This window comes from Triticum urartu, chromosome 2A (genome assembly GCF_056163025.1).
Source record: "Triticum urartu cultivar PI428250 chromosome 2A, HENAU_Tu73, whole genome shotgun sequence".
In the NCBI taxonomy this organism is placed as follows: domain Eukaryota; kingdom Viridiplantae; phylum Streptophyta; class Magnoliopsida; order Poales; family Poaceae; genus Triticum; species Triticum urartu.
The window spans coordinates 382,192,865-382,337,043 of NC_141874.1; the positions used below are offsets into that span (position 1 = coordinate 382,192,865).

General features: G+C 45.7%; 6 protein-coding genes and 1 pseudogene across 9 annotated transcripts; 4 read left to right on the forward strand and 3 right to left on the reverse strand.

Moving 5' to 3' along the window:
• The first annotated feature begins 16,276 nt into the window (after window positions 1-16,276).
• ERD4 (Early-responsive to dehydration stress protein (ERD4)) lies at window positions 16,277-20,829 on the forward strand. The gene is made up of 7 exons (XM_048700749.2): window positions 16,277-16,750; window positions 17,552-17,709; window positions 18,261-18,536; window positions 18,642-19,486; window positions 19,580-19,835; window positions 20,041-20,422; window positions 20,509-20,829. Exons 1-6 carry the CDS (start codon window positions 16,477-16,479, stop codon window positions 20,419-20,421), a joined length of 2,190 nt encoding a protein of 729 aa, XP_048556706.1. The 5' UTR covers window positions 16,277-16,476; the 3' UTR covers window position 20,422; window positions 20,509-20,829.
• A 1,931-nt stretch (window positions 20,830-22,760) lies between these two features.
• Window positions 22,761-27,040, forward strand: LOC125537437 (Tetratricopeptide repeat (TPR)-like superfamily protein). 3 transcript variants are annotated; one of them, XR_015616498.1, is made up of 2 exons: window positions 22,761-26,733; window positions 26,874-27,040. XR_015616498.1 is itself a non-coding variant. In XM_087543934.1 (2 exons), the coding sequence occupies exons 1-2, from the start codon at window positions 22,830-22,832 to the stop codon at window positions 24,863-24,865; spliced, it is 1,782 nt and encodes a 593-aa protein (XP_087400060.1). In that variant the 5' UTR covers window positions 22,761-22,829; the 3' UTR covers window positions 24,866-27,040. The 3 variants fall into 3 exon arrangements, 1 of the variants encoding a protein (XP_087400060.1); XR_015616499.1 differs by having other exon boundaries at window positions 22,761-25,938; XM_087543934.1 differs by having other exon boundaries at window positions 22,761-24,533; window positions 24,788-27,040.
• A 19-nt stretch (window positions 27,041-27,059) lies between these two features.
• Window positions 27,060-28,796, forward strand: LOC125537438 (major pollen allergen Ole e 10). Its single transcript, XM_048700751.2, has 4 exons — window positions 27,060-27,687; window positions 27,813-28,148; window positions 28,294-28,324; window positions 28,472-28,796. The coding sequence occupies exons 1-4, from the start codon at window positions 27,633-27,635 to the stop codon at window positions 28,569-28,571; spliced, it is 522 nt and encodes a 173-aa protein (XP_048556708.1). The 5' UTR covers window positions 27,060-27,632; the 3' UTR covers window positions 28,572-28,796.
• A 1,745-nt stretch (window positions 28,797-30,541) lies between these two features.
• On the reverse strand, window positions 30,542-34,116 carry LOC125541570 (factor of DNA methylation 1-like). Of its 2 annotated transcripts, none has more exons than XM_048704942.2 (7): window positions 34,053-34,116; window positions 32,488-33,406; window positions 32,161-32,342; window positions 31,967-32,056; window positions 31,608-31,892; window positions 31,278-31,508; window positions 30,542-30,981 (listed from the first exon to the last, which is right to left on the reverse strand). In XM_048704942.2, the coding sequence occupies exons 2-7, from the start codon at window positions 33,374-33,376 to the stop codon at window positions 30,742-30,744; spliced, it is 1,917 nt and encodes a 638-aa protein (XP_048560899.1). In that variant the 5' UTR covers window positions 33,377-33,406; window positions 34,053-34,116; the 3' UTR covers window positions 30,542-30,741. The 2 variants fall into 2 exon arrangements, with proteins under 2 accessions (XP_048560899.1, XP_087400061.1); XM_087543935.1 differs by having other exon boundaries at window positions 33,990-34,087.
• Window positions 34,117-39,804: 5,688 nt separating this feature from the next.
• Window positions 39,805-41,009, forward strand: LOC147985192 (uncharacterized). Its single transcript, XM_087539853.1, has 3 exons — window positions 39,805-39,864; window positions 39,943-40,092; window positions 40,461-41,009. Exons 1-3 carry the CDS (start codon window positions 39,805-39,807, stop codon window positions 41,007-41,009), a joined length of 759 nt encoding a protein of 252 aa, XP_087395979.1.
• Window positions 41,010-43,388: 2,379 nt separating this feature from the next.
• LOC147985193 (uncharacterized) lies at window positions 43,389-47,007 on the reverse strand. The gene is made up of 3 exons (XM_087541459.1): window positions 45,116-47,007; window positions 44,317-45,007; window positions 43,389-44,153 (listed from the first exon to the last, which is right to left on the reverse strand). Exons 1-3 carry the CDS (start codon window positions 45,244-45,246, stop codon window positions 43,389-43,391), a joined length of 1,587 nt encoding a protein of 528 aa, XP_087397585.1. The 5' UTR covers window positions 45,247-47,007.
• A 19,493-nt stretch (window positions 47,008-66,500) lies between these two features.
• On the reverse strand, window positions 66,501-111,363 carry LOC147985194 (uncharacterized; annotated as a pseudogene).
• Between the last annotated feature and the right edge of the window lie 32,816 nt (window positions 111,364-144,179).

A 144,179-nucleotide genomic window follows, 5' to 3' on the forward strand; every position in this document is an offset into this window, starting at 1 on the left:
AATTCTTATATGCATGATTTGATATCTTTGCAAGTCTCTTCGAATTATCGATTTAGTCTGGCCTACTAGATTGATCTTTCTTGCAATGGGAGAAGTGCTTAGCTTTGGGTTCAATGTTGCGGTGTCCTTTCCCAGTGACAGCAGGGGCATCAAGGCATGTATTGTATTGTTGCCATCGAGGATAAAAAGATGGGGTTTATATCATATTGCTTGAGTTTATCCCTCTAGATGCGTTACTCCGTTCTTATGAACTTAATACTCTAGATGCATGTTGGATAGCGGTCGATGTGTGGAGTAATAGTAGTAGATGCAGAATCGTTTCGGTCTACTTGACATAGACGTGATGCCTATATTCATGATCATTACCTTAGATATCATCATAACTATGCGCTTTTCTATCAATTGCTCGACAGTAATTTGTTCACCCACCGTAATATATGCTATCATGAGAGAAGCCACTAGTGAAACCTATGGCCCCCGGGTCTACTTTACGTCATATAAGTTTCCGATCTATAATTCTAGTTTACTATTTATTTTATTTTTCAATCTTTATTTTCCAATTTATACAACAAAATACCAAAAATATTTATCTTATTATCTTTATCAGATCTCACTTTTGCATGTGGTAGCGAAGGGATTGACAATCCCTTTATCGCGTTGGTTGCAAGGTTCTTGATTGTTTGTGCAGGTACTAGGAAATTTGCGTGTAGTCTCCTACTTGATTGATACCTTGGTTCTCAAAAACCGAGGGAAATACTTACGCTACTTTGTTGCATCACCCTTTCCTGTTCGAGGGAGAACCAACGCATGCTCAAGAGGTAGCAAGAAGGATTTCGGGCGCCGTTGCCGGGGAGATCTACGCTCAAGTCAAGACATACCAAGTACACATCACAAACTCTTATCCCTCACATTACATTATTTTCCATTTGCCTCTCGTTTTCCTCTCCCCCACTTCACCTTTGCCGTTTTATTCGCCCTTTTTCATTCGCCTCTTTTTGCTTGCTTCTTGTTTGCTTGTGTGTTGGATTGATTGTTTGTCACGATGGCTCAAGATAATACTAAATTATGTGACTTTTCCAATACCAACAACAATGATTTTATTAGCACTCCGATTGCTCCTATTACCGATGTTGAATCTTGTGAAATTAATGTTGCTTTGTTGAATCTTGTCATGAAAGATCATTTTTCCGGCCTTCCTAGTGAGGATGCCGCTACCCATCTAAACAACTTTGTTGATTTGTGCGATATGCAAAAGAAGATAGATGTGGATAATGATATTGTTAAATTGAAGCTATTTCCGTTTTCACTTAGAGATCATGCTAAAACTTGGTTTTCTTCTTTGCCTAAAAATAGTATTGATTCATGGAATAAGTGCAAAGATGCTTTTATCTCTAAGTATTTTCCTCCCGCTAAGATAATCTCTCTTAGAAACGATATTATGAATTTTAAGCAACTTGATCATGAGCATGTTGCACAAGCTTGCGAGAGGATGAAATTAATGATATGTAATTGCCCTACACATGGTTTGAATTTATAGATGATTATACAGAATTTTTATGCTGGATTGAATTATTCTTCTAGAAATCTTTTAGATTCGGCCGTGAGAGGCACTTTTATGGAAATCACTTTATGAGAAGCTACTAAACTCCTAGACAATATTATGGTTAATTATTCTCAATGGCACACCGAAAGATCCACTAGTAAAAAAGTTCATGCTATTGAAGAGATTGATGTTTTGAGTGGAAATATGGATGAACTTATGAAATTGTTTGCTGATAAGAGTATTTCTTCTGATCCTAATGATATGCCTTTACCCACTTTGATTGACAATAATAATGAATCTATGGATGTGAATTTTGTTGGTAGGAACAATTTTGGCAACAACGCGTATAGAGGAAATTTTAATTCTAGGCCATTTCCTAGTAATTCCTCTAATAATTATGGTAATTCCTACAACAACTCTTATGGAAATTTTAATAATATGCCCTCTGATTTTGAGACTAGTGTTAAAGAATTTATGAATTCGCAAAAGAATTTCAATGCTTTGATTGAAGAAAATTTGCTTAAAATTGATGAGTTGGCTAGGAACGTGGATAGAATTTCTCTTGATGTTGATTCTTTGAAACTTAGATGTATTCTACCTAAGCATGGTATCAATGAGTCTATCAAGGCCATGAGAATTTCCATTGATGAGTGCAAAGAAAGAACCGCTAGGATGTGTGCTAAAAAAGATTGCTTTGTGAAAGCGTGTTCTTCTAGTTTTCATGATAATAATGATGAAGATCTAAAAGTGATTGATGTGTCTCCTATTGAATCTTTGTTTTCCATCATGAATCTTGATAAAGATGGGACCGGAGATGATTCAACTTTAGTTAAAAGGCATCCCAATGATTTGGAGTTTTTAGATCTTGATGCTAAAATTAATAAAAGTGGGATTGAAGAGGTCAAAACTTTACATAGCAATGAACCCACTATTTTGGATTTCAAGAAATTTAATTATGATAATTTCTCTTTGATAGATTGTATTTCCTTGTTGCAATCCATGTTAAATTCTCCTTATGCTTATGATCAAAATAAGGCTTTTACTAAACATATCGTTGATGCTTTAATGCAATCTTATGAAGAAAAGCTTGAACTAGAAGTTTCTATCCCTAGAAAACTTTATGATGAGTGGGAACCTACAATTAAAATTAAGATCAAAGATCATGAATGCTATGCTTTATGTGATTTGGGTGCTAGTGTTTCCACGATTCCAAAAACTTTGTGTGATGTGTTAGGTTTCTGTGAATTTGATGATTGTTCTTTAAATTTGCACCTTGCGGATTCCACCATTAAGAAACCTATGGGAATAATTAATGATGTTCTTATTGTTGCAAATAGGAATTATGTGCCCGTAGATTTCATTGTTCTTGATATAGATTGCAATCCTACATGTCCTATTATTCTTGGTAGACCTTTTCTTAGAACGGTTGGTGCAATTATTGACATGAAAGAAGGAAATATTAGATTTCAATTTCCGTTAAGGAAAGGCATGGAAGACTTTCCTAGAAATAAAATTAAATTACCTTATGAATCTATTATGAGAGTCACTTATGGATTGCATACCAAAGATGACAACACTTAGATCTATTCTTGCTTTTATGCCTAGCTATGGGCGTTAAACGATAGCGCTTGTTGGGAGGCAACCTAATTTTATTTTTCTTATTTACTTTTTGTTCCTGTTTATTAATAAATAATCTATCTAGACTCTGTTATGATTGTGTTTTTTATGTTTTAATTAGTGTTTGTGCCAAGTAAAGCCTTTAGGATCTTCTTGGGTGATTGTTGTTTGATCTTGCTGAAAAAAACAGAAAGTATGTGCTTACGAGAATAATTTTAATTTTTTACCAGAGAGTGATAAAATATCAATTCCAACTGCAGTATATCAATATACAAATTATTTAGGTCTTCCCAATTTTTCAGAATTTTTGGAGTTACAGAAGTATTCTAAACCTCCATATTGATACAGACTGTTCTATTTTTGACAGATTCTGTTTTTCGTGTGTTGTTTGCTTATTTTGATTAATCTATGGCTAGTATCGGGGGGTATGAACCATAGAGAAGTTGGAATACAGTAGGTTTAACACCAATATAAATAAAGAATGAGTTCATTACAGTACCTTAAAGTGATGATTTATTTTCTTATACTAACGGAGCTCATGAGATTTTATGTTTAAGTTTTGTGTTGTGAAGTTTTCAAGTTTTTGGGTAAAGATTTGATGGATTTTGGAACAAGGAGTGGAAAGAGCCTAAGCTTGGGGATGCCCAAGGAACCCCAAGGTAAAATTCAAGGACAACCAAAATCCTAAGCTTGGGGATGCCCCGGAAGGCATCCCCTCTTTCGTCTTCGTCTATCGGTAACTTTACTTGAGGCTATATTTTTATTCACCACATGATATGTGTTTTGCTTGGAGCGTCTTGTATGATTTGAGTGTTTGCTTTTTAGTTTACCACAATCATCCTTGCTGTACACACCTTTTGGGAGAGACGCACATGAATCAGAATTTATTAGAATACTCTATGTGCTTCACTTATATCTTTTGAGCTAGATAATTTTGATCTAGTGCTTCACTTATATATTTTTAGAGCATGGTGGTGGTTTTATTTTATAGAAATTATTAATCTCCCATGCTTCACTTATATTATTTTGAGAGTCTTTTAGAACAACATGGTAATTTGCTTTGGCTATAAAATTAGTCCTAATATGATGGGCATCCAAGATGGGTATAATAAAAACTTCCATATAGAGTGCATTGAATACCATGAGAAGTTTGATTCCTTATGATTGTTTTGAGATATGAAGATGGTGATATTAGAGTCGTGCTAGTTGAGTAGTTGTGAATTTGAGAGATACTTGTGTTAAAGTTTGTGATTCCCGTAGCATGCACGTATGGTGAACCGTTATGTGATGAAGTCGGAGCATGATTTATTTATTGATTGTCTTTGTTATGAGTGGCGGCCGGGGACGAGCGATGGTCTTTTCCTACCAATCTATCCCCTAGGAGCATGCGCGTAGTACTTCGTTTCGATAACTAATAGATTTTTGCAATAAGCATGCGCGTAGTACTTCGCCGGTATCATACACCCACCATATACCTTCCTCAAAACAGCCACCATATCTACCTATTATGGCATTTCCATAGCCATTCCGAGATATATTGCCATGCGACTTTCCACCGTTCCGTTTATTATGACACGCTCCATCATTATCATATTGCTTTGCATGATCATGTAGTTGACATCGTATTTGTGGCAAAGCCACCTTCATAATTCTTTCATACATGTCACTCTTGATTCATTGCACATCTCGGTACACCACCGGAGGCACTCACATAGAGTCATATTTTGTTCTAAGTATCAAGTTGTAATTCTTGAGTTGTAAGTAAATAAAAGTGTGTGATGTGTTAGGTTTCTGTGAATTTGATGATTGTTCTTTAAATTTGCACCTTGCGGATTCCACCATTAAGAAACCTATGGGAAGAATTAATGATGTTCTTATTGTTGCAAATAGGAATTATGTGCCCGTAGATTTCATTGTTTTCGATATAGATTGCAATCCTACATGTCCTATTATTCTTGGTAGACCTTTGGTTGACTTGCCCGATGATCGGCAAGCCATAGAGAATAAATGGATCTTTAAGAAGAAGACTGACGCTGGCGGTAATGTTTTTGTCTACAAAGCTCGACTTGTTGCGAAAGGTTTCCAACAAGTTCAAGGAGTTAACTACGATGAGACCTTCTCACCCTTAGCGATGCTTAAGTCTGTTCGAACCATGTTAGCAATTGCCTCATTTTAAGATTATGAAATTTGGCAAATGCATATCTTAAATAGGAGTTGTATATGATGCAACCAGAAGGTTTTGTCGATCCTAAAGGTGCTAACAAAGTGTGCAAGCTCCAACGATCCATTTATGGACTGGTGCAAGCCTCTCAGAGTTGGAATATACGCTTTGATAGTGTGATCAAAGCATATGGTTTTATACAAACTTTTGGAGAGGCCTGTATTTACAAGAAAGTGAGTGGGAACTCTGTATCATTTCTAATATTATATATGGATGACATATTGTTGATTGGAAATAATACAGAATTTTTGGATAGCATAAAAGGATACTTGAATAAGATTTTTTTCAATGAAAGACCTCGGTGAAGCTACTTACATATTGGGCATCAAGATCTATAGAGATAGATCAAGATGCTTAATTCGACTTTCACAAAGCACATACCTTGATAAAGTTTTGAAAAGGTTCAAAATGGATCAGTCAAAGAAAGGGTTCTTGCCTGTGTTACAAGGTGTGAAGTTGAGCCAGACTCAATGCCCGACCACTGTAGAAGATAGAGGGAAAATGAAAGTCATTCCCTATGCCTCAGCCATAGGTTCTATCATGTATGCAATGTTGTGTACTAGACCTGATGTGTGCCTTGCTATAAGTTTAGAAGGGAGATACAAAAGTAATCCAGGAGTGGATCACTAGACAGCGGTCAAGAACATCCTAAAATACCTGAAAAGGACTAAGGATATGTTTCTCGTTTATGGAGGTGACAAAGAGCTTGTCGTAAATGGTTATGTCGATGCAAGCTTTGACACTGATCCGGATGACTCTAAGTCACAAACTGGATACGTATTTATATTGAATGGTGGAGCTATCAGTTGGTACAGTTCCAAGCAGAGCGTCGTGGCGGGATCTACGTGTGAAGCGGAGTACATAGCAACTTCGGAAGCAGCAAATGAAGGAGTCTGGATGAAGGAGTTCATATCTGATCTAGGTATAATACCTAGTGCATCGGGTCCAATGAAAATCTTTTGTGACAATACTGGAGCAATTGCCTTGGCGAAGTAATCCACATTTCACAAGAGAACCAAACACATCAAGAGACGCTTCAATTCCATCCGCGATCAAGTCAAGGAGGGAGACATAGAGATTTGCAAAATACATATGGATCTGAATGTTGCAGGCCCATTGACTAAGCCTCTTCCACGAGCAAAACATGATCAGCACCAAGACTCCATGGGTGTTAGAATCATTACTATGTAATCTAGATTATTGACTCTAGTGCAAGTGGGAGACTGAAGGAAATATGCCATAGAGGCAATAATAAAGTTGTTATTTATATTTCCTTATATCATGATAAATGTTTATTATTCATGCTAGAATTGTATTAACTAGAAACTTAGTACATGTGTGAATACATAGACAAACAGAGTGTCCCTAGTATGCCTCTACTTGACTAGCTCGTTAATCAAAGATGGTTAAGTTTCCTGACCATAGACATGTGTTGTCATTTGATGAACGGGGTCACATCATTAGAGAATGATGTGATGGACAAGACCCATCCGTTAGCTTAGCATAATGATCATTTAGTTTTATTGCTATTGCTTTCTTCATGACTTATACGTATTCCTCTGACCATAAGATTATGCAACTCCCGAATACCGGAGGAACACCTTGTGTGCTCAAACATCACAACGTAACTGGGTGATTATAAGGATGCTCTACAGGTGTCCCCGAAGGTGTTTGTTGAGTTGGCATATATCAAGATTAGGATTTGTCACTCCGTGTATCGGAGAGGTATATCTAGGCCCTCTCGGTAATGCACATCACTATAAGCCTTGCAAGCAATGTGACTATTGAGTTAGTTGAGGGATGATGCATTACGGAATGAGTAAAGAGACTTGCCGATAACAAGATTGAACTAGGTATGAGGATACCTATGATCGAATCTCGGGCAAGTAACATACCGATGACAAAGGGAATGACGTATGTTGTTATGCGGTTTGACCGATAAAGATCTTCGTAGAATATGTAGGAACCAATATGAGCATCCAGGTTCCGCTATTGGTTATTGACCGGAGCTGTGTCTCGGTCATGTCTACATAGTTCTCGAACCCGTAGGGTCTGCACGCTTAACGTTCAATGACGATTTGTATTATGAGTTATGTGTTTTTGGTGACCGAAGTTTGTTCAGAGTCCCGGATGAGATCACGGATATGACGAGGAGTCTCGAAATGGTTGAGAGGTAAAGATTCATATATTGGAAGGTTATATTCGGACATCGGAATAGTTTTGAGTGATTCGGGTATTTTTCCGGAGTACCGAGGGGTTACCGGAACACCCCCCCCCCCCCCCCCCCGGGGAAGTATTGGGCCATCATGGGCCTAAAGGGAGAAAGAGGGAAGCCCACAGGGGGTGGCCGCGCGCCCCCTCCTAGGGAGTCCGAATAGGACAAGGAGGAGGGGGCGGCGCCCCCCTTCCCTTTCCCTCTCCCTCTCCTTCCTATTCCCTTTGGTGGAGAAAGGAAAAGGGGGAGGCCGAATCCTACTTGGACTAGGAGTCCAAGTAGGACTCCCCCCATGGTGTGCCTCTCCTGGACACTGGCCTCCTCCTCCCTCCTTTATTTACAGGGGCGGGGGCACCCCAAGGGCACAGAAAAGATTTCTCTTAGCCGTGTGCGGTGCCCCCTCCACAGTTTACTCCTCCAATCATATTGTTGTAGTGCTTAGGCGAAGCCTTGCGCGGATCACATCACCATCAATGCCACCACGCCATCATGCTGTCAGAACTCTCCCTCGACCCTCTACTGGATCAACAGCTTGAGGGACGTCATCGAGCTGAATGTGTGCTGAACACGGAGGTGCCGTACGTTCGATACTTGGATCGGTTAGATCGTGAAGACGTTCAACTACAGTAACCGCGTTAACATAACGCTTCCGCTTTCAGTCTACGAGGGTACGTGGACACACTCTCCCCCTCTCGTTTTTATGCATCTCCTAGATAGATCTTGCGTGATCGTAGGAATTTTTTTGAAATTGCATGCTACATTCCCCAATAGTTATTATCTTTTTCCACACTTGTGCTTCAAAGTAGCACCATGTTTTTCATATAGAGAGTCTCCTTTGTTGTCACTTCCATATACTAGTGGGAATTTTTGAAGGAAATATGCCCTAGAGGCAATAATAAAGTTATTATTTATTTCCTTATTTCATGATAAATGTTTATTATTCATGCTAGAATTGTATTAACCAGAAACATAATGCATGTGTAAATACATAGACAAACAAAGTGTCGCTAGTATGCCTCTACTTGACTAGCTCGTTAATCAAAGATGGTTATGTTTCCTAACCATAGACAAAGAGTTGTTATTTGATTAACGGGATCACATCATTAGGAGAATGATGTGATTGACTTGACCCATTCCGTTAGCTTAGCACTCGATCGTTTAGTATGTTGCTATTGCTTTATTCATGACTTATACATGTTCCTATGACTATGAGATTATGCAACTCCCGTTTGCCGGAGGAACACTTTGTGTGCTACCAAACGTCACAACGTAACTGGGTGATTATAAAGGTGCTCTACAGGTGTCTCCAAAGGTACATGTTGGGTTGGCGTATTTCGAGATTAGGATTTGTCACTCCGATTGTCGGAGAGGTATCTCTGGGCCCTCTCGGTAATGCACATCACATAAGCCTTGCAAGCATTGCAACTAATGAGTTAGTTGCGAGATGATGTATTACGAAACGAGTAAAGAGACTTGCCGGTAACGAGATTGAACTAGGTATTGAGATACCGACGATCAAATCTCGGGCAAGTAACATACCGATGACAAAGGGAACAACGTATGTTGTTATGCGGTCTGACCGATAAAGATCTTCGTAGAATATGTGGGAGCCAATATGAGCATCCAGGTTCCGCTATTGGTTATTGACCGGAGACGTGTCTCGGTCATGTCTACATTGTTCTCGAACCCGTAGGGTCCGCACGCTTAAGGTTTCGATGACAGTTATATTATGACTTTATGAGTTTTGATGTATCGAAGGAGTTCGGAGTCCCGGATGAGATCGGGGACATGACGAGGAGTCTCGAAATGGTCGAGACGTAAAGATCGATATATTGGACGACTATATTCGGACATCGGAAAGGTTCCGAGTGGTTTGGGTATTTTTCGGAGTACCGGGGAGTTACGGGAATACAGGAGAAGAAGTATATGGGCCTTATTGGGCTTTAGGGAGAGGGAGAGGCAGGCCGCACGCCCCCCCAAGGCCTAGTCCGAATTGGACTAGGGGGAGGGGCTGCGCCCCCTCCTTCCTTCTCTTCCCTCTTCCCCTTCCTTGTCTCCTACTCCTACTACATGGAAGGACTCCTAGTTGGACTAGGAAAGGGGGGTCCTACTCCCGGTGGGAGTAGGACTCCCCTAGGGCGCGCCATAGAGAGGGCCGGCCCTCCCCTCCTCCACTCCCTTATATACGGGGGCAGGGGGCACCCCATAGACACACAAGTTGATCCACGTGATCATATTCTTAGCCGTGTGCGGTGCCCCCTTCCACCATAGTCCTCGATAATATTGTAGTGGTGCTTAGGCGAAGCCCTGCGACGGTAGTACATCAAGATCGTCACCACACCGTCGTGCTGACGGAACTCTTCCCCGACACTTTGCTGGATCGGAGTCCGGGGATCGTCATCGAGCTGAACGTGTGCTAAAACTCGGAGGTGCCATAGTTTCGGTGCTTGATCGATCGGGCCGTGAAGACGTACGACTACATCAACCGCGTTGTGCTAACGCTTCCGCTGTCGGTCTACAAGGGTACGTAGATCACACTCTCCCCTCTCGTTGCTATGCATCACCATGATCTTGCGTGTGCGTAGGAATTTTTTTGAAATTACTACGTTCCCCAACAATTTTCATTATAGAACTTGGCTTGTATATTTTGATGATGGGCGTCCTCAAATGTTCGAGGTCTTCATGAGCAAGCAAGTTGGATGCACACCCACTTAGTTTTCAGTTTGAGTTTTCACACACTTATAGCTCTTAGTGCATCTGTTGCATGGCAATCCCTACTCCTCTCATTGACATCAATTGATGGGCATCTCCATAGCCCGCTAATTAGCCGCGTCGATGTGAGGCTATCTTCCTTTTTTGTCTTCTCCATATTACCTCTACTACTGCACTCTATTCCACCCATACTGCTATGTCCATGGCTTGCGTTCATGTATTGCGTGGGGGTTAAAAAAGTTAAAGCGCGTTAAAAAGTATGACCAATTGCTTGGCTGACACCGGGGTTGTACATGATTTATATTCTGTGTTAAGAAGATGGAGCATGACAAGGCTATATGACTTTGTAGGGACAGCGTCCTTTAGCATTTTTATTTTGAAGGGCATGATTGTTTGTTAGTATGCCTGAGTATTGATGTCTTTATGCCAAATTATATACTATTGCTTTAAATCATTCAGATCTAAATATTCATACCATAAAAGAAAGATTACATGATGAACATGTTAGGTAGCATTCCACATATTTTTTTGTTTTTACCGTTTACCTTCTCGAGGACGAGCATGAATTAAGCTTGGGGATGCTGATACGTCTCCAATGTATCTATAATTTTTGATTGTTCAATGCTATTATAGTATCAATCTTGTATGTTTTATATAACTTTTTGTGCTATTTTATATCATTTTATGGGACTAACCTATTAATCCAGTGCCAGTTGTTGTTTTCTGCTTGTTTTTGGCTTTCTAGGAAATCAGTACCAAACTGAGTTCAAACGCCACGAATTTTTTTGATGATTTTTTTCTGAACAAAAGAGACCCTATAAGCTTAGGGAGGAGACCAAACGAGAAGCGAGGAAACGACAAGGCAACAAGGCCCGCCCAGGGGTAGGCACACCCTGATTCCTTATGGGCCCCACGTGGCTCCCTCTGACCTAATCCCGCCTCTATAAATTCTCTAAAATCGGGAAACCAACAGAGAGCCACCCGAAACACTTTTTCAACCGCCGAAAGTTTCGCTTCTTCCGTGATCCCATCTGGAGGCCTTCTCCGGTATTCCCAGAGGGGGAATCGACCACGGAAGGCTTCTACATCATTGTTATTGCCCTTCCGATGGTGCGTAAATAGTTTATCACAGACCTACGGGTCCATAGCTAGTAGCTAGATGGCTTCTTCTCACTCTTTGATCTTCAATACAATGTTCTCCTCGATGTTCTTGGAGTTCTATCTGATGTAATCTTCTTTTACAGTGTGTTTGTTGGGATTTGATGAATTGTGGGTTTATGATCATATTATTTATGAATAGTAATTAAGTCTTTTCTGAACTTTATTATGCATGATTGTTATAGCTTTGTATTTCTCTCTGATCTATCCATTTGGTTTGGCCAACTAGACTGATTTATTTTGCAATGGGAGAGGTGCTTTGTGATGGGTTCAATCTCGCGGTGCTCTATATCACAGTGACAGAAAAGGACAAGACACGTATTTGTATTGTTGCCATTAAGGATAAAGCGATGGGGTTTATTCATATTGCTTGGGTTTACTTTGTCTACATCATGTCATCTTGCTTAAGGCGTTACTCTGTTTTGTACTTAATACCCTAGATGCATGCTGGATAGTGGTCGATGGGTGGAGTAATAGTAGTAGATGCAGGCATGAGTCGGTCTACTTATCTCAGACGTGATGCTTATATACATGATCATTGCCTTGAATATTGTCATAGCTATGCGCTTTTTTATCAATTTGCCCAATAGTAATTTCTTCACCCACCGTATGTTATGTGCACGAGAGAGAAGCCTCTAGTAAAAACTATGACCCCCGAGTCTACTTTTATCATATATAAAAACATAAAAATACCTTGCTGCACTTTTATTTATTTTATATTTTGTTTTTCAATTTATCCGTTTACCTATCACTACGAGATTTAATCCTTGCAACTAATCGTCAAGGGGATTGGCAACCCCTTTGTTTGCGTTGGGTGCAAGTATTTTGCTTTCGCGTGTGTAGGTGATGCTAACCAGATTCTGTGTGGTTCTCCTACTGGATTGATAACCTTGGTTCTTAACTAAGGGAAATACTTATCTCTACTATATTGCTTCATCCTCTCCTCTTTGTGGAAATCTCAACGCAGCTCACAAGTAGCAACCACCTCTACCAACCTCTCCATCGCCAGGGTGAGAACTTGTTGCCCAAGTAATACATCTCTCTGGTGATCTCCCTTTCACCAGAATAATATAAACACTAGAGGCAGTAGTAGGGTCACCTAATCCCAAAGTACAAGAACCTTAGTAAATCCCATTCCCATGATCCCCCCCCCCCCGCGCCTCTCCTAAACATCGGTTGTCACTCGACGGAGGCATGATGCCTCAACGACATGCCTCCTGTAGGCTTTAACCGAGAGTTGCTTCATTAAGCCCTTAGGCACTAGAACCCATGGGCATCATCGACTCACTTCTGCAACCCTATGTCCTCCGAGTACACCCAAGTGAAGGATGGTCACAACGTGCCCTCCATGGTCACGAGTTGTAACCCAATCAAGGGGAATCAGACTTTGTGATGAGTAGCTCGGTTCCTGACATAGATGTGGGGGTGTACTTCCGGGGCTCAAGTTGGGACTAGCAACCCAGTCCGGTAGGTGCCTCTTAGAGCTCAGACACAATTCATGGTATGCCCTACAACGGGTCACTAGCCAAAATCCCACCTGTTGGGAGTCATCAGATATCAATGAGCTTTACACACAATAGCTCAAAAACCACCATGACATCTTCATCTGAAAGGAGAAGCACTTCTAGGCTCTCACGTTTTATTTTCTTGCGTGTTTTTCTTTTTTCTAGGACCTCAAGAAGGCTCGCACACCTTCCCCGGTAGGAAGGAGATGCGAAACTCAGTCTACAAAACGAGGGAAACAACGTTGATCTACTTCTGCTCGGATTGGGCCTAGGACGAATAGCCCTCGGGGGCCCCATGGACTCGGGAAGGAGGGACTCAGTCCATTAGGCGAATGGTGTAACTCCAACTCTGTCAGAGATATAAGGTAGGCGGGGATTCTAGAAGTACCCTACAACTAGGTTTTCCCAGACCTGCCACCTCAACCAACCTCTTCGTCCCATATTGAGAGCTTGTAGCCCAAGTAACACATCTATCCGGCGGTCTCCCTGACCTCCGATGGACACTAGAAAAATACAAATACTGGAGCTCATCCATGGCTACACCTGGACGTATACCGCTTGTCCTCCTCCGTCGGTCCTCACCTCTCGTCGATCTGCCGCGTAGGTACCATCCGCCCCTAAGCGGTCACCACGTTGGGCAATTTTTTTGGTGAAATGCATGTGGTAAAATTTATGTCCCTTCTTTGAAGCAATGTATTCGGACATGAAGTACATATACAAGCACTACATTTAGTCGTCCTACGAGGAGGACTATGCGAATGAAATGACAATGATGCATGCGGTCCTTGTGGCCGTGGAGCATGCAGAAGAGCATGTTCTCAATTTCAAGGGATCAATCAAGGGTCATTGAGTGCTGAATAGTAACAGGGCATGAGTGACGAGGTTATTCCCACAGAGTGGGCTCATTCGGTTGGATGGATGATTACCAAGGAGACCAGTCAGCTAGACGCACACCGGGGGGGGGGGGGGGCTCACCCGGCTGGGACTTAGTGCACAATCAAGATGGGCATTACTCCCTCCTTCCATCTATATAGGGGCCTAATGTGTTTTTCAAGACTGCCTTTGACTATTGAAAAGATTAATAGTACATGAGATGTATAATGTGAAAATTATATTATTGGAAACTCCTTTCACATACGAATTTCATGGTATGCTTTGTGTAAGTTGCATGTCATATATTATTGCTCTAACATTTGGTCAAAATTAGCCTCGAAAATTGTATTAGGCCCTATATAGATGAAAGGAGGGAGTACTCTTTAATAGAGCAAACGTTTCAATGACGCCATTACCCTACCATTACAACGAAGCCATCAAGTGTGAGTTTCTAGTGCATAGTTAAAAGAAAGTTCCCATTCGGCATTAACTATGCCATAACACACCCGAACATTGTAAACCCGGGCAATGCCATCCATATATAAGGCAGAGTCCGGGTATCTAGCACGGGTCTCTCTCTCTCTCCCTCTCTCTCTCAATCACATACTTGTAATCCCTATACACAATTATATGAAAGAATATCCACACACACATTATTAGATCTAGTATGTCTACCGCTGAGGGCCTGAACCTGCATAATCTCTTGTGTCACCCATTTGCGCCTTGATAGATCAAGCCCCGTTCATACACCTCTCTTATTGTCAAATTTAGAACCAGAACAGTTGAAGCCCACCTTGGGGCTGGCATCTATCAAGCCATGGTGCAAATGGTTTTTTCTTCAATCACCACCGACGGACTAATTCTTGAGCGTGCCCTCTGTTTGGGTTCACTTGACTTTGTCACTAAAAACTCGATGTGGTGTACACGCCGTTCGGCGGGATCGCGCAACTATGTACCTTTTAAAACTCAACCTTTTAAAATATATTTATTCTTGCCTTGCTTATGAATGCCATGTACCGGGTGAACTTGAACGGACACCACTCGGTTAGTTACCGGTTATGGACAACTATGAGCAACTTTGCCAAGAACTGTCAGCTTGATCTCTTCACCTCTTCTTAACTAAAACTTGATGGGTTGACTAAAGGGAATATGACTACCAATGGTGCCATGTGTGGTGTGGGCCATGGGCTAGCCAATGGATCTAGTTTAGGGCAATTGTGTGATGAGTTGACCCACTTATTACTTACATATATAATAGATCACCTACTATAAAGTTGAAAAAAACCTTTTTTCTACAAAGAGCCTTGAACTCCACTTACCCAAAGATGCATGCAGGTGAGATGGGACTAATGAACAACTATGGAAACTTGCCAATAAATTCAATGTATTGGCCCTAGCAACATCCTCTTCCTCTCTCTCCACGCAGCCAGCCCGAGCCCATCCATATCCCTCCATCTCCCTTCTCCCTCGATGTCTGCCTCCGCCATGGCCCGACAGAAGAAGGCCATGTATGCCATGCTAACGCGGGAGCACTGGTTTCATATTCAGGAGGAGATCTGAGAAAGGCGCGCCACCCAGATCGCAGCCTGCCTGCCTCCTGACTCGCTTGAGCCGAAGGAGGAAGAGCTGGAGGAGGAATAGGAGGGGAGCATCACTCGGAGCCGATGGAGGAGGAAGATGAGGAGCCGGGGCCAGTTGCAGGCTTCGCCATGGAGGACGCCATGGTGGAGTTCGAGATCGCCCAAGCGACGGAGATGGTGGAGCAGACTGCCATCCTCGAGTCCATACAAGATAAGGCACACGTGGAGTCCAACCGGCGCTTCATCCGACAACAATAGTTTCGATGAGGTGGAAGCGGAGATGGAGGTGGAGGCTGCCGCGGAGCCGGAGTTGCGTATGCCGCCCATGTACCAAAAGCTCGGAACAGAGATAGTGGATATCTCCGACGGGCGACGACAACGAATAGTCTAGCCTATGTTTATAATTGATCTATGTACTACTTAGATGTTTAGTTTCATGGTTTGTATGATTTCAAGGACTTGAAGTATGATATATTCGGATGCAGAGACAAAAATTTAAGGGATGTCCTACCACTGCCTGCGGACACGCCGGGTGCGTCCGCGGTAGTTTAAAGGGGCATCATGCTGTAGATGCTCTTACTCTTACTAAGGAATGCAGCCATGCAAAATAAAATAAGCTACCTCCTAAGTTAGATGACCAAGATACCGTTTCTACTTTGTTGATCGGCGCCGGAGTTTGCCATATTATCTCGTTACACAAGAGGTCACGGAGGTGAATCCATGGAAGGGGGAGTCGAAAGGGGAAGGGATACGAATCATTGAAAAGCAAAAGGCAGAAGAGGCAAGGGGCATTTCAGACATTTTGCTGATCTCCCTGGTCCCATCCCCTTCCTCTTCTTCTCCCTTCCCTGCCCCTTTCCTTGGCTCGGCAACCTCCACAACTCATAAACTCCCCACCACGCCAGCCATTCCCCAGCACAGCAAAGCATCCAATGCTTTTCCCTTCCCACCCATTTACCACCCTAATGCCCTCCGCTAATCACTCCCTCCACTACTAAACCCCTCCCTCATAATCCCCCCGGAGGAGGAGCGGAGCGGCGGCGGCGGGCGAGATGGACATCTCGTCGTTCGTGACGTCGCTTCTGACGTCCTTCGTCATCTTCGTCGTGCTGGTCCTGGTCTTCACGTGGCTCTCGCGCCGCCCGGGGAACGCGCCGGTGTACTACCCGAGCGTGCTGTTGCGGGGGCTCGACCCGTGGGAGGGGCGCGGACGGGGCACGCGCAGCCCCGTCGGCTGGATCCGCCAAGCGTTCACGGCGTCCGAGGCCGACGTCGTTGCCGCCGGCGGAGTCGACGCCGCCGTCTACCTCGTCTTCCTCTCATCCGGTACGCCCAAGCAAACCGCGCTCTTCAGTTCATTTGTGTGGTTTTTTTTACAGGGATTGAGTTCATTTGTTTACCCATGATTTGGTTGGTTAAGTTGCCTTGGCTCGGCTGTTTGGTTCCCAGGTTGCTCTGCGTACTGCTTATCTGTGCGTTTCTGTGGTATATTACTCTCGTTTCAACAATGATTCGCACGATAAAATAACGCCGTGCTGTTTTGTAGGAGTAACATGTTTTGAAATCTGCTCATGTAAAGCCGTATTATATTCTGAACGGATATCTGTTTCTAAAAATGTGGTGCCGTGTTGTGGAAACGCAGTTTCGTGTTTGATTGTCTGTCTTCTTTATACCAACACAATGGGATAGACGCTTACATGAACTGCCAGAACTGCTAGAATACGGCTTTACACATCAGATTTTCACACCTGTCATAAATTAAAATAATGCTCTTATAAAGCCGAGAAAAGATTTTGAACAAGCTACAGCCATGCTTTTTTTTTCCAATTAAGACCACCTCTTGTACCCTATGAATGTATGATACGCATGCTTATGCATAATCCAGAAAAAGATCATCCTGTACTTTTAAGGCCAGGCCCAAACAAAACTACGATACCTGTAGGATTGTTGGAATTATGAAGTTTAGCAAGTTAAAACGGTTTAATCTGCAGTCCAAAATGGGTGATGCAAAGGGTAAATGCGTTCTGGGTCAATTATAGTTTTTTTAGCAGAGGTCAATTATAGGTGTGGGTACATCATAGAGTCGTTGTCAATTTCCAGTTTGTTTATTGCTCTCTTGTGTTCCAGTGTTGGCAATCCTTGTGGTCTCTGGAATTGTGTTGCTTCCACTTCTGTTACCGCTTGCTGCAACTGATCATGCCCTGGAGAATTCTGCTGGCTTCAAAAATGGCAAAGAGGCGCAGAACTTCACGATTATTGAAAGATTAGCATTGGGCAATGTTCAAGTAAGCAAAATTTTATTGCAGTTACCTTTTCGGTCTGTTTTTGTTGCCATAAACTAATCTAGGTTGTTCTATTTCTACACAATTAGACATTCCAAAGCATGTTCTCACTTGATCTGGCCCATTTAATCTCACCAAATGGATGCTCGGTTTTCAAAAATGTGTATTTTATACATTCCAAGTATATAATTTGCTTCTTGAATAGGCAGTGCCTTGCTCCTTGCTGTTCTATTAGCCGTTAGGTCCATCATTCCGTAGTTTGGATTGAAATGAAATTCTGCTTTCCGACCAGTATTCCTTGAATTTACAGTGCATCCAGATTTGATTATTCATGTAATCACTTGTACCATTTCTCGCAATTGGATTCTTGAAGTCTAGTAGTTCAAAAGAATGTGAAGGTTGACTGAAATGGTTACGTTTCAAACTATCACAACTGTTGTTTTTCTTGTATATAAAAAAGTATAGCTTCCTATAAACATGATTGCCAGACTGCATTCATAATATTATGGTCACACTCACAACCATACTAAGCGGTGACTTAACATTTTCTCCAGAAAAAAAGTATGAGGCTGTGGGCATTCATATTATCAGTCTACTGGGTCTCCTTTGTCACCTATCTCGTACTATGGAAATCCTACAAACATGTTTCGAATCTGAGAGCAGCTGCAAGATCAACATCAGATGTTAAACCAGAGGAGTTTGCCGTGTTGGTGAGAGATGTTCCTATACCGCCTCCTGATCAAACTATAAAGGACTCGGTGGACTCATATTTCCGAGTACTTCATCCTGACACATTCTACAAAGCAATGGTTGTGACAGACAATAAGGAGGTAGTGCAGCTCTGAGGTTCTTGTGGGGCAATTGCTGCCCTTTCTTTATCTTATTTGCGATACTTATCGTACTTCCCTTGTATCTGATTTGATTGCTCCCTGCAGGCTGATAAAATTTTCCAAGAGATTGAAGGTCACAAACACAAAATTGCTCACGCTGAAGCTGTCTATGCAGAGTCAAAAAAAGGAAACAAACCTGAGGGCACCAAGCCTACTCATAGGACTGGATTGCTTGGTCTTATTGGTAAAAAAGTTGACACAATTGAGTATTGTAATGGGGAGATCAAGGAATTACTGCCCAAACTGGAGGCTGAACAGAAGAGCACTCTTCATGATAAACAGCAACGTGCTGCCATTGTCTTCTTCAACAGCAGAGCTGCTGCAGCCTCTGCATCTCAGACTCTTCATGCTCAGCTGTTTGATAAATGGACAGTCACAGAAGCTCCTGAACCACGTGATATGATATGGTCCAACCTTCCGAAGAAAATATATGAGAGGCACACCAGACAGACTCTGGTTTATTTCATTGTCTTTCTCACAGTCTTTTTCTATACTATTCCTATTACTGCTGTCTCTGCTGTCACGACGCTGGAAAAACTGAGGGAGAAGCTGCCCTTTCTGAAGGTGGTGGTGGACCAACAAGTAATTAAGACTGTCTTACAGGCTTACCTGCCGCAGCTCGCGCTTATTGTTTTTCTAGCTTTGCTGCCTGCTCTCCTTATGTTTCTCTCAAAGTCAGAAGGGATCCCTTCACAGAGCCATGTAGTCAGGGCAGCGTCAGGAAAATATTTCTACTTCATTATCTTCAATGTCTTCCTTGGCTTTACAATTAGCTCCTCATTGTTCAGTGCCTTGAAAACCATCGTTGATAACCCTCCTGGGATTATTGTGATGCTAGGCAACAGCCTTCCTGGAAGTGCAACTTTCTTCCTCTCATTCGTTGCACTGAAGTAATGCTTTTCGTGTCTCATTCATTCAAATCTAGATATGCCTGAATTTCACTACAAGTATCGAATATAACTGTTTGATTGCTGTTTTTACAGATTCTTTGTTGGTTATGGGCTTGAGCTCTCTCGCTTGGTCCCTCTCATCATTTTCCACTTGAAAAAGAAGTACCTATGCAAGACTGAGGATGAATTGCGAGCAGCGTGGAGTCCAGGGGACTTGGGGTATAACACCAGGGTTCCAAGTGACATGCTGATTGTTACAATTGTGCTGTGCTACTCCGTCATTGCACCTTTGATTATTCCATTCGGTGTTGCTTACTTTGCTCTTGGATGGCTTATAGCAAAAAACCAGGTAAGCAGATGTTGCTTACTTCAATGTAAGTTCAGCATAGTGAGACTAATCTAGAGATGGCTTCTGGAAGTGATACTAATCCATTAACTATATATTTGAAGAATACGGATGTCTGAGAATTTGGCAAAAAGGACTTATAGTACGGATGTCTGAGAATTTGGCAAAAAGGACTTATAGTACATTTTACTTTTATCTCTAAATGCAGGTTTTGAGAGTCTATGTTCCTAGTTACGAGAGCAATGGGCGAATGTGGCCGCACATCCACACGAGGGTCATTGCGGCTCTAATGATTTACCAGGCCACCATGATTGGTGTCATCATACTGAAACTTTTCTTCTATTCGGCTATCCTTTCCCCGCTCATCCCAATAAGTTTAATCTTCGCCTACACTTGCCACACACGCTTCTATCCTGCATTTGCCAAAACCCCTCTTGAGGTGGCAAGCCAGGAGCTCAAAGAGACACCGAACATGGGTGCCATCTACAGTGCATACATCCCTCTTTGCCTGAAGCCTGAAAAGCTCGAAGATGTGGACGTATTCGAAGATGCTCAATCGCGCACTACCTCGAGAGCACCATCCTTTTAATGTAAGAAGTTGCGTCAATCAAAATACAGAAAACCATTTTGAAATATACAGACATATGATCTGAGCATCGCCATTGAATTTCTGCAGGATATGGAATGAATTCCCACGCACAACCTTCAACGTTGAACCATCTGTGAAACAGCTGTTTATTGAGATAGGAAGCTGATGTCATATGCCATGTACATACACAGTCTTGTCCGATGAAACTTTCTTCTTCTATTTTTAGGTAGTTGTTGTGGATATTCATATTATTGGGCATTTATGTTTGTCTTGGTTGTTATATTGATATGTATGTGTGTAGACTGTCTGCTGTGTGCAACTTATCTTCGAAGTCAGACTGCTTGCCCTGGTGGTGCTATTAATTTGTTGCTGAAATCATACCACAAAAGTGGGAGTCGTACTCTTGCATATTGCCTTGTTCTTTAGTTAGGAATTGACGGAGTAATTTGGATCAAATTAGTACTGCCTATGTCAAAATCATGTTGTTGACACGGTCTTTATTGTGACATTTTGAGGACAAATTCTTTTTTGTTGAAAATGTCGTAGCAAGTTTTTTGAGATAGTTTGAAGCTGGAGCTTAGTGTTTCTCTGAAAGTGATGCATGTGATATAAAAGCAGATTGTTGTGGGAGGAGAGGATTTCAGAGCTTGGAATTGCACGAAGAACGGCAAAATTCAGTAGACTTGAGGATGTCGCTGAAGGCAACTAGTTCAAATAAAGTCAAAATTCACACCTGAAGAATCCTGTGGAACGGCTTGGCGGTAGGAACGGAGTTGCACAATCGAACCATTCAGGCCTCCTTGGTTTGGAGGAACTTTACAGGAATTTTATAGGATAGGATTATTATAGTAATTTTTCCTTTAGAGCATCCGCCGCCAACCTTCGCCTGGCGGAAGGTGCTATCCCTTTGGTTTTTTGGTTTGAAGGAATTCCACAGGAATTCATACATAGGATTGGTTCCTATTTTTCATATTTCAAAGAAAAATAAACATGAACCCAACGGAAAAAAAACTATAATGTGAATCAAATGACATCTTTTTTTTATTCCTACTCTCAGGTGTTGATTTCTTTAGTTAGGGCTGGACACCTTCCGCTCGAGATCAGCATCTTCTACATGCGATCATGGATGCTTGATTGGCTGGGAAGGGTCGGGTAGTGATGAAAAGGAAACGGTGATACGAGAGTTGTACCAGCTATGGTTGTTGCAGAATAATGCAAAGGATTCCCAAAGTGTTGACGACCCGGCAATTATCAGGAACAAGGTGTTATGCCTTGTGGAGGAGTGAAAATCAATCAAGGAAGAATCGGTCCATCCAGCGGTGCAACAGGTTGAGGTGTGATGCAAACCAGATGAAGGACCGATGAAAGCACACACTGATAGAGCGCTAGCAAAGAACCAAGGGTCAGGAGGGGGAGGTGTAGTTTTTGGGACCATCATGGCACCTTTAGGGCTAATTTGGTAGCAGCCGAATCAAAACCGGGGCAGCAAACCCCAGCCGGGGAAATTTTCATGACATATGAGATCCCCTTCCCCCGTAGTGAGATTTCCCTAATCTCTTCTATATCATTTGGTCGTTCGGGGACGAGGACGCAACGTTCCAGGTCGCTAAGTGGACGTCGATCGCGTGAGAGAAGCGGATGCGTGGATTTTCCCTCCGACCTCACGAGGCATGGATTGCTCTCCTAGGGAAACGATAGGGATCGGGCCAGAAAGTACCCGAGCTATGAGCGATCAAACAATGAGCTAGCTTTTCCACGGGCTGATTTGCCCCATGGGCTCCGAGCCCGGGGTTCAGACGGGGATCTCCCCGGGATACCGGACAACCAAATGAGGCCTTATAGAAGGGGCTTGCCATTTTTTCCGGTTGCAAATGATCTGGAATTGGTTGAATTGCTAACTTGCCGTCGCGCCATTAATCTTCGCGCGAGAACTGAACGTTCAGAAGGTGCTGCTAGAGACCTATTCTCAATTGGCAATCAGGAAACTGATCGATGAACATAGAGATCTTTCAACTCGTGGGCAACTAGCGGCGGAGATCAAGGACTTGCTAAGATCCTTTCGGGATTGCAAGGTGGCCTGAGTGCGATGGTCGGCGAATAAGCTACGTAAAACTTGGTTTCTACATTTCTCCTGAGTTTGTTAACTCGAGATTATGCTAAGGGGACCGTGAACTCTTGAATATAAATGCAACAATTCCCTGAGAAAAAAGAAAATATTATAGTAGCGTGTAGGATATTGGGTGATTTTGCCATGCCGTGACACGCATATGCTAAAATGCACGGCGTGGCATCCAAACCGACGCCCCGCGTCCACTCAAAAATAAAAGGGACGGCGCCTCCCGCTGCCCTCCTTCGCTCCAAAAACCCAAGACGAACCGAACCAGCGACAGGCCAACCGCGACTCGGGCATGCAATTGCCATGCGCGAGACAACCTTCCACACACCCGGTGCTGCGCCACTGCGTCGCGCTCCTCCGCCTCCACCTGCCGTCTCCCTCCGTCGCTGCGGCCAAGCAGATCCACGCGCGCGCGCTCCGTGCGACTGGCGTGACCCTCTCCCACCCTCTCCTCGCCAAGCACCTCCTCTTCCACCTAGCTTCCCTCCGCGCCGGCGCTCCCCCGCTCCTCTACGCCGTCGCCGTCCTCTCCCGCCTCCTCCCCGACCCGGACCCTTTCTCCCTCAACACCGTCCTCCGCATCGCCGCGTCCTCGGCGCGCCCACGCCTCGCGCTCGCGCTCCACCGCCGCCGCCTCGCGCCGCCCGACACGCACACCTACCCGCCGCTCCTCCAGGCCTGCACACGCCTCCTCGCCCTTCGCGAAGGCGAGAGCCTCCACGCCGAGGCCGCCAAGAACGGCCTGGTGGCGCTCGTCTTCGTCAAGAACTCGCTTGTCCACCACTATGGTGCGTGCGGCCTCTTTGAGAGCGCCCACAGGGTGTTCGACGAAATTCCGGTGCTGGAGCGGAACCTCGTCTCCTGGAACTCCGTGATGAACGGGTTCGCGGCCAATGGCAGGCCCAACGAGGTACTGACAATCTTCTGGGAGACGTTCGAGGTGGACCTCATGCCGGATGGATTCACCATTGTGAGTGTTTTAAATGCGTGCGCAGAGATCGGGGCGCTCGCTCTCGGGAGGAGGGTGCATGTGTTTGCGTCCAAGGTTGGGTTAGTAGGGAACAGACATGTTGGTAATGCGCTGATTGATCTGTATGCCAAGTGCGGCGGAGTTGAGGATGCAAGGAAGGTGTTTGAGGAGATGGGGGTGGGAAGGACCGTGGTCTCATGGACGTCACTGATCGTGGGTTTGGCAGGGAATGGGTTTGGGAAGGATGCGCTTGAGCTGTTCGGTCTGATGGAGAGGGAGAAGCTTATCCCTACTGATATCACTATGGTAGGAGTGCTGTATGCTTGTAGCCACTGCGGGTTGGTTGACGATGGGTTTCGATATTTCAATGAGATGAAGGACAAGTACGGCATAGCACCAAAGATTGAACATCTTGGATGTATGGTGGATCTGCTGGGGAGAGCTGGAAGAGTTGAGGAAGCGCACGATTATATCAGCACGATGCCACTGGAGCCCAACGCTGTTGTGTGGCGGACATTGCTAGGTGCTTGTGCTATGCACAAGAAGCTGGAACTTGGGGAGGCTGCTTGGTCACGGCTGGTTGAGCTTGACCCTGGGCACAGCGGCGACTATGTCCTCCTCTCAAATCTGTATGCTGCTGTTGGGAGGTGGGCAGATGTCCATGTCCTTAGGAAGACAATGGTCACGCATGGAGTGAGGAAAAACCCAGGGCATAGCCTTGTGGAGATCCGCAACTCCGTGTATGAGTTTGTTATGGGCGACAGATCACATCCTGAGAGTGATCAGATATACCTAATGCTTGCCGAGATAGCCGAGAGATTGAGGCGCCAAGGTTACGTCCCCCGCACAAGCAATGTATTGGCAGATATAGAGGAGGAAGAGAAAGAGGCTGCTTTAAACTACCATAGCGAGAGGCTGGCCATTGCCTTTGCCTTGCTGAAGTGTCTTCCTGGTACTCCTATCAGGATAGTGAAGAACTTGAGGGTGTGTGGAGACTGCCATTTGGTAATTAAGTTAATATCTAAGGTATATGACCGTGAAATCATTGTTAGGGATCGCAGTAGGTTCCACCATTTCAAAGGTGGAGAATGTTCATGTAAAGATTATTGGTAGTTGATTCATGTACGGACTGACAGTGATGAATGCATGGTTTATGAGGTTCCATGCCCTATAATCAGGGGAATGGTGGTGACCTTTGGTTGCCGAACAGTTCTATAGAACTTCATTTGTCGACACCGCATGTTTTGACTCAACCACAGCATCTGGTTTCTGTTGCACAGGACTACTGCAGTGAAAGCATTGGGGCGACCTCATCTGTTGCAGATCGCTGCAATCTCAGTCTTGGTCTAACTCACTAAATGTGTAGTGGAAAAAATAAGCTTCAGGACATGGCACATCAGAAAGCAAGGTTGAAGCTGGATACTGCCAGCACCATTCTAGTGTTGGAAATATTATGATGAACGTTTCCGAGTCCTGGTTGTACAACTTCTGTAGAAGTTCAGATGTCGAAACATGTGTTGATTCAGCCACAGTATCCAATTTCTGAATGGAAGTGTGGCGGTAACCTCATCTATTATTCATATCTAGTAGAACTTACAAAATGTGGAGGTAGGAAACAGAAGCAACCAGAGATACAGCAGAAAGCAGGTTTGGAGCTGATACTGCTAGTATATACTTCAATTCTAATGCCGCACCTGTATTTTAGAATTTGCACCTCTAAAATAGTCTGCATTGTCAAAGAATCTACCAGTATCCTACTGTTTGGTATGCTCCATGGGATATTACTGTGACATATCATTAAGATTTTCTGTTTTTTCTCAGACAGTAAGGTTGTCTTGAATGAATGTTCTGTTTCTTGTAATCAAAGATTCACAGTAGATGATTGGCATGATAAAGCTAGGGATGATACAGTTTGCAGGGTTCCTCAATCTATGGGATTTGGTCGCCCATACAAATCTGATGCCTCATGTTGAGGATGAGTTCTGGTGGATGTGGACCCTAGACAAAGTGTATTCGGGAAAGACAGTTTACACAGCCTTTTCCCCACTAGGGTGGAGGCCAACTTCAAGCATGATCTGGAAGTCATGAGCGCCTGCTGAGTGTCGATTCTTCGCGTGGCTAGCAGCATGGGATTGCTGCTGGACTGCGGACCGTTTGCAATGGAGAAGCCTCGACCACCCAGTCCGATGCCCACTTTGCGATGAAGATCAGGGGACTTTGCCTCACCTTCTGATCGGGTGCGTCTGAGTCCAGGGAAGTGTGGTCGGAAGTTTTTAGTCATGACAATGCCAGGAGTGGATTCCATAGCAGGATGGCATCTTGTTGGACTGGTGGGCTCAGAGGACTGCCCCTCCAGGGCAAATACATGATCTTCACACTGCGTGCATTTTAACGATCTGGAGCATATGAAAGTAGGGTGGATAAATAGAAGGTAAAAGTTTTCTGCGGCATTGTAACTGTGTATTCTATCTAGAAGAAAAATATACAAACAAGAAAAGTACAATGACATGAGCCCTTTTTTTAATAGACAATGACATGAGACATGTTTTGCGGGTGGTTCTGTAACTAGTATATTGGTATGTGTATAAGATGCCTGAATGGCACCTCTCCCATTAATCCATTCTTTCTGAGGATGTGCGAGTTACATACCTTTTTGAACACATTTGAGTACTTTTAATTATCACATGTACCAAAATTAACCATTTCAGTGGGGACAAAACTGAGATATGACTGTTAGCCAGATTCTGCTCCGAAATCGAAATTCCAACAAACACAGTTGTAGTTACTTGCAGGCTTCCCTTGTGTGACAAGTATTCGCTGTAGATTTGCATATGAAAAGTAGGTCTGCAGGACATGATCAGGTTTTTCAGTAAATCAATGCAGGACCATATATATTGTCTAAAGATACAACTTTCTTCATGACAAACATCAAAGGTAGGTTAGCCTAATATTATAGTTATATGTCCTCTTTAACCTTGTTAGTTGGTGTTGCTTTGTTCCATATGTCTCAACTCATTGGGATCACCACTGATGATTTCTGCTAGTATGGTTTCCTTTCTCAAAGAAGTTTCTGGCACCACTTTTGTGCCAGTGGTTTCGTGTTAAGCTTATCAAGTTTCCCCGATGTGGCGGTGGCCGAGCCAAATTGAGTTCTTGCCAGCTACTCACTAGAAGGGAATCAAAGATCGGCCCATTCGGCGACCGAGCTGAGGAGCCTTCTCTCAGGGTTTTTTTTCACTCCTAGCTGCTCCATTTCTATTTAGTATGCCTGGTTGTTTTTTCACTGCAGCTTGCTTGTTTTTTCAAGCCTTGTTACTTGTCATATATATGCTTCAGCATGTCATTTGTTCCATTGGCACTTGGCAGGTGGTGTAGGTCAGTCAAGGCAATCTGGTTCACCAAACCTCATATTCATTAGGCTTGAGTCTAGCTTTGTAAAGTGAATGGAGGTTCTTCCCTTAATCCACAAGAAAAGCTTTTGCTCGTGAAGCTCCGACACATTCTACCATGAAACAGCAAAAAGATAAAATAAAGGTAACACACCATGCACTTGGCCCCTTGAGAGATCTTTTGGAATCTATTGCCTGGTTTCCTTTTGTCCCTTTAGAAATCATGGCCATGCATGCATACCTCCATGGCATGGCAGCAGAATCTATGGTTTGCCTGGCCTTCAAGTCATTCGATATCCTCAGTGTTGTTTTATATTCATAAAGGCATCTGATCTGCATTGGTTTACACAACACAGACAAGCCTCTCTGCCATGGCCATAAGTACGCACCATGCACGGTGAGCAACCCGGGGACTTTTTTTGGTTCATGAGTTGCTTAGTGACTGGAGTAGTGAACTGAAATCCAGTGCCCTTTGCATGGACAGTAGCTTCTTTCCTGTTGATACAGGCGCTCTTCGCTCGGACTCCCATTATATTCCCTAAGACTCACATAGGGGAAAGAGACGGGTCAGAGAGAGAGAGAGAGAGAGAGAGAGAGAGAGAGAGAGAGAGAGAGAGAGAGAGAGAGAGAGAGAGAGAGAGAGAGAGAGAGAGAGAGAGAGAGAGAGAGAGAGAGAGAGAGAGAGAGAGAGAGAGAGGGAGGGAGGGGTGTCTTTTGAGTTAGTTTTGTTTCACACATGAAGAGAAAGGAGCTGATCATGAACGTTATTTTGATCCTTGCGTGCTTCATTGGTGAGTTCTTACACCACATATATACATGTCTCTTGTTTCCTTTGCCTGTGCCTTCTTATGTCACTTGCTCTACCCTGTCATTTGAACGCTGTTGTGTCATCTGAATCATGCATGTGTGTGATCAGTGTGCGCGGCAGGCGCGCTGCAGGAGAAGGCGGAGTCGACCACCCCGATCCCTACCCTGTCTCCTCCGGAGGGAAACACGAGCTTCATCGACGGTGTCACCTGGTGCGTCGCGCGGCCGGGAGTCCCCCAGGAGGACCTCCAGAACGCGCTGGACTGGGCGTGCGGCCAGGGCGCAGCCGACTGCTCGCCGCTGCAGCCGGGCGGGCATTGCTACCAGCCCAACACGCTCCTGTTGCACGCCTCCTACGCCTTCAACATCTTCTACCAGCAGAACGGCAATTCCGACATCGCCTGCAACTTCGGCGGCGCTGGAACCATCACCAAGAGGGACCCAAGTAAATTTCTCCTTTTCTTTTCCATTCCATCCGTCAGCGGATGTAGAGTACTTGCTCTTGATCAGTCAGTGGCTGAGCTACATATTTTATTTTAATGATGAATTGTTCAGTGGTGTGACATGTTTGCCGTCTGTCTTCCTGATAGGTTTCGGGCCATGCAAGTTCCTGGCATCTGAGTGAGTCTACTTCACACGTACTACTAGTATACCAAAGGCACTCCAGTTTGGAACACATGAATTTCACAAGAAACACTTTCACACGTAATTTACTGTTCAATTATCGTTCTAGTAGTAATATTAAGTGCTTCTGCTGGGCTGGTGCAGGACTTCTGCTGCTTCAGCGCTCGTGTTGAGGAGCATGAGGATGATCTGTGCTGCGTTTCTGACCATGCTCCAGCTCAGAGTTTTCAAAGCTGTGCACTGAGCGCCGTGTGTCGGTGGCTGGGATGGCTTACTGTGGTGCTACCAAAGTATGTAATGCAAAATCAACAATGCTATGGTGGTTTCTCCTTTTTTGCACTTATGCAAGGAACTTTTTCTGTAATTTTACAAGGACATGCCTTCGGAGTATATATCTATATTTTATTAAAAGGTTATTGAATGCAAACTGAATATAGGAAGTGCCCACTGGCCACTGCCACCTTTTCTCCTCAGCGTTCCATCTCAGATTTACAGAAATACTTCCTCCGTAAAGAAATATAAGAGTGTTTAGATCATTATAAAGTAGTGATGTAAACGCTGAGGGAGTATTAGATAAGTTAGATGCTTACTACAAGGTGATGCTCGCTTTGCTGTTTCTTAGTCATGAGATAGAGTTGAGCATTTTTACATAGAAAACCGATGAATCAAACCAAACTGAGCTGACCGGTATTTCTATGTATTCAGTTTATGGTGTTTGGTTCGGTGTTTTCATAGCTAGTTGTTTTAGACTTTGTTCGGTTACACCTACTCATTGTGGGGTGGATTGGAGGAGGTTTTGACTTGTAGAGGGTGCAATCCCTGCCAAACCCCTCCATTTTCCCTGTCAACCGAACAAGCCCTTAGTGTTCGGGCGTATTGCCGTTTTCCATCCTACATAATCCCAACTGATCATCAAACCATATACACCGAAATGGCCTCCTTTCCTGTAGCTTCCCTACTTTGCTGGCACCATATACACCGAAATGGCCTCCTTTCCTGTAACTTCCCTACTTTGCTGGCACGTGTAGAGCATGATCCAATGTGCATGCACGCTCCCACACAATCCAATTCACTCATACATTTGCCTCTTAGAATCACTCTTTCTGCGCTGATTTTCATCCCCAAAAGAACTCCAATCTCTCAACCTAGTTGGTTCACAACCTTGACGTATATCCAATCTCTCAACCTTGTTAGCTCACAACCTTGAGGTTACATATACCGCTACAAGGCATAGCTACAACGATCGTCAGACAGGTACTCACGTTGGCTTGGATCTCTGGCGCTCGATCATTTTGTATCTGGCTCTCCTCCAATGCTAGGATGACGTCGGTCTTCCACCGCGAACCCACAGCTCGAGGAGCCTGACGAGGAAGACGGAGAAAGCGGTGACCCGACTGCTTGACGCAGAACCAGCAGGTTGTCGTCGCCCCTTCTCAAACGCACGAAGCAGAAAACCAGCTCGCCCCCATCCCCAACGAAGAAATAACTCACAAGAGTAGGAGGTCGTATTCAGCGGACAACGCGTCGAAGGACTACGAAACACACACGCCCATGATACTCGCTTTGGTTGGCTAGCTAGTCGGCCTAGTTGGGCCTTTGGCCATCCAAAGAAGCAACGAAAAAACAGATAGGAAGGAAAGCTAAAGAAAAAAAATGTAGAGAGAATATATAAAATGTTTCAAAAGAGTTTCCGAATTAGAAAGTTTGCGAAATTGAAAAATGTTCATGAATACACAAAATGTTAGAAACTTTAAAAAATGTTCATGATTTTGTCAAATGTTCACAAATCCCAAAATATTTCCCAAATCTCCAAAAATGTACCAAATTAAAAAATTACTCATGAATAAAAAATCACCAATTAAAAAGTTTAGGATTTGAAAAGTAGTTCCCCAAGTTAAAAAAAATGCACACAAATTTTAACAATATTATCGTATTTTAGGAAAGTGTTCACAAGTTCAAAAATTATTAAAGAAATAGAAGAAACACTAAAAAAACCCTCGTAAAATCAGCAAATTGAAACACAGGGGGAAACCCGGTCCACAGAACGTTCTACAAACTTCCTAAAACCGGTAGAAAAAAGTTAGACGCTACAGATTTGCCCACACCTGCGAAGAGGTAATCTATGGATCACGCTATGAGCGCTGGGTTCCGATGCGAATAGGCTCCATTGCAGCCAACGACCTGTCCACTCTTTGACATATGAGGCCATAAACGCAACAACAAAAAAGCACCAAGAGGTCTCATTTCGTGGGAGCTTAGTATCTCTAAAAAATCCATTGGTTTTCTAAAACCCTCGTCGCAATTGTGTTTATTCCTTTCAGAATTTACTAAGCATCAAGTCCTGTTACCACGGTACGATTTTACAGCGCCACAGGCCAGAAACTACAACTAGGACTAGGAGACGTCAATCTCACTCAGGAGAAGTAGGTTCTCTTGTTCTTGCTCGCCTTCCACTGCTTGAGAATGTACGCTACTGCCTCGTCAAGCGGCGCTCTCCGGTTCTCCTTGAAGTTCCACAGCACGGGGACAGGGTACCTGCCGCTGGGGTTGTATTCGTTCATCTCAAGAAGGGCCTTGACCACAACATCGTGGGCCTCCTGCCCCAGCTCTTCTTTCAGGGCTTGCAGCTTCTCATCGTCTTCCCGGACTATTTCCTGCACCATTCAAACGTCAATCAGAATCACAGGCTGCAAAGTCATAACAGTGTTTTCATTACTGGAACAAGGACTCAAATCAGGATAGCAATATATCCAGTTGAAATTCAAATACTTAAGTTTTTTCCTTTCTTTTTTGACAATCTGACCGTTGCCCGTCAAATCAAATCAAAAATATTAATACACAAACAAACATGCATAGAACTACAGAAACATGGACCAGGACGCCCTCTCAACCAGTATATGTTGTTCTCCGAAAAGGAGCAGTATAATATAAGCAAAATAAAAAGGCTTACCTTTGTCTGTCCATCAACATCAATAACTTTGAAAGGATGCCAATCTGGTTGCTTGATCTCATCTTCCCATTTTGATAACACAAGTGTTGCCTCTACATCATACTTTGCATTTTTTTTCGAAACACCATTTCCCTCTTTCTTTTTGCATGCAGCAACAAAAGCTTTTTCATCAAGCACACCCATTCTCTTGACACCAATAGTGGATCGAGTTACTTGTATCTGTTGTAGGCCCTACACAGCGAGTAATTTGTTACCCGCGCGAAGGACGAAGCGATATATAAGGTATCACAATCAATAGAAAATTAAGAATGCAATAGAGATTATACATACCTGTATAAGTTCTTTCTTGGCTTGTTCAAGTTCATCATTGGTCCTTCGTTCCACAATAATAAGGGCCTGGTTTGCAGATTCCATGGCTTCAAGCTGTTCATCTTTCTCTTTCAGCTCTTCAGACACCTTATCAAATTCCTTTGATGTTGTATCTGCCTCAGCTCCCATGTGCTTCATTACCTCTAACTTCCCTCTCAACTGTGCTAATTCCATCTCAAGATTCTGCTTAGAAGTTAAGTCCTCTTCCAGTTTGTATTGCCTCCTGAAAGCATCTTCTTTCTCTTGCTGCAATTTCAGGAAGTGAAACAAATGCATTTTCGCTAGATACTCAACATACAAACTATGCTTGAAAGCAATACCTCGTGTTTCTTGAGAAGCTGCCTGAGCTCTTCACGCGCCTTCTTATGCTTTAGGGTTGCTAAGTCAAGAAGAACATTCTCGTTTGCATTCTGTAAGAGTTTGAACAGCATACGTAAATTCAAATTCAGTTCATTAAGATATAACAGAAGGAATAGAAGATAAAATAGCATTGGAGGAAACATGAAAAAAAAACCTTTTCTTTCTCTGCTTCGACTTTTGCTCTGTCAATATTACTTTTCCTAGCCAACTCTTCAAGTTGCTTATGTCTCCGGATGGCTTGTTCTCTCCTGGTCTTCAGTTCCTGTTGCAGTCTTTGATTATCTTCAACTATTTTACTAGAATTCCAACGAGCGTCTTCCTGCATCTTTCTTATCTCTGGTTATCGAATAGGAAAAAAAAACTCAGTAAGTTCAGTGAACACAAGATGATATTACTGCTGCCAGCAGTATAGAAGAAAACAAGTAAGATCAATAGTACACAAAATGCAGCAAAAACACACAGTATCGAAATATGTCCATACTTTCATTATGTTCCTCAACCATTCGATCCTTGTCTTTCATCATGCTTTCAAGTTTCATTGCAGTTTGATTGTGCTTCAGCTCCAGTTCTTGTAAATGCTTATTCTTCTCTTCTATTTGGCGAGTAAAATGAGCAATACGCTCAGTTCTCTCATGTTCCCGATCACCAACACTTTTTAGAACTCCAATTTTCCTCAAATGCTCTCCTATTGTCCCATGAGAGTTATAATCATCAGATCTTGCAAGCCATCCATAAAGATCGTCCATTTTACAGTTTCTTCTGTTCCAATCAGTCTTACTGTACTGCTCCACTATGAAATGGTTTTCAAAAGCTAATGCATCCTTGAACCCAGTCCAGTCTTCAGCAAACTTGATGATGGAGTGATCAGTCTGGCCCTTGGAATCCAAAAGAATAGTGACTTCGCATGGTCTGAACCGTGATAACTGTGATTTTAACATATGCTCACTCTCCCTGACAAAATTTGTATCCATCAAATCAGCTGGTAGATTAACCAGAATGCCCATCCACGGCCATACGAACTTCTCTTGTTCAATCTTAGGAGGCTTATACTCAACGATGGCAAGCTGCAATGATGGTTCCAAGGAGCTGCCCAAATCATTCTTCACATACTCTGCAAGTGCTAGGTGTGCTGCCCTCACCCTGGGCTTGCGTTTCTGAGCAGCCCCTATTCCTGAGGCATGCTGCAGAAGATCCTTGACGTTGTAATCTTGCTTCCTTTTCCCTAGGCAGAACGGGCACCGGAAGATCTTCTCACCATACTGCACTTTCAATTTTTGGGACCGCAGCCGCAGTTGCGCGTAGATCTTGTCCTTGTACTCATCGATCTCCGAATCACTAATCTCAGATTCTTCTTCAGAGGTATGCTCCATCGGGATTTGGATGTTGAGAGATAAAATGCCCTGAGGATGAGCCCAAAAAAGCGTTCAGTCAGTGCTATCAACTGATTTGAAGTGATTCATATGGTAAAGAGGCATGTCAAATTAAAGTGAATGGAAAGCCGTGCTAGTCCTCGGAAATGATTAAATAGCCAACATTTCATTTATACACACTTTAAGTTGGTATACTAGTTAGGAAATGAGAAACGCGACCAATTTCTAAAATATTCAGATAAAAACCGACCAAAAGCCTATCCATGGAATGACTAATAGTAATAAAAGGATCGGGTCGATGCAGATGTGTGGATTTCCTCTGCCATCCAGAATGATTTTATTTACACCCAGTGTTGTACTCAACGTGCGTACGGAGATTTAGCTGGACGAATCCCAGATATTGTTTGGGGAAAAAGAAGTGATTACTGCAAAGGGATCGGCAACTAAATCAATGATGGAGGGGAGAATGATTTGGAGTTGGGTTGATCGCTGCGACGCTGCCACAGCAAAGAACGGAAAAACCCCAAGGGCAAAATTAACACTGATCAGTAGTAACTGGATTCCTCTTGTCCGTGGAAAATAATCAAAGAATGGTGGATGGATTAACTCGCACCTAAGAAATAGGCAAGGAACCGCGAAAATCCCCCCGAAAAACGATCACGCTAGGGTTCCTTACCAACAAAGGAATGAAGGAAGTCTTGTGCGCCGGCGCCGTCGGCACGAGAATGCGAGGGATTTGGGGGGGGGGGGGGAATCAGAGAAGAAGGGCTGAGAAGAGGAACAGCACGGGGACCGGGGGTTTAAGAATGGGGGTTTCACCTAACATACATCTTACTTAACCCCTTCCCGTCCGGCATGTTGTATCCGTGTGTCCCTTTGCTCTCAGCCCCACGATCAAAATCGTGTGTGTTAACAGATTTTGTAGTAATTTTACACCTACACGCACGCCCCCAACTGAAGCCAGCAAATTAATTTTACAAGAACCCCCCTCCCCCTGCCAGTCGAGTGCGTCGTGCGCCGCCGCCGTCAAGCAGCAGCCGATTCAATTTCCATTGAATTGATCCCGACGTCCATCGGCAGCCATCCCATGCAGGTACCATCCCTACCCGTCATTCACAACTCTGGCCATGTGAGGCAAAAATGTGCCCATCTTTATTTATGCGATTAAGAGCAACTTTAATGGAGCGATTCATTTCGTCCATCCGCGTCCGTTTGGATCGGCGCGGACAAAAATGACGGCCCAACGCGCCGACCCAAACTTAAATCATGTCCGCTTGGCATCCGCGCCGACGCATTTCCGGTCCAAAATTGCATCTGGAATGCGTCCACGCGGACACGAAGCGGACGCACCGCGCGTCTCCTCGCCGTCCGCCGCGTCCCCACCTGGCGGCCATCCAACCGCCACCGGTCGTCTTATTTATGACGACCACCGACAGCGGGCCCACGCGCCAGCTAGTGGAAGTGTCCTTTTTTAACCACGCGTGCGGCGGGGGCGGCCTCATTCACTTCTCCCGTCCATATCTGCCCCTCCCCCATCATTCCCTTTGCTTCCTCGCCGGCGACTGCAAACCCTAGCCATGGCCTCTTCGGCAGCAACAATGGCAAGGGCAAGGGCACCCCCGGCGCCTCGTCCTCCCGTACTCCCCTTCCCCCTCCTCCTCCTCCGGCGGCGACGCGTTTCCGCCCTGGTCACCGGCGCCTGCACATCCCGGTGCACCAAGCGCGGTGGCATTGGGAGTACATGCAGCCATTGCCGTACCCCGATGTCACGCTGCCGCACCGTTGGCATCTGGATCCGCAGCGGATCCCGGTGCCAGCGGTTCCTCCTACCTAACGGGCGCACGACGACGAGGTGCGCAGGCGCCGCGCGCAGCTCACGCCGGAGCAGCGTCGGCTGCCAGAGTACGCCGCCGACTCCCCCAACTGGGAGGCGTGGTTCGCCCTCGAACACGAGGAGCAACGGTGCTCGGCTGTCGACGCCGTCCCGCCACCGTTCCCACTGCCGCCCCCGCAGGTAGAGCCGGAGTACATGGAGGCGGAGGTGGAGTACCAAGCCGCCCTCGAGGAGGCCCTGCAGCACGCGCTGGAGGCTAGCCGCCTCGAGGAGGGCGCGCACTGGGATGGGCTGGAGCAAGACCTTGCCCTGTCGGTAGCGGGGGACTCTGTCCACACCCCGCTCTTCGTGCCGCCACCGCCACCGTCGCCGCCCGTCCAGCCTAAGCCGGAGCCGGAGCCGACGCGTAAGCGCTCCCCGCCTCCACCCACTTGGCCAGAGGAGGCCTACTCGTGGACGGGTCAGTACCGCGAGTGGGTGAGCGCACCTCCCGTCCACTTCGCCGCGACGCCGGAGGAGGAGGCGGCCCACCTCGAGCGATGGAAGGAGCACTGGCTCCGCCAGGAGCAGGCCAATGGCGAGGAGCAGATGCGTTACGACGCCATGCTCCAACGCGGCGCGGAGATGCTCCGGCTCGAGGAGGAGGAGGAGCGCGCGCGGCTTGCCGCAATGCCGCCCCCCAGCAGACGTCGGAGGAGGCTACCCTGGCAGTGTACCAGGCGGCGTTCGGGTGGGCTGTGTTGGGGAACGTAGTAATTTCAAAATTTTCCTACGCACACGCAAGATCATGGTGATGCATAGCAACAAGAGAGGAGAGTGTTGTCTACGTACCCTCGTAGACCGGAAGCGGAAGCGTTAGCACAACGCGGTTGATGTAGTCGTACGTCTTCACGGCCCGACCAATCAAGCACCGAAACTACGACACCTCCGAGTTCTAGCACACGTTCAGCTCGACGACGATCCCCGGACTCCAATCCAGCAAAGTGTCGGGGAAGAGTTCCGTCAGCACGACGGCGTGGTGACGATCTTGATGTTCTACCGTCGCAGGGCTTCGCCTAAGCACCGCTACAATATTATCGAGGATTATGGTGGAGGGGGGCACCGCACACGGCTAAGAGAACGATCACGAAGATCAACTTGTGTGTCTATGGGGTGCCCCTTGGCCACGTATATAAAGGAGTGGAGGAGGAGGAAGAGGGTCGGCCCCTATGGCGCGCCCTGGAGGAGTCCTACTCCCACCGGGAGTAGGATTCCCCCCCTTCCAAGTAGTAGGAGTAGGAGTCAAGGCAAGGGAAGGGAGAAGAGAAGGAAGGAGGGGGCGCAGCCCCTCCCCTTAGTCCAATTCGGACTAGGCCTTGGGGGGCGCCCAACCTCTCCTCTCTCTTTTCCCTAAAGCCCAATAAGGCCTATATACTCCCCGGCGAATTCCCGTAACTCTCCGGTACTCCGAAAAATACCCGAACCACTCGGAACCTTTCCGATGTCCGAATATAGTCGTCCAATATATCGATCTTTACGTCTCGACCATTTCGAGACTCCTCGTCATGTCCCCGATCTCATCCGGGACTCCGAACTCCTTCGATACATCAAAACTCATAAACTCATAATATAACTGTCATCGAAACCTTAAGCGTGCGGACCCTACGGGTTCGAGAACAATGTAGACATGACCGAGACACGTCTCCGGTCAATAACCAATAGCGGAACCTGGATGCTCATATTGGCTCCCACATATTCTACGAAGATCTTTATCGGTCAGACCGCATAACAACATACGTTGTTCCCTTTGTCATCGGCATGTTACTTGCCCGAGATTCGATCGTCGGTATCTCAATACCTAGTTCAATCTCGTTACCGGCAAGTCTCTTTACTCGTTTCGTAATACATCATCTCGCAACTAACTCATTAGTTGCAATGCTTGCAAGGCTTATGTGATGTGCATTACCGAGAGGGCCCAGAGATACCTCTCCGACAATCGGAGTGACAAATCCTAATCTCGAAATACGCCAACCCAACAAGTACCTTCGGAGACACCTGTAGAGTACCTTTATAATCACCCAGTTACGTTGTGACGTTTGGTAGCACATAACGTGTTCCTCTGGTAAACGGGAGTTGCATAATCTCATAGTCATAGGAACATGTATAAGTCATGAAGAAAACAATAGCAACAAACTAAACGATCAAGTGCTATGCTAACGGAATGGGTCAAGTCAATCACATCATTCTCCTAATGATGTGATCCCGTTAATCAAATGACAACTCATGTCAATGGTTAGGAAACATAACCATCTCAAGTAGAGGCATACTAGTGACACTCTGTTTGTCTATGTATTCACACATGTATTATGTTTCCGGTTAATACAATTCTAGCATGAATAATAAACGTTTATCATGATATAAGGAAATATATAATAACTTTATTATTGCCTCTAGGGCATATTTCCTTCAGTCTCCCACTTGCACTAGAGTCAATAATCTAGTTCACATCGCCATGTAATTTAATACCAATAGTTCACATCACCATGTGATTAACACCCATAGTTCACATCGACATGTGACCAACACCCAAAGGGTTTACTAGTTCACATCGCTATGTGATTAATACCCAAAGAGTACTAAGGTGTGATCATGTTTTGCTTGTGAGAGAAGTTTAGTCAACGGGTCTGCCACATTCAGATCCATAAGTATTTTGCAAATTTCTATGTCAACAATGCTCTGCACAGAGCTACTCTAGCTAATTGCTCCCACTTTCAATATGTATCCAGATTGAGATTTAGAGTCATCTGGATCAGTGTCAAAATTTGCATCGACGTAACCCTTTACGATGAACCTTCTGTCACTTCCATAATCTTGCTCGGCAGTAATTTGTTTACCCGCAGTAATATTTTCTATCTTGAGAGAAGCCTCTAGTTGAACCTATGGCCCCGGGTCTACTTTCCATCATACAAGTTTTCGATCTACAATTTTAGTTTCCTTTTACTTTCTTTGCAATCTTTTACTTTCCGTTCCATAAACAAAAATACCAAAAACATTACTTTACCATTTATTCATCTCTATCAGGTCTCACTTTGCAAATAACCGTGAAGGGATTGACAACCCCTTTATCGCGTTGGGTGCAAGTTGGTGTTTGTTTGTGCAGGTATTCGGTGACTTGTGTGTTGTCTCCTACTGGATTGATACCTTGGTTCTCAAAACTGAGGGAAATACTTACTCTACTTTGCTGCATCACCCTTTCCTCTTCAAGGGAAAAACCAACGCAAGCTCAAGAGGTACCAGGAAGAATTTTTGGCGCTGTTACCGAGGAGATCTATGCCAAGCCAAGACATACCAAGTACCCATCATAAACTCTCATCTCTTGCATTACATTATTCGTCATTCGCCTCTCGTTTTCCTCTCCCTCACTTCTAAAACGATTTTTTTTAAAAAAATTGCCTTTTTCTTCGCCCTTCTTCCATTCGTCTTTTCGTTTGCCCTTATGTATTATTTAGTTTGTTTGCTCGTTTGCTTGGTATAATTGTGTATTTATTGGAGGGCAAGAACAAAAAGCTTATGGATCCTCGTCCACTTGCTAATCTGTTTAAGAGGGAGCCAACTTTGGTAAGCACATTATTTTAAAGAAAAAAATAACTTTGGCAAGCACATTTATACTATTTCCTTCATTCCAAAATTCTTGTTTTAGATTTATCTAAATATGGATGTATCAAGTCACCTTTTAATATTATATACATTCGTATCTAGATGAATTTAATACAAGAATTTTGAGACGGGGGGAGTACAAGGCAAAAACTACGTACACACAGAAAAAGGAGACCGCTCAAAAAACACTCCTAACAATGTTCTTTTCAGGATGCAATGCGCCTTTTTTTAGAAAAATGACCAGCCATCATCTACTTGCACCGCGTACGAAGCACAACAAAACACCAGTTTAAAATTCAATATTCTACAACCGGAAAAAATAAATCAATACTCTACGTGTGCAATAGAAGAAGGTGCAGCGAAAATGCCGAACGGTTCAGCGCCGTCCGTTTTCTATATTCATCAGATCCCTCGCGGTATTTACGCACACTGTCCCCCCGTAGATGCTCGCCCACGCTTGTATCCCGGCAACCAGAGCTAGCTTTACTGACAGAAGTGATGCGTCCATGTGCCCAAATGACCCTCCCTCTCACGTGAGCAAATAGAATAATAACCGGTTACCTTCCATTTAGAGGTAATAGCACCCAGGTCCTTATACTTGCATGTCAGGTGATGGTTTAGTCCTTGTACTTGCAAAAGTAGATTATTTCATCCCTGAACTTGCATTGGAGGTGCAAATTCAGTCCAAAACCACTCACAGCTCGACAAGTGGATGCCAAGTGGCCTGGTTGGTCAGCGCGTCACATTTTGCACATAGCCCCCTGCCTTATTTGCTTATCAACCCACACTTCATCACAAATGTGAGACCTGTGTTGGTATATTCGTTGGAATATTCTACTTTGTCGGCAGCTCACCCTCCGCTCACTTCTTTGCTCCCTCGCTTCCTTCCCTGCTCCAGCTCGTCGCAGCCGCCAGCTCGCCGCCGCCTCCAGCTCGCCGCAGCCTCCAGCTCTCCGCCATGGTTTCTTGGAGTGAAGGTTCCAGCTCGTCGTCCGACGGCTACTCTGTCACAAGTGAGGTGAGTAGATCTACTATGACTCTGCCAGTTAGGGTTTGGGCAAGAAGGGGGGATTTTTCTGAAAATATTGTGTTGTAGGCTCCTGCTCCTGCCACCATTTTTTGCTCTGAGTGGACAGGACTTGCTCCAGATCTTCTAGCTAGATGTGAACACCAGTGTGTTTGTGAGAAGCTTGTTTCCTTTGAATCAGTTGATAGTGGAAGGAGGTATCTAGCTTGTGCACAAAAGGTTAGTAGATCTACAGTTCAATCAAACTTGGAACAACATGTTGTTTGTTAATTTAATTGAATTGTTTACAGTTAACAGCATCTTGTTTGTGTACTTAGCTGAATTTAAGTGAACTAACTTAACTGACCTTAACTCAACATAAATGAACTTTACCGAGTTAACTGACTTAACTGACTTTACTGACTTTACTGAACTGAACTTAACTGAATTTTTCAGTTAACAACATCTTATTTGTGTAGTTAACTGAATTTAAATGAACTAACTGAACTTAATTGAACTTAACTGAACTTAAGAGCATATTGTTGGTGAATTTAACTGAACCCAAACTTCTTCATGTATGTAAAGTTGTGTTCTTTCTTATTTTGTAGGAAATACCAAAATGCAAGTTTGTGGAGTGGATTGACCTTGAATGGCCTGCCACTCTGAAGATGAGTTTAGCTAGGGTTTGGGGCATGTATGATGATGAGAACAAGCTAAGGATCAGTGAGAATTTACATCTTGCTGAAGAAAATCTTAGGGTTGTGAGAGAGAAAGAAAAGATGGAAAAAGAACTGAGGTTTTTTAAACTGGATTTTGCTAAGATGGTGGCTGACAAGGAGCAGGCAATTACTGAGTTGGGCAATGCAAGACTTGTTGTTTCTGACCTAAAGCAAGAGCTTGAGAAGAGGAAGCTGTCTGCTAAATCTAGCACTAACATTCATCAGGTTGTGAGGGCTAAGGCAGAGAAAGAGAGGGATGAGATGAAGCAACAGATGGAGAAGATGAAGGAAGAGATGGACAAAGTGCTGTCCCAGAGGGATGAGCTGAAGAAGGAGAAGAAGAAACTAGAGTACATGATTGGTGATTTGTTCAGGCACAAGGAGGAGACCAAGAGCAAGATAAGGAGGGTGAAGGAGATCTTAGATGAATTTGAGTAATTCATTGTTGATGTAATGCTGCCTTAAATAGTAGCTATTAATTGCTTGCACTCTTTTAGTGAACTTGGTTGATTTGTATGCCAGTATCCTGTAACGCACTGAATTTGTATGACTGCCTCTAGTTAATTGAATTTTTATCACTGCCCAAGTTATGTTGTTTGAAGGTGTTATTACATAACTGAATTTTTGATAGTGTTACTGAAGATTCAGTAAACTGAATTATTGACAGTGTTACTGAAGATTCAGTAAACTGATTTTTTGACAGTGTTAGTGAATATTCAGTAAACTGAATTTTTGACAGTGTTACTGAAGATTAGTAAACTGAATTTTTTGACAGTGTTACTGAATATTCAGTAAACTGATTTTTTGACAGTGTTACTAAAGATTCAGTAAACTAAAGAGAGATGCAGTAGTACTAACTGAATAGTAAACTGAATATGATTTTGACCTAAAGAGAGATGCATTAGTACAGATTAAGTATCTGCTGAATCTACAGTATTAAATTTATGCTAATTTTGGACACAACAACACAACACATGCTATCCACAACACATTTGTACTGCAGCATGGCAAAGGCAGGAGCATGGCAAAACACAACAGCATGGCAACTACAACAGCAGCAACATTGTAACCAAATTGAAGCAACATGACCAAAATAGCGACATTGCAGCATATCATCACCCTAACATCATAGCATAGCAGTTCAATGATAACCTTGCATAAACTTGCAGCAGTTCCCATAGCAGCATTACAAATAACTTATGTGCTGAATCTATAAACAACACACCTAACTTAACTAAACGCAAAATAGTTCTAACTTATATGCTGAACTTATAAGCAGCATACCTAACTACTTCATCTTCTTCTTCTTCTTCTTCTTCTTCAGTCTTCCTTCGTTCTTCTTCACATCTTCAGGCGTTTGAGACGTTCGGAGCGGTGCACCTCCCCTGCAGAAGACCTCTTCACAGCCTTGTCGCCGATCCTGGCCGTCTCCGCCACCGCGTCCTGTGCTACCTCCTCCAGCAACTCTTGCTTGATGATGTCGGGCACGTCTGGAAGCAGGTCCACTTCGATTGGACGAGCCCTGTGACCACCCTCCCTGGGGTCGACGACGGGCACCACCATCTGGATCTCCGGCTCGTTGTCTGACAGGACGACGACCTCTATCTCCTCCTCCTCGGAAGAAGTGCCAGTGTCCCCCTGTAGCCAAAGTCATTGTCGGAGTCGACCTTGCAGTACTCGGAGTCGTCATCGTCGGACGAGTCCGCATCGGAGATGTCGTCGTGGACGAGGAGCTCGGGCTGGAATCTATCCCAGTAGGCGGTGTTCACCGGCGCGGGGAGGGCCAGGACGACGTCGCGCACGCTCTGCACCCTGGACGCGACGCGGAACGGATCCGTGTGCGGCGAGGGCGTGGTGGCGGAGCGATACATCCACCACCTCGCGCGCTACCTCGGGTCGTCGGAGCGCGTCTCCATCAATGCGAAGCGGAGGATCAGCGGAGGCGCAACCCCCGGCCCGGGGGGCATTGCCCGCCGCTTCTCGTCGTCCGTCATGATCTTGATGAGGCTGCGGGCGTGATGGCGCATCATGCCGATGTTGGGGAACCAGCGCGCGATCTCCCTTAGATCCGCGCGGGCCGCCTCGTCGTCACGGGCCAGATCTTCGATCGCTCGCTGCCACAATGGAGTGTTGTCCATGGCATCTGCGGCGGTGTTGAGCTCGACGGCGAGCGAGGGTTTGAATGCGGGGTGTGGAAGTTGGTGGAGCGACTAGACCGAAGAGACGTGGGTGGACTGGGCAGGGGAGTGGAGCTGGTTGACTGGGCGAGTTCAGCGGTGGGTGGTCTTAAAGGGCTGGAAACCGAACGGGCGGACGAAATGAGGGCGCATAATAACTACCTAGTTACATACAACCTAACAAATCACTACTACTATTCTACTGGCATTGTTCTCAGCGTTTGTAACAACAGGTCCTGGGTTCGAGCCCCAGGCACACCATTTTTTAAATTTTTTTGAATTTTTTCACAATCATTTAGGTTACTAATTATTGAAATTTATCTGCTTCTTCATTTAACTGCATATCTGCATTTTATCTGGATTTGTAGTTATCTGCATCTGCAATTAACTGCATCTTCAGTTCAGTAACACATGCATGAATAATAAGCAGCACATCCATGCATCATATAACTTAACTGAATCAGTGGCAATTTAAGCCATCCATAAGTAACACATCCATGCATCATATAAGTTAGTTACAAAAAAGGGCAATGAATGCCATTGTGAGCCACAGTTTGCCATCAAAAAACAGGCAATTTAAGCCACTGTTTGCTTAACAAAAAAGAATGGTAGGCAATCACTACCACCAACTGGCACACAATCACTGATGTGGTGCCATGAAATCATCAGCAGGAGCATTGAGATCAGGAACTGTCCTCTGATCTCCAAACAGTAGCCATCTCCATCCTGAATATGGAACATTTGATGTTCCTCTCCCTACAGATGGAACTTCTCCTCCTGCCCAAGCAGTTGCATTTGCTTCTCCTTCTGGCCAAGCACTTGCATCTGGTGCTCCTCCTCTCCAAGCATATGCATTTGCATTTGGTGCTCCTGTGCCTCTCCCTCCAGTTAGAACTTGGTCATCTGCATTTGCTCCTCTGCCTCTCCATCCAGTGGCACTTGCTCCTCTTCCTCTCCCTCCAGTAGCATTAACTCCTCTGCCTCTCCCTGCAGTTGCACTTGCTCCTCTTCCTCTCCCTCCAGTTGCACTTGCTCCTCTTCCTCTCCCTCCATTTGCATTTGCTCCTCTGCCTCTCCCTGCGGTTGCACTTGCTCCTCTTCCTCCAGCAGCAACAACATCTGAATTTCTTGCTCTTTTCCTTCCTCTTCCCCTACCAGCTGCAGTTGCATTGTTTTTAGCTTGTGTTCTTGCCCTTGTTTGCCTCCCTATGTGCATTTCTGTAGTCACTCTTGGCTGAGGCATGGAAGCACCAGCAGCAGCAACAAATGAAGAAAGCTCAGGCAGTGGCACATGAACCCTTTCAGCACCTCTTCTTGCAGTCTCTCTTTGAGCCATGTTGTACACCATACTGGTTGGTGACTCAGTTGGGTCCAGCCTAGGATCTGGGTGGCTAGGGAAGATGTTCTGCAAAGCACAAAACTCAGTTAGAGTCATTTAAATTCAGTTAGGTTCAGTTAAGTTCAGTTAAATACAGTTAGGTTCAGCTAAGTTCAGTTAGGGTTCAAATACAGTTAGGTTCAGTTAGAGTTCAGGTAAGTTCAGCATATAAGTTGAACACTGAAATTACCTGGAGAAAAGATGGGTCATCATAGTTTTCATCAACCTCTTCTACACCCTTCTGAATGTTAGTTTCCTGCCATGTGTAGTGACCTTTTCTGTTGTGATCAGCTCCACCACAAATTGAGCAATGCATTGTAAGACCTTTTCTGTTTAAAACCCTGACACCATTCTTGATCTTCTCCTCTGGTCTCCGCTTCTTGTTCTTCTTGGGCCTCCCCAACTGTTTAGTGAAGACATGTGGAAATATCTTATATCCATTCTGTTTCTCCCACTCCTTTGGGTCTCCTAGAGGGACTAGAGTGTACCCATATGCCTTGAGATATGTTTCAATAGTATAGCATTCATGAACCATTGTCTGAGGATCAATTCTCTCCTCCCTGCAACAAGCTACAGCATGCCCACAGGGTACTCCCCCTAACTGCCATCTCCTGCAATCACAAGTGTGCAAGCAAAGGTTCACTGTGTAGCTGGAATTACCTGACTGAACTTTAAAGATCCGCTGGCCAGCTTCTGATACATGGCAATTTGCAGCAAACTCAGTATTCTTGTCCAATTTCTTCTTGATCTTAGGGCATATCCTCTGGCGAGTCCACTTTTCTATAGCTTCTCTTTGCTTACTCACTAGCCTGTGCATGATCTTGTAAAATATGTATTCAAGCATACTAAGCACTGGCATCTCTCTGCCATCAAGGATGTAGCTGCACAAAGAGTGGAAGAATGCAGTCATAGTTATGTGTGATGTGTATAAAGTACTACTGATATGTTCAAAGCACATAGTTAAAAACCAAATTTGACAAGTAATTCACCTGTTAAACACTTCAGAGTTATTGTTGAGTAGAATATCACATTTTGGAAATTCACTGAAAAATGCTTTGCACCAAGTCTTTGGTTCCAGCCTTTCAGTCCAATGAAATGCAGCTGGGCAATGATCATCCATCTTCTTACAATTTTCTCTCCACTTAACTTTGTTAGGTGATCTTGCAATGGCCCACAGGTCTTGCTTCAGAACCTCCCCTTTGTGCTTCTCATTGAAGTTTTGGTAGATGCGCCTCACACAAAACCTATGTTCTGCATCAGGCCAAACTTTCTACACAACATTTATTAAACCCTTATGCTTGTCACTCATAATTGTGTAGGGAGCAGTGTTAATGATATTTAGATCATCTTTCAAACTTATCAGAAACCACTCCCATGAACCAGTGCATTCTACTTCCACCCAACCCATTGCAATTGGGAAAATGCAGTCATTAGGATCAATACCTACAGCACTAAGCAGCACTCCTTTGAACCTTGTTTTCATATGACAGCCATCAATGAATATAATTGGCCTGTAGCCCTTTAGCCACCCTCTTTTGCATGCATCATAAGACCAATACAATGTTTTCAAACACTTCCTACCCAATGAAAACTTGGTATCCTTGACAAGTTCAGTAGTAACCAGAAATGTAGACCTAGGATTTTTGGTCCTTAATTCATGCCCATAATCCCTTAACCTACTGAACTGCTCCTCCTCATCACCATGGATTTGATTAAGTGCTTGCTTTCTAGCCCTTGCTAACTTCCATCTGTTAGGGGTGCAATTGAACTCACTAGTGCATTTTCTTGAAAATGTGCCAAGTGACATCTTCTGGTCATCTCTGAACTCATCTATGAAAAAGTTGCACAAGAATTTAGCTGTCAAATCTTTTAGTTTCCATTTCTTCTGGCAAACATGCTCTGAATTGTAAGCCTTTATGACAAATCCTCCAGTCCTATTGTCATAGCTAGCCTTAAGCAGCCAAGGGCAGCCTGGAGTACACACTGCCTCCAATCTTATTTTATCATTCTTCACCTTCTTGATCTGCACTCTGTTCCTTATAGAATATGCAGTAAGAGCTTTCCTCAGCTCAACCACATCAGCAAAGACCATGCCCACTTTAAAAACAGGGGATTTCATGTCCACCTTGCTATTGAAAGCTTTGAACTTGTACTTAAATTTCTCCTGTTCTTCAGTGGAGATGTCAAGGTCTTCATCTTCAAGTAAATAGTCAGGCTCAACCTCTTCCTCCTCTAGCTGAGCTTGTTCATTAACATCAAAGTCAATGTTCTCTTCATAAAGATCATTATCACCATCATCTATGTCATAATCACTGTCACTAAAATCTGAATCTGACAGAACTGTATCTTCAGACTGTGCACCATAACTAAGCAAATTATCTTCAGACTGAAAATCTGCTGCAACCTCTAAAAGGGGACATTCAACATTGACTAAAATGAGGCTGTGAGATGATGTTGCACTGGCTACAACAACATTTGAGGTGGCCAATGTGTCTGGGCTCTGAAATGATGACACTATCAAATCTTGCCTAAAGTTACTGATGAAATCTGAATGGTCCATCATGATTACAAGCACTTTCTGCTTAGCACTTTCTATGATCATTTGCTGCACATCCTCATCACCTCTAATTCTCACCATCCCATCTGAAATTGCTTTTCTAGGTCTTTGCCAGTAAATTATGTGCTCATGGACAGGATATCCCAGCCATTTTAGATGCTCTTCAATGAATGCATATGAGAATGACCCAACATCAACATAGTCAATCACCTCCACAGATGGATTGTAATACTCCATGCTATTTGTTGGTCCACAAAATATTCCACCATGCTCAAGTTCTAGTGTAAAGAAAGGAGTATCCACACTCTGTCCCATTGCTGAATCACACACTGCACCCACATAGAGCATAATATAAGCACAAACATCAACATAACAAGTATACAGCAGAATATAAGCACAAAATCAGTTAACTGCATCTTGTAGATGCAGTTAGTTAACTGCAAACATTCAGTTAACTACCTCTTACAGATTTAGGGGACCAAGCCACTACAACAAAAATATATGCAATATAGTTAACTACCTCTTATACTCTTATAGTAACTGAAGAAATATCAGCTACTGCATCTCCAAGTGCAACAATATAGTTCACTGAAGAAAAGTTCAGTTAACTGAAGAAAAGTTCAGTTAACTGAAGAAAAGTTCAGTTAACTACATCTTGCAGATTAACTGAACAAATCTAGTAACAATTGGGTATTTATGTTACAGTCGTCATCTCCTACCTATCCAACACACTTTGCAATGGCTACCCAGGGTCACTAAATACACAACAACACTGAACCCTAAACCTTTGCCAAAAATAGAAATACCTAAACCCTAGACCAAAATCTGTGGTTAAAAATCAGTTCTTTAATCCGCTGCAAGAACACTAGGCAACAGGTACCACTGGATGTACAAGAATCGCTCTCACAACAAACTGATCCGCTGGTGCTACGGGCGACAATGGAGGAGGAGCAAAGCAGAGGAGGACGAACAGAGGAGATGAAGAAACGAACCGTAATCTGGAGGAAAGACGCCGCGCGGCCTAACTTGATGGACGGAAGGAGGCGGCTGCACACCGCCGGTGAGCTCCGGCGATGTCGCCATGATGGCTGACGTCAGCCCGCGGCTCCAGCTCCAGCGGCAGCGGCTCGCGTGGTCGGAGTGGCGAGGACAAAGGAGGAACAGGAGTTATTGACCCAGGGGAGACAACATTTATTCAGGTGCCACTTGGTCATGAAGTGCGGGTTGATAAGCAAATAAGGCAGGGGGCTATGTGCAAAATGTGACGCGCTGACCAGCCAGGCCACTTGGCATCCACTTTTCGAGCCGTGAGTGGCTGTGGACTAAATTTGCACCTCGAATGCAAGTTCAGGGATGAAATAATCTACTTTTGCAAGTTCAGGGACTAAACCATCACCTGACATGCAAGTATAAGGACCTGGGGTGCTATTACCTCTTCCATTTAAGAACAGGACGTTAGTCCAGTGTGCTGCAGAGATTATGATACTAGCAAGAGTCTTTACCGTCACTAAACCAGTAATAATCACGTGCAGATGGATCTAAATAAGTTTATTATTTTGACGTCCGCCTCGTTTTTTCCGCAAACTGCAATAGCATCAAGTATTTCTACGGCCACAAATCACCTTAGCCTACCTATTTTTTTCTTCACGTCAGACCTTGCAGGTGTTTATAAATCACAATATAATCAAAAGTATTTTAGCAGGAATAAAAATACTTAGCAAATGTTTCAAGAGTGGCGTATAATTCAGGGACAATCAGGGAAACAATATCAGTTCGCATAACGAATATACATTTTGAATCAAAGTCCAAATTAAAACACAAATCAAATGGGACCATGTCAAAAGTTAAGGAAATTAGGCTAAAATGGATCTGCACGCTTGCCCCATGATTTTGACGATGTCCGATCACTCCACATTTACCACACTTGAGCATCTTTCTTGGAACTTTTGTACATATCTGAACTTTGCTCCATTTTTCACATGCCAAAGCATCCACATGAGTGAGAGTGTACATCTTCCTGGGTATATCAACATTCAGTTCCTCACTCTGTTAGATCGAGGAGTAATAATTTCAGTAGATTGCAAGAAAATAAAATCAAAATCCGTATCCAAAAAACACAGGAGATAACCATGAGATTGCCCGCTTCTAATTTTACCAAGTACATGGGTATTTTATAACAGCAGACAAGCCACAGTTGCAGTGACACCATGAGTTTCTCAGCCTGTAAACACAAATCCATTGGTACATATTCCACAACAATTAAAGATCAGACACATGTACTCACACCGGTGACCGGAGGTAAATAAAAGCAATTAGCTAAAATTGCAGCAAGACAAGAGATAATCCACACCAGTTTTTTTATTAGCTTCCTTTCCAATACAAAACTGCTAAACTAAACAATGCTGTACTGACTAGCAATCCATGTCCATGCCCACACATACACAGTCGACAGTAAATCACAGAGTCAACAGTAAATCACATTTCCCCTAATTCAGTTAACTACAAATTATTAGCAATCCGTGCCCATGCCCATGAACTAGTAGCCACGAAACAAAATTACAACAGCTAACTATAAATTAGATAGTTAGTTAAGCCTGAAATCAAACTTGCACAGATTACGCAAAAAAATATACCAGGTTGCGTAGGAATACCTGCGTGTCAAACCACTCGTAGCCTCAGAGCACACTTGCAACACTGGGATCACCAACAAATCCCGCATTGCCGCCGGCGCTGCATACATCTCCGACTCGGCGAATGTCCCCCTCGGCGATGCCAATAGAAGCCTACTAGGACTCAATAGGTCGCGCCACCGCAGTATGCCCCAACTGCCCATGGCTAATCCTGCAAAAAATTGCCACCTAGAGGATTTAGGAACCACCGTTGACTTGAAATGGGACAAATGAAAATCTAATCCTTCCTTTTAGCTTGCGGAGAAGATTAGTGGGAGCTTCCTCAGTTTGAATTTTAATTACCTGTCTCTTGAATCGGCCTGCGCTTCCATGAAAATCCATGGGTAGGACCCTGGATCTAGAGGAGGAAGACGCCTGTCTGGATCTGGAGCAGGACCATCCCCGGTTAACAGTGATTTGCAAAAGGAACAGCCACAACCTGACATGTGGGCCGACTAGGCCACGTGATCCGCAACTATCCCAAAATAGCTGCTCGGGAGCGCACGGGGTTTGTACCAGCTTGCAGTTGGCGTGTCCATCTCCAAGGGATGAAAACAGTTGTTCCAAACTCATACGTCTAGCACACCTAGTCCCTATTCCTAAGAAACGAGCACGGGGGACAGCAACTGACGTTTGATCATCCCAAGGAATTTTTTAATGGCCGGGAAAAGTCCACACGAGCCGCCGTCCACCATAAAGTTGCTCTGGAAGGTGCAGTCCCTACTTTCATTGTGTACGAAGCCGCTCCTTCTTTCAATCCATGCACACGGCAGTAGTATGTCAGTGTGTGTCACGGGTGTGGTCAGACCGTGGTCATCCACATGCATGCGCCAGCTGCTCCACTAATTCTCATACACATCTCCCCGATGGTCAGTGTAGCCCATGTGACTCTTCATCTTTCCATTTTGTTTCGCTGGTTGCCGACCAAGGCCTGCCGCTGCTGGACAACTGTCTTCCTTGGTTTCAATTTTATTGATGGTTAAGAGCTACTTCAACGGGCCGACCCAAACAGACGGCGATTTTGTCTGTTTTTTTGTTTGTTTGGGTCGGCCAGGCGGATACGGATGTTCGCTTTCGCGTTTGGGAACGTCGTGTTCCAGGCGGCGGTGATGTAGGCCGCGGGGGGCTGTTCCGGCGCGAGGGATTGTGCGGCCACCTGTGCAGCCGCGGCCTGGTGCGCCCCCTCCTCAGCCTCACGCTGCTTCTCCACGAGGTCATGCTCGAGCATCTCCTCGTACTCGGCGCGACGACGCTCCTCGGCCAGTTGTCGCTGACGCCACATCTCGAGGTAGGCCGCCTCCTGCGCTGGCATCGCCCCAATCCAAACAGGTGGCGCGGACACCCACTCGCGCAGTAGTCCCGTCCAAGAGTAGCGCTCGATCAGGGACGGCTCCGGCTTGGGCTCCGGCTGGGGCTCCGGGTCGGCCTTGACGCGGCATCGGGGAGGGGACGGCAGGGCCATCGGCCGCACCATGCAGTCGCCGGCCGCGGAGAGGGCAATGTCCTGCGCCATGGCCGCCTCGTACCGGGCCTCCTCCTCCTCCGCCGCGTACACCCTGCGTCGCTCATCATCCTCGCTCTCGCGGTAGACCGCCGCAAAGGCCGCCTGGTAGGCGTCCTCCGCCGCCTGGTCCTCCTCGCGGACGACGAGCGGGGGCGGCGACATGCTGCGGTCGACCTCGCGCACGCCGCGGCGCCTCGCCTCCTCGTGCTCGAAGGCGAACCACCGCTTCCAGTTCGGCGAGTCGATGGCGTAGGTGTCGTCGCGACGCTGCTCCGGCGACAGCAGTGCCCGCCGGCGCCGCACCTCCTTCGTGTGTTCCCTAGCCGACCGCGGCGCCGCCGGCACTGGGATCCTCTTTGGGTCCAGATGCCAGTCGTGCAGCAGGGTGATGTCGGGGTACGGCAGAGGCACGCGGTGCTGCTAGCGCCACTCCGCCTGGTGCACTGGCATGTTCACGCGATGCCTCTGCCGGCGATCCGGTGCTGGCAGAGGCAGGAGGAGCTCCGATGGGAAAGGGATGGCGGGGGCCTTTCCCTTGGCCTTGCTGCTACCGGTGCTGGAGAATAGTGTAACACCCCGGATGCAACTTGCCATATTTGTAACTCCGCCTCTTGTCATTTCCGGCTTTAAGTTATGAGATTTCCCTTCATGGTTGGGTTTTTGTCTTCATTTTGCATTTTTTTTCATGTCATGCATTTCATATCATGTCATCATGTCCATCGCATTTGCATACGTGTTCGTCTCATGCATCCGAGCATTTCCCCATTCTCCGTTCTGCAATCCGACACTCCCACATGCACTGGCGCACCCCTCTTGTCTCCTTTCGTGAGTGGGTGGTGTACCGAGGCCGTCTTGGCAAATCCCGTGCCGCCGCCCATCGCCGCGCGGGCCCGCCAGCCCGAGGCCGGCCCTCCCGGCCCGCGGGCAACCGCCACCGCCCGAGCGCGCGCCCCGCCGCCTTGCCGCCTCGCCGGCGCCGCGCCTCTCCCGTCAGCCGCCGTGTTCCCTACTGCCCTCCTCGACACTGGCCGCCGCCGACCTCAACAGCGCCGGCCGTCGCCGGTGACGAGCTCGCCGCCGCCTCGCCGTCCGGCCCTACTCCGCCTTCGCCGATGCCGGATCCGGTCAGACCCGACCTCCCCGACGTCTCTTCCGTCTCCTTTCTCCTCTCCGGCCAACTGCGGCGTGGATTCCGGCGAACCTCGATCCACGTGCCCCTAAACCCTAGATCCGTTTTCGGGAGGTAAATTTCGTCCAAGTCTTTTGGCCTGTGACATTTTCAAGCCTACTTCATCATGCCGTATCTCGGTGACCGTGACTCCGAATGATGCATATGATATATCAAACTGTTCGTCTCGTCGAGATCTTCATGGTTGAAGCATTTCCATGGATGTTCATGTTCATTATGATGTCTTTTTAATTGATGCAAGAGTGCTATAAAATGTTAACTGCTGGTACTTATCAGTTTATGGTGATTTGTCATTTTTGTCACATTTGATGTGTGCATCATATAGGCATGAGCTCTACATGTGTTTGGTACTACAACATGCCATCTTTACAGGGGTGCTTGTCTTGTATTTTTGTGATCTATGTGGTGACTAGCACAAGCATGCAAAGTAGCCTCCGCAATATTGCTGTTTTCAGGGACTTAGGATTTTGCCAAGTCTTTTCCTGCTGTTATTTTGATGCCATGTAAACTTGATGCTACATTGATGTCCATGCTTATTTTGGGATACTTCAGTAAGGTTGTTTTGAACATTTGGTTATTCTCTATCCATCCATGCCCCTGTTTGCAATTATGGAGTTGTCTAGCATATCTTGTTCTTGCTCTACTTTTGCTATAAAATGTTCCTGGCAGAATGTTAACTTGTTAATCAATATTACCATGGTTGTTGCTAGTGATACATGCATCCTATGAACTTGATCTTTCCATGGTTAGCTTCATGAGCATGTCTTCTTGCTGTTGGTATGCTTAGTTTGTCACGCAATTCTTTATGGTGAGTGATTTGAGCTCGCAAAGTTGCCTTCATAATTCTGTTTATGCCATGCTCTGTTTTTTGCTAAGTATGAAACTGTTAATAAAACTTGCTATGTTTATATGGGTGCCATCATATCTTCTGTGCCTTTTTGGCTCATGATCATTAAGGGACTTTTATTCTATGCTTTTGGTAGAATCATGCAATGCCTTGGTTTGCTATGATATGTTCCTGTAGCATGATGTTTGCTTGCTCTAAACATTGCTTCCTGATATTATTTTGCCATGTTAGTATTTTCTCTAAGTTTGTGAAGCTGATATTGTTTGCACTTTTGCCATGCTTGTTTGAACCTGTTCTAGTGTGATTTAGCCATAGCTCAATGTTCATGTTTTGTCAAGCATCTCTTGTACATCACTGCCATATGCTTTGTTGTTATGTTGGAGTGCAGTTGTAATGCTCCGGACACACTCGCCGGTGGTCGTTACTCCTGGCGGGATCTAGACTGGCCCCACAGATCAATACTAGTCTTTTCTTGTCTGGCCACAGAAACGTTCCCTCTTGGCACATACGTCTGTGCATCCAGTCCGGTACATATGTCATGTCGTGTGCCATGACGGGTCACAAACATCATGAACAACATGACCGCACATCTGTCTGCAAACATCCGTGTAACCACGAGGGTCGGCTCTGATACCAACTTTTAACGCCCCGGACACACCCGCCGGTGGTCGTTACTCCTGGCGGGATCTAGACTGGCCCCACAGATCATGTAACACCCACGATGCGGCTATATCTCCCACGTGTCGGAGCACGACTTAGAGGTATAACCGCATTGTAGGCATGTCGCAAGAGGGGTAATCTTTACACATCCCATGTACTGAATAAGAAAGAGATAAGGAATTAGCTTACAATTGCCACTTCACACAATACATAAATATAACATTACATCATCCAGAATACAATCAAGGTCCGACTACGGAACCAAAATAAAGACAACCCCAAATGCATAAGATCCCCGATCGCCCCAACTGGGCTCCACTATTGATCGTCTGGAAAGGAAACATAGTAACGTCCTGAATCCTCGTCGAACTCCCACTTGAGTTCGGTCGCATCCCTTGGACTGGCATCATCGGCACCTGCATCTGGTTTTGGAAGTAATCTGTGAGTCACGGGGACTCAGTAATCTCACACCCTCGCGATCAAGACTATTTAAGCTTATGGGTAGGAAAAGGTAGTGAGGTGGAGCTGCAGCAAGCACTAGCATATATGGTGGCTAACATACGCAAATGAGAGCGAGAAGAGGAGCAAAGCACGGTCGAGAAGCTACAAAGATCAAGAAGTGATCCTAAAACTACTTACGTTCAAGCATAACACGAGACCGTGTTCTCTTCCCGGACTCCACCGAAAAGAGACCATCACGGCTATACACGCGGTTGATTCATTTTAATTAAGTTACGTTTCAGGTTTTCTACAACCGGATATTAACAAATTCCCATCTGCCCATAACCGCGGGCACGACTTTTGAAAGTTCAAAACCCTGCAGGGGTGTCCCAACTTAGCCCATCACAAGCTCTCACGGTCAACGAAGGATATTCCTTCTCCCAGGATGACCCGATCAGACTCGGAATCCCGGTTACAAGACATCTCGACAATGGTAAAATAAGACCAGCAAAGCCGGCCGATGTGCCGACAAATCCCGATAGGAGTCGCACGTATCTCGTTCTCAGGGCACACCGGATGAGACATCCTACGAGTAAAACCAAACCTCAAGTTGCTCCAAGGTGGCCCCACATTCTACTCGTTTTGGACCAACACTCAGAGGAGCACTGGCCTGGAGGGGGTTTAAAATAAAGATGACCCTTGAGTCCGCGGAACCCAAGGGAAAAATGCTTAGGTGGCAAATGGTAAAACCAAGGTTGGGCCTTGCTGGAGGAGTTTTATTCAAGGCGAACTGTCAAGGGGTTCCCATTATAACCTAACCGCGTAAGGAACGCAAAATCAAGGAACATAACACCGGTATGACGGAAACTAAGGCGGCAAGAGTGGAACAAAACACCAGGCATAAGGCCAAGCCTTCCACCCTTTACCAAGTATATAGATGCATTAGAGTAAACAAGATATAATAATGATATCCCAACAATAAACATGTTCCAACAAGGAACAAACTCCAATCTTCACCTGCAACTAGCAACACTATAAGAGGGGCTGAGCAAAGCGGTAACATAGCCAAACAACGGTTTGCTAGGACAAGGTGGGTTAGAGGTCTGACATGGAAATACGGGAGACATGATAAGGCAAGTGGTAGGTATCGCGGCATAGGCATAGCAATAGAGCGAGCAACTAGCAAGCAAAGATAGAAGTGATTTCGAGGGTATGGTCATCTTGCCTGCAAAGTTCTCCGAGTTGACGTAAGCTTGATCCTCGTAAGCGTACTCAACGGGTTCCTCGATCACGTACTCGTCTCCCGACTCTACCCAAGGCAAGAACACAAGCAAGGGTAACACAATCAACTACGGTGCAATGCGCAAGCAACATGATGCAAAACATGGCATGATATGCGGGATGTAATATGCAACGCATATGCGTGCTCCGGAAGGAAAAGATTGAAACAGGCCTCAACTTGGGAAACCAAGTGCGCCACTGGAAAGATGAGTTGATTTCAGTCGAAATCGATATAAAGATCACCGGAATCGGATGCACGGTTTGAAAATGGGAAGCAAAACAATAATGGCACAATTCTGCGATTAACAACATGATGCCATCTAAAATGCAACAAGAAACTAAGCTACTGCACTCTAACATAGCAACAAAGAACATGGCTGTGATCTACTCAAGATGCTTGACAAAAGATGAACACTGAGCTACGGCTAAATCACACGATAGCAGGTTCAAACAAGCATGGCAAAAGTGCAAAAGATATCAGCTTCACAGACTTAGTGAAAATACTAACATGTCAGGAATTAACATCAGGAAGCAAAGTTTAGAGTAAGATAACAACATGCTACAGGAACAGGACATAGCAAAATAAGGCATGGAATGAATCTACTCAAAGAATATAACAAAAGTCACTTACCGGCCATAAGCCAAAAAGGATCATAAGATATGATAGCACCCATGTAAACATAGCAAGTTTCGTTAACAGATTCAGACTTAGTAGAAAACTGGACATGGCAAAAACAGAGTTACGTAGGCATGTTTAAGAGCTCGATGCACTCAACACAAGGCATTGCATGACAAACTAAGCATACTCCCAGAAAGAAGACATGATCAAGTAGCTAACCATGGCAAGAACAATCTCCTAGCATGCATGGATCAACTACAACAACCTTGGCAAAATTGATTAACACGTAAACAATCTGCCAGGAACATTTTATAGCAAAAGTAGAGGAAGATTGAGTCATGCTAGGGGACTCCATAAATGCAAACAAGGACATGTATGGATAGAGCACAATCATATGCCCAAATCATCCTTACTGAACATACTCAAAAGAGGCATCGATCACTCTGTAGCAACATGAATACATGGCAAGAATTCTAAGTCCCTGAAATCAGCAACATCACGAGAGCTACTTTGCATGCATGAGCTAGTCACCACATTGATCACAAAAATACATGGCATACACCCGTGTAAAGATGGCATGGCATAGCCCAAAACACAACTAGGGCTCAAGTTCATATGCAGCACACAATAATCATGGTAAAAATGACAAATGCTCATAATCTGATAAGAATCAGGAACTAACATTTTATAGCACTCTTGCAACAGCATTTTAGGCATCAAGATGGACCCAAACAAGCATGATGCAATGGAATAAAATGAAGAGCACATCCTAACGAACATTTCGATATGCTACACGCATGAAACGGAGCTACAATGGCAGAGTTATGATGCGATGAACATGGCTAAAAAATAACAGAAAAGGACTTAGAGGAAAACGGGTCAACCCTAGGGTTTCGAATCCGATCCAGATCTGAGCGCACGGTCTTCGAGGATGGCCGGAGAAGGCTCAAACTCGCCGGAGACGGGCGCCGGGGTGGATGGAGATGGCCGGAACGGGAGGAAGACGGGGCGCCGGCGAGGAGGGACGAGGAGGCCGGAGCTCGCCGGATCCGGTGGAGGCGGCGTGGCGGCCTTGGGCGGCGCACGTGGGCGGTCGTCGACGGCGGCAGGGCCGGTCGGCGTTGGGCGAGGCGTTGCGGCGCGGTGGGGAGCTCGCGAGTGGCGCGTGACTCCCGAGTGGCGGCGCGGGCGGAGGGAAATGGGCGCTGGCGGCGGCGGCTCCCGCAGGCTCGCGCGGGCCTGCTCCGGGCCCCGCGGGCCACGGTGGAGGGAGGCGGCGGAGGCGACAGGTGGCGGCGCGTGAGTGGACGGGGCGCGGCGGCGGACGCGTCTGGTGCCGTCCGGACGTGTCCGGCGCGGAGGAAGAGGGAGGACTAGGGTTTCACCCGCGAATTTCGGAGGGGTGCATATATTTATAGGTAGAGGGAGCTAGGAGAGCCCAAATGGAGTGTGGTTTTGGGCCACGCGATCGTGATCGAACGACCGAGAGGATGGAGAGGGTTTGGATGGGTTTTGGTCCACTTTGGAGGGGTGTTGGGCTGCAACACACACAAGGCCTTTACTGTTCCCCGGTTAACCGTTGGAGTATCAAACGAACTCCAAATGGCACGAAACTTGACAGGCGGTCTACCGGTGGTGTACCAAGGCCGCTTGGAAAATCTCGGTCCAATCTGGGAATGTTTAACACCCGCTCACGAAAAGATGCAAAAGGGGGTGCCGGAGGACGTAGGAGTGCCGGAATGCAAAACGGACAACGGGGAAAATGCTCGGATGCATGAGACGAACACGTATGCAAATGTGATGCACATGATGACATGATATGAGATGCATGACATGGACAAAATTCAAAACAAAGACAAAACCCAACCATGAGGGAATATCATAACTTAGAGCCGAAAATGGCAAGACTTGGAATACAAATATGGCAAGTTACATACGGGGCGTTACAACACTCCACCACTACGAAAGGATCTCGTCCCGAGATCTAGGACTGGAAAAACTCCGGATATTCGAAATAGAGGTGGTCCTCGCGTTCCCAGGTGGCCTCTTGGTCGGAATGATGTGACCACTTCACTTTCAGGAATTTGATAGACTTGTTGCAAGTCTTGCGCTCGGTTTCTTCAAGAATAGCAACGAGATGCTCATGATAAGATAGGTCTTCTTGGAGATCAATCTCTTCGAAGATGATGGTGCGGTCAGGAGTCTTGAAACACGTGAAACACGTCGTGCACGTTTACAAAGTTGGACGGAAGCTCAAGTTGATAGGCGAGATCGCCTCTTTTGCCAATGATCTTGAAAGGACCCACGTATCTAGGGGAAAGCTTCCCTTTGATACCGAAGCGACGGGTACCTTTCATTGGAGAGACGCGGAGGTAGACATGGTCTCCTATCTCGAAAGCCAAGTCTCGATGCTTGCTATCATAGTAACTCTTCTGGCGCGATTGCGCGGCTTTGAGATTTTCACGAATGACTTTGCACATTTCTTCAGCCTCTGTGATCAAGTCATTGCCAAGAAGTTGGCGTTCACCAGTCTCTGACCAGTTAAGAGGAGTACGACACTTTCTGCCATAGAGAATCTCGAATGGGGCCTTGCCCGAACTCGCTTGGAAGCTGTTGTTGTAGGAGAACTCGGCATATGGAAGACAATCTTCCCACTTCATACCGAAAGAAATGACACAAGCCCTGAGCATATCTTCAAGAATTTGATTTAGTCGCTCGACTTGGCCACTAGTTTGAGGATGAAAGGCTGTGCTGAAGCGAATGTTGGTGCCCATGGCCTTCTGAAAGGAATCCCAGAACTTAGAAGTAAAGATGCTTCCACGATCTGAAGATATCAACTGCGGAATGCCGTGCAAGGAGACAATCCTAGAGTTATATAGCTCTGCCAACTGATTTGCTGTGATAGATTCTTTGATAGGAAGAAAATGAGCCACTTTAGTGAGCTTGTCGATGACAACAAAGATAGCATCATTGCCACGCTTGGACTTGGGAAAACCAGCTGCGAAGTCCATCTCAATATGGTCAAACTTCCATTCTGGAATGGCAAGAGGTTGGAGGAGACCAGCTGGCCGTTGGTGTTCTGCTTTCACTCTTCTGCAGACATCACATTCATTCACGAATTGAGCAATCTCGCACTTCATTCGAGTCCACCAATACGATTGCTTGAGGTCATGGTACATCTTTGTACTTCCAGGATGAATAGAAAGGAGTGAATTGCGAGTCTCGTTCATAATGACTTTACGAAGGTCACCCTTAGGAACAACAATTCGATCCTCGAAGAAAAGAGTATCTTTGTCGTCAAGGCGATAGCACTTGTACTTGGGTTGGCTCTTGGCAATCCCAATCTTCACCTTCTTCACCATTGCATCAAGAGGTTGAGCCTCACGAATCTGATCTTCCAAAGTAGGAGAGACTTGGAGGTTGGCAAGAAATCCTTGAGGAACAACTTGGAGATTAAGTTTGCGGAAAGCTTCACAAAGATCCGGTTGGAAGGGCTTGAGAATCAAACTGTTGCAGTAAGCCTTCCTGCTCAAAGCGTCAGCAATGACATTGGCCTTGCCTGGAGTATATTCAATACTCGGATTATACTCTTGAATCATTTCGACCCAATGAGTCTGCCTGAGGTTGAGGTTGGGCTGAGTGAAGATGTACTTGAGACTCTTATGATCAGTGAAGATGTCCACTTTCCTTCCCAACAAGAGATGTCTCCATGTTAAAAGAGCATGGACAACTGCCGCCAACTCGAGGTCACGAGTGGGGTAGTTCTTTTCGTTGGGCTTCAACTGGCGAGAGGTATAGGCCACAACTTTCTTCTCTTGCATTAACACAACACCGAGACCTTGCAGGGAAGCATCACAGAAAACCTCGAATGGTTTGGATTCATCAGGAGGAGTCAGAACTGGAGCTGTGACTAACTTCTCTTTGAGGGTGTTGAAAGCGATGTCACATTCAGGCGTCCAGACATACTTCACATGCTTCTGTAGGAGGTTGGAAAGAGGCTTCGCGATCTTAGAGAAATTCTCAACGAATCTTCGACAATAGCTTGCAAGCCCAAGAAAGCTGCAGAGCTGCTTCACATTCTGAGGTGGTTCCCAATTCACAATTGCAGACACCTTCTCAGGATTAATAGCTATACCCTTGGCAGAGATGATATGCCCAAGGTAGAGAACCTCATCGAGCCAAAACTCGCACTTTGAAAACTTCGCGTAGAACTGATGTTCTCTGAGTTTGTCCAGCACCAATCTCAAATGCTTGGCATGATCCTCTTTGTTCTTGGAAAAGACCAAAATGTCATTGAGATACACCAAGACGAAGTCATTTGTGTAAGGGTTGAATATGAAGTTCATCATGCGAGAGAACGTTGGAGGAGCATTGACAAGGCCGAAAGACATGACAGTGTATTCATAGGAACCATAGCTTGTTTTGAATGCTGTCTTGGGGATATCTTGTTCATGAATGCAAATCTGATGATAGCCCATACGGAGGTCAAGCTTGGAGAATACTTGAGCACCCTTGAGTTGTTCGAATAGCTCATTGATGTTGGGAAGTGGGTACTTGTTCTTTATGGTCTTCTTGTTCAATGGATGGTAGTCGACACAAAGTCGGTCCGTGCCATCCTTCTTCTTGACAACAAGAACACCACAACCCCAAGGAGAAGAACTTGGTCGGATGAGGCCCATACGCTCTTGTATATCGAGTTGTTTCTTCAGCTCCTTCAACTCTTCTGGCCCAAGCTTGTAAGGACGTTTGCAAACAGGTTCCATGCTAGGCTCAAGATCAATGATGAATTCAACTGGCCGGTGAGGAGGCATTCCTGGAAGCTCTTCTGGAAAGACGTCTTGATATTCACAAACGACTGGAATCTGAGAGATGGCATTCAACTCGCCCTTCTCATTGAGAGAAAACAGTCGAATGGTATCATCACGAGCGGCAAAGGCGATCACATCCTCAGACAAGTGTGTTAATTGAATCTTCCTGGCAGCACAATCAATCTAAGCTTTGTGTTTAGAAAGCCAGTCCATGTCGAGAATTAGATCAATATCCGAGTTACCAAGAACCATTGGAGAGGACAGAAATTTATAGTCTCCAAATTGGACAGAGACATCGGGAGCAACCAAACTAGAAGTCATAAGCTTTCCAGGAGAAACAACTTGCATGACTTTGGGCAAAACCTCTGTATAAACATTGTGCTCCGATGCAAATGGGAATGACATGAAAGAATGCAATGCACCAGAGTCAAAAAAGAACTTTAGCAGGAATATCGTTAACAGGAAGGTTACCCATGATCACTTCTGAAGAGTCCTCTGCCTGAGTTGCGTTCATCATGTTGACCTTTGAAAACTTGGGATTATGCTTGACCACTGCATTGCTGGCAGATCTCACAGGGGGAGGAGGCGTAAGACGCCTCTGGTTGAAGCATTTGTTTGCATAGTGACCCTTCTGCTGACACTTGTTGCACGTAACCTTTGAGAGCGGACGGTGATACGGAGCACTTGACCTTGGAGCATGAGACGAAGCTTTGTTCTGAAATCCTGGGTTGGGTGGGTGGGAAGATCCATTGCCACCTTTACTCTTCTACTAATAAGGCTGACGGAACGGAGGAGGAGGAGGTAACCTATACTTTTGCTGCTTAGCTGCCACTTGAGTTGAAGAAGAAGGAGTTACATCCCTGACTCTCTTCTTAGAAGCATCGCACTTGAGCTGAGCAGCCTCTTACTTTAGTGCCATGTTGTAGAACTCATCATACTATTTCGGCTCAAAAAGCACGAGAGCTAGTTGCAGATCTTCTCTTAGGCCACCTCTGAACTGATAAATCATGCTCTTCTCATCAGGGACATCTTGTTTGGTGAAGCGAGCAAGCCTCTGAAACATGATGTTGTATTGGTAAACAGACATACTGCCTTGCTTCAGATTGCGGAACTCCTCATGCTTACTCTCAACAACACTTTGAGGAATGTGGTGAGCTTTGAAGTCTCGGCGGAAATCATCCCAGGTAATCACACGACCTCCTCTGGAATCTTTGTATTGTTGATACCACTCAGCAGCTTGGTCTTTGAGTTGGAACGAAGCAAACTTGACAAAGTCCTCAGGCCTGACGTTGCTACACTCAAAATGTTTGCAGATATCCACGAGCCAATCATCAGCATCTGTGGCCTCGACACAGTTACTGAAAGACTTCGGCTGGTTTGCGAGGAACTGGTTGAGGGTAGCAAACTGAACTTGATTGTTGCCATGGCCTTGATTTCCTTGGTTGCACTCTTGCAAGAGTTGCATAAGCATCTGCGTGTTGGCATTGGTGGCGGCCATGACAGCTTGCCATGCCTCCGAAGGTGGAAGTGGTGGCGGAGGTTCCGGATTCTGACGCATTGGAGGAGCCATCGTGAGGAGGGTGACATCCATTAGCATCTTGACAGACATATATTCAAGCTGAATCAAATGGATCGAAATTGCAACATATAGCCTTAACATTCGAACAAGAATGAACGAATGAATTCCAAAATAGATGATCACACTTCCATAAATTGAGAAGCCACTTAGATAAAGGTAGATAAATAAAACAACAAGGTACGAATATGAACAAATACTTGGTAAGGATTACCCAATCACAAACAAAATATCTGCGGGAAGAAATACCAGAGCTACCTGAATTCCCACCTATGAAACTCCCGAAACTTTCTGGTTATGCAATCAGGTGTTGGGGATACAGGGGAAGCATAATATCTCACCCAAAACTAGCAAATCCTACATCTAGTTGTATCCATCCTTCAACACATAACCAAGAAACCTTCGGAAATCATTTACCTCAACCTTCGAAAAGCATCTGTTATACGAGTTATGGCAATACTCCTGAACTCCTGCCCCAGTACTGGGTGGCGTCGAGGTTATCTCACCAACAACTACATAAAAGAGATTTTCGATGTCAGCGAAACTCAGGTATTCCAGAACTGCAACGATAAAATTGTGACGACAACACCTTGGAGCTCAACTCGCCGGGACAATGCCACAACCCCTAAATGTCAGGAGGCACCAAGAACAATGTTCTCGTCACAAAACCATCGGAACGATTCCAAGATACCCGCGTGATCCTAAAATTTTTTTAGTGAAAATTTGAGAAGAGAAGAGTCAAAACTCTACGTCAGGAAGCCTCACCAGAGCGACGAAGGGACTGAGGAGTAAAAAGAATCCTACTCCCCGATATATATAATCCTATAAGACTCAAAACATTTTTCTAGACTCAACAACGCCAACGATTCGATCAAGCAGGGGCTCCTAAGTCGGGGAAGGCCCTGATTACCAACTTGTAACACCCATGATGCGGCTATATGTCCCACGTGTCGGAGCATGACTTAGAGGCATAACCCCATTGTAGGCATGTCGCAAGAGGGGTAATCTTTACACATCCCATGTACTGAATAAGAAAGAGATAAGGAATTGGCTTACAATCGCCACTTCACACAATACATAAATATAGCATTACATCATCCAGAATACAATCAAGGTCCGACTATGGAACCAAAATAAAGACAACCACAAATGCATAAGATCCCCAAATGCCCCAACTGGGCTCCACTACTGATCCTCTAGAAAGGAAACATAGTAACATCCTGAATCCTCGTCGAACTCCCACTTGAGTTCGGTCGCATCCCCTGGACTGGCATCATCGGCACCTGCATCTGGTTTTGGAAGTAATCTATGAGTCACGGGGACTCAGCAATCTCACACCCTCGCGATCAAGACTATTTAAGCTTATGGGTAGGAAAAGGTAGTGAGGTGGAGCTGCAGCAAGCACTAGCATATATGGTGGCTAACATACGCAAATGAGAGTGAGAAGAGGAGCAAAGCATGGTCGAGAAGCTACAAAGATCAAGAAGTGATCCTAAAACTACTTACGTTCAAGCATAACACGAGACCATGTTCTCTTCTCGGACTCCGCCGAAAAGAGACCATCACGGCTACACACGCGGTTGATTCATTTTAATTAAGTTAATTGTCAGGTTTTCTACAACCGGATATTAACAAATTCCCATCTGCCCATAACCGCGGGCACGACTTTTGAAAGTTCAAAACCATGCAGGGGTGTCCCAACTTAGCCCATCACAAGATCTCACGGTCAACGAAGGATATTCCTTCTCCCAGGACGACCCGATCAGACTCAGAATCCCGGTTACAAGACATCTCGACAATGGTAAAACAAGACCAGCAAAGCCCCCCGATGTGCCGACAAATCCTGATAGGAGTCGCACGTATCTCGTTCTCAGGGCACACCGGATGAGACATCCTACGAGTAAAACCAAACCTCAAGTTGCCCCGAGGTGGCCCCGCAGTCTACTCGTTTCGGACCAACACTCAGAGGAGCACTGGCCCAGAGGGGGTTTAAAATAAAGATGACCCCTGAGTCCGCGGAACCCAAGGGAAAAAGGCTTAGGTGGCAAATGGTAAAACCAAGGTTGGGCCTTGCTAGAGGAGTTTTATTCAAGGTGAACTGTCAAGGGGTTCCCATTATAGCCCAACCGCGTAAGGAACGCAAAATCAAGGAACATAACACCGGTATGACGGAAACTAAGGCGGCAAGAGTGGAACAAAACACTAGGCATAAGGCCGAGCCTTCCACCCTTTACCAAGTATATAGATGCATTAGAGTAAACAAGATATAATAATGATATCCCAACAATAAACATGTTCCAACAAGGAACAAACTCCAATCTTCACCTGCAACTAGCAACACTATAAGAGGGGCTGAGCAAAGCGGTAACATAGCCAAACAACGGTTTGCTAGGACAAGGTGGGTTAGAGGTCTGACATGGAAATACAGGAGACATGATAAGGCAAGTGGTAGGTATCGCGGCATAGGCATAGCAATAGAGCGAGCAACTAGCAAGCAAAGATAGAAGTGATTTCGAGGGTATGGTCATCTTGCCTGCAAAGTTCTCCGAGTTGACGTAAGCTTGATCCTCGTAAGCGTACTCAACGGGTTCCTCGATCACGTACTCGTCTCCCGACTCTACCCAAGGCAAGAACACAAGCAAGGGTAACACAATCAACTACGGTGCAATGCGCAAGCAACATGATGCAAAACATGGCATGATATGCGGTATGTAATATGCAATGCATATGCGTGCTCCAGAAGGAAAAGATTGAACCAGGCCTCAACTTGACAAACCAAGTGCGCCGCTGGAAAGATGAGTTGATTTCGGTCGAAACTGATATAAAGATCACCAGAATCGGATGCACTGTTTGCAAATGGCAAGCAAAACAATAATGGCACAATTCTACGATTAACAACACGATGCCATCTAAAATGCAACAAGAAACTAAGCTACTGCACTCTAACATAGCAACAAAGAACATGGCTGTGATCTACTCAAGATGCTTGACAAAATATGAACACTGAGCTATGGCTAAATCACACAATAGCAGGTTCAAACAAGCATGGCAAAAGTGCAAAAGATATCAGCTTCACAGACTTAGTGAAAATACTAACATGTCAGGAATTAACATCAGGAAGCAAAGGTTAGAGCAAGATAACAACATGCTACAGGAACAGTAAATAGCAAAACAAGGCATGGAATGAATCTACTCAAAGTATATAACAAAAGTCCCTTACTGACCATAAGCCAAAAAGGATCATAAGGTTCGTTAACAGATGTAAACATAGCAAGTTTCGTTAACAGATTCAAACTTAGCAGAAAACTGCACATGGCAAAAACAGAGTTACGTAGGCATGTTTGCGAGCTCGATGCACTCAACACAAGGCATTGCATGACAAACTAAGCATACTCCCGGCAACAAGACATGATCAAGTAGCTAACCATGGCAAGAACGATCTCATAGCATGCATGGATCAACTACAACAACCTTGGCAAAATTGATTAACACGTAAACAATCTGCCAGGAATATTTTATAGCAAAAGTAGAGCAAGATTGAGTCATGCTAGGGGACTCCATAAATGCAAACAAGTACATGGATAGATAGAGCACAATCATATGCCCAAATCATCCTTACTGAACATACTCAAAAGAGGCATCGATCACTCTGTAGCAACATGAATACAGGGCATAAAAATAACATCAGGGAAATGACTTAGAAGAATTCTAAGTCCTTGAAATCAGCAACATGACGAGAGCTACTTTGCATGCATGTGCTGGTCACCACATTGATCACAAAATACATGGCATACACCCCTGTAAATATGGCATGCATAGCCCAAAACACATGTAGGGCTCAAGTTCATATGCAACACACAATAATCATGGCAAAAATGACAAATGCTCATAATCTGATAAGAATAAGGAACTAACATTTTATAGCACCCTTGCAACAACATTTTAGGCATCAAGATGGACTCAAACAAGCATGGTGCAATGGAACAAAATGAAGAGCACATCCTAACGAACATTTTGATATGCCACACGCACGAAACGGAGCTACGATGGCAGAGTTATGATGCGATGAACATGGCTAAAAATAAATAACAGAAAAGGACTTGGAGGAAAATGGGTAAACCCTAGGGTTTCGGATCCGATCCAGACCTGGGCGCACGGTCTTCGAGGATGGCCGGAGAAGGCGCGAACTCACTGGAGACGGGCGCCGGGGTGGATGGAGATGGCTAGAATGGGAGGAAGACGGGGCGCCGACGAGGAGGGATGAGGAGGCCGGAGCTCGCCGGATCAAGTGGAGGCGGCGCGGTGGCCTTGGGCGACGCGCGCGGGCGGTCGTCGGCGGCGGCGGGGCCGGCCGGCGCTGGGCGAGGTGTTGCGGCGCGGTGGGGAGCTCGCGGGCGGCACGCGGCTCCCGAGTGGCGGTGCAGGCGGAGGGAAACGGGCGCTGGCGACGGCGGCTCGCGCGGGCTCGTGCTGGCCTGCTCCAGGCCCCGCGGGCCGCGGTGGAGGGAGGCAGCGGCGGTGATAGGTGGCGGCGCGTGAGTGGACGGGGCGCGGCGGCGGACGCGTCCCGTGCCGTCCGGACATGTCTGGCGCAGAGGAAGAGGGAGGACTAGGGTTTCACCCGCGAATTTCGGAGGGGTGCATATATTTATAGGTAGAGGGAGCTAGGAGAGTCCAAATGGAGTGCGGTTTTCGGCCACACGATCGTGATCGAACGACCGAGAGGATGGAGAGGGTTTGGATGGGTTTTGGGCCACTTTGGAGGGGTGTTGGGCTGCAACACACACAAGGCCTTTACGGTTCCCCGGTTAACCGTTGGAGTATCAAACGAACTCCAAATGGCACGAAACTTGACAGGCGGTCTACCGGTGGTGTACCAAGGCTACTTGGTGTAGCGACCAGACCTCAAACGGTCCAATCTCTGTGCTCAGGTGTCATCCCTGGATCAGTAATGCTGACACCACACAGTACTTGAAGGATTTATAACAGAGTAGCAATCACACACTTATTACATCGAGTGTCTCAAAAGAGAACTTATTACAATAAATATGGCGTAAGGCCATCTAATAACGATAACAGCGGAAGGCTTGGAAGATAAGTGAGTCAATCAACTCCAACGGCATCACTGAGTATAGAACCACGACCTAAAACTCCTTAATCGTCGTCTGAAAAGTCTGCAACATTAACGTTGCAGCCCGAAACGGGTCAGCACATGGAATATGCTGGCAAAGTAACACATAGAGAGTAATGGAATGAAACATCCATTCTATATGCATATTTGGATGGTGGAAAGCTCTATGGTTACTGTTTTGCATAAACCCAATTTTTCCCTACTGCAAAGGAATAAATTTATTTAACTATCATGGTGGTTGTTGAACATTGAGAATGGTTGATAACATTCTCAATCCCAATTAAACATCATCATTAAATCAAACCCAACAAAATTAGATACACATGATAATCCAGGTACTAGATACACAAGATGTCCATAACCGGGGACACGGCTAACCATGATTAGTTTATACACTCTGCAGAGGTTTGCACACTTTTCCCCACAAGACTCTATCTCCTCCGTTGGATTTCTCGCACTACATGGTGTTTGAGAAACGGATGACCGAGACATAGTCTTTCAGAAGCGCTAGCACCTTACGAACGGGTAGACCGTACCAACCTACATCCCCTACATCTTCTAGTCTACCACTGTAAGAGTTCGCACGACTTAATCAACTATGCTAGAGCCCATAATAGCTTGTGGCTGCACACGGAAGTTTCTAGCATGAATAATCTCATGATCCCTTTGAGCCTGGGTGGCGGTCCATAAAGAAAAACAGGCAATCGCTGGAATACCCAGGTGCCTCAATCCACCCAGATGTGTATTTAAGTTGCCACCTTAAATAACCATTAATTAACAATCTCACATCTGTCATGGATACACTCACCCAATCCACGTCTACTAGCATAGCATGGCATAATAAGCAAACGTAGAAGTAACTCCCAAAGGTTTGATAATAACAGGTAATAGGTACTACCTCATCTACTTTCCAAACCCACAATTTAATTAGATCCTAATCATGCAATGTGTGAGGATTGATCTAATGCAATAAAACTGGGTAGAGGGAAAAACATGATCAAAGTGTTACTTGCCTTGCTGATGGTCCGGGAAACCTAGCGATTCGAAGTAGCAAGCGGCGCACTCCGGGTACTCTATGGCAAACAAACAAGCATACAATAAGTACTCAACTAATGCACAGGTAAAACTCAAATAAGAGATCTAACCAGAAAGTTCAACTTAAGAACTCCGGTTGGCAAAAAAAATCAAATCAAAAGAAGCAACGGAAGACAAATGGCAAAAGAAACAAGCTTCGTTTACTATTCTGGATCTAGGGCAATTTTTACAGTGGCAAAATCTTGTTTAAGTTGGCTAAACGGAAAGAGGGTTTCGAGACGAAACTCTAGGTGCTTGAATCGCCTGATTCTGATAAACGAGCGAAAAGTTAAACTAAAACGAAAATCGGATCAGAAATCGCGATCAGAAAAATCGCGGATTTAATCCGAGAAAAAGAAAAACGACGAACAGTTTAACAAACGAACGTTCGTTAACTGGATCTAAACGAAGAACGCGTTTGTTAAAACGAACGAACGAGCGAACGCTCGCTAATTAGCCTATACCGAGAAAAACCGATCTAAAGAAAAAAAACGGAAACTACAAAAAAACCGAACGAAAACCGGCGAAAACCGAACGATTTTTTCGGGAAAACCGGCGGCGGATCAACCTCGGTGGCTCGGGCGGCGGCGGCTCCGGCGAGGCGGCGTCGGTGGTGGCGGGGTCCGGCGGGGTGGCGCGGGGCGGCGTCGGCAGCGAGGGCAGCGGCGTCGGCGGCGGCGTCGGGCGCGGCGGCGGCGAAAGGCGGCGGCGGCGGGCGCAGGGCTCGAGGCGGCGGCGGCTAGGGTTTCGGCCCGGGGTGGGCCGGCGGCTTATATAGGCTGGGGCTGGAGGAGTCCGGGCCTAGCAGGGCCCGTAGGTCGGTTCAGTTTTTTTTTCTAAATAGTTACGCTCAGAAAAAAACCAAAAGGACTACTAAACGGACTCCAAAAATCCCGAAATAAATTCCCCCCGGCTTCTAAAATCAAGCCGCACAGGATGATCATTTATTTGGGGCCTAAATGCAATTTTGAAAAACGCGCATTTTTCCTAAATTCAAATAAAATAGCAAATAAAACCAAAATAAATCTTATTTGATTTTTTTATTGAATCCTCAATATTTCTTTATTTTGGGAAAGTCATTTTATTCCCTCTCTCATAATTTTTGTAATAGAAATAATTGAAGATAAAATAAATAAAATCAAATGATCCTATTTTCAAAATTCGAGACATCTCAAATATGAAAATAACGAAATCCCCAACTCTCTCCGAGGGTCCTTGAGTTGCGTGAAATTTCTAGGATCAACCAAAATGCAATAAATATGATATGCAATGATGATCTAGTGTATAACATTCCAAATAGAAAATTTGGGATGTTACAAACCTACCCCCCTTAAGATGAATCTCGCCCTCGAGATTCGGGTTGGCTAGAAAATAGGTGAGGGTGGTCCTTCAACAAATCTTACTCTTGCTCCCAGGTGGCTTCATCTTCCGTGTGGTGGCTCCACCGAACCTTGCAAAACTTGACAACCTTGCTGCGGGCGACTCGACTGGCATACTCTAGAATCTTAACTGGTTTCTCCTCATAGGTCAAATCACTGTCCAACTGAATTGCTTCTAGCGGCACTGTATCTCTCAGCGGTATGTCAGCCATTTCTGCGTGGCACTTCTTCAACTGGGAAACGTGGAACACGTCATGAACTCCTGACAATCCTTCGGGCAAGTCCAACTTATAGGCTACCTCTCCCACACGTTCCAAAACTTTGTATGGGCCTACAAAACGTGGCGCTAATTTTCCCTTAACTCCAAAGCGCTTAACTCCTCGAAGTGGTGATACTCGAAGATAAACCCGGTCTCCGACTTTGTAAACTGTCTCCTTGCGTTTAGAATCTGCATAACTCTTCTGCCTAGACTGGGCTACCTTGAGCCTATCGCTAATCAATTTCACTTTCTGTTCAGACTCCTTTATCAGATCCGGTCCAAACAACTGGCGCTCTCCAACTTTGTCCAAGACAATGGGGTCCTGCACCTTCTTCCATACAAGGCTTCGAAAGGGGCCATCTTCAAACTGGATTGATAGCCGTTGTTGTAAGAGAACTCTGCATACGGCAAATTCTCGTCCCAACTAGATCAGTAATCTAGCGCACAAGCTCTTAGCATATCCTCCAAAATCTGATTGACTCTCTCAGTCTGTCCATCTGTTTGCGGGTGGAAAGCTGTGCTAAACTCCAGTCTGGTTCCCAAAGTTTCATGCAACTGATTCCAGAACTTTGAGGTAAATTGGGTTCCTCTATTTGATACTATGCTCCTAGGAACTCCATGCAGACAAACGATTCTAGTCATGTATATCTTTGCCAACTTTGCACTGGTATAGGTAGTCTTCACGGGAATGAAATGAGCTACCTTTGTCAAACGATCGACTACAACCCAAATCGAGTCATAGCTTGAATGCGTTCTGGGCAATCCTGTGATAAAATCCATGCCTAACTTATCCCACTTCCATTCGGATATCGGCAATGGTTGTAGCAATCCTGCTGGCTTCTGATGCTCTGCCTTTACTCTCTGACATACATCACAAACTGCTACATATTCTGCAATATCCTTCTTCATTCCGGTCCACCAGAAAATATCCTTCAAATCCAGATACATCTTGGTATTTCCTGGGTGAATCGAATATGGTGAATCATGGGCCTCTTATAAAATTAACTTCCTGATCTCCGAATCATTTGGTACATAAACACGGTCTTCAAACCATAAGGTATCGTGCTCATTCTCACGAAATCCCTTAGTTTTCCTTTGCTCATTTTTTCCTTAATAGAGGCAATCTCCTTGTCAGTCTTTTGGGCTTCTCTGATCTTATCCATCAACGTAGACTGAATTTCCAATGCTGCTACATAGCCTCTTGGAACTCTTTCCAAACATAGCTCCCGAAGATTTTCAGCTAACTCACTTGGTAAATCTCCCGTCATTAAGGTGTTGACATGACTTTTACGGCCCAACGCGTCATCTACTACGTTAGCCTTTCCAGGGTGATAATGCAATCTCATATCATAATCCTTGATGAGCTCCAACCATCTCATTTGTCTGAGATTCAACTCCTTCTGTGTGAAAATATACTTCAAGCTCTTGTGATCCGTGTACACCTCGCAATGGTTTCCAATGAGAAAATGTCTCCAAGTCTTCAATGCATGCACTACGGCTGCTAATTCTAAATCATGCGTAGCATAATTCAACTCATGGGGCTTAAGCTGTCACGAGGCATATGAAACAACTCTTCCTTCCTGCATAAGCACTGCTCCAAGTCCTCGACATGAAGCGTCACAATACACCTCATAATCCTTGGTCTGATCCGGTAAAATCAACACTGGTGAGGTAACCAAACGTTTCTTCAACTCCTGAAAACTAGCCTCACATTCCCCAGTCCATATGAACTTGGTATCCTTCTTCAACAACTCCGTCATAGGCTTCGCAATCTTTGAGAAATTCTCAATGAACCTCCGATAGTATCCTGCGAGTCCAAGAAAACTCCGGATCTCTCCAACTGTGGTTGGCGCTTCCCACTTGGTCACGGTATCAACTTTAGTGGGATCTACTGCTATACCTTCTCCAGATATAACGTGTCCGAGAAATCCAACTTCTTTCGACCAAAACTCACATTTGATAAACTTGGCATATAACTGATGTTCTCTCAGCTTACCAAGTACCAAACGCAAATGCTCCTTATGCTCCTCTTCATTCTTCGAGTAAACCAGGATATCATCAATGTACACTACGATGAACTTATCCAAGAACTCCATAAACACTTTGTTCATCATGTTCATAAAGTATGCAGGTGCATTAGTCAGACCAAATGACATAACGGTATACTCGTACAGCCCATACCTTGTGGTAAAAGCCGTCTTGGGTATATCCTGTTCTCGAATCTTCAACTGGTGGTATCCTGATCGCAGATCGATCTTGGAAAATACCTTAGCTCCTTGCAATCGATCAAACAGATCATTGATCATCGGTAGTGGGTATTTGTTCTTGATGGTTACTTGATTCAATCCTCGATAATCGACAACCATCCTTAACGATCCATCCTTCTTTTCCACTATAAGTACTAGCGATCCCCAAGGCGAAGAACTTGGGCGAATATATCCTTTATCCAGTAACTCCTTAATTTGCTTCTTAATTTCCACCAAATCCTTTGCAGGCATCCTATATGGTCTCTTTGATATTGGCCCTGTGCCTGGCAAAAGCTCAATCAAAAACTCAATATCTCTATCTGGTGGCATGCCTGGCAATTCTTCTGGAAATACATCGGGGAAATCCTTCACTACTGGTACTTCTTCCTGCACAACTCCCGTTAAACAATTTGCTTGAGTCATCTTTGGCACATGTCGGGATACATACTTGATCCTTCTCCCCTCTGGGGTGGTAAGCAAAATTGACTTACTGGCGCGATCGATGTTTCCACCATACATCGACAACCAATCCATGCCTAATATCACATCCAATCCTTGGGATTCCAACACTATTAGGTCTGAGGGAAATACGCAGTTACCAATCCTTAATGGCAACCGATCACACCATAGAGTAGCCATATATTCTGCTCCAGGCGAGGTTACTAACATGGGTGACCTAAGGGCTTGGGTTGGCAGTTTATACTTATCCACAAATCCCCTTGATATGTATGAATGCGATGCACCAGTATCGAAAAGAACAAGTGTAGTAAATGACTTAACCAAAAACTTACCAATTACTATATCCGGCTGCTCTTCAACCTCCTCCACGTTAACGTGGTTCACCTGTCCCCTATTGAAAGGGTTCGGCTTCTTCCCAGAGCTTCCATTGCCATTTCCATTCTGGGATTCAGGACATTCATTGGCATAATGTCCGGTCTTCTGGCACTTAAAGCAAGTGACTTGGCTCAGGTCTCTCTTGGCTGGGGTCGATGGGTTGGGGCGGTTCTGGCCGTTGCTTCCTCCATTCCCATTACCATTCTTGGTGCCATTGTGGTTGTGCGAGCTACCTCCTCCATGGGTATGCTGAAAATGTCCTCCCGTTCTAGGGGTGAAACGTGGCTTCTGCTGAGCTCCTGTATTGTGCTTTCCTTGTCCATACTTCCTCTTACGATTCTCAATCTGCTGCTGCTTCCCTTCAATCATAAGAGCACGATCTACCAACTCCTGGTAGTTGTTGAAGGTTGCTACCATCAACTGCATGCTCAACTCATCATTCAGTCCTTCCAGAAACTTCTCCTGCTTTGCTGCATTCGTAGCAACGTCATCTGGGGCATAACTTGCTAATTGACTAAAGTCCTCCACATACTGGCCAACTGTCCGTCCTCCTTGGCGCAAGTTGCGAAACTCTCGCTTCTTTATGGCCATAGCTCCTGCTGAAACATGGGCAGTTCGAAAAGCCTGCTGAAACTGGTCCCATGTGACAGTGTCGACAGGGAAAGTGGCTGTGAAATTCTCCCACCATGATGCTGCGGGTCCTTCAAGCTGATGTGCGGCAAACTTCACCTTTTCTGTATCCGTACATCCTGCTGTGGTCAACTCCCTAGCTGTCTTGCGGAGCCAATCATCTGCTACTATCGGCTCGGTGCTACTGGAAAACACCGGCGGATTCAGCCTAAGAAAATGGGCTAAGTGATCAACAGGTGGTGGTGGTGGTGGTGGGTTGTTGTTGTTGTTCCCCTGATTCTGATTCTGGACTAGCAACTGCATCAATGTGTTCTGCTGCTGGATCAACTGGGTGAGCTCCGGTGGAAAGCTAAATCTGGGGTCACGTCTCGGAGGCATCTGAGGGTTTAGAAAAGATGAGATTTAAGAATAGAGGGGGTCTATAGGGAAACACTACCCATCTGCACATGAGGCAAAACAAACAATTCACTTCATTCAAACAATCAAACAAGGGCATACAAACGATCTAACTATCGCGAAAGTGATCGGACTACTATATTTACATGGTGGACTACTACTACTGATGAGGTGGTCTACTAGAAATATTCTTCGGTTGCAGACTCCATGATATCTGCTCCAGCTTCATCAACATAGTCATCATCACTATCATCTGGATCCGAGTCGGTGTCGTCGATGATGATGTAGTCTTCCGGGCGAATCTCCTTGGGTTCCTCGTCTTCTTCTACCGGTGTAGGGCCTCCCATAAATATTTCGGTCTTCTTGATCAGATCGTCATTCTTCTCCACTAATACTTCAATTTCCTCTTCATAATCTTCACGTGTAGCCTTGAGTTCCTCCTCCAGTTCCTTGATTCTTGTCTTTGCCTTCTTCAGGTTTATCATGTCGACGCACATCTGGTTCTCCTGACGTCGAATGTGCTGATTTAACTCCTGGATAAAAGCTGCAACTGATCTATCCTTTCTGGTGCTGATCATCTCCCAGTGCTCATCTCGGCGCCCACAAATCTGGTAGATAGTATCCTTAAGATCATTGCGGTAGACTTCTCCAACGCGTCCCATGCCGATGTGAGCTGCCATGCTCTTTCCTAGACTCCAAGTTGGTGCATCAAAAGAAAACTCTATGGGCTCAGTGACTGGCATGAACGTTCTTCCTGGAACTTGAACTTGAATAATCCAGCGCTCCTCTTCAGGTAAAGTGGCATTGTAGGTTCCAGTGAAGCTTGGTACTCCTATGTTTAGGTATCTAGTGACTTCCTTCAAGTGAAGTCCAAAGGGTGTATCTTCATCCGGTTGTGTGAACTTGTTCCTTGCATCCGCCATCCTAAAAGAGTAGAAAAGATGAGAAGTCAGAAAAGAGAGGAGAGTGAGTAGTGATCTAGGTCTTTAGCTTAGTGGTCGTGTCCTACAGTCAGCGTGTGCTCTGATACCATCTTGTAGCGACCAGACCTCAAACGGTCCAATCTCTGTGCTCAGGTGTCATCCCTGGATCAGTAATGCTGACACCACGCAGTACTTGAAGGATTTATAACAGAGTAGCAATCACACACTTATTACATTGAGTGTCTCAAAAGAGAACTTATTACAATAAATATGGCATAAGGCCATCTAATAACGATAACAGCGGAAGGCTTGGAAGATAAGTGAGTCCATCAACTCCAACGGCATCACTGAGTATAGAACCATGACCTAAAACTCCTTAATCGTCGTCTGAAAAGTCTGCAACATTAACGTTGCAGCCCGAAACGGGCCAGCACATGGAATATGCTGGCAAAGTAACACATAGAGAGTAATGGAATGAAACATCCATTCTATATGCATATTTGGATGGTGGAAAGCTCTATGTTTACAATTTTGCATAAACCCAATTTTGCCCTACTGCAAAGGAATAAATTTATTTAACTATCATGGTGGTTGTTAAACATTGAGAATGGTTGATAACATTCTCAATCCCAATTAAACATCATCATTAAATCAAACCCAACAAAATTAATTTAGAGTAACATGTTGAGATACACATGATAATCCAGGTACTAGATACACAAGATGTCCATAACCGGGGACACGGCTAACCATGATTAGTTTATACACTCTGCAGAGGTTTGCACACTTTTCCCCACAAGACTCTATCTCCTCCGTTGGATTTCTCGCACTACATGGTGTTTGAGAAACGGATGACCGAGACATAGTCTTTCAGAAGCGCTAGCACCTTACGAACGGGTAGACCGTACCAACCTACATCCCCTACATCTTCTAGTCTACCACTGTAAGAGTTCGCACGACTTAATCAACTATGCTAGAGCCCATAATAGCTTGTGGCTGCACACGGAAGTTTCTAGCATGAATAATCTCATGATCCCTTTGAGCCTGGATGGCGGTCCATAAAGAAAAACAGGCAATCGCTGGAATACCCAGGTGCCTCAATCCACCCAGATGTGTATTTAAGTTGCCACCTTAAATAAACCATTAATTAACAATCTCACATCTGTCATGGATACACTCACCCAATCCACATCTACTAGCATAGCATGGCATAATAAGCAAACGTAGAAGTAACTCCCAAAGGTTTGATAATAACAGGTAATAGGTACTACCTCATCTACTTCCCAAACCCACAATTTAATTAGATCCTAATCATGCAATGTGTGAGGATTGATCTAATGCAATAAAACTGGGTAGAGGGAAAGACATGATCAAAGTGTTACTTGCCTTGCTGATGGTCCGGGAAACCTAGCGATTCGAAGTAGCAAGCGGCACACTCCGGGTACTCTATCGCAAACAAACAAGCATACAATAAGTACTCAACTAATGCACAGGTAAAACTCAAATAAGAGATCTAACCAGAAAGTTCAACTTAAGAACTCCGGTTGGCAAAAAAAATCAAATCGAACGAAGCAACGGAAGACAAACGACAAAAGAAACAAGCTTCGTTTACTATTCTGGATCTAGGGCAATTTTTACAGTGGCGAAAACTTGTTTAAGTTGGCTAAACGGAAAGAGGGTTTCGAGGCGAAACTCCAGGCGCTTGAATCTCCTGATTCCGATAAACGAGCGAAAAGTTAAACTAAAATGAAAATTGGATCAGAAATCGCGATCAGAAAAATCGCGGATTTAATCCGAGAAAAAGAAAAATGACGAACAGTTTAACTGGATCTAAACGAAGAACGCGTTCGTTAAAATGAACGAACGAGCGTATGCTCGCTAATTAGCCTAAACCGAAAAAAACCGATCTAAAGAAAAAAAACGAAAACTAAAACAACCGAACGAAAACCGGCGAAAACCGAACGATTTTTTCGGGAAAACTGGCGGCGGGTCAACCTCGGCGGCTCGGGCGGCGAGATGGGCGTCGGCGGCTGCGGGGTCCGGCGGGGTGGCGCGGGGCGGCGGCATCGGCGGCGAGGGCGGCGGCGTCGGCGTCGGCGGGCGCGGGGCGGCGGCGTCGGGCGCGGCGGCGGTGAAAGACTGCGGCGGCGGGCGCGGGGCTCGAGGTGGCGGCGGCTAGGGTTTCGGCCCGGGTGGGCCGGCGGCTTATAAAGGCTGGGGCTGGAGGAGTCCGGGCCTAGCACGGCCCGTAGGTCGGTTCAGTTTTTTTAAAATAGTTACGCTCAGAAAAAAAACAAAAGGACTACTAAACGGACTCCAAAAATCCCGACATAAATTTCCCCCGGCTTATAAAATCAAGCCGCACAGGATGATCATTTATTTGGGGCCTAAATGCAATTTTGAAAAACACGCATTTTCCCGAAATTCAAATAAAATAGCAAATAAAACCAAAATAAATCTTATTTGATTTTTTTATTAAATCCTCAATATTTCTTTATTTTGGTAAAGTCATTTTATTCCTTCTCTCATAATTTTTGTAATAGAAATAATTGAAGATAAAATAAATAAAATCAAATGATCCTATTTTCAAAATTCGAGACATCTCAAATATGAAAATAACGAAATCCCCAACTCTCTCCGAGGGTCCTTGAGTGGCGTGAAATTTCTAGGATCAACCAAAATGAAATAAATATGATATGCAATGATGATCTAGTGTATAACATTCCAAATTGAAAATTTGGGATGTTACACTTGGAAAATCTCGGTCCAATCCGAGAATGTTTAACACCCGCTCACGAAAAGATGCAAAAGGGGGCGCTGGAGGACGTAGGAGTGCCGGAATGCAAAATGGACAATGGGGAAAATGCTTGGATGCATGAGACGAACACGTATGCAAATGTGATGCACATGATGACATGATATGAGATGCATGACATGGAAAAAATGCAAAACGAAGACAAAACCCAACCACGAGGGAATATCATAACTTAGAGCCGAAAATTGCAAGAGTTGGAATACAAATATGGCAAGTTACATACGGGGCGTTACAGATCAATACTAGTCTTTTCTGCGCACTTTGTCCTCACTCGTGCGCACCCGGGAGCAACTTCCCGGTCGGTAACCCATCCTGAAACTACTCCAAGCTGAGCATGCTTAACTTTGGAGTTCTGTCCGAATGGGCCCCCGGAAAAGAAGGAATTCCTTATTGATATGAGTAGTCTATCATCACTAATAAGCCAGGCTATCACATCAGTAGCTTAGTTTCTTGTTCCATGCTAAGTAGCATCGTGCTGTTAATTACAGTTTTGCACCATCCTTGTTGTGCTTGCCGTTTGCAAATCGTGCATCCGTTTCCAGTGATATTTATATCGTTTCAACCGAAAACATCTCATCTTTCCAGCGGCACACTTGGTTTGCCAAGTTGATGCCTTGATCATTCTTTCCCTTCCGAAGCACACATATGCATTGCATATCATGTCTGGCATATCATGCCATGTATTGCATCATGTTGCTTGTGCATTGCACTGTGGTTGATTGTAGTTCCTTTGCTTGTGTTCTTGCTTCGGGTAGAGCCGGGAGACGTGTATGTGACCGAGGAACCTGTTGAGTACGCTATCGAGGATCAAGCTTTCGACAACTCTGAGAATTTTGCAGGCAAGATGACCATGCCCTCGAAATCACTTCTATATTTGCTTGCTAGATGTTCGCTCTATTGCTATGTTGCACCACCTACCACTTGCTATATCATGCCTCCCATGTTGCCATGCCAAGCCTCTAACCCACCTTTCATAGCAAACCGTTGTTTGTCTATGTTACCACTTTTGCTCAGCTCCCTCTTATAGCGTTGCTAGTTGCAGGTGAAGATGAAGTTTGTTCCATGTTGGAACATGGATATTGTTGGGATATCATTATTATATCTTATTTACTTTAATGCATCTATATACTTGGCCTTATGCCTGGTGTTTTGTTCCACTCTTGCCGCTCTAGTGTCCGTCATACCGGTGTTATGTTCCTTGATTTTGCATTTCTTACGTGGTTGGGTGTTATGGGAACCCCTTGACAGTTCGCCTTAAATAAAACTCCTCCAGCAAGGCCCAACCTTGGCTTTACCATTTGCCTACCTACCACCATATACCTTTCCCTTGGGTTCTGTAGACTCAAGGGTCATCTTTATTTTAAACCCCCCCGGCCAGTGCTCCTCTGAGTGTTGGTCCGAAACGGGCAGCCAGCGGGGCCACCTCAGGGCAACTTGAGGGTTGGTTTTACTCGTAGCTTGACCTATCAGGTGTGCCCTGAGAACGAGATACGTGCGACTCCTATCAGGATTTGTCGGCACATCGGGCGGCTTTGCTGGTCTTGTTTTACCATTGTCGAAATGTCTTGTAACCGTGATTCCGAGACTGATCGGGTCTTCCTGGGAGAAGGAATATCCTTCGTTGACCGTGAGAGCTTGTGATCGGCTTAGTTGGGACACCCCTGCAGGGTATAAACTTTCAAGAGTCATGCCCGCGGTTATGTGGCAGATGGGAATTTGTTAATATCCGGTTGTAGAGAACTTGACACTTAACTTAATTAAAATGAATCAACCGCGTGTGTAGCCGTGACGGTCTCTTTTTGGCGGAGTCTGGGAAGTGAACACGGTCTCGTGTTATGCTTGAACGTAAGTAGCTTCAGGATCACTTCTTGATCACTTATAGCTTCTCGACCGTGCGTTGCTTCTCTTCTCGCTCCCATTTGCGTATGTTAGCCACCATATATGCTTAGTGCTTGCTGCAGCTCCACCTCACTACCCTTTCCTACCCTTAAGCTTAAATAGTCTTGATCTCGCGGGTGTGAGATTGCTGAGTCCTCGTGACTCATGGTTACTTCCAAACAGATGCAGGTGCCAATGATGCCAGTGCAGGGGATGCTACCGAACTCAAGTGGGAGTTCGAGGAGGATTCGGGTCGTTACTATGTTTCTTTTCCGGATGGTCAGTAGTGGATCCCAGTTGGGACGATCGGGGATCTAGCATTTGGGGTTGTCTTTCTTTATTTTGGTTCCATAGTCGGACCTTTGATTGTACTTTGGATGATGTATGGATTATTCATGTATTGTGTGAAGTAGCGATTGTAAGCCAACTCTTTATCCCTTTCTTATTCAGTACATGGGATGTGTAAAGATTACCCCTCTTGCGACAAGCCTACCATGCGGCTATGCCTCTAAGTCGTGCCCCGACACGTGGGAGATATAGCCACATTGTGGGTGTTACAAGTTGGTAATCAGAGCCATCCCCGACTTAGGAGCCCCCTGCTTGATCGAATCGCTGACGTTGTTGAGTCTAGAACAAAATGTTTTGAGTCTTAGGATTATACATATCGGAGAGTATGATTCTTTTTACTCCTCAGTCCCTTCATCGCTCTGGTGAGGCCTCCTGGCGTAGAAGTTTTGAATCTTCTCTCAAATTTCATGCGGGTATCTTGGAATCGTTCCGATAGTTTTGTGACGAGAACATTGTTCTTGGTTCCTCCTGACATTTAGGGGTTGTGGCAGTGTACCGGGGAGTTGAGCTCCGAGGTGTCATCGTCACAATTTTATCGTTGCAGTTCTGGAATACCTGAGTTTGCCGACATTGAAAATCTCTTTTATGCAGTTGTTGGTGAGATAACCTCGACGCCACCCAGTACTGGGGCGGGAGTTCGGGAGTATTACCATAACTCGTATAACGGATGCTTTTCAAAGGTTGAGGTACATTATTTCCGAAGGTTTCTTGGTTATGTGTTGAAGGATGGATACATCTGGATGTAGGATTTGTTAGTTTGGGTGATATATTATGCTTCCCCTGTATCCCCAACACCTGATTGCATAACCAGAAAGTTTCGGGAGTTTTATAGGTGGGAATTCATGTAGCTCTAGTATTTCTTTCCGCGGATATTTGGTTTGTGATTGGGTAATCCTTACCACTTATTTGTTCATATCCATACCTTGTTGCTTTATTCATCTACCTTTATCTAAGTGGCTTGTCAACCTTATGGACGTGTGATAATTTACTTTGGAATTCATTCGTTCATCCTTGTTCGAATGTTAAGACTTTATGTTGCAATTTCGATCCATTGATTCAGCTTGAATATCTGTCTTTCAAGATTCTAACGGATGTCACCCTCTTCAAGATGGCTCTTCGAACGCGCCAGAATTCGGACCGCAATGATGGGGATCAGTCGAACCCTCCACCACCACCTCCACCTCCGGAGGCATGGCAAGCTGTCATGGCAGCCACCAACGCCAACACTCAGATGCTTTTGCAACTCTTGCAAGAGCGCAACCAAGGGCAAGGCAACCAAGGAAATCAAGGCCAAGGCAACAATCAGTCTCAGTTTGCTACCCTCAATCAGTTCCTCGCAAACCAGCCGAAGTCCTTCAGCAACTGTGTTGGGGCCACAGACGACGACGACTGGCTCGTGGATATCTGCAAGCATTTTGAATGTAGCAATGTCAGGCCTGAGGACTTTGTCAAGTTTGCTTCGTTTCAACTCAAGGACCAAGCTGTGGAGTGGTTTAAACAATATAGAGATTCCAGAGGAGGTCATGTGATTACCTGGGATGATTTCCATCGAGACTTCAAAGCTCATCACATCCCACCAAGTGTTGCTGAGAGCAAGCGTGAGGAGTTCCGCAATCTCAAGCAAGGCAGCATGTTCGTGTATCAATACAATATTCAGTTTTAGATACTTACTCGCTTCACTAAACAAGACGTTCCTGATGAAAAGAGTATGATCTATCAATTCAGTGGTGGCCTCAGAGAGGATCTGCAGTTAGCTCTCGTGCTTCTTGAGCCGACCAAGTTCGATCGGTTCTACAACATGGCACTAAAGAAAGAAGCTGTTCAGCTCACGTGTGAGGCATCTAAGAAGAGAGTCAGGGACGCAGTTCAGCCTTCTTCCTCACAAGTGGCAGCTAAGCAACAAAAGTTCTGGTTGCCTCCTCCTCCTCCGTTTCGTCAATCCTACCAGCAGAAGAGCAAATGTGGCAATGGATCTTCCCACCCACCCAACCCAGGCTATCAGAACAAAGCTCAGTCTCATACTCCAAGGTCAAGTGCTCCTTATCATCGTCCGCTCTCAGAGGTTACTTGCAACAAGTGCCAGTAGAAAGGGCACTATGCAAACAAGTGCTTCAACCAAAGGCGCCTTCCGCCTCCTCCTCCTGTGAGATCTGCCAACAATGAAGTGGTCAAGCATAATCCCAAGCATGCTAAGGTGAACATGATGGACGCAGCTCAGGCAGAGGATTCTTCAGAAGTGATCATGGGTAACCTTCCAGTTAACTCCATTCCTGCTAAAGTTCTTTTTGACACTGGTGCATCGCATTGTTTCATGTCAAGACCGTTTTTTTTCCAAGCATGAATTCACTTCTTCTCATTTGGGTAAACCCATGGATATCGTTTCTCTGGGTAAACGGTTGAGTGCCAGTTTGGTGGTTCCGGATGTTTCCATCAAGATGGGAGACTATAGAGTTCAGTCTTCTCCAATGGTTCTTGGTGACTCGGATATTGATCTAATTCTCGGCATGGACAGGCTTTCTAAGCACAAGGCTCAGCTTGATTGTGCTACCAGGCAGATTCAATTGACACACTCGACTGAGGATGTGATCATCTATGCCACTCGTGACGAAACCATTCGACTATTTTCTCTCAATGAGAAGGGCGAGTTGGATGCCATCTCTTAGATTCCAGTCGTTTGTGAATATCAAGACGTCTTTCCAGAAGAGCTTCCGGGAATGCCTCCTCATCGTCCAGTTGAATTCGTTATCGATCTTGAGCCTGGCACGGAACCAGTTTGCAAGCGTCCTTACAAGCTTGGACCAAAGGAGTTGAAGGAATTGAAGAAACAGCTCGATGAACAAGAGCGTCTGGGTCTGATCAGACCGAGTTCATCTCCATGGGGTTGTGGTGTTCTTTTTGTCCAGAAGAATGATGGCACGGACCGACTTTGTGTCGACTACCGCCATTGAACAAGAAGACAATAAAGAACAAGTATCCACTTCCCAACATCAATGAGCTTTTCGAGCAACTTAAAGGTGCCCAAGTATTCTCCAAGCTTGACCTATGTATGGTTTATCATCAGATTCGCATTCGTGAACAAGATATCCCCAAGACAGCGTTCATAACAAGCTATGGTTCTTATGAATATACTATCATGTCTTTCGGCCTTGTCAATGCTCCTCCAACGTTTTCTCGCATGATGAACTTCATCTTCAACCCGTACACAAATGATTTCGTCCTGGTGTATCTCGATGATATCTTGGTCTTTTCCAAGAATAAGGAGGATCATGCCAAGCATTTGAGATTGGTACTCGACAAACTCAGAGAGCATCGATTCTATGCGAAGTTTTCCAAGTGTGAGTTCTGGCTTGACAAAGTTCTTTACCTTGGTCATATCATCTCCGCCAAAGGCATCGCTGTTAATCCTGAGAAGGTGTCTGCAATTGCGAATTCGGAGCCTCCTCAGAATGTCAAGCAGCTCCACAGTTTTCTTGGGCTTGCAAGCTATTGTCGAAGATTCATTGAGAATTTCTCTAAGATTGCGAAGCCTCTTTCCAACCTCCTCCAGAAGCACGTCAAGTATGTCTGGACGCCTGAATGTGACATTGCTTTCAACACCCTCAAAGAGAAGTTAGTCACAGCTCCTGTCTTGACTCCTCCTGACGAATCCAAGCCATTTGAAGTTTTCTGTGATGCCTCGTTACAAGGTCCCGGTGTTGTGTTAATGCAAGATAAGAAATTTGTGGCTTATACCTCTCGTCAGTTGAAGCCTAATGAAAGGAACTTCCCCACTCATGACCTTGAGTTGGCGGCAGTTGTCCATGCATTATTAACGTGGAGACATCTCTTGTTGGGAAGGAAAGTGGACATCTTCACAGATCATAAAAGCATCAAGTACATCTTCACTCAACCCAACCTCAACCTCAGACAGACTTGATGGGTCGAAATGATTCAATAATACAATCCGAGTATTGAATATACTCCAGGCAAGGCCAATGTCATTGCAGATGCTTTGAGCAGGAAGGCTTACTGCAACAGCTTAATTCTCAAGCCGTTCCAACCGGACCTTTGTGAAGCTTTCCGCAAACTGAATCTCCAAGTTGTTCCTCAAGGCTTTCTTGCCAACCTCCAAGTCTCTCCTACTTTGTAAGATCAAATTTGTGAGGCACAACTCCTGGATTCCATGGTGAAGATGGTGAAAAATGGGATTGCCAAGAGCCAACCCAAATACAAGTGCTACCACATTGATGACAAAGACACTCTATTCTTCGAGGACCAGATTGTGGTTCCTAAAGGCGATCTAAGGAAAGTCATTATGAATGAGGCGCACAATTCCCTTCTATCCATTCATCCCGGAAGTACGAAGATGTACCATGACCTCAAGCAGTCGTATTGGTGGACTCAAATGAAGCGAGAAATTGCTCAATTCGTGAATGAATGTGATGTCTGCAAAAGGGTGAAAGTAGAACACCAACGACCAGCTGGTCTCCTCCAACCTCTTGCTATTCCAGAATGGAAGTTTGACCATATCGAGATGGACTTCGTTACTGGATTTCCCAAGTCCAAGCGTGGAAATGATGCTATCTTTGTTGTCATCGACAAGCGTACTAAAGTGGCTCATTTCCTTCCAATCAAAGGATCTATCACAACAGCTCAGCTGGCAGAGCAATACACCTCCAGGATTGTCTCCTTGCATGGCATTCCACAATTGATATCTTCAGATCATGGAAGCATCTTCACTTCTAAGTTCTGGGACTCCTTCCAGAAGGCCATGGGCACCAACATTCGCTTCAGCACAGCCTTCCATCCTCAAACTAGTGGCCAAGTCAAGCGAGTCAATCAAATCCTTGAAGATATGCTCAGGGCTTGTGTCATTTCCTTCGGTATGAAGTGGGAAGATTGTCTTCCATATGCCGAGTTTTTCTACAACAACAGCTTCCAAGCGAGTTCGGGCAAGGCCCCATTCGAAATTCTCTATGGCAGAAAGTGCCGTACTCCTCTCAATTGGTCAGAGACTGGTGAACGCCAACTTCTTGGCAATGAGTTGATCACAGAGGCTGAAGAAATGTGCAAAGTCATCCGTGAAAATCTCAAAGCCGCGCAATCGCGCTAGAAGAGTTACTATGATAGCAAGCACCATGACTTGGCTTTCGAGATCCGAGACCATGTCTACCTCCGCGTCTCTCCAATGAAAGGCACTCGTCGCTTCGGTATCAAAGGGAAGCTTTCCCCTAGATACGTGGGTCCTTTCAAGATCATTGGCAAAAGAGGCGACCTCGCCTATCAACTTGAGCATCCGTCCAACTTCGCAAATGTGCACGATGAGTTTCACGTGTCACAACTTCGCAAGTGCTTTAGGACTCCTGAGCGCACCATCAACTTCGAAGAGATTGACCTCCAAGAAGACATGTCTTATCATGAGCATCCCGTTGCTATTCTTGAAGAAACTGAGCGCAAGACTCGCAACAAGTCTATCAAATTCCTGAAAGTGAAGTGGTCACACCATTCCGACCGAGAAGCCACCTGGGAAGGCGAGGATCACCTCCGTTCCGAATATTTGGAGTTCTTTCAGTCCTAGATCTCGGGACGAGATCCTCTCGTAGTGGTGGAGTGTTGTAACACCCCGGATGTAACTTGCCATATTTGTAACTCTGACTCTTACCATTTCCGGCTTTAAGTTATCAGATTTTCCTTCGTGGTTGGGTTTTTGTCTTTGTTTTGCATTTTGTTCATGTCATGCATTTCATATCATGTCATCATGTGCATCGCATTTGCATACGTGTTCGTCTCATGCATCCGAGCATTTTCCCCGTTGTCCGTTTTGCAATCCGACACTCCCACATGCACCGGCGCACCCCTCTTGTCTCCTTTCATGAGCGGGTGTTAAACGTTCTCGGAATGGACCGAGATTTGCCAAGCGGCCTTGTACACCATCGGTAGACCGCCTGCCAAATTTCGTTCCATTTGGAGGCCGTTTGATGCTCCAACGGTTAACCGGGTAACCGCAAAGGCCTCTTGTGTGTTACAGCCCAACACCCCACCAAAACAGCCCAGTAACCCATCTAAACCATCTCCATGTCCTCCGTCGTCGGATCACGATCGTGTGGGCGAAAACTACACCTCATTTGGACACTCCAAACTCCCTCTACCTATAAAAATGCCTTCTCCTCCGAAAATTTGGGCGAAACCCTAGTCTCCCCCTTCCTCCGCGCGCCGGACACGTCCGCCGCCGTCCCCTCGACGAATCCCGCGCCGCCGCCCACCTCCGCGCGGGCCCGCCAGCCTGAGGCCGGCCCTCCTGGCCCGCGGGCACCGCCGCCGCCCGAGCGCGCGCCTCGCCGCCTTGCCGCCTCGCCGGCGCCGCGCCTCCCCCGTCAGCCGCCGTGTTTCCCACTGCCCTCCTCGATGCCGGCCGCCGCCGACCTCACCGGTGCCCGCCACCGACCGCGACGAGCTCGCCGCCGCCTCTCCGTCCGGCCCTGCTCCGCCTGCGCCGACGCTAGATCCGGTCGGACCCGACCTCCCCGAAATCTCTCCGGTCTCCTTCCTCCTCTCCGGCCAACTCCGGCGTGGATTCCGGCGAACCTCGACCCGCGGGCCCCGAAACCCTAGATCCGTTTTCGGGAGGTAAATTTCATCCAAGTCTTTTGTCCTGTGACATTTTCAAGCCTACTTCATCATGCCGTATCTTGGTGACCGTGACTCCGAATGATGCATATGATATATCAAATTGTTCGTCTCGTCGAGCTCTTCATGGTAGAAGCATTTCCATGCATGTTCATGTCCATTATGATGTCTTTTTAATTGATGCAAGAGTGCTATAAAATGTTAACTGCTGGTACTTATAAGTTTATGGTGATTTCTCATTTTTGTCACATTTGATGTGTGCATCATATGGGCATGAGCTCTACATGTGTTTGGTACTACAACGTGCCATCTTTACAGGGGTGCTTATTGTGTATTTTTGTGATCTATGTGGTGACTAGCACAACCATGCAAAGTGGCCTCCGCAATATTGCTATTTTCAGGGACTTAGGATTTTGCCAAGTCTTTTCCTGCTGTTATTTTCATGCCATGTAAACTTGATGCTACAGTGATGTCCATGCCTATTTTGGGATACTTCAGTGAGGGTGTTTTGAACATGTGGTTATGCTCTATCCATCCATGCCCTTGTTTGCAATTATGGAGTTGTCTAGCATGTCTTGTTCTTGCTCTACTTTTACTATAAAATGTTCCTGGCAGAATGTTAACTTGTTAATCAATATTGCCATGGTTGTTGCTAGTGATCCGTGCATCCTATGAACTTGATCTTGCCATGGTTAGCTTCATGAACATGTCTTCTTGTTGTTGGTATGCTTAGTTTGTCATGCAATGCTTTGTGGTGAGTGATTTGAGCTCGCAAAGTTGCCTTCATAATTCTATTTATGCCATGCTCTGTTTTTCTGCTAAGTATGAAACTGTTAATAAAACTTGCTATGTTCACATGGGTGCCATCATATCTTTTGTGCCTTTTTGGCTCATGATCATTAAGGGACTTTTATTCTATGCTTTTGGTAGAATCATGCAATGCCTTGGTTTTCTATGATATGTTCTTGTAGCATGATGTTTGCTTGCTCTAAACATTGCTTCCTGATGTTATTTTGCCATGTTAGTATTTTCTCCAAGTCTGTGAAGCTGATATTGTTTGCACTTTTGCCATGCTTGTTTGAACCTGTTTTAGTGTGATTTAGCCATAGCTCAGTGTTCATGTTTTGTCAAGTATCTCTTGTAAATCACTTCCATATGCTTTGTTGTTATGTTGGAGTGCAGTAGATTAGTTTCGTGTTGCATGCTAAGTAGCATCGTGATGTTAATTACAGTTTTGCACCATCCTTGTTTTGCTTGCCATTTGCAAACCGTGCATCCGTTTCGGGTGATCTTTATATTGTTTTCAACTGAAAACATCTCATCTTTCCAGCGGCACACTTGGTTTGCCAAGTTGATGCCTTGATCATTCTTTCCCTTCCAAAGCACGCATATGCATTGCATATCATGTCTTGCATATCATGCCATGTATTGCATCATGTTGCTTGTGCATTGCACCGTGGTTGATTGTTGTTCCTTTGCTTGTGTTCTTGCTTTGGGCAGAGCCGGGAGACGAGTACATGACCGAGGAACCTGTTGAGTACGCTATGGAGGATCAAGCTTTCGACAACTCTGAGAACTTTGCAGGCAAGATGACCATACCCTCGAAATCACTTCTATCTTTGCTTGCTAGATGTTCGCTCTATTGCTATGTCGCGCTACCTACCACTTTCTATATCATGCCTCCCATGTTGCCATGTCAAGCCTCTAACCCACCTTTCCTAGCAAACCGTTGTTTGGCTATGTTACCGCTTTTGCTCAGCCCCCTCTTATAGCGTTGCTAGTTGCCCTAGTTTGTTCCATGTTGGAACATGGATATTGTTGGGATATCATTATTATATCTTATTTACTTTAATGCATCTATATACTTGGTAAAGGGTGGAAGGCTCGACCTTATGCCTGGTGTTTTGTTCCACTCTTGCCGCCCTAGTTTCCGTCATACCGGTGTTATGTTCCTTGATTTTGCGTTCCTTACGCGGTTGGGTGATATGGGAACCCCTTGACAGTTCGCCTTAAATAAAACTCCTCCAGCAAGGCCCAACCTTGGCTTTACTATTTGCCTACCTACCACCATATACCTTTCCCTTAGGTTCTGCACACTAAAGAGTCATGTTTATTTTAACCCCCCCGGGCCAATGCTCCTCTGAGTGTTGGTCCGAAAAGGGCAGCCAGCGGGGCCACCTCAGGGCAACTTGAGGGTTGGTTTTACTCGTAGCTTGACCTATCCGGTGTGCCCTGAGAACGAGATACGTGCGAATCCTATCGGGATTTGTCGGCACATCGGGCGGCTTTGCTGGTCTTGTTTTACCATTGTCGAAATGTCTTGTAACCGGGATTCTGAGATTGATCGGGTCTTCCCGGGAGAAGGAATATCGTTCGTTGACCGTGAGAGCTTGTGATGGGCTAAGTTGGGACACCCCTGCAGGGTATAAAATTTTAAGAGCCGTGCCTGCAGTTATGTGGCAGATGGGAATTTGTTAATATCCGGCTGTAGAGAACTTGACACTTAACTTAATTAAAATGAATCAACCGCGTGTGTAGCCGTGATGGTCTCTTTTCGGCGGAGTCCGGGAAGTGAACACGGTCTCGTGTTATGCTTGAACGTAAGTAGCTTCAGGATCACTTCTTGATCACTTATAGCTTCTCGACCGTGCGTTGCTTCTCTTCTCGCTCTCATTTGCGTATGTAAGCCACCATATATGCTTAGTGCTTGCTGCAGCTCTGTTGGGGAATGTAGCAGAAATTCAAAATTTTCCTACGTGTCACCAAGATCTATCTATGGAGAAACCAACAACGAAGGGAAGGAGAGTGCATCTACATACCCTTGTAGATCGCTACGCGGAAGCGTTCAAGAGAACGGGGTTGATGGAGTCGTACTCGTCGTGATCCAAATCACCGATGATCCTAGTGCCGAACAGACGGCACCTCCGTGTTCAACACACGTACAGCCCGGTGACGTCTCCTACGCCTTGATCCAGCAAGGGGAGAAGGAGAGGTTGGGGAAGACTCCATCCAGCAGTAGCACAACGGCGTGGTGGTGGTGGAGGAGCATGGCTATCCTGCAGGGCTTCGCCAAGCACCGCGTGAGAGGAGGAGGGAGAGGGGTAGGGCTGCGCCAGAGAGAGATCAAATCGTATGTTGGGCAGCCCAAAACCCCCACTATTTATAGGAGGAGGGGAGGAGGGTGCGCCCCCTCTAGGGTCCCCACCCCTAGGGGGCGGCAGCCCTAGATGGGATGGAGGGGGGCGGCCAAGAGGGGGAGAGGGGGGCACGCCCTAGGGTGGGCCTTAGGCCCATCTGCGCCTAGGGTTTCCCCCTTCTCCTCCTAGCTGTGCCTTGGGCCTTGTGGAAGGCGCACCAGCCCACTCAGGGGCTGGTCCCTTCCCACTCTTGGCCCATGCAAGCCTCCGGGGCTGGTGGCCCCTCCCGATGGAACCCCCAGAACCCTCCGGTGGTCCCGGTGACGCCCGAAACACCTTCGGTGGTCAAAACCTCACTTCCTATATATTATTCTTTACCTCCGAACCATTCCGGAACTCCTCGTGACGTCCGGGATCTCATCCGGGACTCCGAACAATATTCGGTAACCATATACAAACTTCCTTTATAACCCTAGCGTCATCGAACCTTAAGTGTGTAGACCCTACGGGTTCGAGAACCATGCAGACATGACCGAGACGTTCTCCGGTCAATAACCATCAGCGGGATCTGGATACCCATGTTGGTTCCCACATGTTCCACGATGATCTCATCGGATGAACCACGATGTCGAGGATTCGATCAATTCCGTATACAATTCCCTTTGTCTAGCGGTACGATACTTGCCCGAGATTCGATCGTCGGTATCCCGATACCTTGTTCAATCTCGTTACTGGCAAGTCTCTTTACTCGTTATGTAACACATCATCCCGTGATCAACTCCTTGGTCACATTGTGCACATTATGATGATGTCCTACCGAGTGGGCCCAGAGATACCTCTCCGTTTACACGGAGTGACAAATCCCAGTCTCGATTCGTGCCAACTCAACAGACACTTTCGGAGATACCCGTAGTGCACCTTTATAGCCACCCAGTTACGTTGTGACGTTTGGCACACCCAAAGTATTCCTACGGTATCCGGGAGTTGCACAATCTCATGGTCTAAGGAAATGATACTTGACATTAGAAAAGCTTTAGCAAACGAACTACACGATCTATGTGCTAGGCTTAGGATTGGGTCTTGTCCATCACATCATTCTCCTAATGATTGTGATCCCGTCATCAATGACATCCAATGTCCATGGTTAGGAAACCGTAACCATCTATTGATCAACGAGCTAGTCAATTAGAGGCTTACTAGGGACATGGTGTTGTCTATGTATCCACACATGTATCTGAGTTTCCTATCAATACAATTCTAGCATGGATAATAAATGATTATCATGAACAAGGAAATATAATAATAATCAATTTATTATTGCCTCTAGGGCATATTTCCAATAGTCTCCCACTTGCACTAGAGTCAATAATCTAGTTCACATTGCCATGTGATTAACACTCACAGGTCACATCGCCATGTGACCAACATCCAAAGAGTTTACTAGTGTCACTAAACTAGTTCACATCATCATGTGATTAAGACTCAATGAGTTCTGGGTTTGATCATGTTTTGCTTGTGAGAGAGGTTTTTAGTCAACGGGTCTGCAACATTCAGATCCGTATGTACTTCACAAATCTCTAGGTAATATTATAAATGTTGCTTCCACGCTCCACTTGGAGCTATTCCAAATGGTTGCTCCACTATACGTATCCGGTTTGCTACTCAGAGTCATTCGGATAGGTGTTAAAGCTTGCATCGATGTAACCCTTTACGCCGAACTCTTTATCACCTCCATAATCGAGAAACATGTCCTTATTACTCCAAGGACAATTTTTGACTGCTATCTGGTGATCCACTCCTGGATCACCTTTGTACCCTCTTTCCAGACATGTGGCAAGGCACACATCAGGTGCGGTACTCACCATGGCATACCGTATAGAGCCTATGACAAAAGCATAGGGGACGACATTCGTCCTTTCTCTTTCTTCTGCCGTGGTCAAGCTTTAAGTCTTAACTTCATACCTTACAACTCAGGCAAGAACTCCTTCTTTGACTGATCCATCTTGAACACCTTCAAGATCATGTCAAGGTATGTGCTCATTTGAAAGTACCATTAAGCATTTTGATCTATCCTTATAGATCTTGATGCTCAACGTTCAAGTAGCTTAATCCAGGATTTCCATTGAAAAACACTTTTCAAATAACTCTGCATGCTTTCTAGAAATTCTACATCATTTCCGATCAACAACATGTTAACAACACATACTCATCGGAAATTCTATAGTGCTCCCACTTACTTCTTTGGAAATACAAGTTTCTCATAAACTTTGTATACACCCGAAATCTTTGATCATCTCATCAAAGCATACATTCCAACTCCGAGATGCTTACTCCAGTCCTTAGAAGGATTGCTGGAGCTTTGCATACTTATTAGCATCTTTCAGGATTGACAAAACCTTCCGGTTGTATCACATACAACCTTTCCTCAAGAAAAACGTCGAGGAAACAATGTTTTGACATCCTATCTGCAAGATTTCATAAATAATGCAGTAATCGCTAATATAATTCCAACAGACTCTTAGCATCGCTACGAGTGAGAAAGTCTCATCATAGTCAACTCCTTGAACTTGTCGGAAAAATCTTAACGACAAGTCGAGCTTTCTTAATGGTGATACTTACCATCATTGTCCGTCTTCCTTTTAAAATCCATCTGTACTCAATAGCCTTATGACCATCGAGCCGTTCTGCCAAAGTCTACACTTTGTTTTCATACATGGATCCTCTCTCGGATTTTATGGCCTCGAGCCATTTATCGGAATCCGGGCCCACCATCGCTTCTCCATAGCTCGTAGGTTCATTGTTGTCTAGCAACATGACTTCCAAGACAGGATTACGTACCACTCTGAAGTAGTACGCATCCTTGTCATCCTACGAGGTTTGGGAGTGACTTGATCCAAAGTCTCATGATCAATATCATAAGCTTCCACTTCAATTGGTGTAGGTGCCACAGGAACAACTCTTTGTGCCCTGCTATACACTAGTTGAAGTGACGGTTCAATAACCTCATCAAGTCTCCACCATCCTCCCACTCAATTCCTTCGAGAGAAACTTTTCCTCGAGAAAGGACCCGATTCTAGAAACAACCCCTTATTGCTTTCGGATCTGAGACAGGAGGTATACCCAACTGTTTTGGGTGTCCTATGAAGATGCCTTTATCCGCTTTGGGTTCGAGCTTATCAGCCTGAAACTTTTTCACATAAGCGTCACAGCCCCAAACTTTTAAAATTGACTGCTTAGGTTTCTCTAAACCATAGTTCATACGGTGTCATCTCATCGGAATTACGTGGTGCCCTATTTAAAGTAAATGTGGTTGTCTCTAATGCCTAACCCATAAACTATCGTGGTAATTCGATAAGAGACATCATGGTATGCATCATATCCAATAGGGTGCAGTTATGATGTTTGGACATACCATCACACTATGGTGTTCCAGGCTGTATTAGTTGTGAAACAATTTCCACAATGTCTTAATTCTGTGCCAAACTCGTAATTCAGATATTCATCTCTATGATCATATCATAGATCTTTTATCCTCTTGTCACAACGATCTTTCAACTTCACCCTGAAATTACTTGAACCTTTCAATAATTCAGACTCATGATTCATCAAGTAAATATACTCAACATCTACTCAAATCATCTGTGAAGTAAGAACATAACGATATCCACTACATGCCTCAGCACTCATTGGACTGCACACATCAAAATGTATTACTTCCAACAAGTTGCTTTCTAGTTCCATTTTACTGAAAACGAGGCTTTCAGTTATCTTGCCCATGTGGTATGATTTGCATGTCTCAAGTGAGTCCAAACGGTCCATTTGCATGGAGTTTCTTCATGCATATACACCAATAGACATGGTTTGCATGTCTCAAACCTTTCAAAACGAGTGAGCCCAAAGATCCATCAACATGGAGCTTCTTCATGCGTTTTATACCGATATGACTTACGTGGCAGTGCCACAAGTAGGTGGTACTATCATTACTATCTTATATCTTTTGGCATGAACATGTGTATCACTACGATCGAGATTCAATAAACCATTCATTTTTGGGTGCAAGACCATTGAAGGTATTATTCAAATAAACAGAGTAACCATTATTCTCCTTAAATGAATAACCGTATTGCGATAGACATAATCCAATCATGTCTATGCTCAACGCAAACACCAATCTCGATGGTAGAGGGAGCGTGCGATGCTTGATCACATCAAGCTTGGGAAAAACTTCCAACACATATCGCCAGCTCACCTTTAGCTAGTCTCCGTTTATTTCGTAGCCTTTTGTTTCGAGTTACTAACACTTAGCAACCGAACCAGTATCTAATACCCTGGTGCTACTAGGAGTACTAGTAAAGTACACATTATAATGCATATCCAATATACTTCCGTCGACCTTGCCAGCCTTCTCATCTACCAAGTATCTAGGGTGGTTCTGCTTCAGTGACTGTTCCCCTTATTACAGAAGCACTTAGTCTCGGGCTTGGGTTCACCTTTGAGTTTCTTCATTAGAACAGCAGCTGATTTGCCGTTTCATGAAGTATCCCTTCTTGCCCTTGCCCTTCTTGAAACTAGTGGTTTCACCAACCATCAACAATTGATGCTCCTTCTTGATTTCTACTTTTGTGGTGTCAAACATCACGAATATCTCAAGGATCATCATATATGTCCCTGATATATTATAGTTCATCACAAAGCTCTAGCAGCTTGGTGGTAATGACTTCGGAGAACCATCACTATTTCATCTGGAAGATCAACTCCCAATTGATTCAAGCGATTGTTGTACTCAGACAATCTGAGCACAAGTTCAACAATTGAGCTTTTCTCCCTTAGTTTGCAGGCTAAGAAAATTGTATGAGGTCTTATACCTCTTGACGTGGGCACGAGCCTGAAATCCCAATTTCAGCCCTCGAAACATCTCATATGTTTTGCGACGTTTCAAAATGTCTTCGGTGCCTCAACTCTAAGCCGTTCAACTGAACTATCACATAGTTATCAAAATGTGTATGTCAGATGTTCGCAACATCCACAGACAACGTTCGAGGTTCAGCACACTGAGCGGTGCATTAAGGACATAAGCCTTCTATGAAGCAATGAGGACAATCCTTAGTTTACGGACCTAGTCCGCATAATTTCTACTATCAACTAAATTTTCTCTAGGAACATATTTAAACAGTAGAACTAAAGCGCGAGCTACGACATAATTTGCGAAGAACTTTTGACTATGTTCAGGATAATTAAGTTCATCTTATGAACTCCCACTCAGATAGACATACCTCTAGTCATCTAAGTGATTACATGATCCGAGTCAACTAGGCCGTGTCCGATCATCACGTGAGACAGACTAGTCAACATCGGTGAACATCTTCATGTTGATCGTATCTACCATACGACTCATGCTCGACCTTTCAGTCTCTTGTGTTCCGAGGCCATGTCTATACATGCTAGGCTCATCAAGTCAACCTAAGTGTTTTGCATGTGTTTCGAGGCCATGTCTGTACATGCTAGGCTCGTCAACACCCGTTGTATTCGAACGTTAGAATCTATCACACCCGATCATCACGTGGTGCTTCGAAACAACGAACCTTCGCAACGGTGCACAGTTAGGGGAAACACTTTCTTGAAATTTTAATGAGGGATCATCTTATTTACTACCGTCGTTCTAAGCAAATAAGATGCAAAAACATGATAAACATCACATGCAATCAAAATAATAGTGACATGATATGGCCAATATCATATAGCTCCTTTGATCTCCATCTTGGGGCTCCATGATCATCTTGTCACCGGCATGACACCATGATCTCCATCATCGTGTCTCCATGAAGTTGCTCGCCAACTATTACTTCTACTACTATGGCTACCGGTTAGCAATAAAGTAAAGTAATTACACGGCGTTGTTCAATGACACGCAGGTCATACAATAAATAAAGACAACTCCTATGGCTCCTGCCGGTTGTCATACTCATCGACATGCAAGTAGTGATTCCTATTACAAGAACATGAGAAATCTCATACATCACATATATCATTCATCACATCCTTTTGGCCATATCACATCACATAGCATACCCTGCAAAAACAAGTTAGACGTCCTCTAATTGTTGTTTGCATGTTTTACGTGGCTGCTATGGGTTTCTAGCAAGAACGTTTCTTACCTACGCAAGACCACAACGTGATATGCCAATTGCTATTTACCCTTCATAAGGACCCTTCTCATCGAATCCGTTCCAACTAAAGTGGGAGAGACAGACACCCGCTAGCCACCTTATGCAACTAGTGCATGTCAGTCGGTGGAACCAGTCTCACGTAAGAGTACGTGTAAGGTCGGTCCGGGCCGCTTCATCCCACAATACCGTCGAAACAAGATTGGACTAGTAATGGTAAGCATATTGAACAAAATCAACGCCCACAACTACTTTGTGTTCTACTCGTGCACAGAATCTAGGCAATAGACCTAGCTCATGATGCCACTATTGGGGAACGTAGCAGAAATTCAAAATTTTCCTACGTGTCACCAAGATCTATCTATGGAGAAACCAGCAACAAAAGGAAGGAGAGTGCATCTACATACCCTTGTAGATCGCTACGCGGAAGCGTTCAAGAGAACGGGGTTGATGGAGTCGTACTCGTCGTGATCCAAATCACCGATGATCCTAGTGCCGAACGGACGGCACCTCCGTGTTCAACACACGTACAGCCCGGTGACGTCTCCTACGCCTTGATCCAGCAAAGGGAGAAGGAGAGGTTGGGGAAGACTCCATCCAGCAGCAGCACAATGGCGTGGTGGTGGTGGAGGAGCATGGCTATCCTGCAGGGCTTCGCCAAGCACCGCGTGAGAGGAGGAGGGAGAGGGGTAGGGCTGCGCCAGGGAGAGATCAAATCGTATGTTGGGCAGCCCAAAACCCCCACTATTTATAGGAGGATGGGAGGAGGGTGCGCCCCCTCTAGGGTTCCCACCCCTAGGGGCGGCAGCCCTAGATGGGATGGAGGGGGCGGCCAAGAGGGGGAGAGGGGGGCGCGCCCTAGGGTGGGCCTTAGGCCCATCTGCGCCTAGGGTTTCCCGCTTCTCCTCCTAGCTGCGCCTTGGGCCTTGTGGGAGGCGCACCAGCCCACTCAGGGGCTGGTCCCTTCCCACTCTTGGCCCATGCAAGCCTCCGGGGCTGGTGGCCCCTCCTGGTGGAACCCCCGGAACCCTCCGGTGGTCCCGGTGACGCCAGAAACACTTCCGGTGGTCAAAACCTCACTTCCTATATATTATTCTTTACCTCCGGACCATTCCGGAACTCCTCGTGACGTCCGGGATCTCATCCGGGACTCCGAACAATATTCGGTAACCATATACAAACTTCCTTTATAACCCTAGCGTCATCGAACCTTAAGTGTGTAGACCCTACGGGTTCGGGAACCATGCAGACATGACCGAGACGTTCTCCGGTCAATAACCAACAGCGGGATCTAGATACCCATGTTGGTTCCCACATGTTCCACGATGATCTCATCGGATGAACCACGATGTCGAGGATTCGATCAATCCCGTATACAATTCCCTTTGTCTAGCGGTACGATACTTGCCCGAGATTCGATCGTCGGTATCCCGATACCTTGTTCAATATCGTTACTGGCAAGTCTCTTTACTCGTTCCGTAACACATCATCCCGTGATCAACTCCTTGGTCACATTGTGCACATTATGATGATGTCCTACCGAGTGGGCCCAGAGATACCTCTCCGTTTACATGGAGTGACAAATCCCAGTCTCGATTCGTGCCAACTCAACAGACACTTTCGGAGATACCCGTAGTGCACCTTTATAGCCACCCAGTTACGTTGTGACGTTTGGCACACCCAAAGTATTCCTACGGTATCCGGGAGTTGCACAATCTCATGGTCTAAGGAAATGATACTTGACATTAGAAAAGCTTTAGCAAACGAACTACACAATCTATGTGCTAGGCTTAGGATTGGGTCTTGTCCATCACATCATTCTCCTAATGATTGTGATCCCGTCATCAACGACATACAATGTCCATGGTTAGGAAACCGTAACCATCTATTGATCAACGAGCTAGTCAACTAGAGGCTTACTAGGGACATGGTGTTGTCTATGTATCCACACATGTATCTGAGTTTCCTATCAATACAATTCTAGCATGGATAATAAACGGTTATCATGAACAAGGAAATATAATAATAATCAATTTATTATTGCCTCTAGGGCATATTTCCAACAAGCTCCACCTCACTACCCTTTCCTACCCTTAAGCTTAAATAGTCTTGATCTCATGGGTGTGAGATTGCTGAGTCCTCGTGACTCATGGTTACTTCCAAACAGATGCAGGTGCCGATGATGCCAGTGCAGGGGACGCTACCGAACTCAAGTGGGAGTTCGACGAGGATTCAGGCCGTTACTATGTTTCTTTTCGGGATGATCAGTAGTGGAGCCCAGTTGGGACGATCGGGGATCTAGCATTTGGGGTTGTCTTTCTTTATTTTGGTTCCATAGTCGGACCTTTGATTGTACTTTGGATGATGTATGGATTATTCATGTATTGTGTGAAGTGGCGATTGTAAGCCAACTCTTTATCCCTTTCTTATTCAATTCATGGGATGTGTAAAGATTACCCCTCTTGTGACAAGCCTCTAGCATGCGGCTATGCCTCCAAGTCGTGCCCCGACACGTGGGAGATATAGCTGCATTGTGGGTGTTACAAATAGCCCCATCCTGCTGTGGTGGTGGTGGCTAGGGTTTGCCGGCGATGGGGGAGCAGAGCTGGCTAGATGTGGACGACGAGTTTGGATGAGGATGGCCCCGCCGCACGGTCGGCTTAAAAAAGGACAACCGACGTCGCTGGCACGTGGGCCCGTGGTCATAAATTAAGTTAACCGTGTGGGCAGCGGGTAATTGGACGGTCGCTAGGTGGGGACGTGACGGACACCGAGAAGGCGTGCGTGGCGTCCGTTCGGCGTCCGCGCTGACGCATTTGGGGCACAAATTTGGGCCACAAATGCGTCGGCGCGTTGGGCCGCCACTTTTGTCTGTGCTGACCGAAACAGACGCAGGCGGACGAAATGGGTCACCACTTTGGATTTGCTCTAATCATCCCTAAAATGAAAAGTTGATGGTTAATGATGTGTTTGACTAGAGAGGTGGCAAAACAACTAAATAAGGAGAAAACTTTCCCCTAATCCTCCGCATGGGTCACTCGCGCGAGCTACTCCGGAGGCCCCCACCCTAGCTTGAGCAGGCCGTTCTCCTTTCTCCCTGGCGGCTGCCAGCGCGGGTGGTGGCGTGCGCAACGGGGTAGTTCTTCAATGGCGCATGATGGGAGGTGCGGAGGAGCGGTGGTCCGGTCAGAAATGGGCAACAGTGTGCTGGTGGCGGATGGGCATGGCGACGTGCTGGAGGCAGCGGTGTGAGCTACATGCCGGGGTTAGTGGTGGTGCTTCGATGGCTCGGCTAGGCAAGTGCTCCTGGCGAGCAGCGAGCGGCCGACCACCCGTGGATCGTGTGGTGAGCGGCGGAGCTTCCTGGTGGTGTCGGCGTGATGTTGTCCGCGGTGGGGCATGTCAGATCTAAGCCTTCTCGGGTTACATGATTAGACATCCAATTACATAATTGACTATAGAAAAAATTTGCAGACACCTCAATAAATAATTACATGCATACTAAATTAGTAGAAATGATCATCTAATTATCTACTTCTTGTGACGCTGTCGGCACTGCTATGTGGCTCGATCCCTCGCCTGGGACAGGACGAAGACACTTCCTCATGTCAACGATCCTCCTACATATGGCGTAGCTTGTGTACTCGTCTTTGGCCGCGTACTTGACGTGTTCTTCATCCAGTCTCTGCTCCTAGGTACTGTGACAGGCGATCTTGCCCTTCTTACTCTCATCCTTTATCTTCATGTAGTGGGGGTCGATGATGGTCGGGGCGAGGTCAACCAGTGAGTCCTGCTTGTTCTTTGTGCCACCCCAGACCGTGTAGTGGACACGAATGTCAACAAGCTTCTACACGCCAAGCCCATGATGACCCACAAGTATATGCGATCAATCTAGTCCTTTCAATGAGTAAGAGTGTTGAACCCAACAAGGAGCGGAAGGAAATGACAAGTGGTTTTCAGCAAGGTATTCTCTGCAAGCACTGAAATTATAAGTAACGAGTAGTTTGGTAGCAAGATAATTTGTAACGAGCAAGTAACGGTAACGAAAAATAATATGCATCAAGGTAGCACAATCCTTTTGTGGCAAAGGACATGCCAAAACGGACATTTATGATAAGCAAAGTGTTCTTGCGGGTACATGGGAATTTCATCTTAGTCACCTTCATCATGTTGGTTTGATTCGTGTTCGCTACTTTGATAATTTGATATGTGGGTGGACTGATGCTTAGGTGCTATTCTTGAAGGAAATATGCCCTAGAGGCAATAATAAAGTTGTTATTTATATTTCCTTATATCATGATAAATGTTTATCATTCATGCTAGAATTGTATTAACCGGAAACTTAGTACATGTGTGAATACATAGACAAACAGAGTGTCCTTAGTATGCCTCTACTTGACTAGCTCGTTAATCAGAGATGGTTAAGCTTCTTGACCATTGACATGTGTTGTCATTTGATGAATGGGATCACATCATTAGAGAATGATGTGATGTACAAGACCCATCCATTAGCTTAGTATAATGATCGTTTAGTTTTATTGCTATTGCTTTCTTCATGACTTATACATATTCCTCTAACTGTGAGATTATGCAACTCCTGAATACCGGAGGAACACCTTGTGTGCTATCAAACATCACAACGTAACTAGGTGATTATAAAGATGCTCTACAGGTGTCTCCGAAGGTGTTTTTTGAGTTGGCATAGATCAAGATTAGGATTTGTCACTCCGTGTATCGGAGAGGTATCTCTAGGCCCTCTCGGTAATGCACATCACTATAAGCCTTGCAAGCAATGTGACTAATGAGTTAGTTGTAGGATGATGCATTACGAAATGAGTAAAGAGACTTGCCAGTAATGAGATTGAACTAGGTATGATGATACCGACGATCGAATCCCGGACAAGTAACATACCGATGACAAAGGGAATAATGTATGTTGTTATGCGGTTTGACCGATAAAGATCTTCGAATAATATGTTGGAGCCAATATGAGCATCTAGGTTCTGCTTTTGGTTATTGACCGGAGATGTGTCTCGGTCATGTCTACATAGTTCTTGAACCCATAGGGTCCGCACGCTTAACATTCGATGACGACTTGTATTATGAGGTTATGTGTTTTGGTGACCGAAGTTTGATCGGAGTCCTGGATGAGATGACGGACATGACAAGGAGTCTCTAAATGGTCGAGAGGTAAAGATTCATATATTGGAAGGTTATATTCGGACATCGAAATGGTTCCGAGCGATTCAGGTATTTTATCGGCGTACCGAGGGGTTACCGGAACCCCCCGGGGGAAGGCATGGGCCTCATGGGCCATGGGAGAGAAGATGGGACAGCCCACAAGGGGGAGGCGCCCCCCAAGTGGAGTCCGAATAGGAAGGAGAGGGGGCGCGACCCCCCTTTCCCTCTTCCTCTCCTCTCCTTCCCTCTTTCCCCCTCCGTTGGAAGGAAAAGGCGGTACTAGGAGTCCAAGTACGACCCCCCCTTGGCGCGCCCCTCCTAGGCCACCAGCCTCCTCCTTCCCCCTTTATATACGGGGGCGGGGGGCACCCCAAAGGCACAAGAAGAAATCTCTTAGCCATGTGTGGTGCCCCCTCCATAGTTTACTCCTCCAGTCATATTGTCATAGTGCTTAGGCGAAGCCCTGCGCGGATCACATCACCATCACCGTCACCACGCCATCGTGATGTCAGAACTCTCCCTCGACCGTCTACTAGATCAAGAGGTTGAGGGACGTCATCGAGCTGAACGTGTGCTGAACACGAAGGTGCCGTATGTTCGGTACTTGGATTGGTTGGATCATGAAGACGTTCGACTACATCAACCGCGTTAACATAACGCTTCCGCTTTCGGTCTACGAGGGTACGTGGACACACTATCCCCGTCTCGTTGCTTTGCATCTCCTAGATAGATCTTGTGTGATCATAGGATTTTTTTTGAAATTGCATGCTACGTTCCCCAACAGTGGTATCAGAGCCAGGTCTATGCGTAGATGATATGCATGAGTAGAACACAAAGAATTGTGGGCGATAATAGTCATACTGCTTAACACCAACATCTTACTTTGATTCCGCGGTATTGTTGCATGAAGCGGCCCAGACCGACATTACATGACCGCGTTCATGAGACTGGTTCTACCGACGTGCTTTGCACACATGTGCTTGGCGGGTGTCTGTTTCTCCAATTTTAGTTTAATCGAGTTTGACTACGACCGGTTCTTGTTGAAGGTTAAAACATCACACTTGACGAAAAATCATTGTGGTTTTGATGCGTAGGTAAGAACGGTTCTTGCTAGAAGCCCGTAACAGCCACGTAAAACTTGCAACAACAAAGTAGAGGACGTTTAACTTGTTTTTGCAGGGCATGTTGTGATATGATATGGTCAAGACGTGATGAGATATAAATTGTTGTATGAGATGATCATGTTTTGTAACAGTTATTGGCAACTGGCAGGAACCAAATGGTTGTCGCTTTATTGTATGAAATGCAATCGCCATGTAATTGCTTTACTTTATCACTAAGCGGTAGCGATAGTCATAGAAGCAATAGTTGGCGAGATGACAACGATGCTACGATGGAGATCAAGGTGTCAAGTCGGTGACGATGGAGATCATGATGGTGCTTTGGAGATGGAGATCAAAGGCACAAGATGATGATGGCCATATCATGTCACATATTATGATTGCATGTGATGTTTATATTTTATGCATCTTATTTTGCTCAGTACGGCGATATCATTATAATATGATCCCTCACTAAATTTCAAGCTATAAGTGTTCTGCCTGAGTATGCACCGTTGCTACAGTTCGTCGTGCCGAGGCACCACGTGATGATTGGGTGTGATAAGCTCTACATTCACATACAAGGGGTGCAACCCAGTTTTGCACGTGTAGAATACTCGGGTTAAACTTGACGAGCCTGGCATATATAGATATGGCCTTGGAACACTGACACCGAAAGGTCGAACGTGAATCATATAGTAGATATGATCAACATAGTGATGTTCACCATTGAAAACTACTCCATCTAACATGATGATCGAACATGGTTCAGTTGATATGGATCACGTGATCATTTAGATAACTAGAGGGATGTCTATCTAAGTGGGAATTCTTAAGTAATATGATTAATTGAACTTTAATTTATCATGAACGTAGTATTTGATAGTTTTTGCATATCTATGTTGCTGTAGATCAATGGCCCGTGCTCCCGTTCCTTTGAATTTTAATGCGTTCCTAGAGAAAGCTAAGTTGAAAGATGATGGTAGCAACTACACGGATTGGGTCCGTAACTTGAGGATTATCCTCATTGCTGCACAGAAGAATTACATCCTGGAAGCACCGCTGCAGGAGCAACTCCAGATGTTATGAACGTCTGGCAGAGCAAAGCTGATGACTACTCGATAGTTCAGTGTGCCATGCTTTACGGCTTAGAATGGGGACTTCAAAGACGTTTTGAACGTCATGGAGCATATGAGATGTTCCAGGAGTTGAGGTTAATATTTCAAGAAAATGCCCGAGTTGAGAGATATGAAGTCTCCAACAAGTTCTATAGCTGCAAGATGGAGGAGAATAGTTCTGTCAGTGAACACATACTCAGAACGTCTGGGTACCATAACCACTTGACTCAGCTGAGAGTTAATCTTCCTGATGATAGTGTCATTGACAGAGTTCTTCAATCACTGCCACCAAGCTATAAAGGCTTCGTGATGAACTATAGTATGCATGGGATGGAAAAGACAATTCCCGAGCTCTTCGCAATGCTAAAGGCTGCGGAGGTTGAAATCAAGAAGGAGCATAAAGTGTTGAGGGTTAACAAGACCACTAGTTTCAAGAAAAAGGGCAAAGGGAAGAAGGGGAACTTCAAGAAGAATAGCAAGCAAGATGCTGCTCAAGGAAAGAAACCCAAGTCCGGACCTAAGCCTGAAACTGAGTGCTTCTACTGCAAAGGGACTAGTCACTGGAAGTAGAACTGCCCCAAGTATTTGGTGGATAAGAAGGATGAAAAAGTGAAAGGTATATTTGATATACATGCTATTGATGTGTACCTTACTAATGCTCGTAGTAGCACCTGGGTATTTGATACTGGTTCTGTTGCTCATATTTGCAACTCGAAACAGGGGATACAGATTAAACGAAGATTGGCTAAGGACGAGGTGACGATGCACGTGGGAAATGGTTCCAAAGTCGATGTGATCGCCATAGGCACGCTACCTCTACATCTACCGCCGGGACTAGTTTTAGACCTAAATAATTGTTATTTCGTGCCAGCGTTGAGCATGAACATTATATCTAGATCTTTTTTGATGCTAGACGGTTATTCATTTAAATCAGAGAATAATGGTTGTTCTATTTATATGTAATATCTTTTATGGTCATGCACCCTTGATGAGTGGTCTATTTTTGTTGAATCTTGATTGTAGTGATACACATATTCATAATATTGAAACCAAAAGATGCAAAGTTAATAATGATAGTGCAACTTATTTGTGGCACTGCTGTTTAGGTCATATTGGTGCAAAGCGTATGAAGAAACTCCATGCTGCTGGGCTTTTGGAATCACTTGATTATGAATCACTTGATGCTTGCGAACCATGCCTCATGGGCAAGATGACTAAGACTCCGTTCTCTGGAACAATGGAGCGAGCAACTGACTTGTTGGAGATAATACATACTGATGTATGCGGTCCGATGAGTGTTGAGGCTCGTGGTGGGTATCGTTATTTTCTAACCTTCACAGATGATTTGAGCAGATATGGGTATATCTACTTAATGAAACATAAGTTTGAAACATTTGAAAAGTTCAAAGAGTTTTAGGGTGAAGTGGAAAATCATTGTAACAAGAAAATAAAGTTTCTATGATCTAATCGTGGAGGTGAATATTTGAGTTATGAGTTTGGTCTTCATTTGAAACAATGTGGAATAGTTTTGCAACTCGCGCCACCTGGAACACCACAACGTAATGGTGTGTCCGAACATCGTAACCGTACTTTATTAGATATGGTGTGATTGATGATGTCTCTTACCGATTTACCGCTATCATTTTGGGGTTATGCTTTAGAGACAGCTGCATTCACGTTAAATAGGGCACCATCTAAATCCGTTGAGACAACACCATATGAATTGTGGTTTGGCAAGAAACCTAAGCTGTTGTTTCTCAAAGTTTGGGGCTGCGACGCTTATGTGAAAAAGCTTCAACCTGGTAAGCTCGAACCCAAATCAGAGAAATGTGTCTTCATAGGATACCCAAAAGAAACTGTTGGGTACACCTTCTATCACATATCTGAAGGCAAGATATTCGTTGCTAAGAATGGATCCTTTCTATGGAAGGAGTTTCTCTCAAAAGAAGTGAGTGGGTGGAAAGTAGAACTTGATGAGGTAATTGTACCTTCTCCCGAATTGGAAAGTAGTTCATCACAGAAATCAGTTCCAGTGATTCCTATACCAATTAGTGAGGAAGCTAATGATGATAATCATGAAACTTCAGATCAAGTTACTACCGAATCTCATAGGTCAACCAGAGTACGATCCGCACCACAGTGGTATGGTAATCCTGTTCTGGAAGTCATGTTACTTGACCATGACGAACCTACAAACTATGAGGAAGCAATGATGAGCCCAGATTCGGCAACATGACTTGAGGTCATGAAATCTGAGATGGGATCCATGTATGAGAACAAACTGTGGACTTTGGTTGACTTGCCCGATGATCGGCAAGCCATAGAGAATAAATGATCTTCAAGAAGAAGACTGGCGCTGACGGTAATGTTACTGTCTACAAAGCTCGACTTGTTGCAAAAGGTTTTCAACAAGTTCAAGGAGTTGACTACGATGGGTGTTGGGGAACGTAGTAATTTCAAAAAATTCCTATGCACACGCGAGATCTATCATGGTGATGCATAGCAACGAGAGGGGAAGAGTGCTGTCCACGTACCCTCGTAGACCATAAGCGGAAGCGTTATGACAATGCGGTTGATGTAGTCGAACGTCTTCACGATCTGACCGATCCTAGCACCGAAGGTATCGCACCTCCGTGATCTGCACACGTTTAGCTCGGTAACGTCCCGTAATCTCTAGATCCAGCTGAGTGTCGAGGGAGAGTTTCTTCAGCATGACGACGTGATGATGGTGATGATGAAGCTACCGAAACAGGGCTTCGCCTAAGCACTGCAACGATATGACCGAGGTGGATTATGGTGGAGGGGGGCACCGCACATGGCTAAGACAATTGTCAACTTGTGTGTCTATGGGGTGCCCCCTCCCCCGTATATAAAGGAGTGGAGGAGGGGGGAGGGCCGGCCCTCTATGGGCGCCCTGGAGGAGTCCTACTCCCACCAGGTGTAGGATTCCCCCCTTCCCTAGTTGGACTAGGAGAGGAAGGAAGGGGGAGGAAGGAGGAAGGAAAGGGGGGCCGGCCCCCCACCCAATTCGGATTGGGCTTGGGGGGGGGGCTCCTAGGCTTCCTTCTCCTCTCTCCCACTATGGCCCAATAAGGCCCATATACTTCCCAGGGGGTTCCGGTAACCTCCCGGTACTCAGGTAAATGCTCGAACTCACCGGAACCATTCTGATGCCAAACATAGTCATCCAATATATCGATTTTACATCTGGACCATTTAGAGACTCCTTGTCATGCCCGTGACCACATCCGGGACTCCGAACAACCTTCGGTACATCAAAACACATAAACTCATAATACCGATTGTCATTGAACGTTAAGCGTGCGGACCCTATGGGTTCGAGAACTATGTAGACATGACCGAGACTCATCTCCGGTCAATAACCAATAGAGGAACCTGGATGCTCATATTGGTTCCTACATATTCTACGAAGATCTTTATCGGTCAAACCGCATAACAACATACGTTTTTCCTTTTGCCATCGGTATGTTGCCCAAGATTCTATCGTCGGTATCTCAATACCTAGTTCAATATTGTTACCGACAAGTCTCTTTACTCGTACCGTAATGCAACATCACGTAACTAACTCATTAGTCACATTGCTTGCGAGGCTTATAGTGATGTGCATTACCGAGAGGGCCCAGAGATACCTCTCCGATACACGGAGTGACAAATCCTAATCTCGATCTATGCCAACTCAACAAACACCATCGGAGACACCTATAGAGAATCTTTATAGTCACCCGGTTGCGTTGTGACGTCTGATAGCACACTAAGTGTTCCTCCGGTATTCGGGAGTTGCATAATCTCATAGTCATAGGAACATGTATAAGTTATGGAGAAAGCAATATCAGTAAACTAAATGATCATCGTGCTAAGCTAACGGATGGGTCAAGTCAATCACATCATTCTCTAATGATGTGATCCCGTTCATCAAATGACAACTCTTTGTCCATGGCTAGGAAACTTAACCATCTTTGATCAATGAGCTAGTCAAGTAGAGGTATACTAGTGACACTAGGTTTGTCTATGTATTCACACATGTACTAAGTTTCTGGTTATTACAGTTCTAGAATGAATAATAAACATTTATCATGAAATAAGGAAATATAAATAACAATTTTATTATTGCCTCTAGGGCATATTTCCTTCAGTCTCCCACTTGCACTAGAGGCAATAATCTAGTTTAAATTGTAATGATTCTAACACCCATGGAGTCTTGGTGCTGATCATGTTTTGCTCGTGAGAGAGGCTTAGTCAACGGGTCTGCAACATTCAGATATGTATGTATCTTGTAAATCTCTATGTCTCCCTCCTTGACTTGATCGCGGATGGAATTGAAGCGTCTCTTGATGTGCTTGGTTCTCTTGTGAAATCTGGATTCCTTTGCCAAGGCAATTGCACCAGTATTGTCACAAAAAAAATTCATTGGACCCGATGCACTAGGTATGACACCTAGATCGGATATGAACTCTTTCATCTAGACTCCTTCATTTGCTGCTTCCGGAGCAGCTATGTACTCCGCTTCACACGTAAATCCCGTCACGACGCTCTACTTGGAACTACACCAACTGACAGCTCCACCTTTTAATAAAAATACGTATCCGGTTTGTGACTTAGAGTCATCCGGATCAGTGTGAAAGCTTGCATCGACGTAACCGTTTATGACGAGCTCTTTGTCACCTCCATAAATGAGAAACATATCCTTATTCCTTTTTTGGTATTTCAGGATGTTCTTGACCACTATCCAGTGATCCACTCCTGGATTACTTTGGTACCTCCCTGCCAAACTAATAGCAAGGCACACATCAGGTCTGGTACACAACATTGCATACATGATAGAACCTATGGCTGAAGCATAGGAATGACTTTCATTTTCTCTCTATCTTCTGCAGTGGTCGGGCATTGAGTCTGACTCAACTTCACACCTTGTAATACAAGCAAGAACCCTTTCTTTGCTTGATCCATTTTGAACTTCTTCAAAACTTTATCAAGGTATGTGCTTTGTGATAGTCCAATTAAGCGTCTTGATCTATCTCTATAGATCTTAATGCCCAATATATAAGCAGCTTCACTGAGGTCTTTCATTGAAAAATTGTTATTCAAGTATCATTTTATGCTATTCAGAAATTCAGTATCATTTCCGATCAGCAATATGTCATCCACATATAATATCAGAAATGCTACGGAGCTCCCACTCACTTTCTTGTAAATACAGGCTTCTCCAAAAGTCTGTATAAAACCATATGCTTTGATCACACTATCAAAGCATATATTCCAACTCCGAGAGGCTTGCACCAGTCCATAAATGGATTGTTGGAGCTTGCACACTTTGTTAGCACCTTTTGGATCGACAAAACCTTCTGGTTGCATCATATACAACTATTCTTTGAGATATCCATTAAGGAATTCAGTTTTGACATCCATTTGCCAAATTTCATAATCATAAAATGCGGCAATTGCTAACATGATTCGGACGGACTTAAACATCGCTACGGGTGAGAAAGTCTCATCGTAGTAAACTCCTTGAACTTGTCGAAAACCTTTTGCAACAAGTCGAGCTTTGTAGACAGTAACATTACCGTGAGTGTCAGTCTTCTTCTTGAAGGTCCATTTATTCTCTATGGCCTGTCAATTATCGGGCAAGTCAGCCAAAGTCCACACTTTGTTCTCATACATGGACCCCATCTCATATTTCATTGCTCAAGCCATTTTGCGGAATCTGGCTCATCATTGCTTCTCCATAGTTCGTAGGTTCCTCATGGTCAAGTAACATGACCTCCAGAACAGGATTACCGTACCACTCTGGTGCGGATCTTACTCTGGTTGACCTACAAGGTTCGGCAATAACTTGATCAGAAGTTTCATGATCATCATCATTAGCTTCCTCACTTACTGGTGTAGGAATCACTGGAACTGATTTCAATGATGAACTACTTTCCAATAAGGGAGCAGGTACAATTACCTCATCAAGTTCTACTTTCCTCCCACTCACTTCTTTCGAGAGAAACTCCTTCTCTAGAAAGGATCCATTCTTAGCAACGAATATCTTGCCTTCAGATGTGTGATAAAAGGTGTACCCAACAGTCTCCTTTGGGTATCTCATGAAGACACATTTCTCCGATTTGGGTTCGAGCTTATCAGGTTGAAGCTTTTTCACATAAGCATCGCAGCCCCAGACTTTAAGAAACGACAACTTCGGTTTCTTGCCAAACCACAGTTCATAAGGTGTCACCTCAACGGATTTTGATGGTGCCCTATTTAACATGAATGTAGCTGTCTCTAAAGCATAACCCCAAAACGATAGCGGTAAATTAGTGAGAGACATCATAGATCGCACCATATCTAATAAAGTGCGGTTACGATGTTCGGACACACCATTACGCTGTGGTTTTCTAGGTGGCGTGAGTTGCGAAACTATTCCGTATTGTTTCAAATGAAGACGAAACTGATAACTCAAATATTCACCTCCACGATCAGATCGTAGAAACTTAATTTTCTTGTTACGATGATTTTCCACTCCACTCTGAAATTCTTTGAACTTTTTAAATGTTTTAGACTTATGTTTCATTAAGTAGATATACCCATATCTGCTCAAATCATCTATGAAGGTAAGAAAATAACGATACCCGCCATGAGCATCAACAGTCATCGGACCGCATACATCAATATGTATTATTTCCAACAATTCTGTTGCTCGCTCCATTGTTCCGGAGAACGGAGTCTTAGTCATCTTGCCCATGAGGCATGGTTCGCTAGCATCAAGTGTTTCATGATCAAGTGATTCCAAAAGCCCATCAGCATGGAGTTTCTTCATGTGCTTTACACCAATATGCCCTAAATGACAGTGCCACAAATAAGTTGCACTATCATTATTAAACTTATATCTTTTGGCTTCAATACTATGAATATGTGTATCACTACTATCAAGATTTAGTAAAAACAGACCACTCATAAAGGGTGCATGACCATAAAAGATATTATTCATATAAATAGAACAACCATTATTCTCTGATTTAAATGAATGATCGTCTCGCATCAAACAAGATCCAGATATAATGTTCATGCTCAACGTTGGCACCAAATAACAATTATTTAGGTCTAAAACTAATCCCAAAGGTAGATGTAGAGGTACCGTGCCGACCTCGATCACATCGACTTTGGAACCATTTCCCACACGCATCGTCACCTCGTCCTTAGCCAATCTTCGCTTAACCCGTAGCCCCTATTTCAAGGTGTAAATATTAGCAACAGAACCAGTATCAAATACCCAGGCGCTACTGTGAGCATTAGTAAGGTACACATCAATAACATGTATATCAAATATACCTTTCACTTTGCCATCCTTCATCTCCACCAAATACCTGGGGCAGTTCCGCTTCTAGTGGCCAGTCCCTTTGCAGTAGAAGCACTTAGTATCAGGCTTAGGTCCAGACTTGGGCTTCTTCACTTGAGCAGCAACTTGCTTGTTGTTCTTCTTGAAGTTTCCCTTCTTCCCTTTGTCCTTTTTCTTGAAACTGGTGGTCTTTTTGACCATCAACACTTGATGCTCCTTCTTGATTTCTACTTCCGCAGCCTTTAGCATTGCGAAGAGCTCGGGAATCGTCTTATCCATCCCTTGCATATTATAGTTCATTAGGAAGCTCTTATAGCTTGATGGCAGTGAATGAAGAACTCTAGCAATGACGCTATCATCAGGAATATTAACTCCCAATTGAGTCAAATGGTTGTGGTACCCAGAAATTCTGAGTATATGTTCACTGACAGAACTATTCTCCTCCATTTTGCAGTTGTAGAACTTATTGGAGACTTCATATCTCTCAATCCGGGCATTTGCTTGAAATATTAACATTAACTCCTGGAACATCTCATATGCTCCATGACGTCCAAAACGTCGTTGAAGTCCCGGTTCTAAGCCGTAAAGCATGGCACACTGAACTATCGAGTAGTCATCAACTTTGCTCTGTCAGGTGTTCACAACATCTGGCGTTGCTCCTGCAGTGGGTTTGTCACCTAGCGGTGCTTCCAGGACGTAATTCTTCTGTGCAACAATGAGGAGAATCCTCAAGTTACGGACCCAGTCCGTGTAATTGTTACCATCATCTTTCAACTTAGCTTTCTCTAGGAACGCATTAAAATTCAATGGAACAACAACACTGGCCATCTATCTACAATAACATAGACATGCAAAATACTATCAGGTACTAAGTTCATGATAAATTAAAGTTTAATTAATCAAATTACTTAAGAACTCCCACTTAGATAGTGTAGCGACCCGACCTCAGACGGTCAAGTCTCTGTGCTGAAGTGTCATCCCTGGATCGGTATGCTGACACACACAGTACTCGAGGATTTATAACAGAGGTAAATCACATGTATAAAGTAACATAAATACTATTACCTCAATCCAAATAGCGGAAGTAACAACAAGTTTATGGATTCCCATCAACACCAACGGCAAAGTTGAGTGTAGAAATCGTAACCCTAACGTATCACTTACTCGTCGTAAGAATCCTGCAACATGAGATGTTGCAGCCACAAAGGGTCAGTACATTGAATGTACTGGAAAATTCACACCATAGGATAATGATGAATAATAGCTATCACTACATGCATATATGGCTGGTGGAAAGGCTCTATGGTTATAATGTTTTTGCGAAAAGCCAAATTTTCCCTACTCCAAAGGAATATAATTTTTTAACTACAAAGTTGGTTGAAAATATTGAGAAGGTTCCTCCAACTCAATCCCAAATTAACATCAATAACCCAACAAATTATTTAAGTAACGTGTTGAGATCAATATGATAATCCAAGTACCAGATACTCAAGATGTCCATAACCGGGGACACGGCTAACCATGATTAGTTTGTACACTCTACAGAGATTTGCGCACTTTTCCCCACAAGACTCGACCGCCTCCGTTGGATTTCTCGCACTACTTGGTGTTTGAGAAACGGATGACCGAGACACAGTCTTTCAAAAACATTAACTCTCTACTCCGGGCAGACCATACCAAACCTACAACCCACTACCTGCTGATCCACCTCTTCAAGAGATTCACGTAACTTACTCAACTATGCTAGAGCCCATTATAGCTTGTGGCTGCACACGGAAGTTTCTAGCATGAATAATCTTATGATCCCTTTGAGCCTGGGTGCCATTCCATAGGGTGATCACATGGGTCCTCCGGGATCCCCTTGGGCAAACACTGGGTTCTCCAGGTGCCCCAACCAATCCACCCAGATGTGTATTAATGTAGCCACCTTAAGTTATCCATTAAATAATAACTCTCACATCTGTCATGAATTCTCTCAAACCAAACCACGTCTACGAGCATAGCATAGCAATATAAGCATAACGTAAATTTAACTCCCAGGGTTTGAATGCAGGGCAATAGGTTCCTACCTCATCAACTACTTCCCGATACCCACATGTTATAAATTCCTAACCATGCAATGTTTGAGGGGGAAACTAATGCATAAAAATTGGGTATGAAAGGGATATGATCAAAGTGTGAACTTGCCTGCAATGTTGATGAAGATGATTCGCACTCATAACTCTTGATAGATCTACTTGTCACACTCCGGTCAATCTATCGTACGCAAGCAATAGAACCACACATAAGCAATCACTCAACAGATCAGAAAGAACGAAGAAGACGATTCAGAAAACACCAAAACCAAGAAAATAACTCTTGCAACATAAAACAATTTCTAACAGTACCAAAATTATATGAATTTGGTTTTATCGGAAAGTTTAGATCAAGAGCTTCGATTTGCAAAAAGAATCAACTCAAACGGAGCTACGAAACTCAAGTTATGATCAAACGAATTGAATTCAAATCTGGTCTAATTCAAAATTTAAACTTTCAAAAACATGTTTGAGTTGGATTACTGGATAGAGGAGATCGTAACGAAGAAGTGGGCGTTGGTTTTGTTGGATTTGGATAAACAGGTAAAACGTAGTGATCGTTTGAAGTAGAGGGACTAATCTGTAAGAAAATTTATCATGAATAGGTCCCTGACCGAGAACTAAAAAGAAAAAGAAAAATCCTATCGAGCGAACGCTCGCTAACATAACCTAACGAACGAAACCATTCGCTGCTAAGACCTAACTTAGCGAACGTTCTCTAAATAACGTAACTAAAATAATAAAACCGACTAAAAGAAAACCGAAGAAAACCTAAAGAGAAAATTAATCGGATCTAGGTTTTGGTGGTTTTACGGGTTCGGCCGTTTCGGTGAGAAAAACCGTGGCGGCTTCGGGGAAGCGGTGAGATCCGGCGATGTCGGCAGCGGTTCCGGCGCCGGGCGAGACGCGGGCGGCGGCGCAGGCAAGCGGCGAGGGGAGGCGGCGAGCAGCGGATGCGGCAGAGGGTGGCGTGGGCAGCGGCGCGATGCGACGGCGGTGAGGCGAAGCGCGGAGTAGCGTCGGCGGTGGCGGAATTCCGCGATGGCGGAGGGGCGCGAGGTGTGCGGGTGCGGCGCGATACGCGGAGGCGAGGCGGTGCGAGCAGAGAGGAAGGGCCCGGGGCCTCGACCTTTTAAAGGCGGGGTCGGGGCGTCACCAGCTTGGGGAAGGGGGCGGCCAGAGGCGGGCGGCGCTCGGACTCCGGCGAGTCTGGGTTGCGCACGGAATCGGGGACGAAGGCGGTGGCGTGCTGGGCCTTGGCCTGGCTTCGGTTGGGCCGGCCCAGTAAGGAAAAGGGAAAGTTAAAAACACATTTTCCAGGCAAAAAAAATAATAAAACCAAAGAAAAATAAAAATAGTATATAGGCATATAATATATCAAAATTTTCAGAAAAAGATTTCCTACAAGCTAAACATTTTCCTACCATTAAATAAAATTCACACAAATTCAGATAATTCAAAGAGTGCTACTGTCTAATAAAATCCAATAAAAATTATTATAAAAATACCAAAATTAATTCAAATTTATTTCTCTCCAATTTTCTGATGTAGGGAATCGTGTTACCCTATTTTCCATATATTTTATTTTTGGAGAAAAATAATTTGAATAAAATCCAAATAACTCCAAATTGAAAATAATTTCAAAGGGGACTTTTAAATTTGATCCCTTTAAACTTCCAACTCATATTTCATATAATTTGAAGAAGTCATTTTATATTCTCTCATGAAAATCATTGAGTTGCTTGAAATTCTGAATTAAAAATATTTCCAAATGAAATTCAAATCTTTTCAAAATCCTTTTCATTTATTTAAATGGAAGAAGTCATGTCATCTTCTCTCGAGGGTTTTGTATTTGAAAAGAATTTGAATTCACGGAGATCAAAATGCAAAAGGTGAAAGTTTGGGAAAGTCCTTTTATTCCCTCTCATTTAACTTTCAAAAAGTTTCGAATTTCACTCAATCAATCACACAACAATCAAACAATCAATCAATCTATATATTTATTATAACATTCCAAAATTTAGAATTTTGGGATGTTACAGATAGACATCCCTCTAATCATCTAAGTGATCACGTGATCCATATCAACTAAACCATGTCCGATCATCATGTGAAATGGAGTAGTTTTCAATGGTGAACATCACTATGTTGATCATATCTACTATATGATTCATGCTCGACCTTTCGGTCTTAGTGTTCCGAGGCCATATCTGCATATGCTAGGCTCGTCAAGTTTAACCCGAGTATTCCGCGTGTGCAAAACTGGCTTGCACCCGTTGTATGTGAACTTAGAGCTTATCACACCCGATCATCACGTGGTGTCTTGGCACGACGAACTATAGCAACGGTGCATACTCAGGGAGAACACTTATACCTTGAAATTTAGTGAGAGATCATCTTATAATGCTACCGCCGAACTAAGAAAAATAAGATGCATAAAGGATAAACATCACATGCAATCAATATAAGTGATATGATATGGCCATCATCATCTTGTGCCTTTGATCCCCATCTCCAATGCATTGTCATGATCACCATCGTCACCGGCTTGACACCTTGATCTCCATCGAAGCATCATTGTCGTCTCACCAAATATTACCTCTACGACTATCGCTACCGCTTAGTGATAAAGTAAAGCAATTACATGGCGGTTGCATTTCATATAATAAAGCTACAACCATATGGTTCCTGCCAGTTGCTGATAACTCTGTTACAAAACATGATCATCTCATACAATTAAATTTAGCATCATGTCTTGACCATATCACATCACAACATGCCCTGCAAAAACAAGTTAGACGTCCTCTACTTTGTTGTTGCAAGTTTTACGTGGCTGCTACGGGCTGAGCAAGAACCGTTCTTTCCTACGCATCAAAAACCACAACACGGTATAGTGATTGCTTTTTGATATTTAGAAAGAACCCTATTCATTGAATCTGCTTCAACTAAAGTTGGAGAAACCGACACCCACCAGCCACCTGTGTGCGAAGCACGTCGATAGAACCAGTCTCGCGTAAGCGTACGCGTAATGTCGGTCTGAGCCGCTTCATCCAACAGTACCGCTGAATCAAGAATCAACTAGTGAGGGCAAGCAATATGTATATACCCACGCCCACAACTCCTTTGTGTTCTACTCGTGCATATGACATCTACGCATAGACCTGGCTCTGATACCACTGTTGGGGAACGCAGTGATTTAAACAAAATTCCTACGCACACGCAAGGTCTATCATGGTGATGCATAGAAACAAGAGGGGAAGAGAGTTCTCCACGTACCCTCGTAGACTGTAAGCGGAAGCGTTATGACAACGCGGTTGATGTAGTCGAACGTCTTCATGATCCGACCGATCCTAGCGCCGAAGGTATGGCACCTCCGCGATCTGCACACGTTCAGCTCGGTGACGTCCCGCAAACTCTAGAACCAGCTGAGTGTCGAGGGAGAGTATCGTCAGCACGACGTCACGATGACGGGGATGATGAAGCTACTGGAACAGGGCTTCGCCTAAGCACTGCAATGATATGACCGAGGTGGATTATGGTGGAGGGGGGCACCGCACACGGCTAAGACAATTGTCAACTTGTGTGTCCATGGGCTGCCCCCTCCCCCGTATATAAAGGAGTGGAGGAGGGGGAGGACCGGCCCTCTATGGCGCGCCCTGGAGGAGTCCTACTCCCACCTGGAGTAGGATTCCCCCCCTTCCCTAGTTGGACTAGGAGAGGAAGGAAGGGGGAGGAAGGATGAAGGAAAGGGGGGCCCCACCCAATTCAGATTGGGCTTGTGGGGGGCGCCCCCTCCTAGTCTTCCTTATACTCTCTCCCAATAAGGCCCATATACTTCCCGGGGGGGGGGCGGGGTCCGGTAACCTCCCGGTACTCCGGTAAATGCCCGAACTCACCCGGAACCATTCCGATGTCCAAACATAGTCATCCAATATATCGATCTTTACGTCTCAACCATTTAGAGACTCCTCGTCATGCCCGTGATCACATCCGGGACTCCAAACAACCTTCGGTACATCAAAACACATAAACTCATAATACCGATAATCACCGAACGTTAAGCGTGCGGACCCTACGGTTTCGAGAACTATGTAGACATGACCGAGACTCATCTCCTGTCAATAACCAATAGCGGAACCTGGATGCTCATATTGGTTCCTACATATTCTATGAAGATCTTTATCGGTCAAACCGCATAAAAACATATGTTGTTCCTTTTGTCATCGGTATGTTACTTGCCCGAGATTCGGTCGTCGGTGTCGGTGTCAAAACCGGCGGATCTCGGGTAGGGGGTCCCGAACTGTGCGTCTAAGGCGGATGGTAACAGGAGGCGGGGGACATGATGTTTACCCAGGTTCGGGCCCTCTCGATGGAGGTAATACCCTACGTCCTGCTTGATTGATCTTGATGATATGAGTATTACAAGAGTTGATCTACCACGAGATCGTTTTAGCTAAACACTAAAAGCTAGCCTATGGTATGATTGTATGTTGTCCTATGGAGGGGGCTAGGGTTACACATAGTCGGTTACAAGGGAGGAGATCCACATATCCATATTGCCAAGCTTGCCTTCCACGCCAAGGAAAGTCCCATTCGGACACGGGACGAAGTCTTCAATCTTGTATCTTCATAGTTCAACAGTCCGGCCAAAGGATATAGTCCGGCTGTACGGAGACCCCCTAATCCAGGACTCCCTCAGTAGCCCCTGAACCAGGCTTCAATGATGATGAGTCCGGCGCGCAGATTTGTCTTCGACATTGCAAGGCGGGTTCTTCCTCCGAATACTCCATAGAAGATTTTGAACACAAGGATAGTGTCCGGCTCTGCAAAACAAATTCCACATACCACCGCAGAGAGAATAATATTTTTACAAATCTAATCTGCCGACACGTTTAGCTACATGACATCACGCCATGGCCCGGTCATTATTCGAACTGTTTTTCTCAACCAGCACTGCACATATCATGAGGCGGTTTTCTTGATGCGTCTTGTCGAAGCAGAGATCATGTCCCCCTATCACGGGATTCGCATCAATACGGATGTGGGTAACCCAACCGCGCCACCAATTACGGCGCTTGGGGAATAAGAGGTTTTACCAAGTGAGTGGGGAGGCGCATCGCCTCTTCCGCCCTTATAAAGGGACAAGGATTCACTCTTTTCACCCACGCCTTCTTCCCGATTCATTCCCTTCTGCTCAGGCTCCAGCGCCCAAGCGTTCACCTTCTCCTCCCACAAAGGGTCTTCCAAAGATGTCCGGATCCGGAGCAGGAGGCAAATGGATGGCCTCTACCGTCCGAGAGAAGGATATCAAAAAGCTTCGGGAGGCCGGGTATCTGGCCAAGAAAATCAGCCACCGTCTCCCGACAGCGGGACAGATAGTCCCCACTCCGGAACCCAACGAGAGGGTTGTATTCCTCCCTCACTTTGTCCGCGGGCTAGGGTTTCTCCTCCACCCGTTTGTCCGTGGCATCATGTATTATTATGGGGTCGATCTTCACGATCTGTCCCCCAATTCTTTCCTCAACATCTCGATGTTCATTGTTGTGTGCGAGGCTTTTCTCCGCATTTCACCGCACTTCGGTTTATGGCTGAAGGTTTTTAATGTGAAGCCCAAGGTGGTGGGTGGCGAGCACGCCGAGTGCGGGGGCGCTATGGTGAGCAAGATGCCCAACGTCATATGGCCGACGGGAACCTTTAACGATTCTGTCAAGGAGTGGCAACAACAGTGGTTTTACATCACTGAGCCGTGCAGCAAGGAATGGGCCGGCTCTCCCGAGTTTCAATCCGGTGCCCCTCTGCGGCTTACATCCTAGGTTAAGAAAGGCCTGGTCTGGTCCTCGTCCGACGAACTGTCGGTGCTCCAGACGCGCATTAAAGGTATGGGAGACAAGAACATTGAACTTGTCAACGTAGTCCAGGTGATATTAGTCCGCCGGATACTGCCTTGTCAATACCGGAATTGCAATCTATGGGAATTCGATCCGGCTAGGGACCAAACCTTGTGAGGGTTCTTCGGCTCCTCGCACAAGGACATTTGGAAGGTGCTTTTCAAGTCCAGCAAATCATGGCCGGACCCCGCCAAGGACCGCGGATACCAACTGTCCCGCCCTGCAAGTTCGGTGAGTTTATCAAACTTTTCTATCCGCATGGCCCAAAGGAAGTGCTTAACGCGTGTTATTTCAACTCCCCCAGGGCTAGACGAAGAAGGCAGAGTGGATCCATTGTCTGGCCCCACTGCCCCAAGACCTGGCCATCCCACTTCTGACGAAGATGCTGGTTCCGGCGCCTTACAAGGTGCCAGAGAAGACGGCCGAGAAGGAGGCCAAAAAGACCTGGGGCGGCCTTCGTCGCCGCGGCACTTCGGATGCAATACCCGAAGGTTCTGATGCCCATTCAGCCTCCGAAGAGGACGAAGAGGAGGAAGATGAATCCCCTGCGGGGGGAAGAAGGAAAAGGACGGGCCCCGCACCCTTAGAGGCCGAACTACCCAAAAGGGTAAAGGCTCCTCTACCGAAGCAGTCCACTACCGCCGCCGATAGCGGCCCAGTGTGGGATCCCAGGGCCCAGCCCCTGGTGAACTCGTAAGTGTATATAATCCGATTACGTTTAAGCGTCCGGACTCCTCGTGGCTTAGTATTTTAACCTAAGGCATATTTTTTGTAGTCCGGTGAGGTCCCGTACCAAACAATCCTCATCAGAGGACCTGCCGAGCTCAAATGCTATGGAGAGCGGGACGCCCTCAAAGGCCCCTTCCTCCAAATAGGTGCATAACACCGGGGCTTCGTCCCAGAAGGACCCCGGCCAAGGAGGAAAGGAAGAAACCATGAAGGCGGCGCCTGGAGGTTAAATCGCAGGGGCCGGACACGTGGGGGAAAAGATTCCCATGGAGTCTGACGGCGGGGGTGATCCTGAGTTTGGTTCCCCACCGGATGCGATTCTAGAGACCTATATGGCTCCAGAATCAAGAAGGCATCCTCCTTCGGCTGGAGGAGGCGTGCCTGTTCCGCTGGCGACTTATGTCCATCCAGAAGTGTCAGATGCTTTGTTGGTGGCGTTACAAGACGCCGCCATCGTTGATGAACACCGTGCCCTTATGGGTGCAGTGATTGAGAAGATTCAGTTAACTGAGAGTGGACTGAACGAAGCCTGTATCAACCTTATAAGAGGTTTTGAGGTATGTTTTATGAGTTGTCGAAGAGTGTCATAGTATAGATAGTAGCCCCTGATACATTGTTCGGTGAAAGAAAGAACCGGATAGAGGATCGAATTGATGATCGCAGGAAGACTCATTGAATGACATTGATTTCTCCTCTGTTTCAAGCAAGTACCTATGGCGGCTGCTGCCTCTCGTACTGCGGAGATCTCTAGACTGAAGCAAAGTCTGGAGTGGGCCATAGAAGAACTTGGCCAATTGAAAATGCAATTGAGGGATAAACAAGGTATGCACAAGCGTTGCACACATTTATTGTGAAATAAATGTTCAGTATGAAATAAGCCGCATAATTTGTGCTAGGGGTTATGACCGAAGTCGAGGCCCTCAAAAGGGCCGTTGCCGAGGCCGAGAAAAAGGCGGCCACGGAGCGGACTCTTCGTGAGAAACATGAGGCCAGAGTTATTAAAGCTGAGCAGGAGCTGCAAGAGGCCGTAAGTAAATGCGAGACCTTGGAGCAGAGTTTAACAGAGAAAGAGTCCGAACTCACCAAGGCGCGTCAAGCCACGAGCGATGCCCCAGGGGGGGGACCCAATGCGCCCTACAGGGGATCCAAGAGGCGAGAAAGATCCCAGCGGGCAAGGATTTTCCCATATAAATCAAGTACTTAAAGGGAAAACTATGTTTCTGATTTTGAATCCGGATTTCTCAGGTGTATTTGCCGAGCTACCTTGCAGCATATCAGATGCCGCCCAATTCTACCGAGTCGAAGAAAGGAACACCACAGATAAGCTCTTCTGGTCACAACATTTGGCACCGAATTATCCGGTGCCTTTTGCCGATCAACTGAAACAGTTGATCGAACTGCATAAGGCGGCGGAACTAGCCATGAAAGAGATGGTTATCCGGCTATGGCCTGCCAAGCCTATTCCAAGCAGCTACTTCGGGCTCGTGAGGCGTCTTGTAAGCGCTTTCCCTCGACTTGATGTCATTAAGTGGTCGGTCTGTATAGAAGGAGCGCGAATGGCCTTCGCCCATGCAAAGGTGCACTGGGGGAAGATGGATGCTGAAAAGCTGGTGACCGGAGGACCGCCAGAGGGGAAGGAGCACCGCAAGCCCGAATTATATTATAAGATTGTCCTGAAAGGATCCTACCTTGCAGCGGAGCTATGCACCAAGGACGTTATATTCCCATGAATGCCAATCATGTTGTCCTTTGTAATGTTTGAACAAGGTCGTTTATATGTCGCCTGTTATATAAAAGTTTACCCTCCTGTGCGGCCGTTTTTATGTTAAACCTGAGAGTTGGCCAGTCGTCGGCTTCTGCCCTACGTAAGAAGTACGGGGGTGTTTGGGATAAACCTGAGCACTCTTTATCCCAGTTTTGGGTCCTTCGAAGGAGGTGCTTAGCACAACGAACCAGGCAATCGGACTATATGGATTTATCACTCTCACTTAGCCATAGGAGCTTTAGTATGGTCGGCGCAGCCCCTTGTGTTCGGAAGACCGTACTAGGGGCTCTATAAGCGCCTGATCGGAGAAAAACCGATCCATCGCACGCTGCATTGGTTATGGCATTATGTGGGGGAAATCCTTAAAGATTTGGTAACCGCTCGAACAGCTAACCAGCTCTCGCCTTATCATGACAGTCAGTTTTTGGCTTTCTCTACTGAGGTGCTCATCCGGAAGAACCGGGACACAATCGCAGTAGTTCTCCCAGTGCTACCTTAGCCGATATAGCGGAACGTAAGGTACCAAAACATGGGAGCCAGGCAAACCCAACTATTGACCCAAGACATGATTCGGAGCTGATGCATATAATGCTATAGGTTCGGGGTGCCGAACTTCCATGAAGGTGTTCGGACTTTTATTGCCGTGTTACGGGAAAAACGAAGCCCCTGGCATATTTAAGGCATATCGCTGTGTACAGATGCCACTTGACAAAATGATTTTGATAAGAAATAATCAGCAGGTAAAAGTCATATAAATCCACATGTTGTATTTGAATGATACGTCTATGTGTACGGGTACAAGTAATGTGATAAAAAAAGAGATTAGGATAGAAGAACCTGTTGTGACCAGGGGGAAGAGGTTGAGTGCGGATCTGTAATATAGCCGGATGGTCACTGCGGGGAATTTCTAAGGATTCCCTAACGCGTTCAAGCTGCCTGTGTGTAGTCCGTCCTAGTCGGTGCAAAGGTGTACCTACGAAGGAAGTATAAAAATGTTTACGTGCCGGAGGGCGGTTGAACCGCTGAGTTCGGCCTGTCGTGGCCGTCACCGGAATGTTTAGTTAGACTCTGGGCGATCCGGAGTATCCTTCCGCGAAGTAGTTCGGAGCCCCTTGACGGTGTTCGAGAGCCTGGACGTCGACTCGAGGTTCAGCTGCAAGGTGCTGCTCGTTGTTTCTGCTGCTAAGGCAGTTGTGTATTTATTGGTGCCGAGGGAAGGTTCGGCCTTGCCATGAACCGTGATGACGCCGCGTGGATCGGGCATCTTGAGCTTACGGTAGGCATAATGTGGCACCGTGTTGAATCGAGCGAACGCGGTTCGCCCGAGCAGTGCTCGATAATCACTGTGGAAAGGGGCGATTTCGAAGGTTAACTCTTCAATGCAGTAATTTTCTGGTGATCCGAAGATAAACCCAAGGGCAATGGAGCCTATACAGCTAACCTCCATGCCTGGTATGATGCCTCTAAAAGTGGCTTATTGGGTTTGATCGCCGAATGGTCGATGCCATCCTGCACACTGTGTCCTGGTAAAGCAGATTTAAATTGCTACCTCCGTCCATAAGGACTCGAGTGAGGTGGAACCCGTCTACTATTGGGTCGAGGATTAGTGCGGCTCGATTGCCCTAATTGGTGTTAACCGGATGATCCGTGCGGTTGAAGGTGACCGGCCCTAGTTTATATTGTGGGACGGCTAGTTCCGTTGACTCGCCATCCCTAAGGGTGCATATCTGGTTTGAGTTGGCAATTTGGGTGGTATTTACGACATTCACCGATTGAATATGGGGGGAAATTTCTTTTGCCCTCCTGTGTTCGGTGTTCTGGGATCTTCGTCGCTATCGTCGCTTTGAGACCCCTCTTCGTCTTTGGCACCTGCCTTGCCGGCTTGTTTGAAGACCTAGCATTCTCCGTTGGTATGGGTGGCTGGCGTTTCTGGGTGCCATGAATTTGGCATTGGCAATCGAGTATGTGGTCCAGACTGGATGGACCCAGATTTTTATTTTTGGGTGGCCCTTTCCGCTGACCAGACTTTGAGCCCCTGAACCCGGCATTAACTGTCGTATTTTCGGCATTTTCACCATATTTGCGGCACTTGTATTTGTTGCGTCATGGTTTGCCATTGCTATCCCTGGCTTCTGATATGCCAGGTTTTCTTGTTGTATTGGTATTGCGAGCTAACCAGCTATCTTCGCCCGCACAAAAGCGGGTCATAAGTGTCGTGAGGGCTGCCATGGATTTTGGCTTCTCTTGGCCAAGGTGCCGGGCGAGCCATTCGTCACAGGTATTATGTTTAAATGCCGCTAAGGCCTCTGCATCCAGATAGTCGACAATTTGATTTTTCTTAGTTAGGAACCGTCTCCAGAATTGCCTGGCCGATTCCCCTGGCTGCTCAATTATATGACTCAAGTCATCAGCATCCGATGGTCGCACATAAGTGCCCTGGAAGTTGTCAAGGAATGCGTCTTCCAAATCCTCCCATCTTCTGACAAAGTCTGCTGGCAAGCTATTCAGCCAATGCCGAGCTGGTCCTTTGAGTTTTAGTGGGAGGTACTTGATGGCATGCAGGTCATCACCGTGAGCCATGTGGATGTTGAGGAGGAAATCTTCAATCCATACAGCTGGATCTGTTGTACCATCATACGATTCGATATTTACGGGTTTAAAACCCTCCGGGAATACGTGATCCATAACTTCATCAGTGAAGCATAGGGGGTGTGCGGCGCCTCTTTGCTGGGCTATATTACGACGCAATTCGTATGAGTCTTGTCTGCTGTATTTGGCCCGGCCGGATTTACTTTTAGTGTATCCGGCGTGACGGTCATCGTCCCGCGTTGGTGCGCGCCCCCGTGACCTGTATATCAACCTTGCATGTTTTGCCCTGCTTTTCAATACGTCTCGCAGGTCCCGTGTTTTGCCCCGGGCCTTGGTATTTTTGTTTGAGTGGCGGCGGGGTGCAGGCTGAACTTCAGGCTGAAACGCCTCTTTGGCTTGGCCACAAGGTGGCCGGTCAGCCGCATTGTACACTGGTGGTGTAGATTTCAATGCTTCCTCCTCGAGATGAGGTAGCAACCTGCGCTTTGGGTAACTTTTGGAGGGGCGCTCGAGTTCGTATTCCTCAGCCGCAAGGACTTCGGTCCATCTGTCTGCTAGCAAATCTTGGCCAGCTTCAAGCTGTTGTTGCTTTTTCTTCAAGCTATTTGCTGTGGCCATAAGCTGACGCTTGAAGCGCTCCTGCTCGACGGGATCCTCAGGCACGATAAATTCTTCATCCCCGGGGCTCAACTAGTCTTCGAAGAGAGGCATATAATTGTCCTCCTCTGATTCTCCATCTGCTGCCCGCTCTGGAGGGCTAGCTTGTTCACCCTCCCGCTCTAAATCGTGCTGGAGGGGAGTGTTGTCGTCTTCGGCACTATCCGGAGTGTTATTGTCTGTTGTGCCGGTATCACTACTTTTGCTATGGCGGGACTTAGAGCGGCGCCGCTGACGTCGGCGCTTGGGATGCTTCTTGGAGGGGTCATCCTCCGCTGTCTCGTTGCCATTGCCTTCTTTGGGGGTGTCCACCATGTATATATATCATATGATGAGGTGGTTGTCCAGTGCCCTGTGGGCGGTGGTTCCTGTTCGTCTCCTGCATCGTCGTCCATACCATCGATGTCTTCGGAGTCGAAGTCGAGCATGTCTGTTAAATCGTCGACAGTGGCTACTAAGTGGGTGGTGGGTGGGGAGCGAATTTCTTCGTCGTCCGCATGCCATTCTAGCCGGACATAGTTCGGCCAAGGTTCTCCTGACAAGGAGAGAGACCTTAATGAATTTAGCACGTCGCCGAAAGGTGAGAGCTGAAAGATGTCCGCGGAGGTGAACTCCATGATCGGCGCCCAATCATATTTGATAGGCACAGACGCAGGCGGCTCGGAGTCCGCGGCCGGAGACGAATCCAGTGGTTCGGCAACACGACTCTCGTAAGGGGTGAAGTCACTATCCGGCTCCATCGCCACAGAGAGTGCGGCCTCCATGGTGAGGTCTATCCACCCATCCTCGGATGGCGCAATTTGCTCCAGATTGAGGGCCGGAGTAGTTGCAGGTGCGATCTCCCGAACACTGTCCGACTGCAGAGTTACGTCATGCTCGTTGTGAGTGTGCAGCGCACCTGACATGGGCTCGAATCCGTCGAAGATCAAGTCTCCGCGGATGTCGGCAGTACTGTAGTTTAAGTTTCCGAACCTGACTTGATGGCCAGGGGCATAGCTCTCGATCTGCTCCAAATGGCCAAGCGAGTTGGCCCGCAGTGCGAAGCCGCCGAATACGAAGATCTGTCTGGGGAGGAGAACCTCACCCTGGACCGCATCGTTACCGATGATCGAAGGAGCCATCAAGCCTTATGGGGACGACACAGTGGAACTCTCAATGAAAGCACCAATGTCGGTGTCAAAACTGGCGGATCTCGGGTAGGGGGTCCCGAACTGTGCGTCTAAGGCGGATGGGAATAGGAGGTAGGGGACACGATGTTTACCCAGGTTTGGGCCCTCTCGATGGAGGTAATACCCTACGTCCTGCTTGATTGATCTTGATGATATGAGTATTACAAGAGTTGATCTACCATGAGATCGTAGAGGCTAAGCCCTAAAAGCTAGCCTATGGTACGATTGTATGTTGTCCTACGGACTAAACCCTCCGGTTTATATAGACACCGGAGGGGGCTAGGGTTACACAGAGTCGGTTACAAGGGAGGAGATCCACATATCCGTATGGCCAAGCTTTCCTTCCACGCCAAGGAAAGTCCCATCCAGACACGGGACTAAGTCTTCAATCTTGTATCTTCATAGTCCAACAGTCCGGCTGTCCGGAGACCCCCTAATCCAGGACTCCCTCAGTCGGTATCTCAATACCTAGATCAATCTCGTTACCGGTAAGTCTCTTTACTCATTCTGTAATGCAACATCCCGTAACTAACTCATTAGTCACATTGCTTGCAAGGCTTATAGTGAAGTGCATTACCGAGAGGGCCCAGAGATATCTCCCCGACAAACGGAGTGACAAATCCTAATCTCGATCTATGCTAACTCAACAAACACCATCGAAGACACCTGTAGAGCATCTTTATAGCCAGCCAGTTACGTTGTGACATTTTATAGAACACTAAGTGTTCCTCCGATATTCGGGAGTTGCATATTCTCATAGTCATAGGAACATGTATAAGTTATGGAGAAAGCAATAGCAGTAAACTAAACGATCGTCGTGCTAAGCTAACGGATGGGTCAAGTCAATCACATCATTCTCTAATGATGTGATCTCATTCATCAAATGAAACCTCTTTGTCCATGGCTAGGAAACTTAACCATCTTTGATCAACGACCTAGTCAAGTAGAGGCATACTAGTGACACTCTATTTGTCTATGTATTCACACATGTACTAAGTTTCCAGTTAATACAATTCTAGCATGAATATTAAACATTTATCATGAAATAAGGAAATATAAATAACAACTTTATTATTGCCTCTAGGAAGTATTTCCTTCAATGAGACCTTCTCACCCGTAGTGATGCTTAAGTCTGTCCGAATCATGTTAGCAATTCCCGCATTTTATGATTATGAAATTTGGCAAATGGATGTCAAAACTGCATTCCTTAATGGATATCTTAAAGAAGAGTTGTATATGATCCAACTAGAAGGTTTTGTCGATCCTAAAGGTGCTAACAAAGTGTCCAAGCTCTACCGATCCATTTATGGACTGGTGCAAGCCTCTCGGAGTTGGAATATACGCTTTGATAGTGTGATCAAAGCATATGGTTTTATACAGACTTTTGGAGAAGCCTGTATTTACAAGAAAGTGAGTGGGAGCTCTGTAGCATTTCTAATATTATATGTGGATGACATATTGTTGATTGGAAATAATACTGAATTTCTGAATAGCATAAAAGCATACTTGAATAAGAATTTCTCAATGAAAGACCTCGGTGAAGCTGCTTATATATTGGGCATCAAGATCTATAGTGATAGATCAAGACGCTAAATTGGACTTTCACAAAGAACATACCTTGATAAAGTTTTGAAGATGTTCAAAACGGATCAGTCAAAGAAAGGGTTCTTGCCTATGTTACAAGGTGTGAAGTTGAGTCAGACTCAATACCCGACCATTTCAGAAGATAGAGCGAAAATGAAAGTCATTCCCTATGCCTTATCCATAGGTTCTATCATGTATGCAATGCTGTGTACCAGACCTGATGTGTGCCTTTCTATAAGTTTAGCAGGGAGGTACCAAAGTAATCCAGGAGTGGATCACTGGACAGTGGTCAAGAACATCATAAAATACTTGAAAAGGACTAAGGAACTGTTTCTCGTTTATGGGGTGACAAAGAGCTTGTCGTAAATGATTACGTCGATGCAAGCTTTGACACTGATCCGAATGACTCTAAGTCACAAACCGGATACGTATTTATATTGAATGGTGGAGCTGTCAGTTGGTGCAGTTCCAAGCAGAGCGTCGTGGCGGGATCTACGTGTGAAGCGGAGTACATAGCTGCTTTGGAAGCAGCAAATGAAGGAGTCTGGATGTTGTTCATATCCGATCTAGGTGTTATACCTAGTGCATCGGGTCCAATGAAAATCTTTTGTGACAATACTGGAGCAATTGCCTTGGCAATGGAATCCAGATTTCACAAGAGAACCAAACACAATGAAGTCAAGGAGGGAGACATAGAGATTTGGAAGATACATACGGATCTGAATGTTGCAGACCCGTTGACTAAGTCTCTCTCATGAGCAAAACAAGATCAGCACCAAGACTCCATGGGTGTTAGAATCATTACTATGTAATCTAGATTATTGACTCTAGTGCAAGTGGGAGACTAAAGGAAATATGCCCTAGAGGCAATAATAAAGTTGTTATTTATATTTCCTTATATCATGATAAAAGTTTATTATTCATGCTAGAATTGTATTAACAGGAAACTTAGTACATGTGTGAATACATAGACAAACATAGTGTCCCTAGTATGTCTCTACTTGTCTAGGTCGTTAATCAAAGATGGTTAAGTTTCCTGACCATTGACATGTGTTGTCATTTGATGAACGGGATCACATCATTAGAGAATGATGTGATGGACAAGACCCATCCGTTAGCTTAGCATAATGATCATTTAGTTTTATTGCTATTGCTTTCTTCATGACTTATACATATTCCTCTGTCTTTGAGATTATGCAATTCCCGAATACCGGAGGAACACCTTGTGTGAAATAAAATGTCACAATGTAACTGGGTGATTATAAAGATGCTCTACAGGTGTCTCCGAAGGTGTTTGTTGAGTTGGTATAGATCAAGATTAGGGTTTGTCACTCCGTGTATCGAAGAGGTATCTCTGGGCCCTCTCGGTAATGCACATCACTATAAGCCTTGCAAGCAATGTGACTAATGAGTTAGTTGCGGGATGATGCATTATGGAATGAGTAAAGAGACTTGCCGGTAACGAGATTGAACTAGGTATGATGATACTGACGAACGAATCTCGGACAAGTAACATACTGATGACAAAGGGAATAACGTATGTTGTTATGTGGTTTGACCAATAAAGATCTTCGTAAATATGTAGGAGCCTATATGAGCATTCAGGTTCCGCTATTGCTTATTGACCGGAGAGATGTCTCGGTCATGTCTACATAGTTCTTGAACCCACAGGGTCCGCACGCTTAACATTCAATGACGATTTGTATTATGATTTATGTGTTTTGGTGACTGAAGTTTGTTCGGAGTCCCAGATGAGATCACAGAAATGACGAGGAGTCTCGAAATGTTTGATAGGTAAAGATTCAAATATTGGAAGATTATATTCGGACATCGAAATGGTTCCGGGTGATTCGGGTATTTTATTGGAGTACCGAGGGGTTACCAGAACCCCTCGGGGGAAATCATGGGCCTCATGTGCCATGTGAGAGAAGAGGGGACAACCCACAAGGGGGAGGCGCGCGCCCCCCAAGGGGAGTCTGAATAGGAAGGGGAGGGGCGCAGCCCCCGTTTCCCTCTTCCTCTCCTCTCCTTCCCTCTTTCCCCCTCCGTTGGAAGGAAAAGGTGAGGGGCTGAACCCTACCTGGACTACGAGTCCAAGTAGGACTCCCCCCTTGGCATGCCCCTCCTAGGCCGCCGGCCTCCTCCCCCCTTTTATATACGGGGGAGGGTGAGGGAGTCCGGGACTAAGGGGTCCTCGGGCGTCCGACCTATTGGATATGGGCCGGACTGATGAGCCGTGAAGATACGAAGACCGGAGACTACCCGTGTCCAGATGGGACTCTCCTTGGCGTGGGAGGCAATCTTGGTGATCAAATATGAAGATTTCTTTATTTGTAACCGACCTTATGTAACCCTAGATCCCTCCTGTGTCTATGTAAACCGGAGGGCAAGGTCCGTAGATAAATCCTGATAATGATAGTCACGCTAGACTTTTAGAGTTTAGCCATTACGATCTCATGGTAGATCAACTCTTGTAACACTCATATTCATCAAGATCAATCAAGCATGAAGTAGGGTATTACCTCCATAGAGAGGGCTCGAAATCTGGGTAAACATTGTGTCCCCTGTCTCCTATTACCATCGACCTTAGACACACAGTTCGGGACCCCCTACCCGAGATCCGCCGGTTTTGACACCGACATTGGTGCTTTCATTGAGAGTTCCACTGTGCCGTCATCACGAGGTTTGGTGGCTCCTTCAATCATCTACAACGACGATGTCCAAGGGGTAGTCTTCTTCCCTGGACATATCTTCGTGTTCGGCAGTTTCGCGCTGCGGGCCAACTCGCTTGGCCATCTGGAGCAGATTGAAAGCTACGCCCCTAGCCACCAGGTCCGATTTGGAAGCTTGAACTACATCATGGATATCCATGGAGACTTGATCTTCGACAGATTTGAGACCACGGCAGCCGCTCCCTGCGACCACGATGAACATGATGCCAATCTGTCATCAGACCATATGCAGGAGATAGCACATGTAGCTGCTCGGGCCCTAGATCCGGAGCAGCTCGCGCCATCTGAAGACAGGAAGCTCAAGAAGCCGCAGACTCAGTGGCGTTGGAGCCGCACACAGACTTGACTTCAAGGGACATCTATGTCACCGGAACCACGGACTTGTCTCCGGCTACATGTTCCGAACCTTGCGCATCCGCGTGCGTCGAGCTTGATCGGTCATCGATCGTCGAATTCAGCTCCGCGGATATCTTCCGACACTCGCCTTTGGGCGACGTGCTAAGCTCGTTAAGAGCACTATCTTTAGCGGGGGGCTCATAGCCGAATTGTATCCGGCTCGAACCGGAGGCTGATGACGGAAAATTTTGCTTCCCACCCACCGCCCACTTCATAGCCACTGTCGAAGACTTAACTGACATGCTCGATTACGGCTCCGATGGCATCAACGGTATGGAACACAATGCCGGAGAAGAAGAGGCCCAGAACCCACCATTTACTGGATGCTTGACATCCACTTCCTCATATGATGTATACATGGTGATTGCACTAAAAGAGAATAGCGACGATGACAAAGAAGACCCAGTTGAGGAGAAACCTCCTGAGATACATTCAAAGCGCCGGCGTCAGCAGCGCCGTTCCAAGTCACGCCACAGCAAAGACAGCAACACCGGCACAGGAGAAGATAATACTCTGGAAGGCGCCGAAGACAACGTGGACCCCGTTGATGCAACTGCCGAATAGGATGAACGGGAAGATGGGCAAGTTAGCCCTGGTAAACAGGCCACACACGAAGACTCAGAGGATAGTAATTATTTCCCGCCCTCCGAGGACGAGGCAAGCCTCGGCACTGAGGATTTTATCATGTCGGAGGAACCTCTTGAGCAGGAGCGCTTCAAGTGCCACCTAATAGCCACTGCAAGGAGCCTGAAAAAGAAGCAGCAGTAGCTTCAAGCTGACCAAGATCTGCTCAACGATAAATGGACCGATGTCCTAGCAGCTGAAGAATACGGCCTTAAACGCCCAGCCAAAAGCTACCCGAAGCTCAAATTGCTTCGACGATGAGGCGCCGGAGCACATACCCCCATCGCGCAATGCGGCTGATGTTGGAAATATGCCCTAGAGGCAATAATAAATAAGTTATTATTATATTTCCTTGTTCATGATAATCGTTTATTATCCATGCTATAATTGTATTGATAGGAAACTCAGATACATGTGTGGATACATAGACAACACCATGTCCCTAGTAAGCCTCTAGTTGACTAGCTCATTGATCAATAGATGGTTACAGTTTCCTGACCATGGACATTGGATGTCGTTGATAACAGGATCACATCATTAGGAGAATGATGTGATGGACAAGACCCAATCCTAAGCCTAGCACAAAGATCATGTAGTTCGTATGCTAAAGCTTTTCTAATGTCAAGTATCATTTCCTTAGACCATGAGATTGTGCAACTCCCGGATACCGTAGGAGTGCTTTGGGTGTGCCAAACGTCACAACGCAACTGGGTGGCTATAAAGGTACACTATAGGTATCTCCGAAAGTGTCTGTTGGGTTGGCACGAATCGAGACTGGGATTTGTCACTCCGTGTAACGGAGAGGTATCTCTGGGCCCACTCGGTAGGACATCATCATAATGTGCACAATGTGATCAAGGAGTTGATCACGGGATGATGTGTTACGGAACGAGTAAAAGAGACTTGCCGGTAACGAGATTGAACAAGGTATCGGGATACCGACGATCGAATCTCGGGCAAGTATCGTACCGCTAGACAAAGGGAATTGTATACGGGATTGATTAAGTCCTTGACATCGTGGTTCATCCGATGAGATCATCGTGGAACATGTGGGAGCCAACATGGGTATCCAGATCCCGCTGTTGGTTATCGGGACAAGATCCCGGACGTCACGAGGAGTTCCGGAATGGTCCGGAGGTAAAGAATTATATATAGGAAGTGCTATTTCGGCCATCGGGACAAGTTTCGGGGTCACCGGTATTGTACCGGGACCACCGGAAGGGTCCCGGGGGTCCACCGGGTGGGGCTACCTGCCCCGGGGGGCCACATGGGCTGTAGGGGGTGTGCCTTGGCCTATATGGGCCAAGGGCACCAGCCCCAAGAGGCCCATGCGCCAAGAGAGAAAAAAAGGGGAGAGTCCTAAAGGGGGAAGGCACCTCCGAGGTGCCTTGGGGAGGATGGACTCCTCCCCCCCTTGGCCGCACCCTTCCTTGGAGGAAGGGGCAAGGGCTGCGCCTCCCCCCTCTCCCTTGGCCCTATATATAGTGGGGAAAAGGAGGAGCAAAGATATACCTAAGGCCTGGCGCCTCCCTCTCCCTCCCGTGACACATCTCCCTCCTCCCGCAGCGCTTAGCGAAGCCCTATTGGAATCCCGCTACTTCCACCACGCCATCGTGCTGCTGGATCTCCATCAACCTCTCCCTCCTCCTTGCTGGATCAAGGCGTGGGAGACATCTCCATTCCGTACGTGTGTTGAACGCGGAGGTGCCGTCCGTTCGGCGCTAGGATCATCGGTGATTTGAATCACGACGAGTACGACTCCATCAACCCCGTTCTCTTGAACGCTTCCACGCGCGATCTACAAGGGTATGTAGATCCAATCCTCCCTCGTTGCTAGATGACTCCATAGATTGATCTTGGTGACACGTAGGAAAATTTTGAATTTATGCTACGTTCCCCTAGAGTGGCATCATGAGCTAGGTCTATGCGTAGTTTCTATGCACGAGTAGAACACAAAGTAGTTGTGGGCGTTGATTTTGTTCAATATGCTTGCCGTTACTAGTCTTATCTTGATTCGGTGGCATCGTATGATGAAGCGGCCCGGACCGACCTTACACGTACTCTTACGTGAGACAGGTTCCACCGACTGACATGCACTAGTTGCATAAGGTGGCTAGCGGGTGTCTGTCTCTCCTACTTTAGTCGGATCGGATTCGATGAAAAGGGTCCTTATGAAGGGTAAATAGCAATTGGCATATCACGTTGTGGTTTTGCGTAGGTAAGAAACGTTCTTGCTAGAAACCCATAGCAGCCACGTAAAACATGCAAACAACAATTAGAGGACGTCTAACTTGTTTTTGCAGGGTATGCTATGTGATGTGATATGGCCAAAAGGATGTGTTGAATGATATATGTGATGTATGAGATTGATCATGTTCTTGTAATAGATGATCATGGAGCCCCAAGATGGAGATCAAAGGAGCTATATGATATTGGCCATATCATGTCACTATTATTTGATTGCATGTGATGTTTATCATGTTTATACATCTTATTTGCTTAGAACGACAGTAGTAAATAAGATGATCCCTCATTAAAATTTCAAGAAGTGTTCTCCCCTAACTGTGCACCGTTGCTACAGTTCGTCGTTTCGAAGCACCACGTCATGATCGGGTGTGATAGATCCTTACGTTCACATACAACGGGTGTAAGACAGTTTTACACATGCAAAACACTTAGGGTTAACTTGACGAGCCTAGCATGTGCATAGACATGGCCTCGGAACACAGAAGACCGAAAGGTCGAGCATGAGTCGTATGGTAGATACGATCAACATGAAGATGTTCACCGATGATGACTAGTCCGTCTCACGTGATGATCGGACACGGCCTAGTTGACTCGGATCATGTAATCACTTAGATGACTAGAGGGATGTCTATCTAAGTGGGAGTTCATAAGATGAACTTAATTATCCTGAACATAGTCAAAAGGATTTTGCGTCGTAGCTCGCGCTTTAGTTCTACTGTTTAGTTATGTTCCTAGAGAAAAATTAGTTGAAAGTTGATAGTAGCAATTATGCGGACTAGGTTCGTAAACTGAGGATTGTCCTCATTGCTTCTTAGAAGGCTTATGTCCTTAATGCACCGCTCAGTGTGCTGAACCTCGAACGTCGTCTGTGGATGTTGCGAACATCTGACATACACGTCTTGATAACTACGTGATAGTTCAGTTAAACGGTTTAGAGTTGAGGCACCGAAGACGGTTTTTGAAACGTCGCAAAACATATGAGATGTTTTGAGGGCTGAAATTGGGATTTCAGGCTCGTGCCCACGTCAAGAGGTATAAGACCTCCGACGATTTTCTTAGCCTACAAACTAAGGAGAAAAGCTCAATTGTTGAGCTTGTGCTCAGATTGTCTGAGTACAACAATCACTTGAATCAAGTGGGAGTTAATCTTCCAGATGAGATAGTGATGTTTCTCCGAAGTCATTACCACCAAGCTGCTAGAGCTTCGTGATGAACTATAATATATCAGGGACATATATGATGATCCTTGAGATATTCGCGATGTTTGACACCGCGAAAGTAGAAATCAAGAAGGAGAATCAATTGTTGATGGTTGGTGAAACCACTAGTTTCAAGAAGGGTAAGGGCAAGAAGGGATACTTCATGAAATGGCAATTCAGCTGCTGCTCTAGTGAAGAAACCCAAGGTTGAACCCAAACCCGAGACTAAGTGCTTCTGTAATAAAGGGAACAGCCACTGGAGCAGAATTACCCTAGATACTTGGTAGATTAGAAGGCTGGCAAGGTCGATAGAAGTATATTGGATATACATTATGTTAATGTGTACTTTACTAGTACTCCTAGTAGCACCAGGGTATTAGATACCGGTTCGGTTGCTAAGTGTTAGTAACTCGAAATAAAAGCTACGGAATAAACGGAGACTAGCTAAAGGTGAGCTGATGATATGTGTTGGAAGTGTTTCCAATGTTCATATGATCAAGCATCGCACGCTCCCTCTACAATCGAGATTGGTGTTTGCATTGAGCATAGACATGATTGGATTATGTCTATCGCAATACGGTTATTCATTTAAGGAGAATAATGGTTAGTCTGTTTATTTGAATAATACCTTCAATGGTCTTACACCTAAAATGAATGGTTTATTGAATCTCGATCATAGTGATACACATGTTCATGCCAAAAGATAGCAATGATAGTACCACCTACTTGTGGCACTGCCACGTAAGTCATATCGGTATAAAACGCATGAAGAAGCTCCATGTTGATGGATCTTTGGACTCACTCATTTTTGAAAAGTTTGAGACATGCGAACCATGTCTATTGGTGTATATGCATGAAGAAACTCCATGCAAATGGATCGTTTGGACTCACTTGATTTTGAATCACTTGAGACATGCAAATCATACCACATGGGCAAGATGACTGAAAGCCTCGTTTTTCAGTAAAATGGAACTAGAAAGCAACTTGTTGGAAGTAATACATTTTGATGTGTGCAGTCCAATGAGTGCTGAGGCGTGTAGTGGATATCGTTATGTTCTTACTTCACAGATGATTTGAGTAGATGTTGAGTATATTTACTTGATGAATCACGAGTCTGAATTATTGAAAGGTTCAAGTAATTTCAGGGTGAAGTTGAAAGATCGTCGTGACAAGAGGATAAAATATCTATGATATGATCGTAGAGATGAATATCTGAATTACGAGTTTGGCACAGAATTAAGACATTGTGGAAATTGTTTCACAACTAATACAGCCTGGAACACCATAGTGTGATGGTGTGTCCGAACATCATAACTGCTCCCTATTGGATATGATGCATACCATGATGTCTCTTATCGAATTACCACGATAGTTTATGGGTTAGGCATTAGAGACAACCACATTCACTTTAAAAGGGGGCACCACGTAATTCCGATGAGATGACACCGTATGAACTATGGTTTAGGGAAACCTAAGCTGTCATTTCTTAAAAGTTTGGGGCTGCGACGCTTATGTGAAAAAGTTTCAGGCTGATAAGCTCGAACCCAAAGCGGATAAATGCATCTTCATAGGACACCCAAAACAGTTGGGTATACCTCCTGTCTCAGATCCAAAAGCAATAAGGGATTGTTTCTAGAATCGGGTCCTTTCTCGAGGAAAAGTTTCTCTCGAAAGAATTGAGTGGGAGGATGGTGGAGACTTGATAAGGTTATTGAACCGTCTCTTCAACTAGTGTGTGGCAGGGCATAGGAAGTTGTTCCTGTGGCACCTACACCAATTGAAGTGGAAGCTTATGATGGTGATCATGAAACTTCATATCAAGTCACTATCAAACCTCGTAGGATGACAAGGATGCGTACTACTTCAGAGTGGTACGTAACCCTGTCTTGGAAGTCATGTTGCTAGACAACAATGAACCTACGAGCTATGGAGAAGCGGTGGTGGGCCTGGATTCCGATAAATGGCTCGAGGCCATAAAATCCGAGAGAGGATCCATGTATGAAACCAAAGTGTAGACTTTGGTAGAACGGCTCGATGGTCGTGAGGCTGTTGAGTACAGATGGATTTTAAAAGGAAGACGGACAATGATGGTAAATGTCACCATTAAGAAAGTTTGACTTGTCGTTAAGAAGTTCCCGACAAGTTCAAGGAGTTGACTACGGTGAGACTTTCTCACTCGTAGCGATGCTAAGAGTCTGTTGGAATTATATTAGCGATTACTGCATTATTTATGAAATCTTGCAGATAGGATTGTTTCCTCGACGATTTTCTTGAGGAAAGGTTGTATGTGATACACCCGGAAGGTTTTGTCAATCCTGAAAGACGCTAATAAGTATGCAAAGCTCCAGCATCCTTCTAAGGACTGGAGTAAGCATCTCGGAGTTGGAATGTATGCTTTGATGAGATGATCAAAGATTTTGGGTGTATACAAAGTTTATGAGAAACTGGTATTTCCAAAGAAGTGAGTGGGAGCACTATAGAATTTCTGATGAATACATATTGTTGATCAGAAATGACGTAGAATTTCTGGAAAGCATATAGGGTTATTTGGAAAGTGTTTTTCAATGGAAAGCCTGGATTAAGCTACTTGAGCATTGAGCATCAAGATCTATAAGGATAGATCAAAACGCTTAATGGAACTTTCAAATGAGCACATACCTTGACATGATCTTGAAGGTGTTCAAGATGGATCAGTCAAAGAAGGAGTTCTTGCCTGAGTTGTAAGGTATGAAGTTAAGACTTAAAGCTCGACCATGGCAGAATAGAGAGAAAGGATGAAGGTCGTCCCCTATGCTTAAGACATAGGCTCTACAGTATGCTATGCTGTGTACCGCACCTGAAGTGTGCCTTGCCATGAGTCAGTCAAGGGGTACAAGTGTGATCCAAGAATGGATCACAGGACAGCGGTCAAAGTTATCCTTAGTAACTAGTGGACTAAGGAATTTTCTCGATTATGGAGGTGATAAAGAGTTTGACGTAAAGAGTTACGTCGATGCAAGCTTAACACCTATCTGGATAGCTCTGAGTAGAGATGTCGGATACGTATAATGGAGCAACAATTTAGAATAGCTCCAAGTAGAACAGTTATTTGGAATAGCTCCAAATAGAACATGGTAGCTACATCTAGGAGATGACATAGAGATTTGTAAAGCACACACGGATCTGAAAGGTTCAGACCCGTTGACTAAAACCTCTCTCACAAGCAACATGATCAAACTCTAGTAAACTCTTGGGTGTTAGTCACATGGCGATGTGACCTGTGAGTGTTAATTACATGGCGATGTGAACTAGATTATTGACTCTAGTGCAAGTGGGAGACTGTTGGAAATATGCCCTAGAGGCAATAATAAATAAGTTATTATTATATTTCCTTGTTCATGATAATCGTTTATTATCCATGCTATAATTGTATTGATAGGAAACTCAGATACATGTGTGGATACATAGACAACACCATGTCCCTAGTAAGCCTCTAGTTGACTAGCTCGTTGATCAATAGATGGTTACGGTTTCCTGACCATGGACATTGGATGTCGTTGATAACGGGATCACATCATTAGGAGAATGATGTGATGGACAAGACCCAATCCTAAGCCTAGCACAAAGATCGTGTAGTTCGTATGCTAAAGCTTTTCTAATGTCAAGTATCATTTCCTTAGACCATGAGATTGTGCAACTCCCGGATACCGTAGGAGTGCTTTGGGTGTGCCAAACGTCACAACGTAACTGGGTGGCTATAAAGGTACACTACAGGTATCTCCGAAAGTGTCTGTTGGGTTGGCACGAATCGAGACTGGGATTTGTCACTCCGTGTAACGGAGAGGTATCTTTAGGCCCACTCGGTAGGACATCATCATAATGTGCACAATGTGATCAAGGAGTTGATCACGGGACGATGTGTTATGGAACGAGTAAAAGAGACTTGCCGGTAACGAGATTGAACAAGGTATCGGGATACCGACGATCGAATCTCGGGCAAGTATCGTACCGCTAGACAAAGGGAATTGTATACGGGATTGATTAAGTCCTTGACATCGTGGTTCATCCGATGAGATCATCGTGGAACATGTGGGAGCCAACATGGGTATCCAGATCCCGCTGTTGGTTATTGACTGGAGAGTCATCTCGGTCATGTCTGCATGCTTCCCGAACCCGTAGGGTCTACACACTTAAGGTTCGGTGACGCTAGGGTTATAGAGATATTAGTATGCGTTAACCCGAAAGTTGTTCGGAGTCCCGGATGAGATCCCGGACGTCACGAGGAGTTCCGGAATGGTTCGGAGGTAAAGAATTATATATAGGAAGTGCTATGTCGGCCATCGGGACAAGTTTCGGGGTCACCGGTATTGTACCGGGACCACCGGAAGGGTCCCGGGGGTCCACCGGGTGGGGCTACCTGCCCCGGGGGGCCACATGGGCTGTAGGGGGTGTGCCTTGGCCTATATGGGCCAAGGGCACCAGCCCCAAGAGGCCCATGCGCCAAGAGAGAAAAAAGGGGAGAGTCCTAAAGGGGGAAGGCACCTCCGAGGTGCCTTGGGGAGGATGGACTCCTCCCCCCCTTGGCCGCACCCTTCCTTGGAGGAAGGGGCAAGGGCTGCGCCTCCCCCCTCTCCCTTGGCCCTATATATAGTGGGGAAAAGGAGGAGCAAAGATATACCTAAGGCCTGGCGCCTCCCTCTCCCTCCCGTGACACATCTCCCTCCTCCCGCAGCGCTTAGCGAACCCTGTTGGAACCCCGCTACTTCCACCACGCCGTCGTGCTGCTGGATCTCCATCAACCTCTCCCTCCTCCTTGCTGGATCAAGGCGTGGGAGACGTCTCCGTTTCGTACGTGTGTTGAACGCAGAGGTGCCGTCCGTTCGGCGCTAGGATCATCGGTGATTTGAATCACGACGAGTACGACTCCATCAACCCCGTTCTCTTGAACGCTTCCGCGCGCGATCTACAAGGGTATGTAGATTCAATCCTCCCTCGTTGCTAGATGACTCCATAGATTGATCTTGGTGACACGTAGGAAAATTTTGAATTTATGCTACGTTCCCCTACAGCTGACCGACCACAACGGCAACTCAAGCCGAACACCAGCCCGCCCCGCCTCACCGCAAAGGCAGAGGTACAACAGCTTGCGGTCATACATATGACCTTAGGCAGGACCTGAACAATAGAGCAGGACATACCAGATCAATCTATGGATCGTGAGGACGTGCCTCGACACGTGACGACGACCATCTATTCGGACGTGACAAACCTAGTCATGCACGGGCCGAAAGCCGCGGACGGACTCCATCAGAGCTATGTTGCGATGCGGCCCGATATAGAGGCGCCGCACACCCTCTTTGCTTCACGAACAAAGTCATGGAACATGAATTCCCAGAAGGGTTCAAACCCGTGAACATAGAATCATACGACGGAACCACAGAGCCCGCCGTATGGATCGAAGACTTCATTCTCCATATTCATATGGCCCGCGGCGAGGACCTTCACGCCATTAAATACCTCCCCCTAAAATTCAAAGGGCCAGCCCGACATTCACGGAACAACCTACCCGAAAATTCCATCGGCAGTTGGGAGGACTTGGAACAAGCCTTTCTTTACAACTTCCAAGGTACATATGTTCGACCTCCGGACGCTGATGACTTAAGCCATATAGTTCAACAGCCCGGAGAGTCCGCCAGGAAATTCTGGACTAGGTTCTTAACTAAAAAGAATCAGATCGCGACTGTCCGGATGCCGAAGCCTTAGCGGCCTTTAAACACAGCATCCGCGACGAATGGCTCGCCCGCCACCTCGGCCAAGAAAACCTGAAGTCCATGGCAGCCCTCACAGCACTCATGACCCACTTTTGTGTGGGTGAAGATAGTTGGCTGGCCCGTAGCAAAAACAATGCAAGCGACGCCGGCACCCCTAAAGCCAAAAATAGCAATGACAAGTCACGACGCAACAGATACAAGCGTCGGAACAACAATGACAACACCGATGATACGGCGGTCAATGCCGGATTCAGTGGCTCTAAGTCCGGTCAGCGGAAGAAGCCATTCAAAAAGAACAATTCGGGTTCATCTAGCTTGGACCACATACTTGATCATCCGTGCCAGATTCACGGCACCCTAGACAAACCACCCAATCATACAAACAGAGATTGTTGGGTTTTTAAATAGGATGGCAAGTTAAATGCCGAAAGCAAGGAGAAGGGATCGCAAAGCGAAGGCTACGACGAGGAGTCTCGGCCATCGAACACAGGGGGACAGAAGAAATCCCCCCAGGTCAAAACGGTGAACATGGTATATGCTACCCACATCCCCAAGAGAGAGCCAGTCGCCCCAAATTTTAATCCATGGTCATCATGCCCGATCACTTTCGATCGCCGGGATCATCTGACCAGTATCCGTCATGGTGGTTCAGTCGCACTGGTCTTGGACCCAATAATTGATGGGTTCCACCTAACGCGAGTCCTGATGGACGGTGGCAGTAGCCTTAACTTACTCTATCAGGATACATTGTGCAAAATGGGCATCAATCCATCACGGATCAAGCCCAGAAAGACTACCTTTAAAGGAGTCATACTAGGTGTAGAGGCCCGCTGTACGGGCTCAATCAGACCAGAGGTTGTATTCGGATCTCCGGAAAACTTCCGAAGCGAGGAGTTAATCTTTGATATCGTCCCCTTTCGTAGTGGCTATCATGCACTGCTCGAACGAACCGCATTTGCTCGATTCAATGCGGTGCCACACTATGCTTATCTTAAGCTCAAGACGCCTGGACCATGAGGCGTCATAATAGTTAATGGAAACACGGAACACTCCCTCCGCACAGAGGAGCACACCGCTGCCTTAGCGGCAGAGGTACAGAGCGGCCTTTTTAAGCAGAACCTTAATTCGGTGGCCGATCCCCCGGACACTGTCAAGAGAGTCTGGACCATTCTACAGCAGGATAGCTCGGCTCATTAAGAGCTTGACTAGCAGTTGAGCCTCCATCCCAGTCCCGACCAAGTGGCGGCAATTGTACCATGCGTACATAACTACGCAATAAAAATACCATGGGCACAAATGGAGGAATAACCAGCTTGTGATCCACAATACGGCTCGACCGCCCCAGACACACATACTTTCATTGTTTCCTTTTTCTTATTTTTTCAGGTTTCTTCTTCACAGGCCTTTCCCGACGGCTCGACCATCGATTCTTTTCGAAGGATAAAAACACCAAGACGACAAGAAGCATGGACGTACCGGAGAACTTTTAGGTGGTTTCTTTAACATTCCCTTTACCTATTTTAGGACCCACACACAACTCTTCCTTGGTTAAGTGATAGTAAACAGCCTTCTGCTTATTGCACTACTTGTATAAATGCGCTTCAACACACTAGTGAAATCATAATGGAAACAGTTTGCGGCCCAAATTTTACGGCTCTAGCTTACGACCTTTTCTTCTTTTCCTCTTTTGATAACTTTATCAAATAGCACCCATACAATCTAGTACGTTTCAATTCGCCAGGGGCTTCATAGCACCCCACAACATGGCAACAAAAGTCCGAACACTTCTACAGTATAATTCGGCACCCCGAATTTATCACTACATGCATTGGCTCCGAATCATGTCTTTGGTCAATAGTTGGGTTGCCTGGCTCCTGTGATTACTACCTTACGTTCCGCTGTATCGGCTATGGTAGTAAAGGGAGAACTACTACGATTGTGCCCTGGTTTACACAGATGAGCACCTCAGTAGCGAAAGCCGAAAACTGACTGTCATGATGCGGCGAGAGCCGGTCAGTTCTTCGGAGGTCTCAAATCCTTAGAGATTTTTTCATCATTACGCAAGGGATTGGTACTTACCCGATCAAGTGTTTACAACATCCTAGTTCCGATACTAGGGGTTGCGCCTATATTTATATTGTGAAACTCCTATGGCTAAGTGGGGGTGCTAAAGCCACATATTCCGATTGCCTGGTTCATCACGCTAAACACCTCCTTTAAGGACCAAACAATTGGATCAAAAGTGTTTAGATTACATCCTGAACACCCCCGTATTTCCTACGTGGGGGCAGAAGCCGACGGCTGGCCAACTCTCAGATTTCACATAACACGGCCGCACAGGAGGAGAAATTCTTTAAATAACAAAACATTATATTACATAACAACTTTGTTTCATCATACAAGGCAAATTCAACATGAACGTATTCATTCGAAAATAATGTCTTGCGCACATCGCGTCGCCACAATGCGAGACCCCTCCAGTACATCTGCAAAATACCGCTCGGGCGTGTGGTGCTCCTTGCCCTCTGGTGGCACCTCGGTCGTCAGCTTGACGGCGTCGATCTTCGCCCACCGCACCTTGACGTGGGCGAAGGCCATGCGCGCACCTTCAATGCAGGCCGATCGCTTGACGACGTCCAACTGAGGACATGCGTTCACCAGCCGCTTCACGAGCCCGAAGTAGCTGCCGGGCATAGCTTCGGCAGGCCACATCCGGATTATCAAATCCTTCATGGCCAGTTTGGCCACCCTATGCAGCTCGACCAACTGTTTTAGGTGATCGGTGAAGGGCACTGGATGCTCTGGCGTGAGGTATTGTGACCAGAACAGCTTCTCCATTGAGCTCCTTTCTTCGGCTCAGAAGAACTCCGCAGCATCAGACAAACTGCACGGCAGATCTGCAAACGCCCCTGGAGAACTCCAAATCCAGGTTAGTAAGAAATAATTCTTCACATACTTGCTTTGCATACTAAACACCTTACCCGTCATGATCTTCTTGGCCTCCTGGATCTCCTGGAGGGCACCCTAGGATTCAACCCGGGCCGCTTCCGCGCTTTGACGAGCCTTTGCGAGTTCGGCCTCTCGAGCCGAAACATCGCCCTCCAAGGTCTCACACTTCTTCACAGTGTCCTGGAGCTCTTGCTGGACCTCATTCAGCCTGGCCTTAAGCTTCTTACGAGCGGCCTGCTCCTTGACATCTCTCCCCTCGGCTTCGGCCAGGGCCTTTCTAAGGTCCTTGACCTCGGTCGTCGCTCCTACACATATTATGACACTACGGTCAATATACATCATTTATTCTTTCCGAATATATAGCGAGTCATTACATACCTTGCTGGTCTTCCAGCTGATTCCTCGCTTGGCCGAGCTCCTCCTCGGCCCGCTCCAGTCTCTGCTTCAGTTCGGAGACTTTGGCAGTGTGTGAGGTCGCGGCCAGCAACGACGCCTGCTTATTCACATCAGACACATTTTAGTTAGTTTCCTGCGAAATTTAATTGATCCTCGGTCGGGATTTTCTTTCCAAACACCGGACAGTGTCTCAGGGGCTACTGTCTATGTTGGGATTTTCCCTGTTACGCCACTTACCTCAAAACCTGTCAGCAGGCCGCTACAGGCTTCGGTGAGTCCGCTCTTGACAGACCGAACCTTCTCAATCACCGTACCCATAAGGATACGGTGTTCTTCCACAATGGAAGCGCCTTGTAGCGCTTCCAGCAGATTATCCGGTGCCTCTGGTTGGACAGAGGTCACCGGTGGAACAGGCACACCCCCTTCTTTTGAAGGAGGTTGTTCGCTAGATTCGAGAGCCATATAGGTCCCCGTACTTGTATTCGGCTGGGGGCTGAATTGAGCAAGGCCCCCATCCCTAGTTGCCATGGGGATCTGCTCCCCCATGTGTCCGGAAGCCGAGGTCTTGCCTCCTGGCGCTGCTCTGACAGCCTCCTGA

What these genes read in the sequence shown, in the direction of transcription:
- ERD4 (XM_048700749.2), top strand. Translation starts at nt 16,477, where the DNA reads ATGGACATCTCGTCGTTCGTGACGTCGCTTCTGACGTCCTTCGTCATC. An exon ending in CCTCGTCTTCCTCTCATCCG is followed by an intron (nt 16,751 to 17,551) that starts GTACGCCCAAGC and finishes CTTGTGTTCCAG; the next exon opens with TGTTGGCAATCCTTGTGGTC. An exon ending in TAGCATTGGGCAATGTTCAA is followed by an intron (nt 17,710 to 18,260) that starts GTAAGCAAAATT and finishes CATTTTCTCCAG; the next exon opens with AAAAAAAGTATGAGGCTGTG.
- LOC125537437 (XM_087543934.1), top strand. Translation starts at nt 22,830, where the DNA reads ATGCAATTGCCATGCGCGAGACAACCTTCCACACACCCGGTGCTGCGC. An exon ending in TAATTAAGTTAATATCTAAG is followed by an intron (nt 24,534 to 24,787) that starts GTATATGACCGT and finishes TCTGTTGCACAG; the next exon opens with GACTACTGCAGTGAAAGCAT.
- LOC125537438 (XM_048700751.2), top strand. Translation starts at nt 27,633, where the DNA reads ATGAAGAGAAAGGAGCTGATCATGAACGTTATTTTGATCCTTGCGTGC. An exon ending in CATCACCAAGAGGGACCCAA is followed by an intron (nt 28,149 to 28,293) that starts GTAAATTTCTCC and finishes TCTTCCTGATAG; the next exon opens with GTTTCGGGCCATGCAAGTTC. An exon ending in TGCAAGTTCCTGGCATCTGA is followed by an intron (nt 28,325 to 28,471) that starts GTGAGTCTACTT and finishes GGGCTGGTGCAG; the next exon opens with GACTTCTGCTGCTTCAGCGC.
- LOC125541570 (XM_048704942.2), bottom strand. Translation starts at nt 33,376, where the DNA reads ATGGAGCATACCTCTGAAGAAGAATCTGAGATTAGTGATTCGGAGATC. An exon ending in TCGAAGCAGAGAAAGAAAAG is followed by an intron (nt 32,057 to 32,160) that starts GTTTTTTTTTCA and finishes AAACTCTTACAG; the next exon opens with AATGCAAACGAGAATGTTCT. An exon ending in CCAAGAAAGAACTTATACAG is followed by an intron (nt 31,509 to 31,607) that starts GTATGTATAATC and finishes CTCGCTGTGTAG; the next exon opens with GGCCTACAACAGATACAAGT.
- LOC147985192 (XM_087539853.1), top strand. Translation starts at nt 39,805, where the DNA reads ATGGTTTCTTGGAGTGAAGGTTCCAGCTCGTCGTCCGACGGCTACTCT. An exon ending in GCTACTCTGTCACAAGTGAG is followed by an intron (nt 39,865 to 39,942) that starts GTGAGTAGATCT and finishes ATTGTGTTGTAG; the next exon opens with GCTCCTGCTCCTGCCACCAT. An exon ending in ATCTAGCTTGTGCACAAAAG is followed by an intron (nt 40,093 to 40,460) that starts GTTAGTAGATCT and finishes CTTATTTTGTAG; the next exon opens with GAAATACCAAAATGCAAGTT.
- LOC147985193 (XM_087541459.1), bottom strand. Translation starts at nt 45,246, where the DNA reads ATGGATGATCATTGCCCAGCTGCATTTCATTGGACTGAAAGGCTGGAA. An exon ending in AACTCTGAAGTGTTTAACAG is followed by an intron (nt 45,008 to 45,115) that starts GTGAATTACTTG and finishes CTCTTTGTGCAG; the next exon opens with CTACATCCTTGATGGCAGAG. An exon ending in ATGACCCATCTTTTCTCCAG is followed by an intron (nt 44,154 to 44,316) that starts GTAATTTCAGTG and finishes TGTGCTTTGCAG; the next exon opens with AACATCTTCCCTAGCCACCC.